At 39.8% G+C, this 144,179-nt stretch overlaps 1 protein-coding gene across 2 annotated transcripts; it reads right to left on the reverse strand.

Moving 5' to 3' along the window:
- Positions 1 to 3,732: 3,732 nt before the first annotated feature.
- On the reverse strand, positions 3,733 to 119,964 carry NPSR1 (neuropeptide S receptor 1). Of its 2 annotated transcripts, XM_067470185.1 has the most exons (10): positions 119,642 to 119,964; positions 93,343 to 93,475; positions 37,366 to 37,469; positions 35,686 to 35,779; positions 32,290 to 32,491; positions 26,991 to 27,067; positions 23,998 to 24,087; positions 16,058 to 16,238; positions 12,266 to 12,329; positions 3,733 to 4,387 (listed from the first exon to the last, which is right to left on the reverse strand). In XM_067470185.1, the coding sequence occupies exons 1-10, from the start codon at positions 119,786 to 119,788 to the stop codon at positions 4,301 to 4,303; spliced, it is 1,179 nt and encodes a 392-aa protein (XP_067326286.1). In that variant the 5' UTR covers positions 119,789 to 119,964; the 3' UTR covers positions 3,733 to 4,300. The 2 variants fall into 2 exon arrangements, with proteins under 2 accessions (XP_067326286.1, XP_060637608.2); XM_060781625.2 differs by lacking the exon at positions 3,733 to 4,387 and having other exon boundaries at positions 11,835 to 12,329; positions 119,642 to 119,960.
- Positions 119,965 to 144,179: the final 24,215 nt, after the last annotated feature.

Below are 144,179 nucleotides of genomic sequence, written 5' to 3' on the forward strand. Positions count from 1 at the left end.
TCCCAGGGACAATGCAGATCATATGGGGTGCAAAATGATTATAATATTCTGGGGGATCAGTTCCTGAAGTCCAAGTCATCATGAGGCAATATTCCAAGGAAATTCATGATTATCATAGGGCAAAATGGAAAACGCAAAGGGGGTGCACTGTATGTCCCAATGGAGCCACGTTTTGTAATTCATAATTTTTGAGTCAAATTTCTCACTAACATAATAAAAGCAATAGTTTTCTTATCTAAACTAGAAGTTTTCAGACTTTTTAATGAGAGGGTCAGTTCATGGTCTCAGACTGTTGTGGGGCTGGACTATAGTTTGAAAAAAATGAACAAATTCCTATGCACACTGGAAAGTTCTTATTTGTTATGCAAAAAATGAAAGAACAATACAATATGTTGTCAGTGTTTTTAAACTGAAGAAAAAATAAAAAAATTCTGTATGATAATTAAACATCACTTAGCATTTTGAAACAATTTTCAATCATATTCAAAATAGGGAAGAGAGATAAACACATTCTTTCAGTTAGATCTTGCCATCTTTATTCTGTGTAAGCAATCAATGGGCAAAACCTTGAAGCTTATCTGGCAAGATATCAATCAGTCATAAGAGTCAACAACAAGGTCTTTTCTTTCCATTCAACGTATTTCTAGAGAGACACAGCTGCCCTAGGGCTAGATTTCAATTATTATTTTTCACCAGTTTACTGCCTAGAATAATTGAGCTTTGAGGCTGTACGCACAGCTACTAAAGGTAAACATTTGGATAGCTGACAAAGGCAAAATGAAATTGTTATGAAGTGTTTGTTATTGGCGTAAAGCCTTCTGGATGCAGACTTCTTTTTTGCTTTGTGTCATGTTTCATTCAATTACTTCAAAAGATGTATCCTAGTTGAAACTGAATTCCCATGGTAATAATTGCTCCCTACTGTGGTTTGGTAACATTCAAAGATAATGTTTATCTGTGAAAAAGAACTATGTGTAGATGTTATCAAGACTTTTTTTTGGAAGAGTGAGGAGTTATCCTGGATCATTTTGAAAAAGTTAACAGAATGGATTTGACATTAAAAAAAACCTTGCCCATCTACACCTCAGTGAAAAAAATGAATTTCTCTGCTTGTATTTAAAAATATGTCTGGAATTTTCCCACATTTTTGCTAGCTGTGCCCCCGTTCAATAGATTTCACCTCATTTTCTTTCACTGTGATAATTAGATTTTGAAAAAATTGGCTCGTTGTGTAAACAAGGATTGGCGATAAAGGTTCAGTGGAGACACCCTTACACCATTATAACTCTTTTAGGAGAGTTTGCTGCCCTCTTGGAATAGGGATGTGAACAGTTCATTGTTCAATAGTTCCAGCTACATCTCTGTAAGGGAAGGACCGTATATTCTGGCGTATAAGACTACTTTTTAACCCAAGAAAATCTTCTCAAAAGTCAGGGATTGTCTTATACCCAGGAGTCGTCCTATATGTGGGAGTAGTCTTATACATGGGAATTGTCTCATACACTGGAGTAGCCTTATGCAGTTGTCTTATATGCGGGAGTAGTCTTACACGCTGGGAGTCGTCTTATAGAGCAGGTGCTGAAACTTCCAATCTGGATTGGAGAATCTGGATGCTGCATATTGTGAGGAAAGCTCAAAAATGGCAGCGACTGTGTCCCTGCTGTATACAGCGACTGTATGAAAGCATTAAGTGCAACGCTGTACAAGTAAGGTAGAAGAAAATCCATTCATCAGGATTTGGGGACTTAATGCAGTCCCGATGGTGAAGTGAAGGGGCGCCTCACCGGGAAGGTGTAAGTGAAGAGTGAACAAAGCTGCAGGTGTCCGAAGCGCCCAGGGTATGGAAAAAAGAGATAGAGTGGCACTGGGCACAGAAAAACACACCTCTTTTACCTGTCTGGCCTGCCCTTGTATCCTATTACCGTACCTACCTCTCAGATCTCGCTCCTGAAGACTGCAGTGAAGTGGTGCAGGTGTGCATGTGCAAGATCTGAGAGGTAGAGAAGGAGGTACAATAATAGGAAAATTACCTTATTGAAATCAAATCTGATGCTTTAAAAAAATATTTGGTGTTCGCTGGAAGAGGGGTAGTCTTATACGGCGAGTATATCCCAAACTCTATTTTTTAACTAGAAAAGTTGGGGTTGTCTTATATGCCCAGCCGTCTTATATGCCGGAATATACTGTAGTAGTACATTTATAAATAATCTGTGGCCCAATCCGTTCCTTTGGACAATATAGTTAGGCTTATCATAATTAGAAATTCTAATTAGGTGTGTTTTTCATTAACAATAAATCTCAATAAATTTGCAGAAATGTCTTGGGAAAGAGAGTGGGGAGAAGGAAGGGCAAACCTGAAAAGCCCACAAACAGGATATGAGGGCAGTAAAACTTTTCAATAGTTGCTTCCCAGCAACTGTATTCAGTGGCATGGTATTTTCTGGAATATGGCCATTTAGCCACTGTGACTAATAGCCTTTGACAGGGCTTTTGTTGTTCATTCGTTCAGTCGTCTCCGACTCTTCGTGACCTCATGGACCAGCCCACGCCAGAGCTCCCTGTCGGCCGTCTCCACCCCCAGCTCCTTCAAGGTCAGTCCAGTCACTTCAAGGATGCCATCCATCCATCTTGCCCTTGGTCGGCCCCTCTTCCTTTTGCCTTCCACTTTCCCCAGCATAATTGTCTTCTCTAGGCTTTCTTGTCTCCTCATGATGTGGCCAAAGTACTTCAACTTTGTCTCTAGTATCCTTCCCTCCAGTGAGCAGCTGGGCTTTATTTCCTGGAGGATGGACTGGTTGGATCTTCTCGCAGTCCAAGACACTCTCAGAACTTTCCTCCAACACCACAGCTCAAAAGCATCTATCTTCCTTTGTTCAGCCTTCCCTAAGGTCCAGCTCTCACATCCGTAGGTTACTACAGGGAATACCATGGCTTTGACAAGGCGGATCTCATTAAAAAAAACTTGGCTATCTGAGAAGTAGTACTCTAGGTTACATGTTCCACATTTTGTACTGTAGCAGATGAAAACAGATTCATTTGAAATACCAGTCACCTGTTCCAGCAGTGGAGCACAATGGATTTACAGCTATTTATTTATGTGCATGGTGGCCTATGTATATCTTATATTATAGTCTTAAAGGTCACAGTCAGAGGTTTTACGCATTCAGATATAATCAGGATAAAAATAAGAAGGACTTATTTAGTGATTCTAAAAATGAAGTTCTACATATGTTCGAAAGAAAACAAAGTGATCTTTCTTGTTAAAAGGAAAGTTGTACTATAAATAAATCACCAATAATGAGCTAAAAAGACTACTTATCTAAGTACTGTGTTATAAACATTCATGTATCTAATTTTGCTTTCAATATATATATTTAATTACTTTTTTAAAAGCAACTATTTCTCATATTTTTCTAAATAACTTTTTTCTTTACTTTTCTTTGATGTATCTTGTCTATTTTTTCTGGTTTAGTGCCAGGGAATCATCAAACAGATTACAGACTGTATAGATTCATGTTGCAAGGGACACCCAGTCTGGCAAAAAAACATTTTTAGATAATAATATTTTGTTTTAAATGAAAAGCTATACAGAACAATTCAGCAAATGCCTCTTTAATAACAAGAAAATGAGAATTCCAGCTACAAATATAAAAAAGCACAATAATACTTGGTGAAACCATATACAAGCATATCACACAATAAGAGAAGGCACAAATGAAATCAAGATAAAATAACTTGACCAGCAGGGATCAAAGATAAAGGCAGTTGCTTTAAAGAAAGAGAACAAATGCCAAGGAAAAAGTTTTCCCTGAGAAATTGTAGCAAAGGAATACTGACAGATAGCATAAACATCACTGGAGCCATAGAGATGCCGCCAAAAATGGTCTCCTCCATGGCAAAACCTTTCCTCCATAAGACAAAATTCCATGGAGAACATGGGCCCAGGACATCCCATTGTGAGCTTCTTTGCCCACTCCTTGTGTTCCTGGTGTTCACTGCATATTCTATCTGTATAACAACATACATTGCATATTACTTTTAGGAATGCTAGATCACAGTTAATGGATATGTAGTACATGATATTTGAGTCCATCATCAGCATAGGCTATCACTTGTGGCTGAGTATGATTGTCTTCCAAGGGATAGTCTTGGTGGTGGGTCCATAAGTGACTGTCGAGACCTATTCTAGATCTGAATGATCTTTCACAATGAGGACATAGATTTCCAAATGGAATGTGGTCTGACAAGGGTTTACTTGATGCCCCTTCCTCTTTGCATGTTTCTCCCTTTTGCATTCTAGTCATGCCTCTTCAAAATCCACAGCACTTTTGATAACAGCTGACCTCCAGTTAGAACTGCTGCCTATGGCACTCCAAATATCGTTGAACTATAATACAAAAAAATAATAATTCCAGACCACTGACAATCCTGGCTGAAAACTGGAATCTAACAGCACCTGGAGGGCCACAGCTTACTTACTTATTCTGTAAGTCTTTCACTTTGGATATGAGTGAAAAGAAACTGGCTCTCAAAATAATTAGACACATGATTTCTTTAAAACAATCTGGTTTCATTAGGATTTTTAAAAACCTAAACCTTCTGTTTCCTAATACAGGGTGTTTCAAAATGGGCGGCAAAAGTTTCAAAGCAGCATATTTCATTATGACAAATGTTACAATGACATAGAAAGTTCATCAATTATCAAAGTTATCAGATATTACTAAGCATTTTAAGACAGAATCAAATCCTTTTAAAAAAAAACCTGTATGTGGAGAATAAACTTCCCACACAGAACCCCCATGCCTTGAAGGGACCCGGTGGTGTGACCTGTTGGGCATTCCTCATTTTCGGAAGAGGAAGGGAGCAGGGAAGTACTCAGGAATTGGAGGGAGAAGAAGAATTAGACAATGAGGGTTTGAAAGTGCCTACATTTCTAGAGAAACGAAAAGAGACAGAGCACAAATGGTGTTCAGACAGAATAGCTGCTAAAAACGCTGAGCTAATTGGGAGACGCCCTACCACCTCCTGTGTGGGGAATTCAGGGCTATAAATCAGAGGCAGGAGTAGTCAGCTTTTGCTGGTAACAACAACCCTGATACTGCTGTTTTCACTCTAATGGAATCTGTTTTGTGTCTGCTGCTAAGGACTTGGTTCATCGTCTGTTGTCTGACGGAAGACTGGTGTTTCGTTTGGGACTTCGTAAGATACTTTAATTTATGCCTGGATTAAGACTTCTTTGCTTTCTTTTGCACTTTTCAATTGCATTTGCTTATCCTTTGTGTTTGATGAAGTAAAGCATTTTTCTTTTACTTTCAACAATTGTCTAAAGGCTGTTTTTGAAGGGCAATTCAGGACATGACCCTCCCTCCAGCCTCATTTGCTCTCCCTCACATGCACACCAGGCTGCCATGCGCTGAGCACACTTGTGCTCTCCTCCCCATTTGGAGTCTCAGAAACAGCCCTCCCTTTAGCTGAGGTCAGCCAATCACAGTTGAGGAGGGTTTTTGGTGGGAGGATTCACCGTCTGTTTCCAACAAGGAAGAGAAGGACAGGTGGAGTGATCTTCACCCTTCTCTGCCAAAGGGGTTCCTAAGACCATCAGAAATATATGTTTTCTGATGGTCTTTGGTGACCCCTCTGAAACCCCCTCCCAACCCCCCCCCCCAGGGTTCCCGACCCCCAGGTTGAGAAATTCTGACTTAAGAGCTTTTCTAGAAATATGTTTACTTGCACAAGTAAGCATACAAACTGCCTAAAATAAAAGCGCTTTAGTTTCAAAGAATGTGCATTCAGCTCAGTTACCAAACCAAAACAGATACTTTGGAAATTTCTCCTACAGATGTGATTTTGTCAGGAACCTGTTCACTCAAAAATGCAATAGAAGCAGGTTATACAGAACTATGCTCTGTATTATGTGTTCAGAGCAAGTAAAGTTGTTCTTTAAAGATAATAGTGAAAAGTTATAGTTTTCATCAGATCTCCCCCAAGTTCCATGTATCAACTTTGGACTTTAAATTGATATCCATGTATTCCAGCACATCTCCCAAGTATGTCCAGTGCTCTACCCTGATTGTCACTGAAGTTCCAACATTTTAAAGACAGAATACATCTCTGTTTCTCAAAAGTATCTAAAATAGTCACCCAAAATCTATTTAAAAACACCTAAAGTGCTACAAACGATTCAAAGCACACATTCTTCCTGTCTTAACTTAGGTAAAGGTGACCTGACATTAAGTCCAGTCATGTCTGACTCTAGGGTGTGGTGCTTATCTCCATTTCTAAGCTGAAGAGCCAGCGTTGTCCGTAGACACCTCCAAGGTCATGTGGCTGGCATGACTGCATGGAGCGCCGTTACCTTCCTGCCGGAGTGGTACCTATTGATCTACTCACATTTGCATATTTTCAAACTGCTAGGTTGGCAGAAGCTAGGGCTGACAGCGGAAGCTCACGCCGCTCCCTGGAATCGAACCTGCGACCTTTCGATCAACAAGCTCAGCAGCTCAGTGCTTTAACCCACTGTGCCACCGGGGGCTCTTAACTTATCTTAACTTGTCTTAACTTATTGCCACCTAAATGCCCAGCAGAGAGCACAGAGTGGCTGGGTGCGCCAGCAGCATTAACCAACTCCCGGAGCCAATCATATTCTCCTTTGCAGTTTGGAAAGACTGAAACTTTGTATTGAACATATTTTTAAAGGTTGCATCTACAGTAGAAAACAAGTTGCAATAGTAATACATTATTCTTAGAAGAAAGGGATAATTCCAAGTAAATAAATATTACTTATTTATGAACAATTACATCCAAGGTCTGCATATGATCTACTTCTCTTAATATCAATGGCTGCCATCTTTCCAGTGACATAGTACTTTTCTTTCTTTCTTTTTTTAGTTGTTGCAGAGGTTGGTATGCAATGACCAAAGCTGCCTCCTGACTCAGGATTTTGCTATGGTAGCATTCCATCACTGGTAGGGAATCCAGAGGACACCAGTGAATGTCAAGTGATGATATAATCTGCTATGTTCTGGTTGTGGTGTATAGACACATGTTTCTCTGATCCCCTTCTGATCTCCATTTGTCATGGATTGGCCATTCAGGGTGGGCGATCACAGCAAAAATGTATGTCTGGAAGAGGTTAGTGGAAGGGCGGGGGGAAAGAGCAGAATTTTGCCTGCAGCTCTCTTATACAGAGTGGGGCAGCATAACTTCCTTTTTAAAAATGCACGCCATTCAGTCGGTTGAAGACGTGGCGGAGCGCTAGTGGTCTCGTTCGAGAGGCGGAAGTATAAAGTTTTGTCCTAACACAGATCAGTCACCATCATGCGTTGGAACAGTGAGGAGCGTGCTTTTGCCGCTGAGGCCTACTTTTCGAGCGGATTTGGAGTGGCCGGCCCACTCTCCAGATTTGGCCCCTTGTGATTTTTTTCCTATGGGGTTTTTTGAAATCCCATATTTATGTGAACCGTCCAAGGACCCTACAAGAATTGAAGACCAACATCCAGGAAGAAATTGCCAACATAACGCATGCTATGCTGGCAAGAGTCTTGACAAATGCCAGAAATCGGTTTACTCAGTGTATGGACCATAATGACGGATTCTTAAGAAACTACTGAGACTCCCACCGGGCACCCCGGCAGCCTTAGTCCAGGCAGAGGTTGGTCTTCCCTCCATTAGATCACGTGTTCATTTTACCCTATTTAATTATTGGAGAAATGTAAAAGACTCCTCAGTCAGGGTTCTTCCCAAGGGATGTTTTGAACAGCTAGCAAAATGCAAAGTCTGGAATACTAGATACCAGAAGCTGCTGGAGTTTCACCCTACTCTGTCTGATAAGCCTTCTATCTTGAACTCAAGGGAGAAGCTCCATGAATATATTTTTAATAATTGTGCCCACCATGATAGGCAGACCATTAACAACTCCAAATTCTCCCACTGGTTTAGACTGTACAAACTTGACCATGATAGGGCTATCCACCTGACTAGGCTCACATTTCCAAAACTTAGACAAGCCTTCACAGCCCTTCGTTTTCAAAGTATGCCCACAGCAGTGATTGCTGTTTTAATGTTTTAATGTTTTATTGTAATATGAAGTATGATGTTTTATTGACTGTATGTGATATTATGGTTGGAAACCGCTCTGAGTCCCTCAAGAGAGGTGAGAAGGTCGGTGTACAAAACTTTTAAATAATAAATAAATAAATAAATAAATAATATACGGGCACCCCTCTGGTTCTTCGTTTATGTGTTTGCGAGGCCCCGGAAATTGAGGATCTGCCTCACTATTTGCTTTTCTGCCCTTTGTATTCTGAACCAAGAACCAAAATCCTGGGGTTTATTCTTCACCTCCTTCAGACCAACACTTTGTCCGAAAAGATTTTCTATCTCTTGGCTGACACTAACCCCGTGACCCCGTGGTTATTCGTAAGGTGTCTCTTTTTGTCCTGGCAGCACAGAAAATCTAGGCAAAACTAATATCTGATATTGCAGTTGACTGTGCTGAGGATGCTCTCAACTAATAGTGGCTGTTTATGTAGTTTTAATAATGCTGTATCTATTTGCTTTTACATGGTTTTTAATTATACAGGTATGAGTTTATACATAGTATTTAAAGGTGCATCTTGCCATCGATATATGTAGCATTTTAACGATTTATAGGATTTTATTGTTTATTTTATATTGTATTTAATAATCTGGTGTTCATGTATTTATTTATCTGCCTTGCCTTGTATGTAAAAGACCTATGGTCTAAGCATCAAATAAACTACTACTACTCAGTGTATGGAGAATGGGGGACGTCACCTACCTAATTTGATCTTCAAAACTACACAAAACAAAACTTTAGGTATGCGGCTACATTATAAAAAAATAATAATTCTGATTCATACAATGGGTTTTATTAAGTTTTGAAAAAAGGAAGTTATGCTGCCTCACTCTACTATGCTGGGTAATGTAGAATCTCAGCCAGAATATTTGCCTAAGTATAATGAATAAAAATAGCAATAAAACTAAATGTTTACATTTTTGTTACATAGAATACCTTATCCCGAATTCATACACAAGGGCTCTGATTATTATTATTATTATTATTATTATTATTATTATTATTATTAGTCGTGTCAGGAGCAACCACTCCTGTTGTGAGAGAATTGACCGTCTGCAAGGACGTTGCCCAGGGGATGCCCGGATGATTTCTGATGTTTTGTCATCCTTGTGGGAGGCTTCTCTCTTGTCCCCGCATGAGAAGCTGGAGCCGATAGAGGGAGCTCTTCCACCTCTCCTGGGATTCGAATCTGCGACCTATCGGTCTTCAGTTCTGCCAGCACAGGGCTTTAACCCACTGCGCCACTGGGGGCTCTGATTATAAGTAGAATATATGTTCATAGTAATAAATAAATAAATAAATAAACTTTATTTTTAGGCCGCCCTATCTCCTCTGGGGGATTTAGGGCAGTTTCACATACAAAGGCAAATATGCAATGCCCGACATATACCAAAACATTAAACAATAAATATAATATGGAATAAGAACAGCATTGTACTAATCAAATGAAATTAAATATCAAAATGAAAACGTAGAACAACTAATTACTAAACAAGTACATTTAAAAGAATGGTCATCAATAAAACATCTAACATAGTCAGCAAAATTAAAATTGGGTAAGCATTTGGCTGTTAGTTGTCCTTAAATGTACCATAATGGCCACACAGTACAGATAGGACAGCCTGCTTTTCAATGGCATTACTAAAGTGCTCTAATCCTCCTCCTCCCCATATACCAAAATTGTAAAGGTGCATTTTTAGTAGCGTTTTGAAAGAGAGGAGGATGGGGGCCATTTTTATTTCTTTCGGAAGGGAGTTCCAGAGGCAGGGAGCGAACATGGAGAAAGCCCCGTCTCTCGTCCCCATAAGGAACAGCTTATGTTCAGAGCCAATATGAAGCAGACAAACTGGCCAGTTGAAACATTCACACCTAGCTCCAACAGACAAGAGTCCTTTGTCCCACCCTGGTCTTTCCACAGATATATAAACCCATTTTCCTAGTTCCAACAGACCTCACTATCTCTGAGGATGCTTGCCATAGATGCAGGCAAAATGTCAGGAGAGAATGCCTCTAGAACATGGCCATATAGCCCGAAAAAACCTACAACAACCCAGTGATTCCGACCATGAAAGCCTTTGACAATACAGACAAACTGTTCCTAGTAGAACTTTGCAAAGCAGTAACCTGAACTGGAATATACTGAAACAACTCGACATGCACTTGTTCCATGCACAGAAGCCATAGCAGAAGCACAATTTGATAGATCTCATCCAAGCTTAATGCAATATCATATTAGAAGCAAAAATATATCCCAGAGTATCTAAACGAAGAGTGGTTATTGGATAATATGATGTAATCATTCATCATTTTAAAAACTGACATTTTAACAAACAAGTTTTTAAAAAAAACATTTGGATAAATGAAGTTTCTGTTTAGCTACATATAAAGTGCTCAAGTTTTAATGCATGGTTGGAGACAAATGGCACAAATCAGTCCCCCGTTGTTTCTTTTTTCACCCACTCCATTTAGTTAATTTACTTTTTAGGAACAGAACCCTCCAGCATATGATTTTGAGGCATACCTAAAGTTTGGAAAAGAGCTTTCATGCTTGCTAGAAAATTTTGAGAGTTGCAGTAACACCAAATAGACCTTTGCTGAAAAGCAATTTGGGGGAAAAATTCTGTTAGTTAGAATTTCATACCCAATTACATACCCAGTCGTCTTGGTATGAACTATGCAGCCTATCATGTGAATGAATTCCCTGATTTTCAACAGACCCACAAATGTCTGTAAGATATTAACACTATCAAAAATACGATATATGGAATAAAATTATCGCAGTCCAACACAAGAGTAAGCAAACAGGTATCTACTGATTCAAAAGGTTTATACAAGCTTACTATTACTATTTACAAGCCACAAGCTGGGACACATAGTAGATACTTTCCTGAAATACTTTGAATGAGATCTGTGACTACTGTAAACATGCAGTTATCCCAAATACATTCCGACATCTTACAAATTAGCACTTTCGTATGCCTTTTTATGTCAACAATGTCACCATTATTTATGATTTAGGTAAAAGTATCTGTAATACAGTGGGTTGTTTTAGGTTTTTCCGGGCTATATGGCCATGTTCTAGAGGCATTTTCTCCTGACGTTTCGCCTGCATCTATGGTAAGCATCCTCAGAGGTAGTGAGGTCTGTTGGAAGTAGGAAAATGGGTTTATATATCTGTGGAATGACCAGGGTGGGACAAAGGACTTTTGTCAACAGAAAGGAAGAAACCATGAAAATGAACAAAATCTGGCTAGGGTAAAGGTAAAGGTAGTCCCCTGACATTAAGTCCAGTCATGTCTGACTCTGGGGTGTGGTGCTCATCTCCATTTCTAAACCAAAGAGCCAGCGTTGTCTGTAGACACCTCCAAGGTCATGTGGCCTCAAAAAACCCTCAAAAATTACAACAGCAAAACAACAGAGAGTAAACAATCAGGCACATCAAATCACCTCTCAACAAAAGATTCCCCCAGGCACTTCCAAGCCATTAAATGCTAATCAGGGTGGTATTGAGACTCAGCATTCTGGCACCATACCTACTACTAGTAGTAGCAGAAGAAGAAGAAGTGATGCATCTCAATTGCTGTTTAAGACAATCTGTGTTCCTTGGGTCGCGACAGTGGTCAGTTGAAACATTCACATCTAGCTCCAGTAGACAAGAGTTCTTTGTCCCACCCTGGTCTTTCCACAGATATATAAACCCATTTTCCTACTTCCAACAGACCTCACTACCTCTGAGGATGCTTGCCATAGATGCAGGCGAAATGTCAGGAGAAAATGCCTCTAGAACATGGCCCGGAAAAACCTACAACAACCCAGTGATTCTGGCCATGAACGCCTTCGACAATATATCTGTAATACAAACAGTATGGTATTATGTTAAAATTTGACATCTTTTATAAAGATAGTGTTCTAGTTACAATCGCATAAACTGGATGCACACACGATGTAATGTGCCTCAAAAGTATAGACAGGCTCCAGATCTGACCAGCAGTGAAGAAGTTCAGCTTCTGTTTGCGTGGAACATGCTTTGGCCACAAGAGTATATAGCGAATTCCTGACTCTCAATATACAAAGAATTCTCATGAGACTTTTACTTTCACCCTGCAGTTTCAATGTGGTCTTTGTAGTAATACACAATCTTTAAATATATTCTGGCTTGGACAGAACCTGCATCTCTAGACCTTCTGTTCTCTCTCTGAAAGTCCCCAGATTTCCTGACCGTCTTCTTGATCTAGAGAACAAAACATATCAAAATGAATTCACAATGTGCAGGCAGTGAAGAATTTAAAAGAGAAAATGTGACATAATTTTGTAAATAATTCTACATCAAAGTTAATCCTAATTAGAAGAGAATGCTAGTTGTCATTACAAACGCTAGTTACTCCACTAAGGACCTCTTCACATGGGCTATTTTCTTTAGTGGTAGTGATGGGTGTTCAGCAGTTCTGCCACAAAGCCCAATGGCTCCCATCATATCCCAGAGAAGTACTACCAAGATGGCTCCATGGCTGGACTGCTGCTAATACCCTTCCACCACCAAAAAATGGCTGGTGGCAGTCGATGGGAAGCTCCCTGTCTTTCCATTGGGAAAGATGAGTTGAGCCAGCTTAAGGAGGCTTCCTCCATTAATGGGATATGGATTATGACCTGTTAGGATTATAACCTATTGGGGATAAGGATGATGACCTTTTAGGATCACAAGTATAGGGAATTGTGGATTATGACCTGTTAGGATCATAACCTATTGGGTAGCAGAGTTTTAGAAGTGTTTCTTTAGTTTATTGAGAAATGGATGACCACTGGGCTTATAAATAATAATAATAATAATAATAATACTTTATTTCTACCCCACTATCATCTCCTTAAGGGGACTCGGGGCGGCTTACATGAGGCCAAGCCCAACAACACATCGGCAAGCAAATAAAACAGTACAATTGATATAACTCACATATAAACAATAACACAGAGAATTTAAAACCTTATGGCCTCATGTAAGCTGCCCCGAGTCCCCTTGGGGAGATGGTGGTGGAGTATAAATAAAGTATTATTATTATTATTATTATTATTATTATTATTATTATTGAGCCCAGTGGTCATCCATTTCTCAATAAACTAAAGAAACACTTCTAAAACTCTGCTCCCAATAGGTTATGATCCTAACAGGTCATAATCCACAATTCCCTATACTTATATCTTGTTTCTATTCAATGCTCTCAGAAGACAAAGATTCAAGTAGACTTCTTTTAAAATAACAAGATTATTTTACTCATAACTTAATGTATTTAAATATACAGGCACATTTTTGTCAGGTTAAACTTTAAAGTGTTTCCGTTTGTATCTTTAATAGGGCTGGGCAATTCGTTTCGTTAATTCGTAATTCGTTAAAAAATTCGTTAATTTTTGAATTACAAAACGATTACAAAACTTATTTTTAAACCTGGAAGTGTTTTTAAATATCGAAACGGCAGGCGCCAAAAATTTTTGTATTTCCGTCCATTTCGGAAATACGTAAGATGGCCGCCTGGCTTGCTGGGAGCTCTCCTCTCTCGGCGTCGGCTGAGCAAGCGAGCGAGAGGGCGAGCGAGAGGGCGAGCGGCGAGCGGCGAGCGGCGAGCGAGAGGGCGAGCGGCGAGCGAGAGGCGAGCGAGAGGGCGAGCGGCGAGCGAGAGGCGAGCGAGAGGGCGAGGGCGAGCGGCGAGCGAGAGGGCGAGCGAGAGGGCGAGCGGCGAGCGAGAGGGCGAGCGAGAGGGCGAGCGAGAGGGAGGTCTCCTTCTCTTTCTTTCCTTTTCTCTTCTTTCTCTCTCTCTCACCTTTCGCAGGGGGGTTCTGAGCTCTCTTCCAAAGAAGGCTCACTTGCTTCCTCTTCTCTCTCTCTCTCTCTCTCTCTCTCTCTCTCAATTCGAGGCAGGAAACCCCTCCATCCTGCAGCCATCTACACTGCAGCCTGGATGAGGTTTGGCACCACATTGGCTCAATGCTGTAGCATCCTGGGAGTTGTAGTTTGGCAGCCTGGGAAAAAGAGCCCCTCCTGGAAGGAACCCATCCTAGCGAGAGGGCGAGAGGGCGAGCGAGAGGGCGAGCGGCGAGCGAGCGGCGAGCGAGAGGGCCCGCCAGAGTGAGTGCCTGCCTTCCCTCAATAATAATTTCTCCTCCCTATTCTACTAAATTAATAATTAAATTTAAAAAATATTTTAAAAATATTGAAAAAAAAAGGGCGCCATCTTTACAAAATGTTTTGTAAATATTTACGAAATTTCGTAAATACCGAACTTTTTTTTGGGAAAATTTTGTAATTATTTTAAATATCGAAACAAAAAAACACCCCAATTACAAATCAATTTTAGAAACAAATTTTTGCGTTGTTACCCAGGCCTAATCTTTAACTTATAGTCTTTAACAATCTCTTCAAAACTATATTGTTCTGTACAATTCTTTCATAACAGTCTACTTTCAAAGCAAACTCAAGCATCAACAGTTTTCTAACTTCCTACACTGGCATCCGACTGAAAGAGAGACTTCTGTACTCAAGCTGACTCAAGTCTTAACTGGTTTCTAACTTCCTATACTGGCATCTGACTTCTTTTTTGTGTCAGGAGCGACTTGAGAAACTGCAGGTCACTTCTGGTGTGAGAGAATTGGCCGTCTGCAAGGATGTTACGCAGGGACACCAGGATGTTTTGATGTTTTACCATCCTTGTGGGAGGCTTCTCTCATGTCCCCACATGGGGAGCGGGAGCTGACAGAAAGAGCTCATCCATGCTTTCCCTAGATTTGAACCTCCAACCTGTTGATCTTCAGTCCTCCTGGCACAAGGGTTAATCCATTGCACCACTGGGACAGACTTCTGTACTCAAGCTGACTCAAGGCTTAACTGGTTTACAACTTTCTACACTGACTTTTGTATTTTAAGCAACTTGAGCCTTAACTGTAATTCCTCAACTGCCATCATTTTAAAACTACATTCTAAACAGTCATGTGATCTGCAGCCCCTCCCACTGCCTCAAGTATATAGAGCTAAGGAAACTGCAAATCAAAGGACACATACACTTCAGGAAATATAGTGACACATTATAAACAGACAGAATCTTAAATAGAGGAGGCTTGAGAAGGTTGCTATCTCCAACACCCATGTGATGCATTGGGAGGAAGCTGGCATGGTGTGGGGTGACAGGTCTCCATGCTCTCTGGGCAGCTGCCACCAAGATCCACAGTGATCAAGGGTGATTCTGGCAGCATGTGTGAGTAGGCTGCCATTCAATTTAATTTACAGAGACATAATTTGTAGATATGGCAGCTTGCAGTCATCCCCTGTGAGCAATCTACTACAGAGAGGGATGATTCACACCATTATCAATGGCCAAAACAAATTTTGATCCATGAAAATGAGCTCACTGGACTACAGGGAATAAAGCATAAACCTTGTTCCTGGTGATCAAGCTACCATGTTTCTGGCAAATAATTTTGGGTGAAGAAGAAAGGTTGCCAGCAGGCCCTGTCACGAAAGAAACATGCCTGAAATTGATGAAGACCACAAAATCAACCTCTAAATAAAGTGGAATTAAACACTTGGACTATGTTTAAGAGAGGCTTTTTGGTCACAATGGTTGGATTAATATTTTGGCAAAGACACTTCTTTGTGTAACTGGATTATATGGCAGTGTAGACTAATAAAATTATGTCCAAAGCATATAATCTGCTTTTTATATGGCTGTGTAGATGGTGCCAAAGAGACTATAAGTGCTCTGATATTTGAACTTTTGTAAAATACTTTTAAAAAATAGCAAAACATAAACAGTGGGGGGGGGGGGGAGATGTTTTTTAATATTCATCCTCAAATCCTATCTTATCTATCTCAATTTACAACACAATTCAGTGATCACAACTGGGTAAATTATCGTGGATGTCTCTTTTAGACAACAAATAGATAAAAGAAATTAATTCAGGAGGAAAGTCTAATACCTGAAAGCCTGGCAAAGGGTGTCACTGAAGATACAATAGATGATGGGATTGATGGCACTGTTTAGAGCTGGCAGATTTTGAATAATTACTGCTGCATAGAAGCGTTCTTTGGTTTCTGGGAGGATGCTGAAGTTGTCCAGGATATCAAAGAGGAAGTAAGGACTCCAGCAGAGCACAAATGCTGCAAGAAACGGAAGGAGATGTTTGAAGTGAGTTCACATTTAATGGGATGAGTAACCCTGGGAGATCTGGCCGACATGGTCTCATCATCTTTTGTTTGATTCTTATCCGATTGAAAGGGAATTGCTGCTAAAACTACAGGACTTTATACGAAATTTTGCAGGCTGATCCTCTAGAAAATACAAATACCCAAACTTTGCTTCAGTGTTTAGCGCTGCATAGGATCCAACTTCAAGTGTGTAACAAAAAAAATCCATCATCACAAGTACAGAAAGCTTTTTTAAAGCATTATTTTCCCTTAACCTGAAACAGCCGCTTTAATGGATTACAGCGATTAAATACTGTAAAGGCTTTGCTTTCTAAGAGGAATGCCTCAAAAGCATTATTATATCTGCTTACGGTCTTCAGTGAATGGAACTAAGCCTCTCTTGCTCCCTAATCCATTTGTTTCAAATTCCCATCTTAGGAGCAAAGGTCCTCAACTGTTAGCTGCATCATTTCAACATCCCATCTGCAAAAAGATTCTTTACAAAGAAAATGCAGTGGCACTTAACTACTTGATATCAATTTATCAATTGCTCTGAACCAATCTAGGCAAGCAGACCCTTTAACAACAGAAAGATAATCACCTTCAAGTGTGAATATGTATCAAATTATATGAGTATCAAATATCAGAGAGCGACATTGAATCAGCCATCTGTTTTAAGCTACAGTATTTATTTATTATTGCATTTATATACCGCTTTTCTCACCCCTGGGGGGACTCAAAAAGGTTCCCAACAAAAACCATGGCAAAATCCAATGCCTTACATGTATAAAACATCACATATCAAATCAACCACATATAGCAATAGATTAAAACCATTAAAACTATAAACAACAATCACAAACACAACATAAAACATTTAGGCCTTGCATCGATCCAGAGGTTATCTTTAACTACTTCCACGTTTTCATATTCCTGTCATTCACCAAATGCCTTCTTGAATAACCAGGTCTTAAGTTGTTTCCTAAATGCTGGGGAGGCTGATCTAATCTTGGTGGGGAGGGAGTTCCACAGCTGAGGGGCCACCATCAAGAAGACACTGTCTCTCATCCCTGCCAATCGCAAATGCAAAGGCGGCGGGGCCAAGAGCAGGAAATCCCCGGAAGATCTTAGTGTTCCAGCTGGCTTATAAAGAGAGATGCTTTCAGACAGGTAAGGTGGACCAGAACCATTTAGAGCTTTATAGGGCAAAGCCAGCACTTTGAATTCTGCTTGGTAGCGGATTGGCAGCCAGTGGAGCTGACACAACAGGAAGGTTGTATGCTCCCTGTATGCCACTCCGGTGAGCAATCTAGCTGCTGCCTGTTGCATTACTTGAAGCTTCCAAGCAGTCTTCAAAGGCAAACACATGTAGAGCACATTGCAGTAGTCTAATTCAGATGTGATGACAGCATGGACCACCATGGCCAAGTCTGGCTTCTCAAGGTATAGGTGCAAAAGCTCCCCTGGCTACCACTGAAACCTGAGGTTCCAGGCTCAGTGATGAATACAGGACAACTCCCAAGCTGCGAACCAGTGTCAACACAGCACAGGCTGTAACCCCATAACCCTATATCCTGTTCAACCTTACGACTGACCAGGAGTACCTCTGTCTTGTCTATTTCTATTTGTTCACTCTCATCCAGACCATCACAGCTTCTAAACACCGGTTCAGGACCCGAACAGCCTCCTTAGTAACAGGTGGAAAGGAGAAGTAGAATGTCATCTGCATACAGATAGCATCAAACTCCAAAACTATGGATGATCTCTCCCAGCGGCTTCATGTAGGGGAGATAGGGCAGTATATAAATAAAGTTTTATTATTTTATTATAAGGAGGAAGAGGAAGGAAACATCAACTCCCAAATTAGAAGTTAGCTTCTTGGTAAATCAGTTCAACAATCTGAGAAAACAACATTGCATTGAAGACAAAAAAGCACTGTGTATCCTGAACTTACAAACAAACAGCAAATTGGAAGGAACAAAAGCTTCTGCATGTCAACTGCCTGGAAAAACAGCATGAGGCAAGCAGCTAGGAGAAAGCGTCACTAAGAAAGATAGCTCTCAGCTCAACCACCATGGTTTTTCCTGATTAGTCATTAATTCCCAGAGAAGGGGAAGCTACAGGAAGAAATAAATGTGGCAGAATCATGACTGATCATAGGGTCAGAGTCTAAACATGAAGAAACATTTCACAAACATGCCAGTTCTGATGTAACATGTATATTACAGATGCTTGGGAGGACTATACATACATCAAAACGTACATGCCTATAGATAGCCAATTAAACCCACACTTGGATTTGAAAATAGATTGTGGGGCATTTCAGATCTAAAGAATAACAACTAAGTGTTTGCCTGTTTTCTGAAAACTAAGTTCCAATTAATGGAAGCTAAAATTCCTCTGGAAGAAGTTAAAGATTACACTATGTAACACAATTTTTGTTTGTGTGTTATAAATGTCATTTTCTAATTGGCTCTATCACAAAAACATGGGAAAACTTTATTAAACAGAAAGCCTGGTTTTTGTGAAACATCCACAGCACATTTTGCAGTATATTTCAAAAAATATTTCACAGTCTCAGTCAGTTCCATCTTGTCTCCTGCATGTCATCAGTTGGGAACCCCTCCCCGCAGCACCAGCTGCCACTTTGGGACAGAGTGAAGAGAGAGGAGCCATTACCGCTCAAGCAGGGAGCTTTGAGATGCATGAACAGAAGCTCTCCGAAGCTCTAGGTGCTCTAACTGCCTATTACAGGGAAAACCAACTGATCCCTAATCCATCTAAAACACAGACACGTGCCTTTCACCTTAAGAACAGACAAGCATCCCGAGCTCTGAGGATTACCTGGGAAGGAGTCCCACTGGAGCATTGCAGCGCACTCAAATACCTGGGAGTCACTCTGGACCGTTCTCTGACCTACAAGAAGCACTGCCTGAACATCAAACAAAAAGTGGGTGCTAGAAACAATATCATATGAAAGCTGACTGGCACAACCTGGGGATCACAACCAGATACAGTGAAGACATCTGCCCTTGCGCTATGCTACTCTGCTGCTGAGTACGCATGCCCGGTGTGGAACACATCTCACCACACTAAAACAGTGGATGTGGCTCTTAATGAGACATGCCACATTATCACAGGGTGTCTGCGCCCTACACCACTGGAGAAATTACACTGCTTAGCAGGTATTGCACCACCTGACATCCGCCTGGAAGTTGCAGCCAATAGTGAAAGGACCAAGGCAGAGACATCTCCAGCTCATCCCTTGTTTGGGTATCAGCCAGCACGTCAACGACTTAAATCAAGAAATAGTTTTCTTAGATCTACAGAGACACTCGCTGGAACACCTCAGCAAGCGAGAGTTCAAAAGTGGCAGGCTCAAACCCAGCACCTCAATCTGTGGGTGATACCAGATGAGAGACTCCTCCCTGGGCACACAGAAGACTGGGCAATTTGGAAGGCACTGAACAGACTGCGCTCTGGTACCACGAGATGCAGGGCCAATCTTAAGAAATGGGGCTACAAAGTTGAATCCATGACATGCGAGTGTGGAGAAGAGCAAACCACTGACCACCTGCTGCAATGCAACCTGAGCTCTGCCACATGCACGATGGAGGACCTCCTTGCGGCAACACTCCAAGTGGCCAGATACTGGTCAAAGGACATTTAATCAGCTACCAAATTTGCAAAATTTGTGTTTTTTTAAATCTGTTTGTTTGTTTTGTTCTGTTAGAAATGTAATACAATGTTCTGGTTGTGGATGACACAATAAATAAATAAAATAATCTTCTGCTACCCACTGGGATAAACACATGTAATTCAGTTACTAAGTAATGAGGAGCCCTTACAAAAATTTCATCTGTGCACCATATTTCTTAGAATTCCTGAAGTACTGCTAATGGGTATGATCGGGACAAAAGAAATATAACCATTATCTGACTGCTTTTGCTTATTTCAAGTTTTGCTATATGAAGTACATATTTTGTTATCCAATATATGTCAAATGCTAACACATTTTTACAGTATGGTGTACTAGCAGGAATTATATCCTGAAAATGTTACTTTGGAGACAACAGTTCCCAGAAGTTCCAAGCCAACATGGCCATTGCTTAATTTCTTCTAGTTGAAGGACTTGCATGTTAATTTCATTTTTAAAAAAATCATTGTTTGTTTGGTAGTTGCTTGTGTGATATTACTGGATGTGTTTTTATAAAGATTCAGTGCCCTAGACTAGAGGAAAGATGATATCGAATAAATAAAATGGTAAATAGCCAGATGTGATTAAAATATGAATGCATGGCTGAAGATGAGGAAACTGCATCCCGCTAGTGCTGCCCCTTTGGCTTCTCTTGTCTTCCAACACAGATCGTTTTAATGGTAGTAAGGATTTCAGAGATTTATAAAAAGTATTTTTAAATTCCCACTAGATAGAGACGTATGAACATGCATTATTTTAGAGAGGGAATAATAGACAGGGTTCAATTGTGCTGAGGATAAGCATGCTATTATGAGCTGCTTTCATTGCTGGAGAAGTAGAAATAAGTTGTGTGAGTGAATTGTTCATTTTCCATTTTCTATGCCAGCTATAAAAAATGGAAGCCATCACACTGCCTTGATCTGTTGTAGCTAATACTCAGTAGTAGAATATTTTCATCTTTTGGGTTTTTGTTTGCTTTGGATTTTGAGTGCAGAAGGTTACTCACAGAGAATGTTCACTGCTTATTCAAACAGTAGAAATGATTGTGAAATTGTTCTTCTATTGAACCTCTTCAGATTGCAGGAAGAGATCACATGCTTTGCAGAAAATGAAAATACCGATCTCCTTGGATGTCCAAGGGCAGACTGCCAGTTAAGTGTCTGCAGAATATGGAAAAGTTATAGTTTTGACCTACAACAATCAGAATCTCACTGGCGATAGCACCATTATACCTGTGTGTGTGCGTGTGTGCGTGTGCGTGTGCGTGTATAGCTATAGTTATGTCACGGAGCCCACTGGCTCTCATCCCATCTCATGACGCAAAACTACTTCTGGCAGGGCTCCCTGGCTAAACTACAGCGAAACTGGCACATACCACCAAGATGGCAACACCGGAGGCTTTCCATATTGCGCCAACAATAATAGGGAAAAGTCAGGTGGTCAACACTTCTCCCCCTTGAGATGAGGTTATGGGTAAGTCGGGCCATGTGGGGCATGGGACAATGGGCACCCCATGCTCCCCATGGGCACCACTGGATGCACCACCGGATGCACCACAATCTGTGGCAATTCTGGGGGACAGTATGATAAGGTCAGTTACATTGAACACACGAAAAGCACTTCAACATATACACTGTTGTAACTAAATATCTAATTATAATATAGGTTTTGAATATGTTTATTAATGTTATTACATGGCAAGTGCAGGCCAGCATTAGCTACAGCTGCTTGGTTGATGCATTGCCATAGTAACGAAGCCTGTAGTAGAAATGTATCAATTTCAACCAAGCTAGGGAGAGAAAAGGGTGGAGCTAACTGCCAACAGAAGAGTGGACATTTTAAAAATGTTTGCCAGTCTTTTATCGGGTGGGCTAAAGGAAGGTTGGTTCTGGCTATGTTAGAGCTGGACCAAAGGAGTTTTGGTCTTCAGCCTTGATATTTAGAGTGCTAAATGAACCAGTTCTGAATTAGAAACCAGCTTGTGAGCTAGGGGAGAGGAATTCCCAGTATTATATTGTGTCTTCAGTGGCAGAGCTGAAGTAAATAAAAGGAGAAACTGTGCCTAAATGTCAGTCAGTGGGACTGAGGAGAAAAGTGTTCTTTTAGAAAATAAATTCACAGTTAACCTATTGCTAAGGTGAAGAAACTACAAGATTAAAATTACCCAGTCAGGAGACTGAGAAAGGATTACATTTTAAAGTGAAGGAAGTTGCTAAACCAGGCTGGCAAAAAGATAAGCCATTCTGGAAGTTATATAGAAATTGTTTCAAGTGTTCATGATAATAAAAGTTAACTGTAACAAAAACTAAGAAGTACTGTGAAAAAAATACTGTGTAACCAATATGCTTTGTGTGCCTGAAAATACTTAAATAAACATTTCTTTGTTCAATTTCTTACAATAAAGCCTTGAGTCAAGTTATTGGAGTGAAATTATTCTTCAAGAAGACGGCTAAAGATCATTTAGAACAAGATTCAGTTTATGCTATTGGGTTACACATATTAAAGTGCCAAATACAAAGCATTTTAAAAGTTAAGTCTCTCTAAAACCTCTCTCATACAAGTCTCTCAAGTCTCACACAAATATGTGTGTGTGTGCGCGTGTGTACAGGGGCGGCTCAACCCATTACGCAAAGTAAGCATTTGCAGTATAGTTGATTTTGCCCAGGGCAGGCATGTAGCCGGGGGGGGGGGGGGGGCTTTGGGGGCTTCACCCCCCCCCCTGAAATTCTCATGGTGGCCCGCGAGAAGGCTTTACTGGTGCATTATTTAAACTGTTATGTTTATTCATATCATGATCTGATCACCATACTCAATATATCCCATATGCATGGGGGTATTGGGGTAACAATACAAAAGGTTTGCTAGGGTAGACCTTCTTTCACTCAGACTCAAACTCGAATCAAACTCAGCCCCCCCCCCCCCCCCCCGGAATCAAAATCCTGGCTACGGGCCTGGCCCAGGGGTGCTCTTGAGGCGCTCTTGGGGAAAGACCTTGACATATGCGAGTTATAGTTACTGGGATGTATAGTTCACCTACAATCAAAGAGCATTCTGAACTCCACCAATGATGGAATTGAACCAAATATGGCACACAGAACTCTCACAACGAACAGAAAATATATATCAGTGATTGGTTGGGGGGGGGGGATACTGTTTTTGTACCGTTGAAAATTACCTAGGACAGCCTGTGTGTGTGTGTGTGTGTACTCAGCCACAGCTACACACATACACACCCACCACTATCCTCTCCTCATTGCCCCTGTTTTAGTTGTTGTGGACGTTCCAACTGTACTTATAAGAATCTTCATATTTAAGGATGTACTAAAGATAATGGGTATGAAGAATAACATTTTCACCTCCAACTAGTATGAAAAATCATGTATAAGTCTAGAAATTTTAGTCTCAAGAAACTTTAATAAACTTATCATTGGGTCAATGTGAGTACTGTACCTTAACTCTTATTTTAAAAGGGAATGATATCCTTCTCTGAGTGGCAAAGGGCAAGAGCTTAGTTTGTCCTGTGAGAACCTAAAAGAAGCATCAGCTCTACTTTCTCCATCAAGGTGCCACTTCTGGCCTTTTTGAATGCCTGGGTGGGAAAATAGCAGTGGCAGAATCTGGGGGCAACTAGTCTCCTGAGCCAGCATTGGTGTTCTCTGTGAAATGGCCCAGGTCATATAAAAATCCACAATTTTGCCCCCCAAAGTTACCCTTAACTTATGCATGGCATTGACGTATACATGAGTATATACAACAATAACAACATGCCTACTACTTTTGAGCTCCCAACTTTAAAGTAGTTGCAGTTCTTGGCTGGGGATATGTCAGGAGGAAGAATAAAATGTGGCAGCAGAGGGAGAAGGCAGTATTCCTGTAGCAACAGAAGTTAAAATCTGCTCAGCCCATGCTAGACTTGTACATATGAATGAGGTTTGCTAACAGCATTGATGTGCATTTCAGCTCATTGGATGCCTCCATGGGCCCAATAAAAAGTGAAACCTGCAGTGTTGGTAACCGACGCTTGTTCTCACCTACCAAGGATTATTACCACACTGTATTTGACAGCTTTGATTTTCGCCTTTGATATGAGTCCTCGATGGGTATAGCTTGTGCAGAATTTGCCATCTGTAAAAAGAAGGAAAGAAAAACATAAATAAATAAAAAGACATCTGTGTGTATTCATTATTTCTTTCTATCATTTGAGGTTTTTGCATTCTGGAGGAAATGGGGTGGAAACAAGATTTCTCCACTCTTCAGGCAACTGCACAACCAAGACATTTCCCCTAGAAATTAAGTAATATTCTTAATTAATTAATACAAGACTAACTATGGAGCCTGGGAGATGCCCTAAAGAGGCACAATGCAATAACCATGTGGAAACTAAGTACGTATCTAAGCCTGGTATTGCTGGTATAGAAGAATTACTGGGAAGTCTAAGGGTGGACCTACACTGCCTTGTATCCCTGAATCTGATCACATATTATCTGTTTGAACTGGATTATATAAGACTACACTGTCAGATAATATGGAATAAACAGATGATCTGGGATCCAATCCTAGGCTATAGGGAAGCCTAAATTCAGCATTTTGTCAGTCACTGAACATTAGCACAATAGGATCGTAGGGTTTTTTCTTTGCAAAATATCATTCCCTATGCCCTCAGAAGCATCGAGAACAATGATAGAAGCGAGGAAGCATCAAGCACTTATATATAGAGCAATTGAAGACAGAGGGAACCCTGTAGTGCTGTCTTCTTTCCCCCTTGTTTCTGAAATCTATGTAGCTCAAGTTCTTTTCTATTCTTTCCTCCTCTGTTTGAGAAGGAAGCACCAAGAGGTCTCTCTCTCTGCCTCAAGATGGCTGACATATATACATGAGAAAAGTTAGGTAACATTCTTTGTTTATCTACTGTTTCATCTGAGGGTGGATCTAGACTTCCACAATAAAAAAGGGCCTGTCCAGACAATGTTCTGGCCAAACTGGAATTAATTCGCCAGAAACCAGGAAAACCCTGGTTTGTGACGAATGAATTTGATGGTGGATTTATTCTGCACCTTCTTGGAAGGTGCGGGATGAACCTACTACATTTGGTGTCTGGACTGCAGAATACTGCAGTCCAGACAGTATTCCCACAGTTTTCTGGGCTAAATTAGCGCGAAAAACTCTGGGAACACCAACCCCCTCCCCAAAAGCCCTTAAAAACCCTTTAAAAAGGAAAAGTACTTACCCTGCCTCCATTGGAGAGCTGCCACAGCTTTCCTGGTGCATCATTTCTACATGCTAGGAAAGCTGCGGCAGCTCTCCAATGGAGGCTGGGTAAGTTCTTTTTAAAAATATTTTTTTGGGCTTTTGAGGAGTGTGGTAGAGTGTCCCGGTATCCTCCAGGGCCAGTCCCGGAAGGAAATCTGGACACCCACCCCAGAAAGTGCAAGCTTTCTGGCGTGTGTGTGGACAGGGCCCCAGAAACATTTTCGTTTTTAAACGCGAATGCTCCTGGGATAAAACCCTGTCTGGAAAGGCCCTGAGATATATTACCTCCAACAATAAAAGTAAGATTTTACTTTTTTTTAACCTTACCAGAACATTGTGTGTTTTCTCTCTCTGCTGTTTTATACCAAAAGCTCATATATAGCATTGGCCACTAGGGCTATACGATAGATGAAAAAATGATTTCAAAATTCATTACAAAATTAGAGGGTGCCAGCATTTTGTTTCTAAAGTGTTTCTAAAGTATAGTTAGTGAAATTTTCATTACTATAACAAGAGTAACGAAATTTTGTTACTTTTTCTTTATAATAATTGTGCAAGTGGGGAAATTTCAGGCGTTCCTTTTTTCTCATTTTTACAGTTATTGGATGAAACTTGCTACAATAGTAGAACACATTCACCATTCATCAAGCTCATCAAGCTTCAGAACGTTTCATTGATTTAGAAAACTTTAAAAAACAGTTGAGACAAGGATTCACTCTATGAATTAACAATATTTTTCTTTCTCCAGTATTTCAGACAATAACTGAGCATTTCATTTTAATAAAAAAATAAAACGCAAATGCTATTATTTTTCTGTTGTCATCTATGTTTAGAGCCAGACCACCACATCTGCAGGTTTGACTTTAGCAGGTTAGATTATTCATGGATTTGATGAAAATGTTTTCGCTAAGTCCTCCAGTGTGGTTCTATTGTCAACTTTTGGCAGACATTGACTATAGTGTTGTGCTGGAGGACCTAGAGATTCCTAGACAGGTGTTCTCACTAGTAAAACAAATAGGTTTTTTATGTATGTTTTTCTCCCTTTCAGTCAACTCTAAACCCAGTGAATGTGAATTGCTGACTGCAATTCATGACAATGGATTGGAGTAAGATTATCTGAGGAGGCCCTGCTCTCGATCCCATCTGCTTCGCAAGCACGCTTGGCAGGGACGAGGGACAGGGCCTTCTCTGTGGTGGCCCCTCAGCTATGGAACTCCCTGCCTAGGGATATTAGATCAGCCCCCTCCCTCCTGACTTTTTGGAAGAAAGTAAAAAACTGGCTCTTCGAGCAAGCCTTCAGAACCCCAGAATAGATAGTCAAACTTGAGATGGAGAATGACCCAGGAACGGCAAAGACAATGAAATGGATGAGGATTGGAATGAAAGGATATAGCTCTTTTTAAATTGTTATTGCACTCTTTTTTGTCTAAATGTACTTAATTGTTTTTGCTGTTGTATTGTATTGATGGCATCGAATTGTGCCAATATGTAGACCGCCCTGAGTCGCCTGCGGGCTGATTTGGGGGGGGATATAAGTGATGTAAATAAATAAATAAATAAATAAATAAATCCATGTGTGTGTTTTGCCCAATTAGTCGACAGCAACATGTTCAACTTCATATAGCATATTCAACTTCTCTATTTGTCCAGATAAGATTTGAAAATTCAGTTAATTAATTAACAGTAACTATTTTTGTAGCCTCTAGCAAATTGACACCACTTACTTTTAATGTCATGCTGAACAGTAACACTTAGAAGAGGTGCTCCAAAATACTTACCAGAACAGTTGGACACAATTATAGCATTGGCTTTACTCTTAGTCCATATTGTCCGAATCACAATGAAGTAAATGACACTAGAAATGGTAAAAGGAAAGCAGGACAAGCAAGTTAATGATGTTGTTGTGTTCCTTTGGATTGTTTCCAACTCATAAAACAACTCCAGCCTAGAGCAAGGCCACTTTTTGTCGTGTCAGGAGTGACCTGAGAAACTGCAAGTCGCTTCTGGTGTGAGAGAATTGGCCGTCTGCAAGGACGTTGCCCAGGGGACGCCCGGATGATTTGATGTTTTTATCATCCTTGTGGGAGGCTTCTCTTATGTCCCCGCATGAGGAGCTGGAGCTGATAGAGGGAGCTCATCCACCTCTCCCTGGATTCGAACCTGCGACCTGTCGGTCTTCAGTCCTGCTGGCACAGGGGTTTAACCCACTGCGCCACCGGGGGCTCCTAGCAAGGCCACTGAAATGAATAGTTAGTTGTGACTAACACATTTGATTTATTTAATTGGGTGTGCTCTGGGTAGGATTAACACAGGATTAAGCTCAGAGAGTTTGGGAGGAGGGGGCTGTTGAATTGTACAAGACCTGAGAATGATATCCTTCCAAATCTAGTAGAGTGCAGTGCCCTCTATGAGTGATGTCCTTGGCTCATTTTTAAATGCTCCTCTCTTCCTTCTGTTATTCACATAATCCCAATCATGACACTGACCTGATCCTTTGAGCAGCATTTTCCTGGGTACTTGACGGGCTGCTCTGAAGAGGAGCAGGCAAAGAAGTCGACTTCTGCCAAAAACCAATGCTTAAATCTCATCCACTGGCCATATGGCTAGGAGGAGGAGGACATCGTCCCAAAATATTGTCTCAAAGCTTTGGTCTGGAGCTTTGTTTGCTGACTAAATTACATTTTTAATTGGGTTTGCAGTGAAGATGACACTGACATTTATACCAAATAAGTACCAATTTAAGCCATAGAGTTCTGCAAACACTTAGCCTGATTGCATTTCCTGATCTTTATGCCCCCACAATACCTGACAGCCTAACTTTGGGGAGGCTAGGCAGGAATCTAATAGGGAAAAAATAATCTCCCAATGTCTTGTAATCACAGTGTAAAGAGTGGGGTGAAAAATCAGCACAACAAGGTTACATATTGTCACAGCAAATTTAAACATACTCTTCAAGGGATGTTTAATGTGTAACAAAAAGGCAACACTAATTATTAGCTTAATTTAAACCTCTTTTTCTCTACTCAGATAGCTTTTACAGATTAAAAATAGTGTTACCATTTTCTAAACTACTTCTTAAGGATTTTTGCAGTGCTTTTACAGGTCACAGATGCAAAAACGTTCAATTTGGAACTCCATCCCTGGCGAGATAAGATCAGACCCCACCCTCCTGTCCTTCAAAAAAGATGCTAACAACTTTGGGACAGTGCAATAAGGTAACAATAGGAATTTTCGGGTTGTTGTAGGTTTTTCAGGCTATATGGCCATGTTCTAGAAGCATTTATTTATTTCTCAGTTCTTGTGGGTTTTTTCGGGCTATATGGCCATGTTCTAGAGGCATTTCTCCTGACGTTTCGCCTACATCTATGGCAAGCATCCTCAGAGGTGAGGTCTGCTGGAGCTGGGAAAAAAGGGGTTTATATATCTGTGGAATGACCAGGGTGAGACAAAGGTTCATTCCACAGATATATAAACCCCTTTTTTCCCAGCTCCAGCAGACCTCACCTCTGAGGATGCTTGCCATAGATGCAGGCGAAACGTCAGGAGAAATGCCTCTAGAACATGGCCATATAGCCCGAAAAAACCCACAAGAACTGAGTGATTCCAGCCATGAAAGCCTTCGACAATACATTTATTTATTTATTTATTTGCTTTATTTGTATACCACCCCTCTCAGCCTTCCGGCGACTCGAGGCGGTTTACAAGGCAAAAATTCAATGCCACAAAAACACAAGTACAATTTTAAAATCTTAACAGCAATAAAATCATAACAACAGCAATAAAAACATAAGTCAATAAATCCTCAATAAAAGCATTGTCCAATTCCATCCTATAGTTGTTCCGTTTCCCTATGTTCATTACTCAATATTTGCAAATGCTTGCTCGAACAGCCATGTCTTGAGTTTTTTTAAAAAATGTTAGGAGTGAAGAAGCTGATCTAATCTCCTTAGGGAGCTGTTCCATAGCCAAGGGGCCACCGCTGAGAAGGCCCTGTCTCTCATCCCTGCCAAACATACTTGTGACGAAGGCGGGACCAAGAGCAAGGCCTCCCCAGATGATCTTAATGTCCTCGGTGGTTCATAAGGAAAGATGCGTTCAGACAGGTAAATTGGGCCAGAACCAGACCTCACAACCTCTGAGGATGCCTACCATAGATGCAGGTGAAATGTCAGGAGAGAATGCTTCTAGAACATGGCCATACAACCCGAAAAACCTACAACAACCCTTCGACAATACAATAGGAATTTTTCTTTGCTGATTTGAGATGACGTAAAGAACTGATTTTAAAAGTGAAGATGACTGGTTTTAATGTTTATAGTTTATTTTATTTTCCAGCATTGAATGTTTGCTGTATATATCTTATGCTCTGCCCTGAGTCCCCTTCGGGGTGAGAAAGGCAGAATATAAATGCTTTAAATAAATAATAAGAAAAAAACAATTTTCCTGATGCAGAAAGACTGCAACCCAGAGAATATCATTTCTTAATATTCAAATATATTAGGAAATGGAGGATCTGCTGACCATTTTTATTGATTCCTGTCCCTGTCCGTTTAGTCCCACTCTTGCTCTGTCACAAGTAGAGCGGAAACAGAACAGACAAATTGAGTCTTTTGGGTAGCTACCTGGTGACCCCATCTGAGTCAGTTCCTTTTACTTTAATAGCATCATCATGGTGCTTTGCTTGCAATCCTTACAATAGTGTAATTGCTCCTGGGCCACAGCTCTCCTTAAATGCCTTCAACGCTCTCAAGGCACTGTTGCGAGGGGAAGGGGGGTGTTGCTGTATCTCCTTTTCCCTGCCACACTGGCTATCAATCAGAGCAACCCTCTTGCACTAAATAATACTGTTAGAGCAGTGTTTCTCAACCTTCCTAATGCCATGACCCCTTAATACAGTTCCTTGTGTTGTGGTGATCCCCAACCATAAAATTATTTTTGTTGCTACTTCAAAACTGTAATTTTCCTACTGTTATGGCTCGTTGTGTAAATATCTAATATGCAGAATGTATTTTCATTTACTGGACCAAATATGGCACAAATACCTGGTGAGGTTGTGGGGGGGGGGGGGATGTATTGGTTTGTCATTTGGGATTTGTAGTTGCTGGGATTTATAGTTCACCTACAATCAAAGAGCATTCTGAACTCCACTAATGATGGAGTTGAACTAAACTTGGCACACAGAACTCCCATGGCCAACAGAAAATACGAGAAGGGTTTGGTGGGCATTGACCTTGAGTTTTGGAGTTGTAGTTCACCTAAATCCAGAGAGCACTGTGGACTCAAATAATGATGGATCTGATGGACCAAACTTGGCACAGATCCTCAATATTTCTAAATGTGAACACTGGTGGAATTTGGGAGAAATAGAGCTTGACATTTGGGAGTTGCAGTTACTGGGGTTTATAGTTCACCTACAAACAAGGAGGATTTTGAACCCCAACAATGATAGAATTGGACCAAACTGTCTACACAGAACCCCCATGACCAACAGAAAATCCTGTGTTTTCTGATGGTCTTTGGCAACCCCTCTGACACCCCTTTGCGACCCCTCCAGGGTTCCCGACCCCCAGGTTAAGAATTGCTGTGTTAGAGAGAAGCAACGTGGGGGAAAACCATTATTTTATTCCTGTCATTCACTTATCAAACTACCTATTCTCAGTAATATGAACACAGGGCCAGCCCATGATATTCTACTCCCTGAGATAAAGAGGAAAGCAAATTTGCATACTAATATGGTAGACATGCTTGTTTGAATTTACATAAATAATTACATCTAGGTTGAATATTTGCTACTGCAGGATTTAGAGCATCCTCAACATTTTTCATGCCATGCTGGCCTGCTTGGTTGACAGCCTAAAGCAGCAGATGAAGCATTTGCTTGCTGAAGTTGCGAACAGATTCATGTAAGTGTCTAAAACAGTCACTAGGTGGCAAGCTACACAAATGTTTCACGACCCCTACATTTAGTTAAGGGATCCCAAATGGGGTCATGCCCGAATAGTTTAAGAAACTATGCTCTGCTACACTGTTAATTAATTAATTAGTTAGTTAATTTCAAATATTTGTACCCCACCCTTCTCAAACAGACGGGGACTCAGGGTGGTTTACATCCAGCACAATTCGATGCCATTACATATAAATAATATACACAGTAATTACGTCTAAGAACACAGTAAATTAATTTTAAAATTAGTTTTGAAATAAAAGTACTTTAATAAAAATTGCAATAATACTGGCTGTCTAGCCTTATGTAGAAACAAATTCAGCGAGCACAACACAATCCTAAGCCTGTTCATAGTCCATTTTCCATAACATTATCATCATTACCATTGTCAATTATCTGCCAGCTACCCAAAGTCCTGGTCCCATAGCCACATTTTAAATTTCCTCCTGAAGGCAAGAAGGGATGTTGTTGACCTGATTTCACTGGGGAGTGAGTTCCACAGATGGGTGGCCACTACCGAGAAGGCCCTGTCCCTCATCCCCACCAAGCGTGTTTGCGCCAAAGGCAGGGCTGAGAGCAGGGCCTCCCCAGAAAAATCTTAAACTTCGAGGTGGGACATAGAGGGAGATACATTCAGACAGGTAAGCTGGGCCGGAGCCATATAATCACTTTGGTTTTTTTGAACAGTCCCTTCTAATGTATTGTCGAAGGCTTTCATGGCCGGAATCACTGGTTGTTGTAGGTTTTTTTGGGCTATATGGCCATGGTCTAGAGGCATTCTCTCCTGATGTTTCACCTGCATCTATGGCAAGCATCCTCACTACCTCTGAGGATGCTTGCCATAGATGCAGGCGAAACGTCAGGGGAGAATGCCTCTAGACCATGGCCATATAGCCCAAAAAAACCTACAACAACCAGTCTCTTCTAAGCTTGCCAAGGAAGATAGGAGTTGTCATCTGGCATACCTGAAGGATATTAAGTTGAAGAATGCTGTCTTAGATGTTGGGGTTATACACATGTACTTTTCCACTACTGAAGAACTGATTTTACCAAATGCCTCACTTCAGAAAATTATACAAGCATGAACAAATTATCAATCCCAATTAAACTCCATGAACTGTCAAGATTCTTACCTGATAATAATCAGAGGAATGAAATACACCAGGAAAGCAACTGTGGTCATATAAGGGATCCAGTAGGAATCATCTGGCCAAACAGCCCAACATTGTACTTCCCCATTGGACAGTTGTCGCTTCCCAAATATGATGAGAGTTGGAATTGAAAACAAGAAAGAGAGGCCCCAAGCAATCACAATGAGAATTTTTGCCTGCCTTTCTGTGTCAAAAATAAGAAAATTAGTCTTAATACATGTATAGCTTATAGAAAGGCCGATCTAGGAGATAAACAATATATAAGACAAGACCAGTGAGTGACCAAGTGAGAAGAATTGAAAAGAGAAATTTAGTTGGTGGTACTCTCTGGAATAAGAATAGCTTATTACCTTTTTATTTTCAGATCAGAAGTAATTAGGGATGAATTACCAAATGTCTTATTATAAAAGATTAAAGGTAATTGGGGGTCTGTGTCAAGCGCTGTAATTCTAAAAGATCTCTTTGTGAATTTCAGTGAGGTGTTTTCCAGATTTCAGATGATATTAGTCACCACAAATTAGATTTATTTTATTGCATTTCTGCTGATGTAGGAAGCATACTTAATAGGCTTGGGCGATCCAGTTCGTTAATTTCGTGATTCATAATTAATTCATATTTAAATTAGCTTACGATCCAATATTGAGCCATGCAGGATTAGTGTGAGGAGTAATTAAGAATCGAAACAATTTTTCCAATTTTCATAATTATTTCGTAATTATTTTCGTATGTCTGGTGCAAGTTTTACAATCTCGCATTTACCCCACTTCTGGTCCCTTTGCTCTGCTGCTTCCCTCCTCTTTCCTCATGCTCCTTCTTGCCTCACTCTGGGCTGCACTGGGCTACCTTCCTTCCTTCCTTCCTTCCTTCCTTCCTTCCTTCCTTCCTTCTTTCCTTCCTTCCAGCTGGCAAATCCCACATTCCCCCCTCCCTCCTCTTTCTCCTTCTTGCCCAAAATTTCTCATTACTTTATTTTTCATACCCTCACTCTATGCCACAGGAATGCGTTGCCAGGTACAGCTAGTATATAATATAATATAATATAATATAATAATATTATAATAATAAAATATAATATATATAATATATAATATAATATAATAATATAATATAATAATAATATAATATAATATACAATAATATAATATACAACAATATAATATAATAATATAATAATAATATAATATAATATAGTTGTTGTTTGTTTTATCACACCAACAGTCAACAACAGAGGAAGAGGGAAGCTTCAGAAGTTCCCCCTGTCCCATTTGGAGGTTTTTTTAGCATATTGCGCAATTGCGTCCACCATTAACGAATCAATTCGTAATTTTACAAAATTTCGTATATTTCGAAATTTTTAAAAGGAAAATTTCGGAATTCTTTAAAACGAAACGCAAGGGCCCCCTAAAAACAAAACGAGTTTAGAACCAAATTTTTCCATGGTTACCCAAGCCTAACACTTGATGGTTTTTTTCCCTTTTGGGAAAGGAGGGAGATTCTGTTTTGTGCCAGAACTTAAATTGTCTTTGTATGCAAGGTTCAACCCACACATATTCAATTAAAATTATTTCTGGTTGCAGGAGAGAGCAAGCCTTCAGTGAAGATCTGGTGCCAGTCTATCGCATCTGATCGTGAATTTTGGGGAACCAGGGGCTACACTGGGGATCACCACTACTATTCCTTGCTTCAGAAATCTGCATATATGCCCCTTTTTTGGAAAAAAAATCTTTAAGTGCCACCTTCTATTTAGGAGTGCTTCAAATGAGCTTTTCTTTTCAATCAGGAGGTGGGAACTGAGGTTTACAGAACATAAGAGAGATAAACTCTTGATGGTTCATAGGGGAGAATCCGTTCGGACAGGTAAACTGGGCTCAATTCTACAAATCACAATAGTCTTGTAAGGTTTTTTTTTTTAAAAAAAATCAAGCAAATTTTTAAAATTCCCTAAAAGTTGTTAGGTGTACAAATCTTTCTGAAACTTTGGGGGGAATGATGCCCCTATCCTAGAAACCTTTAAAAAGAACCTTAAAACCTGGCTCTTTCGCTGCGCCTTTGGTGAGTAGGTATACAATCTCACACTATTGCTTAGCCTCAATGTTCTGTCATTGGAGTATACATCCCCCCCCTTCTTGGGAAAGCTTGATTCCACAACCCCCGCTATAATGAGCCCTCTTCCGCAAATAACCTGCTTCTCTTCTATCTCACCAGAGTTTTTAATTAGTTTTTAATTAGTTTTTCTTTTAATCATTACATATAGCCCACTCATTGTCATTGTGATTGTGCTTATTGTAATTTTATATTGTTATTTATTCACATGTTTTATGTAATTATGTAATTATGATGTTGTTGTTTATTGTTTATGTTTTTGGTTTGCATTTTCGGTTTTACTCTGTTGTAATTTGTTGTTTGGGCTTGGCCTCATGTAAACCACTCCGAGTCCCCATCAGGGAGATGGTGGCGGGGTATAAATAAAGATTATTATTATTATTATTATTATTATTATTATTATTATTATTATTATGTTGTGTCATTGTAGAAAATTCAAGGGGATAAGTCTTGTAGCTTTCTTTTTTAAAAAATGTTATTCATAAAAGGTCAAAATTTCCCTGGATGAGCAAAACATTCTGGAACTTGGGAGTCTTACAGTGGTAAATGTGTGCTACAATTGTAGCAAGTTTCATCCAGATAGCCCTAAACATGAGGGACAACGAGACCCAGAAGTTTCCTCATTGTCATAATTGGGCAGAATAACAAAACAAAATAATAACAGAACTTCATATTAGAAATGAAATTGACCCTTTATGATTGTTTAGAAATACTTATGAAATAAAACTGGGGGTAACCAAATTTCATAATTAGAAACAAAGTGGATTTTTGATGTTTCATACACCTCTACTAATTGGCTCCAGAAGAATAGAATAGCATGGAGGAGGGACTAGAACAGTATTCCATACTGCAATATTGTGTTTCAAGTCCAATGAGAACTGAGAATAATTTCATGATCCTGGGTGGAATCCTGGCCATGCCCAATGTTTCATGAATGCAAACTAACTAATTATAATTGTGAAATTCCACTGGGGATGTCTTTCATTTTATTAACTTTTTGATTCTTAATTGGTTTTTCTCACAGTAGCAGAAAGATCTTCAGTATTCTATCAAAGGATCGTCTGGCATTTATGTAGTAATTATAGTAAAAAGCCAGAGGCCAACACTATTGCCATTTAAAAAACAACGAGGGAGCCTGAATGAATTAAGTGCAATACATTATTCATAGCAAAAAGATTATTTGAACACAATGAAAAGTTATCTATTAAAAGAAGACTGTTCACAAAAAGAAAAAAAAATAGCTGGAGGGCTGGGGGAGTCATTGAAATTCCTTACCTCCTTGAAAGAATTTCATTGGATAAACTATGGCGTGATATCGGTCTATGCTTAGTGAAACCAGAACATAGGTGGAGGCATAAAGCAGTACAACCTAAACCAGAAAGAAAGAAAACATTTTTGTCACAGTGAAAGAGATAATAATAATAATAATAATAATAATAATAATAATAATAATTTATTTGTACCCTGCTACCATCTCCCCAAGGGACTCGGTGCGGCTTACATGAGGCCAAGCCCACAATACATCAATAAACAAAAGCAATAACAATAATCAATACAAAACAGTTAAAATATCTCAAAAACAGAAAATACACACTAAGCAATAGACAATAACAATACCAAACATACAGCCGGGCCAAATGTAATAATTCAAATTTAAAAATCAAAAAATGCCTGGATATCCTTTTCTTCTTTTGTTTATATACATGTAAACACAAATTTATTTATTTATTTATTTATTTATTTATTTAGGTTGCTTCTACCCCGCCCTTCTCACCCCGAAGGAGACTCAGGGCGGCTTACAAAAGCAAGGCACAATTCGATGCCCGCATCACATAACCGCAATAAAAACCATAACATCAATTAACAATTAAACAACAATTCTTGCATTATAACCAGAAAACCAATAAAACCAATACAAACCAATTTCTCCTCATTGACGGTCAGCGTTCGCTATCTCATAGTTCAATTTCCAATTCCACAATTGTCAGTCCTGTCAGTCTTATTCGTCTGGTTGTCCTTATCTAGTTGACAGATTGCCCAAAGGCCTGGTCCCACAACCACTTCTTTACCTTCCTCCTGAAGGAGAGGAGGGATGTTGATGCCTTAATTTCCCCCGGGAGTGAGTTCCACAGGTGAGGGGCCACCACTGAGAAGGCTCTGCTCCTCGTCCCCACCAACCTCACTTGTGATAGCGGTGGGGTCAAGAGCAGCTCCCCCCCCCAGATTATTCCGGGGTGGGACATAGAGGAATCATATATTGTTTAACGTGGGAGCAAAAATAATTCAGTTGCACATGGGCAACTCATGGACCAATTGGAGGGCGGGGTCTACTTCCCCAACCATTTGCCACATCCCACTTTTTCTATGAGTCACCACTGAAGTAGGATATTAAAACTAGGCAGAATCAAATAATCAGAAATTATTGATCAACGGGGATAATTACACCATTTGCCACCTTTCTGATTCTTCTTAGCACCCCAGGTTCCATGTCACATGCAACTGATGGATTTTCTGAACTCTTCTTGAGATAATCACCATAAAGACTATTATAAGGACTATCATCAATTTTATTTATTTATTTGTTTGTTTGTTTGTTTAAAACATTTATATTCCGCCCTTCTCACCCCGAAGGGGACTCAGGGTGGAATACAGCATATACACGGCAAACATTTAATGCCGGGACACAAATTCACATACATAAACATTAAAAAACATTTATCAAAATATTAAAATACACCATTTAAAAATCAATCAATGCATGAAATCAGTCAGGAGAATTGAATCCTTCAGCATTTTGTTTTTTATGGCTTTTATGTTTTACATTCCTTTCCCTATTTTTCGTCCCATCTCCTCCCCACCCCCAAGATAGAATGGTTTCACTTTTTCATAATAGAAAAATCATTAGTTTAAGAAAAAGAACATCACGACATGCTGTGAAAGACATTTATTTACTACCTGCAAATAGCGAACAATTCGGCAGACAAGATCAGGAGCCATGAAATCCCCAGTGAAGCGCCAAATTATATCCGTCATTATATTTATAAGGCCAGTGAAACAATCTATTAGAAATATAAAAAGACATAAAGGGAGACAAATATATAACTGCTCTTAAGTCAATGTATATCCTAATGCTATTCCCTTCCCGCCTGCAGATGTTGAGTGCAGGTTGCCAAGGGGCTGTCATGAAGCTCTTGACATAAGTAGTATTCACATTATAAGAAGTACAAAAGGGGATAAAGGGCTATCTGAAAACTTGTCTCTACACATTACTTACAGAAATGAGCACATCAACCTTATGGTTATTTTCAAAGTTCCATTTGTCATCATAAGACTGTATGAATGTAACTATGTTGCCCTGGCATTGAAAGCCTCATGGACCTCATAAAATAACGTGGTGGGACGTATTCAGCCAGCAGGCCTTGTGTTTGACACATGTTTTGGGCATGATTTCTGGTTGAAATTCAGAAGGCAACAGAATACTTGATATAGAAATTTATTCAAAAACTAGCCGCCCCGCCATGCATTGCTGTGGCCTGGTCTGGTGATCTGGAAAATAAAGTAATGAGAAAGTGTGGGTTTCTAATATACGTAATTTCCTTATGCTTGTGGGTAAACAGTATATCTTGTTGTTTCTTTGTCAGTGTTGATGTGGAGGTTGTCTGGTTTGCCTACTCTGGAACATGCAACATATTGTCCTTCTTTAGGGGTCCCTTTCAAATCTATGATACTATATCTGTGTGTGTGTGAATCATATCTATCTATATCTACAGCTGGATGGCTCTTTGTCAGGAGGGCTTTGATTACGTTTTCTTGCCCTGGAGAAGGGAGTTGGACTGCATGGCCTTGAGTATTTTCTGTTGGTCATGGAGGTTCTGCGTGGGAAGTTTCCCCCAATTGTCGTTGGTGGGGTTCAGAATGCTCTTTGATTGTAAGTGAACTACAAATCCCAGTAACTACAACTCCCAAATGTCAGGGTCTATTTCCCCCAAACTCCATCTGTGTTCATATTTGGGCATATGGAATATTTGTGCCAAGTTTGGTCCAGATCAATCATTGTTTGAGTCCATGGTGCTCTCTGGATATAGGTGAACTACAGCTCCCAAACTCAAGGTCAATGCTCACCAAACCCTTCTGGTGTTTTCTGTTGGTCATGGGAGTCCTGTATGCCCCGTTTGTTTCAATTCTATCATGTTATTTGATTGTAGGTGAACTATAAATCCCAGCAACTACAACTCCCAAAAGACAAAATCAATTTTTTTGAGTGAAGGACATACATTGGGTTGTTAGGTGTATGCTGTCCAAATTTGGTGTCAATTCGTCCAGTGGTTTATGAGTTATGTTAATCCCACAAATGAACATTACATTTTTATTTATGTAGATTCAAATAGATAAACACCAGGCCTCACTGACATTACGATGCAGCTTTAAGATGACTCAAAACCGTGACGGCCACAAAACACACAGCCATAAAATGCACAACTTCAATCCAGTCTAATCACTTGCACAGTGAAATGTCTGAAGTGTCTAGAGAAATCACAGTCAAGTATTTTGAACAGGAATCTAGCATAGGTATAAAAAACCTTTATATAAAGTGTATGCATTACTAATATTATTCCACTAAATTATTTTATGTAGAAACCATGAATGCATAAAATTGTGGTGTTTCTGTAAATGTGCCAGAAGCAGAGCAGAAATAAACATTGCTTTGCCTATTTTGCATCACTGTAAAAAATGTGTAATATAGAGCGTATAAAAAGAATGTTTGCCAAGTTTTATATGACATTATGCAGACAAAACCGCGGTATTTCATTCTCAAAAATGAAGCACCCACAATCTTGTTTTTCTATTGATTGTCAAATTCCTATTATCCTGATAGGCTTTGCCCTGACTTTTAATTGTCAATTATCAACACAGAAAATATGTTAATTTACAATCCCTCAAGTAGATAATGGTGCTCACTTATTCTTAGTTTGTATTAATACTTTAAATAAGGGTTTCTGAAAAGATACTTTGTCTCCTAACAAGATGATCTGACTTCACTCAAATATTAGGAAAAAAATGTCATTACAACACAGCTTTCATGTGATACTTTTTTGGATGACAACTCCTGGAATGACCAGTCACTGCAGTCATGACTTACCATGGTTAAAGCCATGGTTGGGAGATTTGGGGAGTTATAATTCACAAAAGTAATTCATCATGTTCATCTTTACAAACTAGATAGATGGTCTGTCAAATAAAATACTACTCTAGCTGTGACGGCATGTCAGGCCCCACTTGCATGTAAATGTACAGTTGAATTGTTTGGTTACCTATAGCTGTCAATCAATGTTATTTTGCACCAATTGAATTGCTCCCTCTTCTCAATTGTTTGACTCCACCACTTCCTGGGGAAGAGGGCAGGGCTTTCTTTTCATTCTACCATCAAACATCTCAGCAGATGGACGTGAGAACGGCTTGGCTCTAAAAGCCCTCAATTAAGTCATCTCTCATCACCAATTCTTAAGTTTGCACTCTTAAGATTCATTCTTCATATCCAGCTCACCTGGACGACGTTGTGGAATCTTCAAACAAGTCCTCTGGCATTTAGAGGAAGACTTTGTGCCTTCAAACATAGGTCATTGGACTGGGGTTGTGAATGCCATTGAGAAAGAGGGAACTTGGAAAGTTTCTCAGCTGGAAAACCCCTTGGACCCAAGATTTCAGAGACTGTAATGTATGTTTTCTTTACCCCTGTTGAAACATCAAGTTTATTCCTAAGAAAGATAACTCATTGTGAACAATAAAACCTATTTCGAGTTATCTATAGTGTCTTGATCCTTGAGAGTTCCAGTTCTCTAAAGGAGGGCAAGAAGCAATCCCCTGGGGAGAGATGTCACGTCCATGTTTCTTTCACCAGGCGCGACGGCACACCAGCATATGTTTTGCAAGAATGATTCGAGTGGAGGTGTCAAAACATTTCCCATATACTTGCTTCCTAATTAAAATGCCCACTTTCCTTGATAGTTCCACACTGGGAAATAATTGTATGATATGAGGAGAGAAACCCATGACAGAGATAAGAAGGGGCTCGTAAAAATCTGTAATGGAGATTTCCTGACATACTTAAAGGGTCAAGTTCAAATTATAACTACACTATCTCCTTTGCATTATGATACCATGTTGGAAGATGCTAACAAAAATGCTTGGATTTAAACTTAAACCAGTGGACTGCCCAAATTAGATTCCAAATCTAATTTATTTTTTATCTTTGCACAAAAAGATTTTTCAGCAGTACAGCTCTTGGTGATCCTGTAATGTTTTGATAAAGAGAAGGAGAGAGAGAGAGAGAGAGAAACAGTTCCCAAACTGCCTGAAATATTTATCATATCCAATGTATTTTGTAATTACAATACTTCCTCTCAATGGTTCTTTTCTTTGCTTCCTTTAAATCTACTACTACGAACTCTATTTTTTCCTTTCTGATTTTTGCAGTGGAAGACAGTGAAGAAAAAATCTTCTTCCCTTCAAGTTAGGAAGATCTGACCGACAGGTCCCTATAATGTGGAAGGGCATACTAACACTCTTCTATGTCATGCCCTTCAAGTGAGCCCTTCACGGTTACTAACTTGATGCAGATCTGGCAAATAAACCTTGACTACAGTGGGAAAGCCAGTTGTGTATTCTCATTTCAATAAACTGTTGTTAACTGCTATGAAACTGGCTTTAATGTATGGTGGTCTTAGAAATTAGAGACCTCTAAGTCACCCTCTCATCAAGAACTCTCAAGGCTGTGGCTTCCTTGGTTGAGTCTATCCATCTGAAATGCAATCTTCCTTGCTTCCTTCCTACTTTCTACTAGTTTACCAAGTGTTATTGTCTTTTTTTTAGTGAATCATGTATTCTTATATGTCCAAAGTTCAACAGTTTCAGTTTCATCATCTTGGATTCAGAACCCATTTACAGGCAGTCTCCAAGTGATGGTCAAAATAGGTTCTGTAGATATGCCTTCAATGGTTGTTTTGTGTCTACACCCCTGTTCAGAAGATTTCACCCCACATTCTGTCCCTGTGAGTATTTGATTTTGAAAAAATTGGCTTTTTGAGGAAACAGGTTAGTGAGAAAGCTTCAGTGGAGGCACCCTTTCCCCATGATCACTCTTTCAGAAATGGATTTTCCTTCCTAGGGGTAGATTTCTCTCACTTCCTATAGTCTCACCTCCATTTGTAACTATGAGTCAGATATTTGTAATTTGTAACTGTAAGTCAGATATTTGTAATTTGGAGACTGCCTGCATTTGCCTTTTTAGTAACCCATAGGATCCATAGAATGCTTCCCCAACACCACATTGCAAATGGGTTGATGTTATTCTTAGAAACTTTCACAACTATATATCGAAATCAGAAATATGATTGCATGAACAATTCTAACTTTGGTATTCAATGGTATATCTTTACACTTTAGCATCTTGTTTAGTTTTTTCATAGCTGCTTTTCCAAGTTCTTGTCTTTTTCTGGTTTCTTGACAGCAGTCTCCATTATGATTTATGGTTGAGCTAAGGTATGGGAAGTCGTGAACCATTTAATAAATTAATTAAATCGATAATTAATGTATTAACTGGACGAAGTCTTAATTAAGAAGATGTGCAAGTTTCCCTAAGACCAACATTATATTTTAATTTGTGATCCTAAATATTATGTGATTATCTCTGTGGATAGATCTCCTTAAACATATGATAAATAAGATTCTTATGCAAACATAGTCATGAGTCAATTCTTTGTTTAAAATTATTATCATATATTTCTGAACATAAACATATGAGGCATTTGGGAAAAATTAGTGGAGAATCAGTAAAGAAACAGGCAGGTGCATAGAGACAGAGATCTCTGTGAGAAGGTTAAATTACAAAAAGGTTGACTAGCCTCTGATGGCATGGTCTACTGATAATTTTAGACCTAACTTGTAATCTTACTGCATAAGATCCACCTGTAAAATGTATTGTCCCCGACACCTTTGGCTGGGAGAGCTACAGAGCCCTAGATTTTTGACTCAGCTAATTGGATGCAAAGGTATACTCAATATACTTTTCATCCTCCTGCATTCCTCTCAACCATTTTTAAATGAAATCCAATGGAATCCAGAAACTGAGTTAAAAATGTGAAGCAAAGATATGTTTGATGTTCCTGACGCATTGAAGTACAGCAACAAAATGATTCATGAATACAAATTCTTTCAGAGTATGCTTAGTGATGTTTTGTTTCTTGATATCACTTCCCTCCAGTCTGATAGGAACAGAACAGCAAGATCCATCCTCATATTCTCCACGGGATTAAAGACTCCTTTAGTTTAAATTGTCTCTTCTGTCTACTTCCAGCACAAAATAACAGCTTTCTAGGAAATATGCCGTTATATCCTACTGACTATTCTTTTAAATGCAGAAAACTTTTAGTAGCTTTAATATCTTCAGACTCCAGGAGCTACTTTCTGTTATTCTCTTAACTTTGATCAGTTATTTATCCCCAGAGTTTCTAAATCAGCTGTCGGAAATTAAGAGGCAGTTGAAGACCTGGCAGGCTGGCCCAGTCAATTTTTAACTATGAATTTTAATCTCATTTTCCTGTGTTTACTGTATTTTAATCACTAAAGCAAAGTTTATTGATTAGTCCACTGGTTGTATCAACATTAAAAACAAAAACAGAAACGTACACAAATAGACAATAATCACTATCCTAGGACTCCCATAATAGTGAACTAACATACATTCAAACTTGATTAAGTTAGAAGATAATTAAAAATATCATCATTTTCTGTATATTTTAATATACAGTAGAGTATCACTTTTCCAACATAAACGGGCCGGCAGAACGTTAGATAAGCAAAAATGTTGGAAAATAAGGAGCGATTAAGGAAAAGCCTATTAAGCGTCAAATTATGTTATGATTTTACAAATTAAGCACAAAACGTTAACGCTCTGTAGTAATTACTGTATTTACGAATTTAGCACCAAAACATTGCAATGTATTGAAAGAGCTATGGATCCGCGTGGGAGGCAGACTGCATTGGATAATACAGAATGCTGGATGAGTGAAGGTTGGATAAGCGAGACTCTACTGTATGTATTTCACATAAATGTGTTTTAATATATGTATTTTACACGTGTTCCGATGATGTGTTTTTAACTATTTTGTGCTCTGCCTTGAGGCACAAGGAGAGGCCTGTAAGAATTATTATTACAAGGTGCAGCAGCACAACTTCCTTTTTTAAAATGTGCAGTATTCAGTCGGTTGAAGATGTAGCGGAGCGCTAGTGGTCTCATTCGAGAGGCGGGAGTATAAAGTTTTGTCCTGACACAGTTCAGTCGCCATCATGCGTTGGAACAGTGACGAGCGCGCTTTTGCCGTTGAGGCCTACTTTTTGAGCAGATTTGGAGTGGCCGGCCCACTCTCCAGATTTGGCCCCTTGTGATTTTTTTCTATGGGGTTTTTTTGAAATCCCATGTTTATGTGAACCACCCAAGGACCCTACAAGATTTGAAGACCAACATCCAGGAAGAAATTGCCAACATAATACCTGCTATGCTGGCAAGAGTCATGACAAACACCAGAAATCAGTTTACTCAGTGTATGGAGAATGGGGGACGTCACCTACCTAATTTGATCTTCAAAACTATGTGAAACAAAACTTTAGGTGTGCGCCTATATTATAAAAACAAATTTCTGATTCATACAATGGGTTTTATTTAGTTTTGAAAAAAGGAAGTTATGCTGCTGCACCTATTATTATTATTATTATTATTATTATTATTATTATTTGAAACACAACAAGATGAGGCCACAGCAGACACGATCACTCTGCTGGCTGTTGTATTGGATCACACATTGGACACTTCCCAAGTGTCTAGGACTGTGTGATGTATCGGCGAATGATGCGTGCAGATCCCAGTAAGGTGGCCTTCTGCAGCTGGCAGATGGTAATTTTGTCAGCGCCAATTGTGCTCAAGTGCAGGCCAAGGTCTTTAGGCACTGCACCCAGTGTGCCAATCACCACTGGGACCACCTTTACTAGCTTGTGCCAGATTCTTTGCAGTTTGATCTTTAAATCCTCATATTGTGTCAGTTCTTCCATTATTATTATTATTATTATTATTATTCCCTAGATTGCATAGAAGAAGCCCTTTATTGTATGTGTTTAAACAGAGGTTGAGTGACTATTATGGATGAATTCCTGATTTGGCAGTTTACTCTGCCTTCCAGCTCTATAATTCTATGACTTAGTGAAGCATAGGAATATTTTTAATCAGCAGAGATGATGATAATGCTCCTTCTCCCTAGGAACTTAACTACACCTTTCACAACAGGTTGGTGGGGATGAATTATTTTATGGTAAGCTTAGATTTGTTTGAATTCTCTGGTTTTAAACTGTCTGGTTTTTAACCCATGAACCCATCAAAAGCCTTGCTCTTGGAAAGGGGGAATGAACCAGTGCCTGGCCGCTGTGACGGTCTGGATGAGGGCGAACAAACTGAAATTAAATCCAGACAAGACAGAGGTACTCCTGGTCAGTCGCAAGGCCGAGCAGGGTATAGGGTTACAGCCTGTGCTGGATGGGGTCGCACTCCCCTTGAAGGCGCAGGTTCGCAGCTTGGGTGTGACCCTGGACTCATCGCTGAGCCTGGATCCCCAGGTTTCAGAGGTGACCAGGGGAGCATTTGCACAGCTTAGGCTCGTGCGCCAGCTGCGCCCGTATCTTGGGAAGCCTGACTTGGCCACGGTGGTACACGCTTTGGTCACATCCCGCCTCGACTACTGCAACGCTCTCTACGTGGGGCTGCCCTTGAAGACGGCCCGGAAGCTCCAGCTAGTCCAGCGCGCGGCAGCCATGTTGTTAACAGGAGCGGGACGCAGGGAGCATACAACGCCCTTGTTGTCCCAGCTCCACTGGCTGCCGATTTGCTACCGGGCCCAATTTAAGGTGCTGGTGCTATCCTACAAAGCCCTAAACGGTTCCGGCCCAAAATACCTTGCGGACCGCATCTCGGCCTACGAGCCCACGAGGACCTTGAGATCATCTGGGGAGGCCCTTCTCTCGGTCCCGCCTGCCTCACAGGCACGCCTGGCGGGGACAAGAGAGCGGGCCTTCTCGGTGGTGGCCCCCCGGCTATGGAACTCCCTCCCTGCTGAAATTAGACAGGCGCCCTCCCTTATGGCCTTCCGTAAGGGCCTGAAAACATGGCTCTTTGAGAAGGCCTTCAACTGAGTGCTATGTTATCGGAATGACGACCGGAATGGACTACGACTATGAGATTGATTATGACCCCAAAATAAGACGAAGCGGATTTTTAGTTTAATTAGATGTTTGTATTAGTAAGATGTTGTGTTGTGGTCTTGACTCATTGTAAACTGTTGTTTTTTCTATGTTTTGTACACCGCCACGAGTCGCCCTAGGGCTGAGAGCGGCGGTTAATAAGTGCAAGTAATAAATAAATAATAAATAAATAATAAATCTGCTAGAACTGGATCAACACAAGTGCTTGCATTTTTGGATTCTTGTAGAAGGTATGGCTATGCCAGCTGTCACTGTGACTACCTGAACTTTAACATTTACCACTCTAACTTGTTATCTTCAGACAGTTGATGAAAAAATGAAACTCGTCTTTCTTCGGTATGAACACTCATAAAAATGAAGCACTGATAAAGCCTGTCTTTCATTAGAAACTGTATCTGATGTCTGTTTTATAGTGAAACAATGACATTCTCCATGAGCAGTGATGCTTCATCTACCAATGGTACATAACAGGAATATAGTTGTCTTGACTGCTTTGGGCAAGAGAGCATTTGTCTCCAGTGTTGGACTATTTTTAGTATATCAGAAACATGAGTGTTTGGCCAACTCCGTGAATGAGACTCAAGCTTTATGCCACCTTTCCTCATTGATTTAGTCACATGAATGAGCTGTCATTGAATATGACTGTCAATAAGAAAAAGGTAATTAAACCAAAGGCAAAGAACTCAGTTTTGTGGCATTGTCACTGTCAGAGAATAAGCACAGGTTTGACCTCACTTAAAAATATACAAATCCGTTTGTTGCCAAGGTTATAGAAATAAGCGTGGATGGAATGATGGCGTAAATAGCAGAAATGCCTTGCGATTGTTGTTATGAGGAAGTGGCATTTGGAGTACATTTTTCTGTTACTGTGAAAGAAGCACATTTTTACAAAGTTAAAGGAAGTGTAAAATGCAGAAGGTACAATCTATAATATTGCAAAAGTACAAGGTACCTAACAGACAGAAAAGTATACAGAAATATCATTTAATAGGTGCTCTATTGTTATGAGGAAGCTGCACCTGAAGAACATTTGTCTATATCTGTGAAAGAAGCACATTTGAACAAAGCGAGTTGAGAAAGAAATGTAAAATGAGAAAGACATTATGTCTAATATGAAAAAAGTATAAAGTACCTCTCTGGCAGAAAAGCTTACGGAACTATCATTTAATAGATGCCCTGTGTGAGATGACCTTGCTACTTCCGAAAAAGAGGAAGAACATCACCGACAAATGTTAGAGTACCTCAAAGTTTCCATAGGTCAGTACTCTATTTTCAAAACTCACTGGTTTGTTTTTCATCCAGCCATTTTGATCTACAGCCTGTTTTTACAGCCTTTCTACCATCATATCCATATCTTCCTTGATATGATTGAGCTAAAAGAACTATATAGTAGGATGCATCTACACTGTAGAGTGAATGCAGTTTGATTCCACTTTACTTGCTAATTCTACAGTGCAGAAACATTCAAAATTCTTTCAGTGATGGTAATACCTTGAACATTGAACACAACAGAGTGTTTCTACTACTGGATGCAAAGGAAACCACCTTTCTGTGTTCTATATAATCAAAATATTCTTCAATCAGGGCCTTTTCGGTGGTGGCCCCCCGCCTGTGGAATTCACTCCCTGGAGAAATTAGGTCATCGACATCCCTCCTCTCTTTTAGAAGGAAATTAAAAACGTGGATATGGGACCAGGCATTTGGGTAATTTGGCAGATAGACAAAGGACAAGGACGACCAGAATTGATAGGATTTGACAATGTGGAATGAACTTACGGCCTCTGAGTGGGCAAACGTTGAGCATAGGATTGGTTTTATTGATTGTGATGTATAACGGATTGTTTTAACTGTTTATAATTGCTATTATATATGTCTTTATTTTATTGTCTGTGTTGGCATCGAATTGTGCCTTTTTGTAAGCCGTCCGGAGTCCCCCCTTGGGGGTTGAGAAGGGCGGGGTAGAAATGTGTGAAATAAATAAATAAATAATAAAATAACTGTAGACAAAAGGCTTACTCCAATAAGGTCAATATGAATGTCACATGATGCATTTTCCTACTGTATTGGAAGCCGTGTATAACAAACCATGGGGAAAAGTAGGGAACTTTATTCAATAATAAAAATCCCACTGCTACTTCACCAAATTATAACGACCACACAGCAGCCTACCTAATTATAACAATGACACCACTACAGATAAGCTCACCAAAAATATAGAGGGAGAATAGTTGTTGAACCAACTGTGTTTTAAAAGTTAGGAACTGGAAACCACTGGAACTGAGAGACTTAAAAAGAATTCTTTAAAAGGTTTCCGCTGCCACCATCCTATTAATAACTAAGCTGAGGTATTATTTAGAGGTTGTTTAGTATCACACTATGTTTACCTAAAGATTTCTTAGAGGCTGTTTAAAGCAGACTTGAATAATAGGGCTGGGCGGTTTCGTTTCGTTAATTCGTAATTCGTTAATAATTCGTTAATTTTTTCAATTACAAAACGATAACGAACCATTCTGGAGCAATTATTTAAAAAAACGAATTTTCAAAAACGTTTTGTAAATGCTTCGTATTTCGATATTGTATTCGTTTCGTTATTGTTTTGAGTTTGTTTCGTTATTATTTCCGCATGTCTGGGCCAGTTTTATGGTTTAATTAGTGAAAAAAATTATTATATCACACCAACAGTCAACAACAGAGGGGGAGGGAAGCTTCAGAAGGTTTTGGAGGTTTTTTAGCGTATTTTGCGGTCGCGTCCGCCATTAACGAATCGATTCGTTATTGTTTCGGAAATCGATTCGTTAATTTTTTACCATTTACGAAATTTCGTAAATATCGAACTTTTTAAAAGGAAAATTTTGTAATTATTTTAAATATCGAAACAAAAAAAACCCCAAATACAAATCGATTTTAGAAACAAATTTTTCCGTTGTTACCCAGGCCTATTGAATAATGCTTTTACCACAAAGGTATTCACACTGAGGCTGGTATAAGTTGGTAAAAATAACAAGAACATTTATTGAACAGGCTTGAATAATTCAGGTACAAATGCTTATTGGTTTCAGTAAAGTTCTGGCATACAAAAAGCTTGTGGTTATGTTTGAGAAGAGATATTAAAAACTTCTGGGTTACAAGTCTTAAAGTTTCAACACAAAACATTACTTCAAGAAAGGAATCTCTGAAAGTAACTCCCACAACCCCCCCCCCTTAGGAATCTAGCCAAAACCTTAACTAGCCTTCCTTAGGAAAAGAACAGATCACTAATGGGGATCTGCTCCACACAGTATTCGAGCTATACTTCTCTGTAGCTATCCTGAATACTAAACAAAAGACTGACCAAAAGTTCTTCAAAACCCCAAACTGCTCTCACTAACATGCAATGTCTTCGCTGTACCCTTTCCAAGCTCCAACTCTCAACTAGCAAACTGGGAACTCCAGCCTCAGTATAAAAGTCACTTTTTCCTTCAGATCACTTAGGCTCCGCCCCCATCTTTCTAACCATTCCTACTATTCTGATTTTCCCTCCAAGACTAGATCACGCCCCCTTAAGGCAAACCGTAAGCATCTCCCTGTCTCTCTTCTCCAAAATGGATGCAGTGGCTTCACCAGGCCCACCTCCTTAGGCCTGAGCTAGCTTGCCAAGGTAAGGAATTCATTACACCGTGCAAGCCAGTGAGATGTGTTTGGACATTTAAAATGAGTCAATTTATGTTTTCCCAAACTACAAAGGACTGGGATGTGCATTTCCTTCCATGATGCTGGACCACAGTAGCATCCAATGTCTGTTATAGAGTGATGTGTCTCCATATCCAACTCCATAAGATATTATTGGTTGTTTTCAAGTCTACCATCGTTCACATTTTAATATTCCTCATGCCCTGGGATATATAGGAAACAAGGCCTACATAATAAGGGAGATCTACAGGATTCTTCCCCTGAGTTTTCTGTTTACACTTAGATCAGGGGAGTGTGCATATGCTGACCAGTCTGGTGTATGACTGTGGCCAAATCTCAGAGAAGGTACAGCTAAAGCAAAGAAAAGTTGAGAAATAGAGCTATATTTCCTTTAAAAGAAATCAAATTACTAACGACATGTTGTGAGGATTCCAGGAACACACTCATTTTTTAAAGAGCCCTTGGAGACTACATGGCATAACATTCTAGATCAGGTGACATCTTGGCTAATGACTTTTCCTTTTTACAATTGGAGATACTCTTCTGGGAGGATCGGCAGCTCCTGCAGAGTGAAAATCAATCTGATAAATCAATAACCTTGAATTGTTTGCTCATACAGAATACTTTTGTGAGGCTGGGTAAGGTAGAGATGTGCATACAAAAAGAGGGAGCTCCAACAAGCTGTCAGATTCCAAGAATGTTGGGTGGTATGATTTCTTATACCCCATCATACAGCTCTGAAATGCTGCAGAAGATGGCAATATCTGAGCACTTGACAGTTTTAAGATCTAAAAGTATAAGATATTTTAATGTAGATATTTTAATGTACTGTCGCCTACCTGTGAGATCCAGTACAGTTCCATATTCTGTACAGGTAACTTTGTTGGATTACAGTTTCTGGAAACCACTATCCAAACCAAGAGCCCTGATGGCTAGGAATTCTGGGAGCTGAAGTCCCCAAATGTAACTTTCTTATGCAATAACCAACCCCAGAAACACATGGCATATGTATATATTATCTCTAAGGCCTTCAACTCCCAGAAATCCTAACAGCTGGTAAACTGGCTGGGATTTCTGGGAGTTGTATGCCAAAACACCTGGGGACCCATAGGTTGAGAACCACTGTATTATACTATACAGAAATAGAGTATCTTATTCTTGACTCTACATACCATATACGGCATATATGAATATATAAGTCAACCTCATGTATAAGTGAAAGACAGGTTTTGGGGGCAAAATTATGGGTCTTGATATGACCCATGGATAAATTGGTAGTCATTAGAGAGGGCCAATGTTGCTGTAATGAAATAGCTAATTGTAATGTATGTTTTAAAAAATGTTTATTAATATTATGATATAAGTGCAGGCCCGCTTATGTGTTGCCTGAGCTGAGGCATTGCCATAGCGATGGAACCGGCTGTTAGAATGTATCCAAGTTAGAGAAGCCAAAGGGGCGGAGCTAACTGCCACTGGTGCTGGGGGGGGGGTCTCCAACTGATGGCATATACAGGAGACAAGATGGAACTGTCCCCTGGCCTCCTCTGTCTTCACTCTGGCTCAGAGTAGTAGCAGATTTCTTATCAAGAATGCTGGGAGGAGACAACTGGAGGATAGGTGAGAGAGGTGAACCAACCAAGGGAGGTATGGTATGGAAAGAATGTATTGTTTATAATGTGTATCTTTGAATTGTTCTATTATGTATGATTGTTATGTATAGTGTATTTTGAACCGGTAAATATTAGATGATAATCTATATGCTTGTATATATATGTGATATAGGTGTTATATATTGCTTTCAATGATTTTTATTCTCATCTCCAGCAATATTTAGGGGTAGGGGTGTAATGTAACAAAATAGCTAATTATAATGTATGTTTTAAAAATATTTATTAATGTTATGATATAAGTGCAGGCCAGCTTATGTGTCGACTGAGCTGAGGCGTTGCCATAGTGACAGAACCAGCTGTTAGAATGTATCCAAGTTAGAGAAGCCAAAGGGGCGGAGCTAACTGCCACTTGGCAGGGGCAGGCATTTTAAAAGAGTCCGTTTTCTTTTAGTCAGGGGACAAAAGTGGAAGTTGGGTTCTGGTGTGTGGAGAAACTGAACCCAGGGGGTTAAGTCTTCAGCTTTTGTATTTACAGAGTCAATTGGACCTGTTTAAATTAGTAATTAAGCTCATGAGTTAAGAGGAAAAGAATCCATAACTTCAGTGTGGATAGCTGAAGGGAGAAAAAGACAAGTCAGTGCCTTGAATTGTCAGTTAAGTAAAGAAAGATCCTTTGCAGTGAAATAAGTTTAAAACCAGTTTGGTGGAAGTAAAAGCCATACTGAGAGTTATATTGGAAACTGTTTAACTAAAGTCAACTGTTCTTTATAATTAAGACTCTTGTCAATTTATTGAGAAGAAGATTTACCTCAGAAGAACGCAGCTGAAGATACTGGAAGAAAGGATTCTGGTTGGGGTATTGAGTTACTCCTTTAAAAAAAAGGGCCTCAAATAAAAACATTTTAAAAGTCAAGCCTCAGCTACACGCACCACTACTACTTTATATATATATTCACACACACATACACACACACCGTACATTCTGGTATATAAGACTACTTTTTAACCCAAGAAAATCTTCTCAAAAGTCAGGGGTTGTCTTATACACGGGAGTAGTCTTATACACGGGAGTAGTCTTATATGCAGGAGTGGTATTATAGAGCGGGTGCTGAAACTTCCAATCGGATTGGAGAATCTGTGGTTACCGCATATGGTGGGGGGAGCTCAAAAATGGCAATGGCTGCATCCCTGCCGTATGAGTAACTGTATGAAGGCATTAAAGGTGACGCTGTACAAGTACGGTAGAAGAAAATCCATTCATCAGGATTTGTGGACTTAATGCGGTCCCGATGGTGAGGTGAAGGGGCACCTCACTGGGAAGGTGTAAGTGAAGGGCGTTGCAAGCTGCAGGCATCCAGAGTGCCCGGGGTATGGAAAAAAGAGAAAGAGTGGTTCTGGTCCCAGAAAAACACAACTCTTTTACCTGTCTGGCCTGCCCTTGTATCCTATTACCATACTTCCTCTTCTGCCTCTCAGATCTCGCTCCTGAAGACTGCAGTGAAGCGGCGCTGGTGCACATGTGCGAGATCTGAGAGGCAGAGAAGGAGGTACAGTAAAAGGAAAATTACCATATTGAAATCAAATCTGATGCTTTTAAAATTTTTATTTGGTGTGCGTTGGAAGAGGGGTAGTTTTATACGTCAAATATATCCCAAACTCTATATTTTAACTGGAAAAGTTGGGGTTCGTCTTATACGGCCAGCTGTCTTATATGCGGTATATATATATATATAGTTTGTTCGTAGTGTTTTACAGTTGCTTTAGGGGGCAGCCATCATTGCTCACTGCCACCATTCTCCTACTGAGACCTTCAAAAAGATCAGAAGTGGAAACATAGCTGGGAATGTAAAGAGAGTAGACACTTCTTTTAGGTTCTCCCAGGATGAACTAAGCTTTAACCTTTAGTCACTCGAATTAGAGAATAGGCTGGTTCATTATTCAGTTAAGGTAAAGTACTCACTTTGATTCCTGGACAAATTGTCCCAGTTTTTGGCATTGATTTTTTGACTAATATTTCTAGACTTATACATGAGTATATAGGGTGTATAAGTACCAACAAGCTAATTCAGAAGGAACATCATCCATTTATCAGAGCTTGAATATGATGGTTCCTATCTAATAATGTCATTGCAATATGAAAAGAAGGGTAAATGTTTGTCAAGGTAAAAGGTTTTTAATTTTTTTAAAAAAAATCAGCATGTTTTTATATGCAATGTGATTCTTTTGTTACATATCTCTGTTGAGAAAAATAGGATGGGAGGAAAACAGGGCTGACAACAACCTTCCTGTGAAACCAACTCCATTAAGGATGATATTACATTCACCTTCAAAAGCAGAGGCGCACACTTTGCTATTGTGCTGCTGAATCATGCAGAATTCTGGGATATCTGGGCAAAGACATCTATAAATGAATGAAGTTGGACTGAATTTGGTAAATGTTTTGTGGACATACAGATGGTGCACCTTCCATGGCAGGAAAACATGAAGGTTCAATGCATTAAAAAAAAGATTAAAAAAAGACCCAGATGCTCTCATTTGTTTTCATTGTATGCATCAGCAAAATCTCTGTGCTAAAGCTACTATTTAATGTGACACTTCACAACAGGTTATAAGTTATTTTAGTCGCCCTCCTCTGGACATATTCTAGCTTCTCAATATCTCTCTTCTGGGCACCACAACTGAAGAGAGATATTGAGAAGCTGGAATGTGTCCAGAGGAGGGCGACTAAAATGATCAAGGGTCTGGAGAACAAGCCCTATGAAGAGCGGCTTAAAGAGCTGGGCATGTGATGGCATGAGTGGCACCACTTGTGTGTAGAACTTTAAAGTGCAAAGGTTTAAACTGTATAACATGCCCAAACTAGCCTAGTTTGTAAATATATAGTTGGATTGATTGGTTATTTGTAGCTGTCAATCAATGTTGTTTGCACAAAGCTATGTTGCTACCTCAGCTCAATTGCTTGGCTCCACCTCTTCCTGGAGGAGGGCAGAGCTTTTCCTTTTCCATTCTACCATCAAACTTTCTATCAGATAGACGTGAGAAAGAGACTTGGCTCTAAAGCCCTTAATTAAGTTATCTCTCATCATCAATTCTAAGGTTTTTACCCTTGGGACTCATACTTCATGCCCAGATCGCCCTGAACAACGTTGAGAAGACCCAAGCGCCTTCAAACCAGTCCTGTGGCACCAGAGGAAGGCTTCGTGTATTCACATATAGGCCATTTGGATTTGGGGCTGTGAATGTTCAGGCATTTGCAGCCATTGAGAAAGACGGAACATTGAAAAGCTTCTCAGCTGCGAAATCTCCTTGGACCCAAGACAATCAGAGACTGTAATGTATATTTCCTTTACCCCTTTGAAACTTCCAGCTTATTGCCTTAAAGGGATAACTCTTTGTGGACAATAAAACCTATTTTGAGTTATCTACAGTGTTTTGGTCCTTGGGAGTCCCAGTTCTTTAATGGAAGGTAAGAAGCAATCCCCTGGGGGAAAGATGTCACGTCTATGTCTCTTTCACTAAGAGTTATAGCCTCCAGGCGTGACGGCATAGGGCATGTTAGCCTGAAGAAGAGAAGGCTGAGAGGAGATATGATAGCCATGTAATTAATGTGAGAGGAAGTCACAGGGAGGAGGGAGCAAGCTTGTTTTCTGCTTCCCTGGAGACTAGGACACAGAACAATGGCTTCAAACTACAAGAGAGGAGATTACATCTGAACATTAGGAAGAACTTCCTGACTGTGAGAGCCGTTCAGCAGTGGAACTCTCTGCCCTTGAGTGTGGTGGAGGCTCCTTCTTTGGAAGCTTTTAAACAGAGGCTGGATGGCCATCTGTCAGGGGTGCTTTGAATGCAATATTCCTGCTTCTTGGCAGGGGGTTGGACTGGATGGCCCATGAGGTCTCTTCCAACTCTATGATTCTATGATTCTATGATTCTAAGTGTTATTAACTATATTCATGCAAACGCAACATGGTATCGTCAGATTCATAATATACTATATTTGAACATGAGGTATGCAGTGAGGATTTGCTGTATCATTCTAAAGTACATTGGCTATCACAGGAAAAGGCCTTAGCTAACATCTCTTCTTTGCAAGAACAGATATTTACATTTTATGAAGAACTAAATCAGCAATGTGAATTATTAAAAGAATATTTCTATAGGAATTCTGCATTTCTGTGTGATATCATGTCAAGTGAAAACAACTTGAATATTTCTTTACAAGGTAAAACTAAGTCTGTATATTTTAAAAATCCAAATATTATCTTACCTTTTTTCAAAACACTTCTTCTTCAGACAGAAATGTTGGATGAACATTATCCCCAGTTAGCAAAGGTTACTGATGAGTAGGATGATATATGCAAATTATTTGAAGACATTGCAACTGTTATAGACCTATTAATTAGTGGATAAAATGAGAATCATGGTGTCACACCCAAATGAGCATTTCAGCCTCACTTAGTTGGCACCTAAAGAAGGTAAGTAAAAGGCATTTTGACCTCATTGTTTGATGCTAAGAAAGGACCAACTGAAATAAGGAAAAACGCAGGAAAATACTCATATTGCATTTAGGCCAACATGCCTAAAAATGTTTCTCTTGCTTTTCAACCACTTGCGTTGCTTTCAGACAATGGCATTCTCCTACCTATCCCAAATAAAGATTACCTTACATTTCACAAATAACTGATATCCATCTAGAGCAGTGGTTCCCAACCTTTTTATGACCAGGGACCACTTCACCGGGGACCACATGACCAGGGACCATTCTCCAACATTAGTACCAAAAGGGTTATGAATCAGATTTTGGTCAACTTTAGATTTGGTTTGGATATTTGGGGTGCTGATTCAGAAAATTGCATTGGATAGACCACATCAACTCTAGTTTCTGATACAGAACATATGCCAGTAGTCGCCATCTTCTTGGCCACAGAAAACCATATTTAATAATCTAGAGATGATGTGATAGTAGTCATCTTTTGTGGATAGTCAGCCTCTTCCCCTCACGACATCCCTGTCACTTTGTCAGTATAAGAGACCAGTCAATCTCATTGCTGTGTGGTTTCGAGGCAACGGTGTAGTAATGGTGAGACTGCAGACCATATTTTTGTTCTTGCGGACCACTAGCAGTCCACAGACCGCAGGTTGGGAACCACTGATAAGGATCAATTGAAATTGCAGACCTCCATGCTGTAACCAAATATTGAAATGCTTTCCAACAAAAAGCAGACACAACAAAGTCATTAAAGGATTAGTCAAACTCAAAAATTAACAAATAATTTTCATTTTTTGAAATTAATAAGCATATAGTAAGATTTTTTTTTACAAAAAGGTACATTTGAAGTTTCTTGAATGCAGCCTTATTTGTTCACAAATTAATGTGGCTTTCCAACATGAAAAGGTTCCCCACCCCTGCCCTTATCATTTATCCAAAATCTCACTTGATCAAACATTGGCTTAAATCTGATATTACTCTGGCATATATAGCTGATAAATGGTTTGCATATAAGCTCAGACAAATTCTCTTTTATTTCTTCTCTCTCTAATCTTAGTTAGTTAGCTTTTCAGATAAAGCTATGGCCCACAATCTGCTTAACCAATTGTGTACCTATAAATTCTTTGATTTTTCCATGTCTTGACAATCTCCATCCTTTCAGTGCATACTAGAAATAATATAAGGTTTTTATTAAGTAGATTTACTTTATTTACTCTTGATAGGGACTCAAGGCGAGTAACAGCAAAGAAGACACAATATAATTAAAAACAGAGCAAATGCATTAAATATTAATATTAAAAATTTAAAAATAAAATCTTTTATGTCAGGGAACACATAAAAATTAAATTACAATTAAAATTACATGTAAAACTACACAGCCCCCGCCCCTCAAATCTAATTCACACCATCCCCAGCACCCTGCTTCTTATTCCTTTAATGCCTGGTGGCACTTTTCATCCTGTGCAACCTGAGTGGATAATAATATCATTTATGGACAGTTTTCAATGTGATCTCTCTAATTTGAGCTGATACTGTTTTATAAGGCAGGCTTTGCCAAACTGAATTCCATTTATTTTCAACTACTTTTATCCCCAAATGTAGAGCTCTCGTTATATATTATTCAATATGTTTGAGTTGTGTCATTCAATATTATTTTGAAACATATCGATAAAATATGTAACAATAGTCTAAATAACACAAAGGCATTATTTCAAAATTATATTGAATAACACAATCAAAATGTATTGAATAATACGTTTGGTAACTAAAGGAATGAGACTTGCTTGGAAATCAAATTTGCTCAGCCATTTCTGGTTTCTCCTCTCTTTAACCTGTCTCTAGTCTTGATGGTCATTGTGAGATAAGAAGTTCAACAATGGACTCTTCTTCACAGCCAAATAATGTGACTTGGAACCAGCAGGAAAAATTCTTACTCCAAAGGGGACTCAGGGCGGAGCACAGCATATATACGGCAAACATTCAATGCCGAGACACAAATTCATATATACATACATAAACATTAAAAACATTTATCTCAGTATTGAAATACACCAATTAAAACCGTCCTAGTCATCAGCATCAAATATAATTGGCCTGGTAATCTTTCCTATTGCTGCTTTATTGCCCTGTCCTGAAAGCTTGGTCCCACAACTAAGCTGTTACCATCCTTCTAAAGGACAGCAGAGAGGGGGCTGACCTGATCTCACCAGGAAGGAAGTTCCATAGCCGATGAGCAATCTCTAAGAAGGCCCTGTACCTTCTGGGATAAAATATTAACTACAGACACAAAAATTATAAGAAAAATATATAATCAACTGTTAATATGGGCCACAGAGACTGAGCAAATAAAAAACAACATGATAAATTGGTCAAGAGATATAGGCCGTTCCATACAACTAGATGATTGGGAAGAAATTTGGCAAAAAATAATAATTAAATGCACATATGCTTCAGACCTTAAAGAGAGCTGGTATAAGATCTTCTACAGATGGTACCTAACACCAGAGATACTCGCAAAAATCACCAAAGATAAAACAAAAGATTGGAAATGTGGAAAGGAAAAAGGTGAATTCATCCGTATGTGGTGGAAATGTAGAAAGGTAAAAAACTATTGGGCACAAATACACAAGATGATAGAAAAAAATATTAAATATAAAATTTGAACCGAAACCAGAAACTTTACTATTAGGACTACTAGATTTCAAAATGGAAAAAAATGAAGATAGGATATTTTTTTTACCTGATAGCAGCCGCGAGGATGACTCTAGCAAAAATGTGGAAAACCAAAGAGATCCCAACAGTGGAACATTGGACTATCAAAATAATGGATACAATAAACATGGATATATTGACACAGAGAATCTCTCAGAACTACACAAAACCCCAAAGAACAGACTGGAAAGTAGTATTAGAATTCATAAAGGGGGAAAATAAAGAGATGTACACAATGGATTTATAACCGAAATCCAAGGACTAAGCAAATAAGAACTTGGTAAATGATCCAAGCAAGGAGATAAATATGTATAGAATATATGTATAGAAGCAACTAAACATAGGAATGCAATTTGTAAACATATCTAAAAGCGTATATAAATATTAAAATGTATGAATCACCCTGGGTGAACCTGGAAGTACCCGTCCTACCCATCCCCCATCCCCGCACTACCCTCCCACCCTCCTTTCCCTATTTTTTCCGCCCTCTCCTTTCCCCTTGTTCCTCCCTTTACCTACCCCGCTTACCCCTCCCCCACAATAACCTTTTGTACTTAACCTTGTGTTTTTAATGTAAATGTGCAAAATAAAAACTATTTTTTTAAAAAAGAAGAAGGCCCTGTCTCTCTTCCCCACCAATCGCACCTGTGACAATGGTGGGATGGAAACCAGGGCCTCCCCGGAGGATCTTAATCTCCGCGATGGTTCATAAGGGGTGGGGGGGGAGATACGTTAATGGTCCGTTCTTACTATTAGTCAGAGTGAAGCTGCTGCCAAGCTAAACTATCACATTGATCACATGAAACAAACCACCCAGGAAGACTCCAAAGTGGAATATGGGATGGGTAACCTTTGAATGTTGGTTCCTATTAAATGAAATGAAATGAAATGAAATAAATACTGTTGTAGTACTAATCTAGTGCATTGCTGCAGACAGAGATTTATGCTATGCTGAGTGAATTTTGGATTTCATCATAGGTTTCTTGCACATGCATAAGCTTCTCTATGGAAGCAATTGGAGCTTTTTGACTGATGTAGGAAGTATACATTCAGCTTGAGTTTGCAGAAGTGCCACTGAGCCTGCAGTGCCATTGTGCATGCTGTTTTGCACATAGGCAACATTTGCATAACATGTCCATACACATTTGATTGTTGCAGATTCAAGCACACATTCAATTGAATAATGTTGTCATTTAACACAAGAGTTTAGCATAATCAGTGGGTAACTTTACATCAAGAGATTTGATCTATGTAGGATCTCGGTCAATCTGCATATTGGAATGGTGCAGATCTATAAGACATGTAGGGTGACCAATTTTTGGCCAGGAATTGAAAGGAGATAATGGTTGCAGAAAATTTTGCACATTTTTAGCAGTGTAGCATTCACTCCAGTAAATGTTCATGAAATTGACAATATTAAATAAAACTATTAATATACACTGTATATAATATACAGCTCATAATATAGAATAAAAATTTACAATTTTTCATGTTTCTTAGCATTTTTCCGCTGATGCTGCAGAACTAAGCAATTTTAATCTTCTTGTGCAAATTTCAAAAACTCCTTATAACTAATAATTAATTGCTACCATTAGCTCTGACTTAATTAGTTCTAAGCTGCTTTGTTTTCTTTGATGAGTCCATTTATTATGAAACATGCATGCATTTTTGATGTTTAGATTGGATGCCATCTTCATAATAATATCATTATGCAAATTGAGGTGTTCCAAAATCTGTACAACTTTGTAATCCCAAATGTTTCCGATAATAGAAACTTAAGCAGTACCTATTCCCCTCTCAATGGATAGTTTGTGTGTAAAGTACAAAAGGGTACACAAGAAGAGAAAATAAATCTTAATTCACATTGTTACCCCCCCCCCCTTCCTGTTCTGTTGTTTTTAATGAAATGAGTTTCTATGATATTTACTAAATAGGATGGATTACTCTCAAGTATACTTTTGAATCATACAACTGTTTTAAACTTAAATTGGAATTGTACAACCACCACTGAGGTGACAGCAGATTTCACTGTTCCAACTAGGAGTGTATTTACATTGCTCTTGTTCCACCACCTAGGGCTTTGAGGGATACCTTGGCCCTCAGCAAAAAGCTCAGAAGCTTTTGAGAGAAGAAGAACTTTATTTTTGTATCCCGCCTCCATCTTCCCGAAAGGACTTGGGGTAACTTGATGTGATCTATTGTCGAAAGTGACCTGGGCTATTTTTTAACAGCTATTTTTTAAAACAGCTATTAACAGTCGGACGCTCAATCCCGACTCGGACTTTGAACTTGCCACCTTTCGGTCAGCAGTGATTTATCGCAGCTGATTAACCAGTTGTGCATGGCAATGCTTATGGCTCAAGTAATCTATATAAATAAAAATGTAATGTTCGTTCGTGGGATTAACATAACTCAAAAACCACTGGACGAATTGACACCAAATTTGAACACAATACACCTATCAGGCCATCACTCAAAAAATGATTTTGTCATTTGGGAGTTGTAGTTGCTTGGAGTTGGGTGTATAGTTCATCTACAATCAAAGAGCATTCTGAACTCCACCAATGATGGAATTCAACCAAACTTGGCACACAGGACTCCCATGACTAATAGAAAACACTAGAAGGGTTAGATGGACCCTTGAAGGGTTAGGTGGACCTTGAGTTTGGGAGTTGTAGTTCGTCTACATCCAGAGAGCACTGTGGACTCAGACAATGAGGGATCTGGACCAAACTTGGCACAAATATTCCACATGCCCAAATATGAACACAGATGGAATTGGGGGAAAATAGACCTTGACATTTGGGAGTTGTAGTTATTGGGATTTATAGTTCACCTACAATCAAACCCCACCAACAATAGAATTGGGCCAAACTTCCAACACAGAACCCCCATGACCAACAGAAAATACTATGCTTTCTGGTGGTCTGATACCCCCTCCCAGGGGTCTTGACCCTCAGATTGAAAAATGCCGCCTTAAGGCCAACTCGCTTCAGCAGGGCAAGAAAACATAATCAAAGCCCTCCTGACAAAGAGCCATCCAGCCATAGATATAGATAGATATAAATTATTCACACACATACACACACACATGTATAGGACAGATATAGTATCATAGATTTGAAATGCGCCCCTAAAGAAGGACAATTATATGTTGCATGTTCCAGAGTAGGCAAACCAGACAATCTCCACATCAATACTGACAGAGAAACAGCAAGAAATACTGTTTACCCACAATCATAAAGAAATTACATATACTAGAAACCAACACTTTTTCATTACTTTATTTTCCATATCACCAGACTGGGCCACAGCAACGTGTGGCTGGGGATGGCTAGTGTCAAAATATAGGGTCTGCTATTATCCATGGTTAGAGTCTGGGAACGTATCTCCCTCAGATACCTGAGCTTCACTGTGCATCCAAGATTCAGGAAGCATATTGAACACATAGCACATGATAACACTTGCCAAAGAGAAGTTAAAAATAACAGTTCACATTACCAGTAGAAGTAGGCAGTGGTGCCTAAATTATCGAGCCTAGCAATAGCAGGAGGACAAAATAACAAGTAGCACTCTAATTGGGTTTTGCAATTCACCATGAAGACTGACATACTGTGCCTGTGTTGGTTCAGGCACTTAAACAAAGGTTCTGAAATCACAGCAATCATATCAGATCAGCTGAGTGCCAATCTCTAAAAGTGAATGCAGAGAGCTACTGCTTTCTGTGCTGGAGAATGCCAGTGATGGTCTGAATGCAATTATGCAGGCTAATCTGTTGGGAAACTCTGAAATATTGGGGCTAAGTGACTTGAATCAGCTAAGGCAATCTCACTATTGCTCTTTCTAATTGAAGAAGACTGCTGTTTAGCAGTAGGCTGAGAGTGTGCAATGAATAACAGGTGATAATGGCTAACTGAAGTTGCCTCCAACATTCCAGGCATATGGTTCTTATTAGGAATATGTAGCTGTCTAGTCTAATTTTCATAGTAATTGTGTATTTTGTGATAAAAACATAATATTTTGTATGAACATTAATAGCAACAGATCATTTTCAGATATGAGGATAAATTAAAATTTTTCACCATATAGCATGTACACAGTAAAGTTTGAGGTACATTGGTATTGATTTAGAAAATCACAAGTGGCAAATTAACTACAGCGATAACTTGACTGCAGAGTTTAATTTGTTCGGTGACAAAGCTCTTAACTCAAAACACTCTTATGTCAAAGCTCTTAACTCAAAACATTCATATGTCAAAGCAAATGCTCCTATTGAAATGCAATTAATCTTTTCTGGCTCACCACCACCTCCTTTTTGTTATGTGTTTTAGAATAAGAAAATGTACTTTAGAAATAACAAATCATGTATAAATGCACATTCACATGGAACAATACAAAAGCTTTAAAATGGTAGAAGCACAAAGTTGTGGCAAGAAAGCACAAGCAAAAAGCAAAAAGGCAAAAGCATCATTTTATCATACTGTAATTATTCCAGCTTCCCTCCCTCTCTTGCTGACATTCTCCCTCTCTCTTCATGAAGCCAAACATACCAGGAACAAAAACTACACAAAACCAACTAACCCAAAGTTCCTCAAAGCGGACAAGAGCAAAGCGGACAGCAGTCTCCCAAAGTGGACAAGATCACAAGGCACGGCGACTGCTCCCTTGACGCCCTAAAGCCCACTACTCTTGTGCTAGCAATCCCTCTAGCTGTAGCTCTTAACTCAAAATGCTGCTCTTGTGTCAAAGTGAAACCCGAGCCAAGCGACAGTTCTTAAATCAAAATGCTCATAAGTTGGGATGCTCTTAAATAGAGGTTCCAATGTATCAGTAAAATCAATAGTTGTCTTTTTAAAAATGTTTTTAATGGAGAAGAAATGCTGAAGACCTTCTGAAAGTGGCTGAAAAAGAGCAATTGAACTTAAGCCATGGCACAAGCAGGATTGATCATTTATTCATTTCTTTGTAACAGTTACAACTGTGCATTCATATTTATGAAAAATTGATCAAAGCATGATGAAAATTATCATCTATCTATCTATCTATCTAGCTATCTATCCATCTAAATATATAAAATGCTCTGGGCATAATGAGTACCTTAAAAACAAAAGAACCAATGAACGAAATCGCACCAAAATTGGCAACACAACGTCTCACAACAGAAGGAGCGACCATCACTCAAAAAATATGATTTTGTCATTTGGGAATTGTAGTTGTTGGGATTTATAGTTCACCTACAATCAAAGAGCATTCTGAACTCCATCAATGATGGAATTGAACCAAACTTGGCACACAGAACTCCCAACAGAAAATACTGGAAGGGTTTGGAGGGCATTGACCTTGAGTTTGGGAGTTGCAATTCACCTACATCCAGAGAGCACTCAAACAATGATGGATCTGGACCAAACTTGGCACAAGCACTCAATATCCCCAAATATGAACACAGATGGAGTTTGGGGGAAATAGACCTTGACATTTGGGAGTTGTAGTCACTGGGATTCCCAGTTCATGTACAATCAAAAAGTGTTCTGAACCCCACGAATGACAGAATCGGGGCAACCTTCCCACACTGAACCCCCATGACCAACAGAAAATACTTAAGGCCATCCAGTCCAACTCCCTTCATCAGGGCAAGAAAATGTAATCAAAGCCCTCCTGACAAATAGCCATCCAGCCATAGATATAGATAGATAGATAAATAGATAGATAGATAGATAGATAGATAGATAGATAGATAGATATAATTCATACACACACAGATATAGTATCATAGACTTGAAAGGGACCCTTAAAGGACAAAAATATCTTGCATGTTCCAGGGTAAGCAAACCAGTCACTCTCCACATCAACACTGACAAAGAAACAGCAAGAAATACTGTTTACCCACAAGCATCAAGACATTACACATATTAGAAACCAACATTTTCTCATTATTTAATTTTACAGATCAACAGACTGGGCCACAGCAATGCGTGGCAGGGGACAGCTAGTATGTCTCATGATGAAAATTATCATCTATCTATCTATCTATCCATATAATAAAAGTATATATATATATAATATATATATTTCAAGACAGGTCTCACATCCAGAGAACATTTTGAACCAATGATGGATCTGGTACACATATTCAACATGACCAACTTTAAGTACTGGCAGGGTTGGGGGCAGTGACAGAGGTTTATTGGAGTTGTAGGAGTTGTAATTTACCCACATCCAGAGAGCACCGTGGACATTACCGACAATGGATCTGGACGAAACTTGGCACACATATCCCTCATGTCAGACTTCAAGTACTGATGGGGTTTGGGAGGATTGACTTGGAATGATGGGAGTTCTAGTTTACCCGACAACCAGAGAGCACTGTGAACCCAACTATTGATAAATCTGGCCAAACATGGCACCCATATCCATCATGACCAACTTTATATACTGGTGGGGATTTTGAGAGGGGGGGAGAGAGTAGACTCAGGATGATGGGACCTGTAGTTCACACACATCCTTATGCATTTTCTAATAGTACCATTCATAAAACACAAAAGCAAACAATGACTCTTTCTAATAAAGAGCATTTAAAAATCTAAACTGAGTATCTCCGTGTACTTAAGCTAGCATAAAGTAAAAACAAGTTTATAATAATCTAGCCAAAGAAGCAAACATGAATAATAATGAGCTCAAATCAACCAAATAAAATGTGTAGGTCACATGATTTCATCCCAATCTATATGTGCAGAGAGACTCATACAAATCCTCTATGCACATAATTGAACCATAGCTCTCAGAAATTTGGCTGAGATATACAAACATACTTTCAGGTTGCTAGAGTTTTTACACTGTCCAATTCACTTCTTAGGAAACAAATCAAGCATTCCCATCAGTTCATACTAATTAAACACATGAGGAGAACAATGAGTGAATCCAGGATAATGAGGTGCAGGTTACAGAGGGCTTGGAGACTCCAAAGGAGAATGGTTGCCAGAGCGACATCAGAATACAACCATCAAGCAGCTTTTATCACAGGGATACATTCATTCATGGAAGTGACTAAAGAGCTTGGCAATCCTTTGGATGGGCAGAGTGGGAACTTGTTTGGTCATTATAAAATAATCAGAAATGCTTCTGTTGTTGAAACACTGCTGTTGGGACATGGCCAAAGCAAAGTCAGTGGCATTATTATGAGATGCATTTTCACAACTTCTACTTGCCATAAGGTAAAATTTTAAGCATTGTTATGAATGAATAACTGAAATGGATGGAAATATTTTGAATATAATTTCAACTAGAAAAGCTAGTTTGTTTGTTTTTAATGAAATTTAGATAGCAACTCCATAAAAGATGCTCTCTTGGAAGTTCACAAACAGATGCCAAATTCAAATACAATAGAAAATAATTTCAACCAAGGACAAAAATTATACATCTGTTATATTAAATATGTGGAATAAGCACAGGAAGAGACTCTATCCAATTAATCTCCTTAAATTGTGGTAATTTATTATCTGAACCTTAGTAGGTCACATCTCAGAGATTGTGAGATATGGATAATCTAGCATGAATAAATATGAAGATTTAACCATTCCAAAATAGAGTTGGATATGCATGAAATTTTAAAGCTATCTAACATAGATGTGGGATCCTATGGTGATTTATTGAATTTAGGGAACTTGAGTCAAAATAAACTTTCCCGAGACTAGATTTTAAAGCTGTGTTTTACAAAGTCTTTCCAATATAAGGAATATAAGAACAGTTTAGGTGGCCATTGCAGTAGAAAATACATGAAGCATCTTGAACACATGCCATAGCAGCTGCTGAATGGCTCTCTGATCATATCATTGCTAATCTTTTTCTAATTACCTTCTGTTTAATGATTATATTATAATAACTATTGCTACATTTTGGAAACATCTATCTTCCCAATTCATCTTGATTGAGCTATTTATATTAAAGGAGAGAGAACGGTATAGACAGCCAATGGTAAGAGTTGCCATCTGATCATTATTCTTACATGCATACATACATAAGTAGAGCTGGACAGTTTCATAATGTTCATATCCAGTACAGAACTGCTACTACATTGAAGCAGCTCCACTGGCTGCTGATAAGTTTGTGGTCCCAATTCAAAGTGCAGGTTTTCACCTATAAATATTGGCAACTTATAAGTGACATACCTGGGTGCGAGAGACCCCCCCATGATTGCACATAAAAGAACACAGAACATCAGAGACATGCTGGTACATTCTGACATAGACTACCATTCTCGAACCACTAAAGTCAAACCCAACTTAGTCGGAAATTTTGCTTGCTGTCACTGTTCGATATGTCCACAATTCATTCAGACAAAGGCATTTCAGAATCCTGACATACCAGTTACAACATTTTGCCACCTGTACTACCAAAGGCGTGGTCTATATTATTTTTTTGCCCATGTTCTCTTATGTATATTGGATCATTGAGCACAAGAGCAAAATTAGAAATCATTCAGCTGATTCCATTTTTTATGAACATTTTGCTGATTTAAATCATAATGCAGAATCACTCCGGGTGCTGATTTTAGAAGTTGTCACACACCCCTCTAATTCAAATTTGGGTACTAAATTATTATTTAGTACCCAAAATGTGGAGACCGTGACAGACTTTGTATTTCTAGGTGCAAAGATTACTGCAGATGCAGACTGTGGCCAGGAAATCAGAAGACACTTAATTCTTGGGAGGAGAGCAATGTCCAATCTCAATAAAATAGTAAAGAGTAGAGACATCACACTGGCAACAAAGATCCGCATAGTCAAAGCCATGGTATTCCCTGTAGTAACCTACGGATGTGAGAGCTGGACCTTAGGGAAGGCTGAGCGAAGGAAGAGAGATGCCTTTGAACTGTAGTGCTGGAGGAAAGTCCTGAGAGTGCCTTGGACTGCGAGAAGATCCATCCAGTCCATCCTCCAGGAAATAAAGCCCGACTGCTCATTGGAGGGAAGGATACTAGAGACAAAGTTGAAGTACTTTGGCCACATCATGAGGAGGCAGCAAAGCCTAGAGAAGACAATTATGCTGGGGAATGTGGAAGGTAAAAGGAAGAGGGGCCGACCAAGGGCAAGATGGGTGGATGGCATCCTTGAAGTGACTGGACTGACCTTGAAGGAGCTGGGGGTGGTGACGGCCGACAGGGAGCTCTTGCGTGGGCTGGTCCATGAGGTCACGAAGAGGCGGAGACGACTGAACGAATGAACAACAACACTAAATTATTACAGCGTGAAGTCTTTTGGATTTTCACCCTTAAAACTGTACATCCCAATGGTCTAAATGACACCATTTCATACCAGTGTTTCCTGTAAACGATAGTGTATAGCTCTTTAACACTTTCATTGCTTGCTCAACCTGGTTTGGGCCCCTTTAATTGCTTCACTTTATATACTAGTTTCTACCTGTTGGCCATGTGCTTGCTACAGAATCAAACCATTGCAGAGCACGTTTTAGGAGAACCTGATGTAAGTACCTATGTCTCTTTTGTTATTACACCTTACATGTTAGCAACATATGGAAATATTTATCCCTTTTGGGACATGTTCTAGCCACCTGTGTATATTCCCTTTAGATCCACTGTTTCATTGTATTCTTATCCACCCAAGGAAGAATTATTATTTTAGAGAACTTGATGTCCACTTCATTGTACTCTTCACATTTCTCCACCTGAGGAAGCGCTTAGTCAAACCAGTCTGGAAATCCTTTACATGGATATCCTCTTACAAGGGACTGGAACCTTCACTCAAGAGTATCTTTCTCTAAAGTAAGGGATCTTATGCCCTTAATAGAAGTTTGCTTTACAGTAAGAAAGATTCTACTTTTGTTACTGATGTAAAATCACTGTATAAACAACAGTTTTTTGTTCATTGTATATTGCTCAATGCTGCATCATATAAGTTGGTTATATGTTTAATATTGCATTATATAAGCTAAAAAAAATTACCTTTGTGATTTATGTACTACGACTTGTAGTGGATTTGTGTTTGTTCTCCTTCCATAGGCACCTAAAAACCTGGATGTTATACTTATCTATGTAGCAGAGCCAGCAAAGTGACTGTTGCACAATGAAATTAACACACAATGGGAGCAATGAATATTGAGACTTATATGCATCAAGCAACAATGTACATCAGTTCTGCTATGTATTGGACATCAAGGATTCTTCCCATCATCTTAATTTGCACCTTTGCAATTCACCAATAGTTTTTGTTGTTGTTTTTGTTACCTCTGCTATTTAGATAAGTATACGTGAAGTTAAGGGAAGTATGAGATAAGATCCTTTTGGAGATCCTTATTTAAGTATGTTTTGTTAAAGAATAACAGTGATTCATTGTGAAACCTTGAAGAATAAAAAAAGGATATTATGTCAATTTATTGGTTGAAATATCTTTGAAGTCCTGTTTTTAAGATGATATTTCCAGAAAGATGTTGTGGAAGAAAGTCAGTAGATTAATTAGTATGAAAATCTGAAACTAATGAAAACATTAATCCATTTTGTGACCACTAATGGGTTTATTAATGCAGAGACTCATTTGTCATTTATTTATTATTTACATTAATCACATTTTCATTTTTCACTCATTATCTGCACTAATCACAACCCAGTTACTGGATGGTTCTTCCTGCCTTGTGTATTCCTTTTCGTAGACCTACTTTTCACACAATGCTCTGATATTGGAAAGATGTAATCTTCTTCCTCTTTCAAAGTATTTTTTTATGAAAATCTTTCTAGGTCAGTTTATGTGTCTTCTATTTTGTACTGTAAAGACTGAAACATTATTAATAATAGGGATTTTAATATGATCATGTTTATCTTCTCCTGTCTCTTAAGTCTTCGCCCACACTGCGTTTGTGAAGCACTGTGTTTAAGTGATTGAGGAAAGTCATAAAGAAATTCTTCAACCTGGAAAGGTCAAAACTCTTGATGTAAAAATGATGGAAAAGAATATTAAGCATTGTGATTCATACTTCTAAAGTTCACATGCAATTTATAAGCAAAAAATTATCTTAACCAAAAGCTGAAAAATTAAGGCACCAAGAATGAGATTTTCTACATACACATTATATGGGAAGATATACTGAGTGAAAAAAAGGAAATTCAATTAGAAGAATGATATTGGGAAATTTGGAATATAGCTATTAATGAATTTTAATGCAATATTAAAATTAAAAAGGGAATATGGAAACAAACAGATTTTTGGAAAATATGGAGAAGATTTATTGAGTATACATAAAGTAACATTACCACATTTCAAGACTGCTCAAACTGGGTTGTTGTAGGTTTTTTCGGGCTATATGGCCATGGTCTAGAGGCATTCTCTCCTGACGTTTCACACTGCAGACTACTCCAACCAGAGAAGTCAGCCATACTAGAGCACCTGATGAACCAACCTGGATACAGCATTTTATTTGAGAACACAGAAATGCTGGACCACTCTCACAACCACCATGTCAGACTACACAGAGAAGCCATTGAAATACATAAGCATGTGGACAATTTCAACAGAAAGGAGGAAACCATGAAAATGAACTAAATCTGGCTACCAGTATTAAAAAAACTCTAAAATTACAACAGCACAACAACAGAGAGGAAACAAACAAGGACATCTAATCACCTCTCAACAAAAGTTTGCTCCAGGCACTGTCAGGCCATTATATGCTAATCAAGGTGGTCAGTTGAAACATTCACACCTAGCTCCAGCAGACAAGAGTCCTGTGTCCCACCCTGGTCATTCCATAGATATATAAACCCTTTTTCCTAGTTCCAACAGACCTCACTACCTCTGAGGATGCTTGCCATAGATGCAGGCGAAACGTCAGGAGAGAATGCCTCTAGACCATGGCCATATAGCCTGAAAAAACCTACAACAACCCAGTGATTCCAGCCATGAAAGCCTTCGACAATACACTGCTCAAACTGCTCCATATTTAAAAAGAGAAAGAAGCTACAGAGAAGGGAACATTGGAACTCTTCATAAAATGCAGATTGAGTCTCATAAAACATTTCATTAATCTCTTAATTGCAAGATACTCCTCAGGGATCTTTTTACAATAAACCATTCTGGCATAGTTTTATCGTCTGGTTAAATGATAAACAGAACAAATACATCTCAATTTAGAGAACTTTTTTGTCACATCCAGTCTCATGATGAAACTCGAAGGTTAATAGGGTCGGCCAAAGTTTATTTTAAAGAAATATTTCCAGAATATTTAAACATGTATTCTAGAATCATTTCCCAAGGCAATCCATCTTTGAAATAAAATGAAAGTGGAAAATTACTCAGCAACATAAGCTTGAAACTGAAACACATACGAAGAGGTGGAGATCAAAGGCATGAATATTGATAAATGGATGGAGATAGATTTGTTCCATAATAGCTTGTCAAGTTATGAATTTATTAGAATTTGTTCCATAATTACTTGTTAAAAAGAAGTGATACTAGAAACAGAATGATACATACAAATATTAGATCCGGGGCTTAAAAAAACATCTTGTCTTATGTTTTATTTCTTTTAATCGCTTAAAAATATATCTTAATGATGTAATTTTTTTAAAAAAATGTTTTAACATTGAAAGTCATCTTGTGTCTCTGAGCAGGATATAAATCATTAAATGACATAATAATAATAATAATAATAATAATAATAACAACAACAACTTTATTTTTATATCCCACCACCATCTCCTCAAAGGGACTAGGGGTGGCTTACAAGTGGGACCAAGCCCACCACAACAAAGTTTACAAACTTAAAATACATGAGAAGTTATGGAAGGGGCTGCAGACAGCATGATCCGCTCTGAGACAAGCACAGAGCACAGACTTCTTTAGACTTTGAGACAACTCAGATTGAATACTGGAAAACACTTGCCTATTTATTGTGAGAGAGATGCTCTGACTGGATGGCACAGAAACATATCTGTAACTGACTAAGTTGTGTACCTGTGTATGCTTAACACACGAAGGTCATGAGTAAACCAAATACGTTTTTTTTTTTTTACGAAAGTCTATTTTGTTGTTTTATGGGAGAGTAGATATATTTAGGGCACTGAAAAACACTTTTGAAGAACTACTATTTTATGCACTGACATATTCTCTGTTTCCTGGGATGAGAGACAATAGGTTATTCAGTCTAACAAAGGAAGTCAATTGCCTTGTATAATTACATTTGGTTGTATATCACTTGAGAAGATTCTACTCAAATGGGTTTTTGGCTCTTCTCTAAAAGGTTATGATCTCTAAAAGGTCATGCTTTTCTAAAAAGCAAGCACTAGTGAGTATAATAGACAATGTTTCTGAGTCACTGGATGCCGAAAGGGGTAGAATCCTGCCCCATTTCCAGCCTTACTTAACCAGTTTCAGTGCACTTGGGCTGTGGGGCTATTGTCTCATCCTGGAGTCAGTTGATAGTCACTCTGTGTGACCATCATGTTGTCATGAGTACTTTTTAAACCTTAAAAATATTATTTTATTCCGTTTTCAGTGAGAGTATATCAGGCACTTTACAGAGAAAGAAGTTAGACACACAGATTACATAGCTACATTGGTTACACAAACTAAAGGGATACTACATTTTAACTTAGCATTCATTCATTCATACATACATAGACTCTACATACATAAATTATCACCCTTTATTTCTACTCCTGGAGAAGAGACCTGGGTCAGATTGCATTTCCCACAAATCTGCCATTCTGCTAATACACCATCTTTCCCCATCTCTTGAAAAAACAGGTGGTGGGTGACCAGTTAATATACAGTGGGCCCTTGGTATCCATTGAGGTGTAGTTTTAAGATCCCCAAAATGCATGGATGTTCAAGCCCCCTTATATACAATGGCATAGCACAATCGTGTCCTGCATATAAAGTGGCAAAATCAAGTGGTGTCCCTTCTATAAAATGGCAAAAACAAGTAATTATGGAACAAAATCAAGAGTTTCTTTTAATTTTAATTTTATTTTTAAGAAATATTTTCAAGTCATGAATGGTTGAATCTGTGGACAAAGAATTTATGGATACAGGAGACCAACTCTGCACATATCATCACACTGATGAGAAAAATTTGAAGCCACTGCCATTATACTATTTTTTTTTTGGCTTATAGAGAATTATTTGGTAATGAATACTTCCAGAATGTTATTTTGTCAAACCTTACTCCCAGAATGTCCACTGTGCCTTTCTTTTGCTGCATGTACAGACCAGATATAAACTCAAGTGATCCTGCCCAAATTTACTTCCTTGCCCAAGTACATATTTTCTAGAGGTGTTTCTTATTTTATTCAAAAGTTTCTTCTACCAGCTTCATTCTTCAGGTAGCCCTACATTACCTTTTGCAGATGTAACCTGTTTTCAAAGTTTTCTTGTGGCAGAAAGAGTAAACACACCACGGTTCAAAAACCACAGGTTTAAAATCCCTAATGCTGCACCTGCGGTTCTTGAAAAAGATTAGTTTCCTGAGCTGCCTGAATGGGAAAAAAACATTTCAGCATTTCCCAACTGATACATAATTCAGAACAGTGGGTTCAGGCCACAAGAAGCGTTGTATCCCTAGATGTTTTGTTGAAAGGATTATGAACACAGGGCTGATGTATGATGTTTCATCAGCTTCCTTGGGTCAAGTTGGGGAAAAATAGAAAGCTCATTCTGCTTGGAAAAGTTGGTCTCTAAAATTCTTGTTCTATATGTTCAGAATATATATAGAGAGGGAGGGAGGGAGGGAGAGAGATGTTTCCATTACAAAGTGTTGGCAAACTCCCTATACAACAACATTTCCTCCTTTATGTGCTGGAAAGATTGGCTTTATTTACTTGTCTCTCAAGAGAATATAGAGGCATCCTGCTATGAACAACTTATACTTCTTTCCTTCATCTAGGATTTAGTGCCGAGTTTATTGCTAGTTTATTGCTAGCTAGTTTAATGAATGCTGGGCTACATAGGGATTATCTAGGCAATGTTTTCCCCCTTTTAAGTACAAATTGATTGAGTCTTTTGAGTAGTCACAGAAGGATTTTGATAGCAATGGAGGAGGACCACAATTCACTGTTTCCAAACAACATATTGTTTAGCCCAGTAGTTCCAAACCTGTGGTCCATCGACCACCAGTGGTCTGCAAGAACAAAAATATGATCCATGGCCTCACCATTACAGCACCATTGCCTCGAAACCATGTGGCAATGAGAGCAATTCGTCTCACAAAACCCTCTTATAGTGCTGAGGCAATGGGGACGTTGGGAGGGGAGAGGCTGACTACCCACGAAAGATTACTACCATATCAGCTCTAAATTTTCTGTGGGCGAGCAGATGGCATATGTTATGTATCAGAAACTAGAGCTGATGTGGTCTATCCAATGCAATTTTCGGAATCAGCACCCCAAATAACCAAACCAGATCTAAAGTTGACCAAAAACAGATTTGTAGCCCTTTTGATACTAATGTTGGAGAGTGGTCCCTGGTCAAAGCAATCCCTCTTCAAGTGGTCCCTGATCAAGTGGTTCCTGGTTTTAAAAAGTCTGGGAACCACTGGTTTAGACTGATATTTCCACAGGAGAAGACATCCTCTTTCTCTCTTTATGTACAACACAGAGTAGATGAACTGTGTTCCCTGACTAAAGCTGCTTTGTTCCAATATACTTGTTGGTGTTATTTCATTTAAAAGGCTGGATTTTCCAAAACAATTTTTTTGCACAGTTCCAATTTGCACTCTCTAGTTTATTCTGAAGTCCTTAGGACATGTTCTACCAAGATTTTTTTCTATTGGAAATGATCTTCATCCAAATTTGGTCTCATATTTGACTATTATTCTCACCTTCTGGAACTATTTGATATTTATTTACCTTATTTATACCCCACCATTTTCTATCCCAGGGGAAACTCAAGGCGGCTTACAAATGGTACCTACAGAGTGCCTCAAAACATACAAAATTCACTTAAAAATGGTTTGGATTAAAATTACAACATAATAAACTTGATTAAAATACATTCAAGGTTAAAACATGCCATCCAGAGTTCAAGGTCTAGAGCCATTCCGTGATCAATTGCACATAATTCCCTCCCAATAATAAACGTACAACTGTATCACACTTCATTTCTAATACAACAATGGGACATTATACTCCTTTAGCAGTATTATTGACTTTTTCATTACTTTTATAATTGAAATGTCACCTTACTAATGATATTATCACACATGTGTTCTAATACAGTTTTGCCAATGGGAAACCCAGGGTAAATGTATCTTGGCTGCGATGTGAGGATGGCTGCCTAGTTCCATGTGTTACTGCACAAATTCTTTTTACTGTGTAATAAAAAATACAGATAAAACACAGGGGTTGGAAGTGGTACGGATGAATGAGAAGTGAAATTCATTCCAGCCACAAAACAAAAGTGAACCCTTTATCCTCTCCTCAGCTACAGTTTTCATTCAATTTCAAAGGGATTTGCACTTTGGCTCACCTATGCTTTGACTATGAGTCTTCTACGAAGAGAGATGATGACATGTGGTGGGGTCTACTTTTAACTTGGATTAAAAAGCTGTGTGATAATGTCCTAAATGCTAGAAGGGGACTATTACAAGTTTCAAATTCAATTTTGTGCTGCTCCCTCATGCTTCATTGTACAGTATGTTCTGAGGAGAAGACAATGAATATAAAGGACTATGTAGTTATAGCTATCATTACTTGCTCCAAACAATAACTTTCCAAGCTGTGATAAAATTTCTTCTGTCTCCTATCTTTAGTAAATGGAAAGCGAACCAAAAATCGATTGCATTGATTCTTTCATCCTCAGAGAAAAAAAGAACTTAGACAAAGAACTAGAGTTGTAACAATTTCCATTTCTAGTCTAGCCCAACGTTTCCTAAACTATGGATCACAACAAATTTGGAAGGGTGGTGTTCTGATGGGGCAAGGCAAACAGAAAGGAAGCAGGGGAAGGAGGGAGGGAAGAGGTGTCCTCTTCTGAGCCTGAAGATAATACCTCATCCCTTCCTCCTTCCCTTGAACCTTGTCTCCATTTGCATTAGAGAGAATGAAGGGAGGAGGGCAAGGATGACAGAGAGCTTTGTTGCAACCCTGGCCTTGAGGTTTGTCAGAGGGGGAAGCGCCCTTCCAACTTCCCTTCCTACCTATGATTGTGTTGGTTTATCCCTCCCTTCCTGCCTTGTGTGTCTGTGGGTCTTTCCTTTCCTTTTCATGAATGAGTGTAGGCATCTCCTTCACTTCCCATCATGTGAGTGTATTGGTCTCTCTCAAGTAAGTGTAGGTCTCGCCTCCACCCCTCCACCCCCCTCCTGTTGGGTTTTTGTCACAGTGAGAGAGGCTTAGAGTCTAGACCGGTGCCTTCCTTTGCTATGTCATCCATTTTTCCTCCCGATACAGGTGTCCCACTTGTGCTTCATCCTTTCCCCTACCTTGGAAACTTTTAAAAAGAGTCTTAAGACCTGGCTCTGCCATCGCGCTTTCGAAGAGTAGCCACGTAATTTTATGCTAGTGCTCCTCCAGTGTTCTTGTCCCAGAAGTCCCCCCCCCCCCCTTTATACAAAGGTTGGCTTATTTTCCTATCTCTCTATGAGTTCTCCCTTACAATTAGTTCTGCCCCTTATCTTACCCGGAGTTTTTAAAATCATTTTATGTACATGTGGCCCACCCTTTGTCTTTCTGTCATTATGCTTAGTTCCTATGTTTTGTGTATATTGTTCTATATGCTTTGATGTTTTATATTTTAATGTTATGTTGTTTATTTTATTGCAATTTGTATTATTATAGTGTAATTCTTGTTTGGGCTTGGCCCCATGTAAGCTGCTCCGAGTCCCCTTTGGGGAGATGGTGGCGGGGTATAAATAAAGATTATTATTATTATTATTATTATTATTATTATTATTATTCCCCAATGCCTCACCTTGGTGCTGACACAAAGGCGCTGACCATGAGAGTTCATTTCTCTTTGAATTAATTGCACAGAGGAGAGAAATTGCTAAAAATCCCCAAAGGATTGCTTTAAAATAAATATCTTTATGATTTACTATCAGTAAATGTTTGATTTATACACCTATTTTATATAGCTGGGCTAGCAAATGGAGTCATAAGTCAAAAAAGTTTAAGAACCTCTGGTCTAACCAAATAACCTTTTACAGAAAAATAACTGTTTTTAATGTACTACTCCTATTAAGGAGTGGCTCTTACTGGTAGTACATGCTTTTTTAAAAGCAAGGTCGTGAAATCCTCCCTTATCCTGGAAATAATGAGCTCCAGGTTTGTTCACAGAATGCTAGATCTTTGCTCAGCATTACATCCATGGAACTGTTTGGTAAAAAGAAGCCTGAAGAATAACAGGACTGCACTCTTTAAATAACTCAAGGACTGTCATAGAGAGAAAGGGACAGAGGGTAGATGTTTAATGGTTATGTTACAGGAAGGTGGATTTTTATTGAACATTAGAAGCAATTTATTGACATTAGGAGACAAGTTACAACTGTGTGGGGTCCCTCCTGTTTTATCACTCAGATCTCCAATTTGTTTACATGTTACAATTGAATACAGTCAGCCCTACATATTCATTGGGCTTAGAGGCACAGGGACACCTATGAAAGTGAGAAACCATGAAAATAGAAATTGCAGCATTCTGTTTGCTCTAGGGATTTCTAGGTCTTCCAGCATGGCTCTATGGTCAACTTCCACTGTCAGGTGAAAACAGAATGACGTGTAAAAACCTAGATATTCCTAAAGAAATACTTGCCTAGAAATTTTTAGGCCCTACAGCATGGCTGGAGGAAGCTGGCCATAGAGGCACAGTGGAGGATCTAGAGATTCCTAGGGAGCAACCTGCTTGGATTTGAAGCATTTGCCTTTTGTTAATCCAAATTAGAGCCCCCGTTGGTGCAGTGGGTTAAACCGCTGAGCTTGTTGACCGAAAGGTCACAGGTTCAAATTCTGGGAGCTGTGTGAGCTTCCACTGTCAGCCCCAGCTTCTGCCAACCTAGCAGTTCGAAAACATGCAAATGTGAGTAGATTAATAGGTACCACTCTGGCGGGAAGGTAATGGCACTCCATGCAGTCATGCCAGCCACATGACCTTGGAGGTGTCTACGAACAATGATGGCTCTTCGGCTTAGAAATGGAGATGAGCACCACACCCCAGAGTCACACACGACTGGACTTAATGTCAGGGGAAAACCTTTACATTTACCTAATCCAAATTAGGTTATTCCAAGACTGTTTGAGAAAGTCTTGGGACTTTGGGGGGAAGTTCAATTTTGAAAAATGTCTATATTATGTATGACATGCTGATTGATTACTTCAATAATACACAGATAGGAAATGCTGGTGAAACTGTAATATTTTTGAAAAATCATACTGAGGTCTTCAGTATTGGAAGAAAACAACTATTCGTGTTGGAATCGGAATAATCAAATCCTCAAAAGTAAAAACCAAGTGTGGAGAGATAAGTGTACTATACCTTTCACTGTAAGTTGTAAGATGTGTTTTGCAAGTTACATTGTATTCCAGAGTGACTCAGACCTATTGTTCAAATGTTTTCTTGTGCAAACATAAGTTAAAATGATTGTCAACAGAGCTTTTACTTCAAATAGCAGTGAAGGACACTGTGGGGCATCTTGATTTGTACTTTTAAAAGAAATACAAGAAAATGTGGAAGACACAAGATTACAAATGGAGCATAATAAACTGTCAGCGTCCTGTCAGTGAAACCTTGCAAATGACATAAAGAAAGACTTTCCCAATTATTCTAAATTCATGTCATTCTTCCAGATGATTGCTTTAAAAAACTCCAGCAATTTTATTTGATGTAAAGCAATAAATGTATGTTGTCTGGGGCTCTGAACACTGTAATCGCTAGAAAGGAAATAATATACTTACTTGCAAATATGCTTCATTGAAATCAGTGTGATTTGCCTTTGGTAACACTATGTAACAAAATTTGGAAAAAAAAATCTGTGTCTGGTTTGAAAACTGCATTTCGGACATGAAGACATTTTCCTGACTTACCCTCTCCCTCCAGGTAATACCTCATTTCTACTGTTTCTGTGTATATTGTGGGTCCTCCAGGCTTCATCTTGTTGTTCTTATTACTTCTGAAATGGAGGAGGATGCTCTGCCATCCTCCAGTACCATGGACAGCACTCACAGATGCCACAAAATACTAGGGGTGTGCACAACTAAAAAGAAAAGTTTTGTTAAATTCATGTAACCCCCGTTTTGATTCTAAACTGTTTTGAAAAATCCGTAAGGGATCCATGTCATATCTATTACTGTTGGAGTTCAGCCTGTGATTGTGAGGTTCAAGATGGCAATGGTTTGGTCAGTGATATTGATGCAGAGAATGACAGAGAGGCACATGTTCCAAACGTAGTTCCCCATGAGAATATTTCTACAGGGTATAGGAATGATGGTTTACTCCCTGAATTGCTTCCAGAGAGTTCCCAGGATTTGGGGCTTGAAAACTTGGCACCTGTGGACACTAATGAGCATATAGATAAAGGTAAAGGTAGTCCCCTGACATTAAGTCCAGTCATGTCTGACTTTGGGGTGTGGTGCTCATCTCCATTTCTAAGCCGAAGAGCCAGCGTTGTCCATAGACACCTCCAAGGTCATGTGGCCGGCATGACTGCATGGAGCGCCGTTACCTTCCCGCCGGAGCGATACCTATTGATCTACTCACATTTGCATGTTTTCAAACTGCTAGGTTGGCAGAAGCTAGGGCTGACAGCGGAAGCTCACGCCGCTCCCCGGTATCGAACCTGCGACCTTTCAATCAACAAGCTCAGCAGCTCAGTGCTTTAACCCACTGCACCACCGGGGGCTCTGAGCATATAGACAGGCGGGCGGAAATTAGTCAAAACAGACAGGCTGAACAAGGCCTTCGGCGTTCTGCCAGACTTCAACACAAAAAGATAGGGGCTGTTAAAGGAAAGCGAAACCAGTTTCTGAGTGCTTGGAAAGGTTTAAAAGTTCCAAGTATGGAAAATAATACCAGATGAAGCATCGTTTAGAATCCTGCTAAGTTCTTGTCCTCGTCTCATAGAAGCCTTGCTTGGAAGTTTCATGCTTAAAGATTTCTTGTTTCCTGTGTGGTTTTTTGTCCCTTGTGATTACCTGCTCAGGCCTTGGATCAACGTTTCCTGGTTCTCTGGATTTTGTTAGAGACTTGTGGACTTTGCTTTGCTGAACTCTACCTTGGACTAATTTGTTCCTGCTTATCTTCTTACCTAATTGGATTTATCTATCCCCTTAAAGTGCCTTTTTTCACTTTGCTGCTTTTACTTCTCTTCAATAAAAGGATTTCCCTACTTAACGTGTGGTGTTTTAAAGTCAGAGGGCTATTCCTGTTCTGGAGTGCAACAATTACAAAGTTCCAAAAATTTCATTAGTTTTTTGTTATGCTATTCGCCCATTCACATCAATGGGGACACTAATGGGGCTCCTCCCTTCCTCTGTTTTAAGGTTATTGGGATGAAACTTGCTGCAATTGTAGCACACATTTACTACTCTAAGCTCCCCCCACCCAAGTTTCAGAATGTTTCTTTCATCCACTGATTTTTAGAATATTTTTTTAAAATTTTTATGAACAACATTTAAAAAAAATGTCATGAGGTATCATCTTAAATTCCTGTTGCACTAGACTAGAATTGCTCTTGACTTGGTGCCTTGGCAAACACTGGCAACCAGCCTTAAAATAATGTTTGCTTCTGGGTCTGCGCCCTGAATCATTGCAGCAAGGACACAATGAAGTACTTGGTAGTCCTACAAATTTTTGTTGTACTAGACTAGAATTCCCCCTGAATCTTTATAGGAACAAATTTTAAAGTAAAGAAAGGAGTTTGTAGAATTTAAAATTGAAAATAGTCCAAAGCAGAAAAAAGCAACCCCTCAAAATGAATCCTAGACACCACACGCACGCACAAATGCACATCAAAGAAAACGAACCTAAAAGAATCCTAAGCCTGGCTGTTTCAATCCTAAAATGAATCTCTTGCAACAAAAGCCTCCTGAAAGAACTAATTCAGCTGGTTTTATACTATGCTATCCCTAAGCTTAAGCTATTCGTTTACTGCTGCCTGACTACTACCTTCCTTTCTCCCACCACATTCGCAATGGCCCTCGTGGTTGCTTTATTTATTGAAAATACCCTGAGTGCCTCCTCCCGTTTACTCAGCTCTGATAAGCTGAAGAGAGCACTGCCCACTATACTCACTGAGACTTACAAAAGTTATGCACTTCTTATTCACTTATGCACTTTCTAATGAAAACTTATCATAATTATACATAAATATTAAAAATAATCCTGCCTGTTCAGAGCAATTAAAAGGCCAGACCAAGGCTAGCGGAAACTCAAAATATGAGAGGACCGGGAATTAAGTATAATGCTATAACAGGCTAACAACAATAGCAGGTACGGGTCTGTGGCTGCTCATTCCCAGGGCCTATTAGAGGGATGACCAGGGTAATAGGTAGGTAGTATAAGTCCATATTCAACAATGTTTGGGGCTGGGCTAGAATTGGTCATTCTCAAAGGCTTGTTGAAACCACCAGGTCTTCAAGCTGTTACAAAAGGAGGGGAGAGATGGGGCCTGTCTTATTAAAAACACCATTAGAATCATATCCTTGGAGTTGTCAGGTGTGGCTGCAATTTCAGGTGTAATATCTGGTCAATTTTGAACAAAGAAATACAAAATCTAGACACAGTCCTAAAAAAATATTCCAGGCTGATGGTAGTGTATTAAAAGATATGCATTTTCATTGTAGTGAAAGAGTAATTCTGAACCATCTTCAATGAAACTGGAGTCTCCAAGAATAATTTTATTTTTTGCAGAACACTGTTGTATCTGAATTGTATTTATCCAAGCTGAGTCACTGAGAACGTCCCTTAACAGAGACTAAAATTCCCCACTTCGAGCAGCAGTGTCTGGAGACCTTTTGCTGGCTGAGCTGAAAGGCAGCATGACAACTCCCTTCCCAAAATTCTTTCATGTCCGATAACTCTTGTGCCCTCTTTTCATTATATGATCTATGCTTCCAATGCATAGGTTGCTCACAGTAGATAATTGACCTAATTTACATATTTCCATCAAAATAGAGTTATCCCTTCCACATAATGGCCACAGGACAGCAAAGCAATACTTAATCCACCTCAGCATCAACCACTGGAGGAAGCCCTCTCATTCTGACTAATGGTAGACCCAATTCTAGTTTAGAAAATATTCACAAAATTATTGAAAAGAACCCGTGGTACAAATCCTCTCTGTGTGAGATTTTGTGAGAAATATTGCAGAAAACTTAAGCAGACATGGAAACATGTATAGCAGCCAGCCAAATATCAAGCAAAATCCCAGAATCCATATTATGGCAACATTAGTAAGGGAGACAAAAGCTAGGCAAGCTTTGTTATGGTACGTCTTTGCAGGACCAAGTATATGTGTGTTGAAGAAAAACCTTATTGTGTGTAATTATCATGAACAGCTGGCAAAGTAGGTCAACCAGCAATCTTGGACCACATCCAAGGGGATATATCTGTTTGAGTTTTCTTGAATACATTCTGGAGTACCAGCATGGAGTTCCAGCAGGAGATGGTGAAGGAGAGATCCTGAAGGAGTGTTTCTGGAGAGCCTTTTCTCTGAGAAGACCCATGGACAAAGGCTTTGTTCTGGGGAGCAGTTTGGAGAAGCTACCATGAAGGAGGCTATGATGAAATAATTATTTACTTCAAGGTTTATTTTGATCACTCATTTGCTGTAAATTGAAGATGTCTTATTTTGTGTTTCTTACAAAGACTATGCAAAGTTTGTTGCACTGCTTGTTTTTGTATGCAACATTGCCAGTTTATGTTTTCATCTCTGCTGAGTAAAGAGTAAAGATTTTTTCTGTTCACATTCACTCTGGTCTGTGAATCTTTTGTATTTGGGCTTTGGGCACTGGGATGCTGGGCAAAACATATCTCTGCGTAACAAGCTTTCTGATCAAATATAGCTGAGCTGTGCAAATAGAAGGGTGTTCTTTTTTGGACTGTTCTAGTGCTTCTCCTCTATACATATATGTGACTTGTGAATAGTTATGTCCTTGGTTTGGTTTCACTAATCCATTTCTGTTTCTCCACTACAGTTTCCTCAAGGATCCAATAGTCTTCTGGTTTAAACAAAGGCAATAGTAGAAGTTCTACCATTTTGCTTTTTGAGTTGACAGTTAGAATTTCAAAGCTTTTTCTTCCTGTTTAGAAGATCTGATATGATTTTTGAAAAATACTACAATTGCACAAGCATTTCATAGTTGTTTATTATTGAGTCAATCAATCAGCATGGTATATAATTTGGACATTCCCCACCCACTCCAGTCTCAAAGTAGTTTTGAGATTTTCTGATTTGGGCTCGAAAAAAGGCAAATGTTTCACATTCAGCAGGTGGCTGTAACATGCCTAATTACAGAAATCTTTTTACCATTGCTGGAAATGCTGGTAGTTGGAAACTGTCCCCCCAGATGAGTGCTGATGGATATCAGGTCTGATGCCCCTGATACTCTTCAATTTGCTTGTTGCTAAGGTTGCCATCTGTGATCAATATGATCAGTGTGGGTTGTTCGGTATGGATTTTGAGGCAACCTTGCCTAATCTGGATTTCTTAAATAAATATGTTGACCAGAACACAGTTTGGAATATATTTTTTACTGCAGTTCCCAGAAAACCTATGTAATATATGTGTAGTCTGAAAAAGTAACATTTCTAAAGCTGTTAGGGACTTAACAACAACAACAACAACAAGGAACAACAACAACTTAATTTTTGTATCCCACCTCCATCTCCCGAAAGGACTTAGGGCGGTTTACATGGGACAAGCCCGAACAGACATAGATTAAAACACAATGCAATAAAATTATAAAACAACATCATAAACAACGTAACACAACATCATAAAAACAACCAATAGCCCGAACAGTCATAAATACTGGATTGGGGGGGGGGGGGGTAGGAGGTTGTGTAATAGAATTTCAAGAACAGGGCTGGTGGAAAAGGTGCAGGAGCAAAAATAAATTAAGCCTAGAAGGCCAATGCCATTTAAAATGCTAGCTTATAGGGCAGAAGATAAAGTGCAGAAGCGGATAGGAAGTTATAGTCAGGGGACCAATGGTCTGGTGAACTGTTTAATCAAAGGCACAGTGGAACATCCATGTTTTTAGGTCTTTATGAAAAATGGGCAGTGTGGGTTCCAATCTAATTTCCCTGGGGAGAGAGTTCTAGACAGCCCCCCTGAAATTTTCATGGTGGTCCACGAGAAGACCTTACTGGTGCATTATTTAAACTGTTACGTTTATTCATATCATGATCTGATCACCATTCTCAATATAACCCATATGCATGGGGGTATTGGGGTAACGAACGTATCCGAACGTATCTCCTTCTATGTCCCACCATGGAGTTTAAGATCTTCTGGGGAGGCCCTGCTCTCGGCCCCACCTTTATCACAAGTGAGACTGGTGGGGACAAGGGACAGGGCCTTCTCAGTGGTGGCCCCTCACCTGTGGAATTCACTCCCTGGGGAAATCAGGTCATCAACATCCCTCCTCTCCTTTAGAAGGAAGCTGAAGACATGGATATGGGACCAGGCATTTGGGTAATCTGGCAGATCAAAAAGGTAATGATGACAGTGCAACGAATATAATGAATATAGGAAAACGGAATTATGGATGACGAGTTTGGATCACGATTCTAGTTACAAGATGTTAATGTGTTGTCTATTGATGTGTAGTTACTTAGTATATTACGGTGTTAATTGTTTTTAAATAGTGTATGTTGTTAGCATTGAATTTTTGCTCTTGTTGTAAACCGCGTTGAGTCGCCTACAGGCTGAGAAACTGCGGTATACAAATAAAGTAAATAAATAAATAAATAAATGACTAGAGTTGGAAAGGACTATGGTAATGCTAAATGGATTGACGGATTTTAGAACTCGATGAACGTGGGCTATAGAGCAGTTTTAGTTGATTTCGTATTAATTGTATGTTTTTAACTATTGTGTTATTGTTATTGCATTTTATTGTAATGGTTGGCATCGAACTGTGCCGGATGTAAGCCGCCCTGAGTCCCCCCTAGGGGGTGAGAAGGACGGGGTAGAAATGTCCGAAATAAATAAATAAACGATACAAAAGGTTTGCTAAGGTAGACCCTCTTTCACTCAGACTCATGCCCCTCGAATCAAACTCAGCCCCCCCTCCCTCCGGAATCAAAATCCTGGCTTCGGGCCTGTTCAAAAGGGAAGATGTGATCGCAAAGACAGACAGATCGCAAAGACAGGCAGATCCCAAACCATTTAGGGTTTTGTAGGTCATAACCTGCACCTTGAAGTTTAGCTTAGTTTCTTGATCTATTTAACATGGAATCAAATGCCACATTATGATTAATCTTTGCCATCTGCAGGCTGATGTAGGAATAAAAACATGGAAGGTGCAACATAAATAGTAATTGCTATTTCTTGGCACTCAAAAAGTACATTCAGTAAAAAAACTAATCCCAGTTGTTCCCCAAGGCTTCTACCAAACATGAAGCATCTCAGGGATGTATAACTCAGTGGGATTCAGATTTCTGACTAAAGGCACTTACCCCCACATAAAGGGACTGGATCACTTTAAATTGCAGTAGAACATCCATGGGTGCTGAGATGGTGGATGCGAGTTTTAATGAATAGAACATGTCCTTGAAATCTAAATCCCTTTTATTGAACAGCATCTTCCTTTCAACACATTTTGTTCCCTGAAGCCTTCAATGAATCAGTGGGTCAGGAAATGTCCAACCTGTCGGAACTGCTGAATGGATGGGCTCCAGAATGACTGGATTAAAATGAGGCAGATGAATAATTTGTTGATCTGCTATTAAATGATTTTGTTATCTCTAGCATGTACTCAGCCAAACATTCATGAGCCAAAGGCAGTAATACTTCATGCCTCCTAAAGCCTAGGAGCTAAAATGTACTGATCCTGTTTCACGTCCAGCAGAGGAGATCTCTACCAGTCTGAGTATCTTTTATGAAAATGTGGCTCATGTCAGCTGTATGCCAAATTTTGATCCATTTATTTGCATCTGAAAAGCTCAGAAATTGCCTTCTAACCACAACATCAATGTTAGCACCAGCACACAACTCTCTTCACCTGTCTCTCCGTGTGTTTGCTTCAAGGCATAAACCAAGAATAACCTTAGAATTCAGAAACAAGCCCAAAAATAACATTAATTTGAAAACGAAAAGAAAAAGTCAGATTCCTGCTTGGAGACTTTTAAGCCTCTGTGCCTCGTGTGTCAAAAAGCAAGGAGATTAATCATCCCACAATTTTCAAATCAACAAGTAGAAGCAAATGACTATTAAAATGTCTGACTAAAGATTGCTGAAATTGGCTTTGCTGTAACAACTTTTTCTTCAAATCATTCGCTAGACAGAATCTTCCAGTTAAAGTATTTTGGGAGAGGGAATTACAGCATTTTTTAGTTGTGGAAACAAGGAACAAATCATTCTCTCAGTTTGTTTTGTGTGCTGTAGGATGAGCCTCAGTCAGGCTCTGAAATGATTTGTCACCTTTGTTAATGGGAGAATTGAATGAGAGTTATATCAAATACAAATCTGGTTTAATAATGTTGAAGTTTCATTGTGAATTGTACATGACATTCACTGTGCAATAGTTTCCCAGGCAAAATATAATTATATGGTGCAGAGCCAGTGCAATGTAGTGGCTTAAATATTGGACTACGGCAGTGTAGGCCAGGGTTTGAATCCCTGCTCAACCATGAGAACTGGTCACTTTCTCTCTCAGCCTCAAAGGAAAACAAATACAAGCCTCCTCTGAAGAGCAAGCCCTATGCCCTCGACACACGTGAAAAAAATAAGCATGCTAGGATGCTTTTGTCCCAGATTACTTACAGAGCCCTGTGCTGCCCATCGGATGACATAGGCTGACCTCCTGTAGGGCTCCATGAGACAACTGGGGAGGTAGTGTCATAGGACACTGCACTGTCAACATGGTGGCATCCCTGTGTTGCATTAAGAATGATGGGGTTACCATGAATTAAGCTGCATGGCTTCCCCACATGTGATGGGTGCAGATGGCGAATCATAACATGAGGAGATTCCTAGTGCCAGCTGTCCAAAGCAGAAGGGCATTTCTTGTCCTGGTGAAGCTGGGGCAAGGGAGGCTTTTGCCACCTCCACCACCCAAGAGGCCTGCCCAAAATTAGTCCACAGGGACTACTTTTGGGGAAGGGTGGAGCCTGGCAAGTTTTCTGCCCTCTCCAGTTCCTTTAAGAACAACTGTAACCTGGTCCTAGGATAATATTGGGGGGGGGGGGGGAAGAAAAATTAGAGTGGCCCAGGATTTTGAAGATGGACATTAATAATTCCGGGAACAGGGTCATCCTCATCAAGTTCATTGCCAAGTTCATGGTCAGGTCAAGGCCAAGTTCAATGCCAAGTTCATGGATAGAAGTTTATGCTCAGTTATGGTGGTGGTAGGTAGATTTAGTTTCTAATTAGGTAACAATAATAAAAGTTGCCCTTAGTTAACCCAAGCATATGTGTGGCCTCTTCATTTGCGATGATGGTGCAGCAAAGACCTTCTTGTGGCTCAAACTATGGCAAGAGATGCCTGTTGTGGCTCAGCCTAGTGAGCCTGAAACTGAACCCTCTTGTGAGCCTGAAATGTTCCCTGAACCCTCTTATGAGCCTGAAATGTTCTCCGATGAAGAGGATGATGGGATTCAGATTTCTGGGCCTGCTTCTCAGCCTTTCTCTGTGCCTCTTGCAGACAGTGCACTGGAAGAGCTGCCAAGTCAGTTCTCATGGGAAAAGAATGGCGAGCTAGATAACGACCAGGTGCAGAGGCCTCCTCTTTCTCAGCCGTCTCACGCTGATAGAGAAGAGAGCTTTGATAGTGATTTAATGAGCAGGCAGGACGTTTAGATTGGCGGGTCAGGAGGAGTTCACGGATAGCCAGCAAGAAAGAAGCTAAGTCGGTGAAAGGTCACCATAATGCTTTCATGTTGGCAAGAATGTAATGTTTTCATTGGCAAAAAGTATTTAGGCTTCTGGTTAACAGGGGGAAGGTGTCAGTTCAACGTGGCTTTTGGGCATGAAAGATTCTATGGAATTATCTTGGCTTTAAAGCAGCTTGCTTTGGGCTTCCTGCATCGTGGGTCTTTGGATTTCTGTTTCACTGTTTTTACTATGGACTCTGATTTGACCATTGCTTCAAGGATTATGTTTTATGTTCTTACCTAAGAACCTATGGAACTGTGTTTTGCATTTAACCTTTGTCTTGAGAACTCTGCATTGCTTATTCTATGTTTTGACTTGGATTCTCTCTCAATAAACTACAAAATTTACAGCTCTTGTGTGGTGGTATCTGGGAGCAAGGTGAAGCCTACTCTGAGTTGCAACAATGCCAGCCCCTATGGGCCACTCGCCTGTGGTGGCAACCTCACTCAGTTTCTTCAGATTCATATCACATAAATATTGTATTCCATTTTAACTGGCAAAGCAATGTTCTGGCTGAAAGTGCTAAATATCCCTTTCTAATATGCAAGTCCCAGGATTCCATTGAATGTTAAAACAGAAATTGTGCTATAATTTTAGTGTGAATAGGGTTACCTATGTTCTGAAGGTTTGGCTTCAGTAGGTCCTCAAAGCAAAACACAGTAAATTAAGAAAGAAAAGTATCCAGTTGCCACTGAAGCCAGTTGTCTTTGCTTTCAGCCGCATGAAAGGGGGACAGCACCATATTAGTTTTTCCTCCTACTCCTTCCATAGTGGGAAGGATACACATGGGCTGCTGCTGTTGTCTGCCTCCTCTTTACTGTATGTATCTCAGACTGATGGCCTGGTACTTTTTATTGAGTCACAATATTGTCCTACCTGTGCTGTCAGACATGACAGAAATGTATGTGTGTGGGGAGACCACTGGTGCTTTAAATCATAGGATCATAAAGTTGGAAGAGACCACAAGGGCCATATCATGCTAACTCCTGCCATGCAGGAAAAGGCAATCGAAGCTTTCCTGAGAAATGGCGATCCAACCTCTGCTTTAAAACATCCAGAAAAAAATGTTCTGGGGTAGCATCTTTCACTACCAGACAGCTGTTATCAACTGGAAGTTTCCTAATGTTGCTTTCTACCTCAGGCAGCAGGAGGACTTGGACTGCCTGCATGTAAACATTTAAGTACTTATTTCATCACTGTAGGTTTCAGATCCAATCACAATGTGCATTTGTGCATTTCTTAAATGTGTTCCATTTTAACATTACCTTTGTATCATTTGTACATTCCTTGAATTTGTACAAACGTACCCAAGTGTACATGTTTTTGAAATGTTTTTTCCTAAAAGCATATTGGGAATATGAACAGAAAATTGAAATATTTCTTCTTTTCATGTTGCTCTTTTCACTTTCATTTCTACCTTATGTGTCCCTTAGGGTGTCCTATATGTATCCCTTAGGATACGTTAGGCAGAAATTATCCCTTAGTGATACATAAGCAGAAATGGAAATGAGTGTGGTAGCTTTTATCTGTCAGACATTAACTCCTACATCTTTTTGCATCTTAATCCTAGACTACAAAGGCTCAGGAGTGATTGTTGCCTCCCATCCTCTCATTTGCACACTGACGTGGCTTTGATCCTTATCAGGTAAAATAAAATACTCTTGAGAATAAACAAGCACAACATTGCTTCATCTTCTTACAGACATAAGTTTTGTCAAACAAAGAACTGTTGATGCATAGAAATAATGGCATGCTAGACTAATGTAAACACCCCTTTATTATGGTAAGTTTGACTCATGTCAAATTATTGGTACCGATGCAGAACTATTATTAATAGGTTTTTTTTACGAACACTTATTTTATTTTGCTGCTTGGAATAAGTAGACTCTCTGTGGAGAACTGCAGGTTTGCTGTTAACATGTCTATTCAACACCACCACATGATCATACCAGTATGTAGTGGTGATGGATGAAAAAGAAAAAAAATAGGATATTTTTCCGTTTTTAAGTTTTGTTTTCTTTTTTGTCGTGTCAGGAGTGACTTGAGAAACTGCAAGTCGCTTCTGTTGTGAGAGAATTGGCCGCCTGCAAGGACATTGCCCAGGGGATGCCTGGATGATTTGATGTTTTTATCATCCTTGTGGGAGGCTTCCCTCATGTCCCCGCATGAGGAGCTGGAGCTGATAGAGGGAGCTCATCCGCCTCTCCCCGGATTCGAACCTGTGACCTGTCAGTCTTCAGTCTTGCCGGCACAGGGGTTTAACCCACTGCACCACCGGGGGCTCCCCGTTTTTAAGAGAATTGATCCAATTTATAGCCCATCAGTTTGTTAATGAAAGAGGATGTGTATTTTTTGATTTCTACAACTGAGAAGAAACAAATTTAATTAGTTGTTATTCTCTGTCTCTTTGAATTACAGACAGTTGGTCATATATAAAAAGGTGCATATTTGGAAATGTACACAAAGACACATTTGTCAATGAAAAATTGTGTAAACTATGCACATTAAAATAAAAATAATTTAAAGGTTTATACACCAGAGAACTGGGCAAGATGGTAAAGGCTAATCTCTTGGTAAGCTCTTGAAGGAAAATCAACAGTCCTGTGATTCCTTGGCTCTGGTATGGAGTAAGGTGGAGGCTTTCACTAGGCCCAGTTTCTTCCTTTGATGCTTTGTCAAGGCATTTGTTCTGGGTTGTAGGTTTTTTCGGGCTATATGGCCATGTTCTAGAGGCATTCTCTCCTGACATTTTGCCTGCATCTATGGCAAGCATCCTCAGAGGTAGTGAGGTTCTGGTATCTGTCTCATGAGCACGGGCTATTTAGGGGGCAAGAAAAGAGATCTGTCCCAAGCTGGATCTACACTGCCATATAATGCAGTTCAGACTTCATTATATAGCCAATGTAATGCCATATAATGCAGTTCAAACCTCACTGTGCTGCATTATATAGGCTTTCTTTGACCATATAATGCAGTTCAAACTGCATTATATGGCAGTGTAGCTCCAACCTCAGTGTGGTTGCTTGTGAAACTCACAACAAAGCAACACCATCTGCACTCCTGTCCGCTGGATAATTATTAATCTCCCATTTGGACTTTCTTCTACTTGTTGGAGATGTAAGTAAATTAAATTCACAGACTGGATCTAAATGTAATGCAAGTAGCAGAAATGGCTGATGCAGCCATAAAAAAGGAATCCCTCTCTGAGCTGTTCGAACAGGTTTAAGAAAGGACGGATTCCAATGGATTGCTGACAGAATGGGGCAAACGTCATTTGATAGGTCCCTTTTGGAATCATCTTCAAAAAGTCTCAGAAACTGAGTATAACCTAATGTGATATGGTCCTCTAACATGCTTATAGTCATAAGATTAATAACTCTGGCTCATCAAAATTGTATTCTCATTACAAATACATGTATATGTCCTGCCTGCTTACAACCACCTTTTAAAGCTTCACATTCAATGCAAACCAGATCTGTAGAGAAACCAGGCATACAGGACCACTGTATGTAGGTCCTTGCTCTCTCCACAGGTTTTTAACCTCCATATGAGCAGGATGAAAGTATTTTTCAGACTTATGTTGATTAATCTAGTGATACACCTTCTTCAACATACCTGGCTAAAGACCATTTTCTTATTTGATACTTTATTTGCACAAATACCTTAGATTGCATTTATTTATTTATTTATTATTTACGGCATTTATATGCCACCCTTCTCACCCTGAAGGGGACTCAGAGCAGCTCACAAGATATTTATACATTCAATATATTATATTATTAGCATAGTACAATTTGTTGTTCATTCATTCAGTCGTTTCCGACTCTTCGTGACCTCATGGACCAGCCCACACCAGAGCTCCCTGTTGGCCGTCACCTCCCCCAGCTCTTTCAAGGTCAATCCAGTCACTTCAAGTCACTACTTAATATCAGTATTAAATATTACTATATTGTACTATACCATTATATTGTAATATTATTAGTAATATTACATGTAATATAAAAATATAATTATAATATTATATTATTAGTAGTAGTATTATATTGCATTACATTATAATATAAATATTATACATATATACAATATATTACATTACATTATATTATTAGCATAGCACAGGAGACAAGATGAGACTGTCCCCTGGCCCTCCCTCTCTTCACTCTGGCCCAGAGTGGCGGTTGGTACCGGGGGGTGGGTTTCCCCCGCTGATGCAGGAGACAAGATGGGACTGTCCCCTGACCCTCCTTCTCTTCACTCTGACCCAGAGTGGCAATTGGTGATGGGGTGAGGGGTCCCCAACTGATGACATATGCAGGAAACAAGATGGGATTGTCCCCTGACCCTCCTTCACTCTGACCCAGAGTGGCAATTGGTGATGGGGGGAGGGGTCCCTAACTGATGATATATGCAGGAGACAAGATGGGACTGTCCCCTGACCCTCCTTCACTCTGACCCAGAGTGGCAATTGGTGATGGGGGGAGGGGTCCCCAACTGATGACATATGCAGGAGACAAGATGGAACTGTCCCCTGGCCCTCCCTCTCTTCACTCTGGCCCAGAGCGGCAGTTGGTGCTGTAGGAAGGGCCCCCAACTGATGACATATCCAGGAGACAAGATGGAACTGTCTCCTGCCCCCCTTCACTCATTTGCCTGAGATGTGCTATTGCAAACCCAATAGTCTGAACTACACTCAGAATGCAGTGTGTATCTGCAATGATAATGGTAGCAGTAACTTGAAAAGATGGGTAACTCTTCACAACTCAGTGCTGTTTAATGATTTATGTTACAATTGTTTTTAATTGCCCTATACTTGTCTCGTGATGTTTTGTATTGATGTTGTTCACCGCTTTGAGTTGCCTGAGGGCTGAGAAAAGCGGTATATAAATAAAGTAAATAAATAAATAAATTTAAAGATCCCACCAAGTTGCACCTCACATGCCTTCATCTATTCTTTATAAGCAGCTGAGAAAACACCAGAAACAATTTAATAAGATCACAAATATGATTAAGATAACCCTCTTGCTGAGTACTTAGTTTTGCCACTACACTTTCTTGCTCTGGAGCCCACAAAAATTGCTTTTTGTGTGAAGAACATTTTTGTCACAAGTCATATCTCTTTCTGAATAGAGACACCAAATCACAAAATGGTTAGTCCTGCAGTGATGTGGGTGCAATCACATTTGATGTACAATCAAGAGACATGCTATAAGAAACAGGGAATGGACTAAAGGCTGACAAATAGCAAATGATAACAGTGGAAACAGACAATTTAAAAACAGCAGCAACCACAAAGATAAAATCCTCACATAATTCATCATTTCAGAATTTCATGTTAGTAGACCAATAAACATCCGAGCTCTTGTTGCACAATCATACAGAGACTTGTTTTTATATTCATTTGTCCCACAGGGATTAAAAGCACAGTGGAAACAATGCACAGCTATCAGAAACCGGAAAATGCCTAGATTCAGTATGATTCAGTGGCTCCAGGTGAAGTGGGAAGAAGAGAACAGAAAGAGGCTTGAGTAGCAACCAAAAAGGAGGAGAACCTCAGGGCACAGAAAATGCTCTTATATGTGGCAGCAAAGGTGACAAAGGCAACAAATACAGCAAAGCTGTGGCCAGCAATATCACTAACAACCCAAGCGGATGGAGCACCTTATTCTGCCACTGGAGGAGTTTATCACGAGGCAGCAAATTGCAATTACAGTAAGACAACAGAGTTGGGTGTATCACATGACAGCACTCTTTTTCTACCACTTTCCCAGGGGGAGACTTTTTCTATCACAAAAGGAAACCATTAACAGACTACTTGTGTTTGTAAAGGAAATGCTTTTCAGGCTGTTATCCACTAAAAGAGAAGCAGGAAAGGAGCGGTATCATGTGATTAGTCCAAGGCAAAAAGACTATTGTCCTGCTGTAATTGCAATTTGTCTGCCTCATATGATTAACTCCTAAGGCCACCAGCAGCCGGTGTCCGCCAGTCATTTGTTGATAACGGTTGAATGTTTAAGAGGCATACTTCAGCTTCAATTGAGTTGAGTTCTTTTTGTACATTAAATATTTGTTGACGAGTGAAAAGAAGTGAGCTGGCTTTTCTTGCTTCTGACATAACCTTACCTGTTATGGCTAGTTGAGTAACAAAAAAGGTCATCCTGGATTTCCTCTTCCTCTTCCAAGTGGAGAGCAGAACAATGGAGTTCCCCACAATTGTTACAACAAAAAGGATCCAAAGGGTCACAAGTTGTTCTGTCTGCGGGAAAAGAAAGCAGAGTGGTAAATAGAAATGCTCAGTTGTGAAAAACACATGCTGCCATAGAGTCAGAGGGTTGCAGGGGAGAGCAAGGGCTCAACTCCTTGCTCAACTCCTTGCCACGTAGGAATATACATCCAAACTATTCCTGAAAATGTCTATCCAACCTCCAAAGAAACCTACTAGGCTCCATGGCAATCTATTCCACTGTTGAACAGAGCTTACAGTAAAGATGTTCTACCTTATACTTAGGCACAATCTCTTCCTATAACTGGAATCTATTGATTCATGTTCTAGCGTTTAAAGCAGCAAAACCCGAGTTTATTTTATTTTATTTATTCATTTACTATATTTATATACTGCTTTTCTCAGCCCTCGGGTGACTCAAAGTGGTTTACAGTAGCAAAATTCAATGCTCAAAACATCATAGAACAGTTAAAACAGTTAAAACAATAGCATAATAAACAATCATTACAAAATCAATAAAACATCTCATTAGCGTCTCTTCATTAAAATCAAGATCCAATATTATCATCCAATTGTTCTATATTCCTATGTTAATTACACTGCCTTTTCAAACGCCTGCTCAAACAACCAGGTCTTCACTTTCCTCCAAATGCTAACAGGGAAGGGGCTGATCTAATATCTGTAGGAAGAGCGTTCCATAGCCAAGGGGCCACCACTGAAAAGGCCCTGTCTCTCGTCCCCACCAAACGTTTTTATGATGCAGGCGGGATCGAAAACAGGGCCTCCCCAGGCAATCTTAACGTCCCAGCTGGTTCATAGGAGGAGATGCGTTCAGACAGGTAAGTTGAGCCAGAACTGTCTTCAACTGGTTCTGTCTTCTACATTGTAACCCTTCAGATATTGAAATGTGGCTATCATATCACCTTTTAATCTTCTCTTCCTTGAGCTGTACATATCTATGTCCTTACCTCATGGAGCTTGATTTCTAGAACTCTTACCTTCTTTATCCCCCTACTTTGGACAAGTTCAAGCTTATCAATATCCTTTGTGAACTGTAGTGCCCAGAACTGCCCAGTATTCCAGATGAGGTCTAACAAAAACTTAGAGTAAGACTGTTATATCCTTCAATCTGTATACTACACTTCGGTTGGTGTATTGTCTTTTTCTGCTTCTGCATCATATGGTTGACTCATATTTTGCTTGTGGTCCCTAAAACCTCTAGATCAGTGGTTCTCAACCTGGGGTCCCCAGATGTTTTTGGCCTTCAATCCCAGAAAGCCTAACAACTGGCTGGGATTTCTGGGAGTTGTAGGCCAAAAACATCTGGGGACCCCAGGTTGAGAACCACTGCTCTAGATCCTTCTCACATGTACTACCCATGCTGTTGTTAAGCAAATTACAGAAATACTTCCATTTTTGTTTTAAGTTGATAAGTTTTGTTTAATTTTTAGACAGGATACAGTTGTTTTACCATTTTCATGTTAGCAACAGGAGCAAGATTATTATCAATATCCCCTCTCCATCCAGAGGGTGGGAGAAAGATATGTCCAAGAAATCCTACTGAGATGAAAATTAGATCTAGAACCTAGATCCTTATCTTTTCCAGAGATCCATAATAAACATGATTTTCCCCATGTCCTATTTTCTTCAGTAGCTGCCAAAAATTGATGGCATGGATATTATCCTTGCATGGACACTGCCAACTCCTGTCAGCCATGTATTTTTCAGGAGGGTTTTGGACTGAATTAGAAGAGGAAGTTCTGCTCTACTGGATGTTCATGAGAAAGTCCAAACTCATACAAACTCATGATCAATCTATGTTACTTTCCATCCACATGTTGAATACAGAGTGACCACTTAGTATTAGAAAAAGGACATTTATGACCAAAGAGGGAAGCAGGACATTGTTTGTGTGAACTATACTTATATGCAGATCTAGAAATAATTTAAATAAAAGTACTCTCCATTTCCTGTGCTCTTAGTAAAGGAGACTGTAGGCGGATAACTACCTAGCCTTCTGATTACTCGTCTTTAATTTGAAGTTTATATTTATAATAGAAAAAGAATTTGGTCTACTATTGGAATTTTTGAAATACGTTTGGGTCCTCTTTTTGTCTAGTGATTAGAAAGGGGCACTTCCTATATATCTCTTTTCATCATATATCTTTTATCGTATCAATATATCTTTTTCCTCTTGCATTTGATCTATGCTATGCATTTTTGACATGTGCACTCAGGCAAATACAGAAATCTCCAGGTCTGGATGTGAAAAATAAGAATACCAGGCAGTTTTGCATGATGGTGTCCTTTGCTTGTCTATCTCTACATCTGATTTTTTTTTTACCACTACTCATAAAATAAATTAATCACTTGGGTGTCCTTTGTTATTATTTTATTGATTGCTATAGGCTATGTCTGTCAAATTCAGTATTTTACTTGGACTGTTTGCCAAATGGTATTATCACTGATAATTCAGAATCTATTAATTATTTACATATATATGGGTCTTTGGGATAATATTCTAATTACTATGCTTAACCTGTCTCCATTGTTTACTGATAAATTGATTTTGGCATCACACAAATGAAATATTCACAGCAGCTAGTCAAAAACTTGAGAGTGGATTTTCTCTTGCCTAGCATTGAAACCACCAGAAACGAGCTCAGCATTTAGATATAGTTAATACACTTAAGATTCTATCATTAATTTTTATCTTCAACGTATATACCTCTAACTTATTTCTCAAAAAGCAATACCATATTTAGGATATTTACCAGAGGTCTCACTACTCAATTCTTCAGTTAAAATGATGCAGATACTGTTTTCCAACTTTCCTATCAGAAAATCTTTATTTTTGACTTATATAATCAGCTAGCAAGTGTGGTTTGATTCATATAGTCCACCTTGGATGATTTTGGAATGCGTCTATTTGACATCTTCTCTCTCTCTCTCTCTCTCTCTCTTTAGCAGGGTTACCTTAGATTTTATCCTTCCAGGGAAGAAAGGGATGTATAAAAGATAGGGACTTATTTGGGAATAAAATCCCACCTGCTGACAACAGTTATAATGATTGAGGACCGTTACCTTCCAGCTGGAGTGGTACATATTGATCTACTCATATTTGCATGTTTTTTGAACTGGTTGGCAGAAGCTGGGGCTAACAGCAGGAGCTCACGCCACTCCTCAATCAGCAAATTCAGCAAGTCAGTGGTTTAACCCACTATGGTCATCAGGGGGTCAACTTATACTCGTGTCAATACCTTTTCCCAGTTTTTTGTAGTAAAATTAGGTACCTTGGCTTATATTTGGGTCGGCTTATACTCGAGTACATAGGGTACTAATTTTTCAACAATGTGTTTATTTATTTATTTAGGTCAATGATCAGCATTACAGGGAACAACATGGAATAAGTGACGAATTAAAATGCAATGTTTGACTCAATGTTAAAAACAATGTTAGATATAAAAAACTTTTATTAAATCTAGCATCAACTGGTAATACCTTTAACACAATTAGGACCTTATCAGACACAGTCTTCTCTGCATCTTCACCTCATTTCTCCACATTGCCAAAATGGAGTCTCACAGAGCCCATCACATGACCCAGGCCAATTTCCAGCAGAACTCTATAGGACTCCGTTTTGGCAGCTTAGACAAACAGAGCCCAGAATGGCTTCAAAGAACATGAAGAGGAAGTGGGGTGTCAGATTTTACAATGTATTGTAATTTAATATAGCTGAGTCATGCACTTCTAATGGGCTTCTATTGGAAATGCTGAGTCATGCATTAACTGTATATAGGGAATCATTTGGGGAATGTGTTCTGGCCTAGTCCAGGTGATTGTGAATGATGTAATCCTGGGTCTGAGTTAAGTTAATGAATTGGGAACCAATCAGAGATTGCTATGTGCAATTGTATAGAATTGTATATAAGGAAGTCATGTACAATGTATATTTCTCTCCTTGTGCTGTGATATTGTTTGTCGAAGGCTCTATGTAATTGATTAAAAGAACCTGTCTGCTAAGACAAGATATAACTGTATGCTGTGGTAAGTTTGTAATGTCATCTAGACTGGGTGAAAGACAATGGTAAAACTGACAATGGCCGGGCATGTGCTCAAGTGTATGTAAAAGAGTTCCAGAGTGACTGCAGGCTGTGGGAGCAGTTGACTGAAAATACTGTGCAGGAAGAAGCTACTGGATAGCACTGAAGTTGTGCAACTGATCTGCTGCTGAATTGTGAAGTTAATCTCAACATGGGGAAAGGATGGGAAACCACTTGGGATGGGAGGCCATCCCAGAAGACAGGAAAAGATGGTAGGGAATAACCCTAACCCCCTCTTTCCCCTTCCTTCCCTGTTCGTCTGATGAAGTCCTAAGATGGCATTCTGTACTGCTCTTCCATACAGACAAGTTACCTTGGCTGTAATCTCGGAAAACTGGTCCGACAAAAGGCAATCAGTGAAAATTATTTCAAATCTTCCAGGTATACTTTTAATGAAATAGTCCCGAGGGTCGTGATAGAAAAAGCATTACAATAAAACAGGCCTTCGAGATTTTACTCTCTGCCACACAAGGATATAAGCATTTTCATTATGGTACACTGTAGGGCACACATTTAATTTTGTCTTAAGTAGATTTAGGAAGAATGTCACAAAAGCCGAAGCTGCCCAGTGGCCAAAGTATTCCATACAGAATTGCAAACATGAGTTAGGCTAAAGTCAGTGAGTCTCGGAGCATCAGAAAGATTGTGAGAAGATAGGCAGGCATGGACACACATCATTCTAACGCTCTAAAACACCAACCACTACTTAGACATAAGAGTGATTCACATCAATATAATCAGTTGTGCATTTCAGGATCTGAAGTGTCATGAAAAGGCAGTAATTTGTTCATTTACTATTACGTACACTAAGTACTAGGATAGAGAGGGAGACGCACAAGCGGGACTTTTTTTGTCTCAAGTACCAAACAGCATGATCTATCCTGAGTGCTATGCACCTTGACAGCTGGGGAGAGTGCCACAGAGAGCCACTTGTTTTTGAACATGTCTGCAAATCTGTTTTCATGCAACCAAGATTGCACATTGTCCTATATCTCACAAGTTAAAAATGGGATATATTTGGTCAAGAATTGTGAGATTATAATCAAATTAGAGAACATAGAATCATAGAATCAGAGAGTTGGAAGAGACCTCACGGGCCATCCAGTCCAACCCCCTGCCAAGAAGCAGGAATATTGCATTCAAAGCACCCCCAACAGATGGCCATCCAGCCCCTGTTTAAAAGCTTCCAAAGAAGGAGCCTCCACCACACTCCGGGGCAGAGAGTTCCACTGCTGAACAGCTCTCACAGTCAGGAAGTTCTTCCTCGTGTTCATATGGAATCTCCTCTCTTGTAGTTTGAAACCATTGTTCCACATCCTAGTCTCCAGGGCAGGAAAGCGAGAAAGAGTGAGAGAGCGAGAAAGAATACACAAGTTAGGAGAAGCTGCAGCATTTTGCTTTTGCTTGATCTTGTTGGATAAGACAAGAGTTCACCCCTTCTTCTGGTCACTTCTGGTCACATTATCACGAGGCGTCTGCGCCCTACACCACTGGAGAAATTACACTGCTTAGCCGGTATCGCACCACCTGACATCCGCTGGGAAGTAGCAGCCAATAGTGAAAGGACCAAGGCAGTGACATCTCCAGCCTATCCCTTGTTTGGGTATCAGCCAGCACGTCAACGACTTAAATCTAGAAATAGTTTTCTAAGATCTACAGAGATACTCGCTGGAACACCCCAGCAAGTGAGAGTCCAAAAGTGGCAGGCTCAAACCCAGAACCTCAATCAATGGCTGATACCAAATGAGAGACTCCCCCCTGGGCACACAGAAGACTGGGCAACTTGGAAGGCACTGAACAGACTGCACTCTGGCACCACGAGATGCAGAAATGGGGCTACAAAGTGGAGTCCACGACATGCGAGTGTGGAGAAGAGCAAACTACAGACCACCTGCTGCTGCAATGCAGCCTGAGCCCTGCTACATGCACAATGGAGGACCTCCTTGCGGCAACACCAGAGGCACTCCAAGTGGCCAGATACTAGTCAAAGGACATTTAATCAACTACCAAGCTTGCAAATTCTGTGTTTTGTCTGTTTGTTTTTGTTTAAAATGTAATACAAATGTCTGGTTGCTGATGACACAATAAATAAATGAATAAATAAATAAATAAATAAATAAATAAGTCGTTCAGCAGTGGAACTCTCTGCCCCGGAGTGTGGTGGAGGCTGCTTCTTTGGAAGCTTTTAAACAGAGGCTGGATGGCCATCTGTCAGGGGTGATTTGAATGCAATATTCCTGCTTCTTGGCAGGAAGTTGGACTGGATGGCCCATGAGGTCACTTCCAATTCTTTGATTCTATGATTCTATGATTCTTCTCCCTTCTCCTTGCTAGATTAACTGAATGCAAACTTCTCTTGCATTTTGAACTCTGTTTGCAGTAAATGAAGTAATTTATGGATAAAGGAAGAGAGTGAGTCAAGAAGGAAAAGAATGAGACATTTTTAAAACAAATGGGAAAAATACAAAATAGTGGATTATCATAATTATGATGGTTCCTGACAAATCAGGACAGCTGGAGGGCATGGGACTGAGGTTGCTTATTCTCGAATAAGCCATTATTATCTTTGCATGTTCACTTGCTCATCCAAGACTGAACTTCTTTTTTCTCCTCCTAGCATATTAAATTCTCCAGCAGTTATCATGTTAAGACCTTCTAATCTTCATTATACAGATATGCCCCAAGCAGGATATGCATCAGGATTAACATGGAAAAAATATTTCCAGTGCAAATAAATAAAGAGCATGAAATTTAGATTTTCCTAGGGAAAAGTTGTGCAAAAAGAAAGAATACTGACCCATTTACCTGACAACATATACAAATTACCTGATGACAACAATTTTCTTTTGTTTCATTGTAAGGATAGCACTTAATACGATGAATGAACCCAATGAAGTCAGTGAGACCCTTTTGCATATGTGGGGCTCTATACTCTTTTAGGAGATCTTACAACACTGTACATACTTGTCGTGACTGGACTGACCTTGAAGGAACTGGGGGTGGTGACGGCCGACAGGGAGCTCTGGTGTGAGCTGGTCCATGAGGTCACAAAGAGTCTGAGACGACTGAACGAATTAACAATAATAACTTTATTTGTACCCCGCTAGCATCTCCCAAAGGACTCAATGCGGCTTACAATAGGCCAAGGCCTCAAAACACAACACAACAATACAACACCTAAAGCAAATTAACAACAAGCAATAAACAATACATCAAGACACTATAAAACTGGGCCGGGCCAGAGTAATGGGTACAAGATTAAAAGTGCTGATGTGACAGGAGGTATGTAGGATTATAGGGTAAGTGCAGTGTGTGGTGTGCAGCAATCTTAGTTCTACTGAAATGCTTCTGGGACTTGGTATTGGAGATTCCTATTCTGGGAAGGCACATCGGAACAGCCAGGTCTTCAAGTTCTTTCTAAAGACTGCCAATGTAGGGGCCTGTCTAAGATCTTTTGGGAGGGTGTTCCAGAGTCGGGGGGCCACCACAGAAAAGGCCCTATCTTGTGTCCCCACCAAGCGCGCCTGCGACGCAGGTGGGATCACGAGCAGGGCCTCTCCGGATGAACGAAGTGAATTTGTGGGTTCATAGACGGAGATGTGGTCACGCAGGTAGGATGGTTCCAAACCATTTAAGGCTTTAAAAGTAAGCACCTGCACCTTAAATTGGGCTCGGGAAAAATAAACGGCAGCCAGTGGAGTTCCTTGAACAGGAGGATTGACCTCTCTCTGTAAGGAGCCCCGGTTAACATCCTGGCTGCTGCCCGTTGGACCAGTTGGAATTTCCGAGCCGTTTTCAAGGGCAGCCCCACGTAGAGTGCATTACAGTAATCCAATCTAGAGGTGACCAAGGCATGGACCACCCCGGCCAGATCAGCCTTCGCGAGGTACGGTCACAGCTGGCGCACGAGTCTCAATTGTGCAAAAGCCCTTCCGGACACCGCCGACGCCTGAGCCTCAAGCGTGAGCGATGAATCCAAGAGGACTCCCAGACTGCGGACCTGTGACTTCAGGGGTAGTGTAACCCCATCCAACACAGGTTGCCACCCTATACCCCGATCAGGTTTGCGATCGACCAGGAGGACCTCTGTCTTGTCGGGATTGATCTTCAGCTTGTTCGTCCTCATCCAGATAGACACAGTGGTCAGGCACTCGTCTAGCACCCGAGAGGCCTCCTTGGAATTAGGTGGGAAAGAGTAGTAGAGTTGTGTGTCATCTGCGTAGAGATGGCACCCAACTCCAAAACTCCGGATGACCTCTCCCAGCGGTTTCATGCAGATGTTAAAAAGCATGGGAGACAGAATAGAGCCTTGCAGGACCCCACAGGTCAAAGGCCAGGGGTCCGAGCAGGCATCTCCCAGCTTCACCGTCTGGGTTCGTCCCTCCAGGAAGGACCGGAGCCACGGCAGAACCATGCCCCCAAGACCCATCCCAGAGAGTCGGCCCAGAAGAATACCATGATCGATGGTATCGAAAGCCGCTGAGATGTCCAAGAGAACCAACAGAGTCACACTCCCCCTGTCCAGCTCTCTACGGAGGTCATCCACCAAGGCGACCAAGGCTGTCTTGGTGCCATGACCAGGCCTGAAACCAGACTGTGACTGATCTAGGTAGTTAATGTCATCCAAAAAGCCCTGGAGCTGGGAGCCGACCACCCACTCCAGCACCTTACCCAATGAACAACAACACGACACTGTACATACTCCTTTCATGCGAATGAGGAGAACTTCAATGACTATAATTTCTCCCAGGCATGGAAATAGCATGGCAAGAGAACATTATCATCTCCTTGCCTTTTGCTGGCAGATGAAAATCTACCCCTGCCATCAGACATTAATGAAATAATGGGGATGGTGTGATTTTGGAGGACTGTGTAGTTTTAAACTTGTTAAGTGCATTTTAACTATATTTTAATATTTTTATCACATAAAATAACTTTGTTTTTTATTCATATGAATAATTTGGGAAGAAACAAAATTTGAAACAAAAACAGAATGAAAACTGAACAGATTTCTGCCCCTTCGCACATCCCTACTGAGCTGTGGCTCTTCAGACTACTCAATTTTTTGCCGCCTTATTAGAGAACATTTGCCTTTAACGAAAGAAGTCTTGAGTAGGTTGAGTTTTCTAATAATGGTAATGCAATGATTAGTTCAAAAGAATATGTCCCAATTATATTTAAAAAGCATAATCCTTTTGCCTTTCCAGGTTACTTTCCCTTGGCAAGCAAAAAATTCTATTAACACAAATGAGTGTAATAACTGGAAGATGTTGGAAGCCATAATGAACCCTTTCTTTGCATATAATCATTCTAAAAACAGATCATTTAACATAGCACTTCCTTCTCTGTATAAATCGGAAAATACACCTGAGGCAAGATTTAGAAAGGTTATCAAAGTGGTTTATAAAACATCTTTTACTATGGCCATTGAAACGTGGTGATGTGTTTTATAATATCAGTGTTGAGCAAACAGCTTGATTTTTATTTTATGTTTTTGAGCTATACATCAGGCAAAAATATCTAATTACTATTATCTGAAGCAAATATACAAAAGGGTCACATTTCAAGATGCTACGGAAATTGTTTGATCATGAAAATGCCTGAAGTGTTTCAACCTATTAAAAAGTCATTCAAACACATTCTTACCTCAATGTGTGCCTAGCTGTTTTCAGTTTGTTGCTTTCTACATCTCTCCTACATGGAAATAATATATGTGATGTGTTGATAAAAGTCTTAATATAATGTGATATAATATAATATGCAGGAAACACCAGTAGTTGTACAGAAATATTTTTTCTAACCCTGTTAACTACTAGGGCTGGGCGGTTTCGTTTCGTTAATTCGTAATTCGTTAATAATTCGTTAATTTTTTCAATTACAAAACGATAACGAACCATTCTGGAGCAATTATTTAAAAAAAACGAATTTTCAAAAACGTTTTGTAAATGCTTCGTATTTCGATATTGTATTCGTTTCGTTATTGTTTTGAGGTCGTTTCGTTATTATTTCCGCATGTCTGGGCCAGTTTTATGGTTTAATTAGTGAAAAAAAATTATAATATCACACCAACAGTCAAGAACAGAGGGAGAGGGAAGCTTCAGAAGGTTTTGGAGGTTTTTTAGCGTATTTCGCGGTCGCGTCCGCCATTAACGAATCGATTCGTTATTGTTTTGGAAATCGATTCGTTAATTTTTTACCATTTACGAAATTTCGTAAATATCGAACTTTTTAAAAGGAAAATTTTGTAATTATTTTAAATATCGAAACAAAAAAAAACCCCAAATACAAATCGATTTTAGAAACAAATTTTTCCGTTGTTACCCAGGCCTATTAACTACATGTTATTTAGGAAGCAAGATGTCTTGCTTCTCCCATTTGGCTTTTCTGCTTTATTTGCTTTACCCTTTTTGCAATAAATCTTTCTAATTTGGAACCTGGAGTTTGTATATTTTTGACGACCTAAGTATCTTCCCCTTGTGTGCCGGATCAGAGCTTGTAATGTTACTTTTTCAAAATAGTTTATGCATATTTACCTTCACATTCCTTCATGATAGCTGGATATCTCCAAAGCAAGTAATTGCATTTCGTGCTGGACTCCTTTATGAAGGAAAGCAATTATAATTTCCATAAGGCTTTTGTGCTGCTATAGGAAAAGGTTACGAAAACTGACTAATTTGTACTGCCATGGGGAAAAGTCACGAAAACTGGCTAATTAGTCACATATGTGAACCATATCATCTACAGCAGTAGATAAACAACCCTACTACTGGAAATAATGCCCAAAGCATTAATATTGTTTTTTTACTTCAGTTTCAAATGCTGCCTTTTAATCATTGAGAGAGAGGGTCTTCTCGGTGGTGGCCCCTCTGGAACTCTCCCCCATGGAGATTAGATTAGCCCCCACCCTGTCCACCTTCCAGAAAGGCTTGAAGACTTGGATGTTCTAATATGCCTTTGAATAATGGTTTGCCAACTGGTTAGGTCTGCCTAGCCCTAATCTTCTGGTTGGATCTCTAGTATTCCCAGCTCCAGCCCTACAGTTTGTGTTTGCACAAGCCCTTGTCCTGCCCCTATTAGTCTCAAATCTGCACATGCCCACTTCTCTCGGCTACTGGTTGTCTATGATTGGCTTATGCTGGGCACATCTCCATGCTTTGACAACATGGAAATGCCCATGTTATTTATTTATTTAATATTTACTTACTTACTTACTTACAGTATTTATATACCAGCTTTCTCACCTGTGGGGGGTTGTGCTGTTTACAAGGTGGGTTTTATGATGTTTTACATTCTATTGGGTTTTTTGATTTAATATATTTTACTGTTATATGTTTTAATTGTGTTACTTTGTAATCTTTTGTGATGAAATGTGAATTTTAACCTACAGTTATGTATAATTATAGACAGGTGTTTAAAAGGGTAAGTATTTAAAATAGCATAACTGGAGGGGATGGTAGCCAGCTCAGCTCACTCTGAGCTGGGTTGCCATGGAAAAGGGGCAGAGCCAACTGCCACTTGGCAGGGCAGGCATTTTAAAATGGTCAGTCTGTAATCTGAGAACTGCAGGAAAGGCTGGTTCTACAGTGTTGAGAATCAGGGAAGCAGTCTGTAGTTAGAGAACTACAGGGAAAGGCTGGTTCTACTGTGTTGAGTACTAGGAAGGTTTAGGCTTTTAGCCTGTGTGGTTTAGATAGGTCAAGTTGGCCTATTTAGATTAGTAGTTAGTGTATGAACAAAAAGGGGGAGAGAACCCCAGTAAGCATCTTTACCGCAAGAGAAATAACCTAAGGAAAAAAACCTCAGTTTAAAGAAAAATAAGTTTAAAACCTGTTTAGTGGAAGGAACAGTCCTCTCAAGAGTTGTTTTATGAAATGTTATAAATGTAACCTCTAAAGAAATGTGCCTCTAGGAGTTAAGAAACACTGAAACCATTAAGCTTCCTATATACTTCAATAAACCTGTTACAGTTTCTCTTAAAGCCAAGTCTCTGTTACGAATACTTTCAAGTCAAGCCGCACTACACATTAAAGAAAGCCCAACAAAATATTGCAATCTATTAGCTGCGTTATCAATTTTATAAATCCATTACAAATAGTAGGAGACCCTGACAAATCAGTGACGTCCCTTCTGCTTCTGGTGACATCTTTACAAAGTGGTGACTTCTTTGCACCTTTGTTTATATTGGATTTGGTCCCCATGTAAGCCACCCTGAGTTCCTTCGGGAAAATGGAGGAATAAAGTGGAGAAATACGAATAAAGCTTTTGTTGTTGTTTTTGTTGTTGTTGTTGTTGTTGTTGACAGACTGGGCCACTGATTATATTGACTTCATTCAGTGCTAATACTAAAAATGTTTGAAAGTATTCCAAATATATGGACTTCAGTGTATCTAAAGAGGAATAGGGTTGATTTTTATATATGGCCACTGTCTCATATTAGTCAATGGCAATAGAGATGAATAAAATAATAATTTGAACAAGAAAATGTGAACATGTTAGCATATGAAAAGTCAATACAAAAATAGTGCAATCAGTTCTCAAAAGATCTACAAAATACAAAAACTTTAGAGATCGTCAAAAGATGAGGTGCGGAAGAGCATATAGGATTTTGTTTACCCTTGGATACATCAAATCACTAATTGACCAATCTCTCATTCAATCTCTCTCAAAAGCACCCATTAAAACTGCAGTTATAAACATGGTTATTCTGAAGGAAGTACAACAGGCCTTATTACTGATTTGTATAGTATTGCATTCTAACAAGATCTATCATGCAGTCAGTTTATCAGTAGAGTAACATTGACATAAAAGGAAAACAAAAATCCAAATCGTTTATGTGGGACTAGTAATGAGCCCAATTTCATGGGGTAAATATAGGTCAAACATATTTTAACATTGAAAGAAAAAGACAGTACAAAGGAGATGTAATCCTTGCGACACATGAATATATTTTGAAAATATATATGGTGGATAATGATAGGATGAATACTAACGATGTAATTGCTAGATAATTCATAACAATTTAGCCTTTCATTCTGCTTTGGATTTCAATAATGTTGTTAATGAGCAATATTCATTTTTGCCTTTAGAAGTACTCAGATTCAAAAGAGCAATCTAGCATGGTTTATTTATGTTTCAGATGAATTGTGACAATCTTGTACAACACAATAGCTTGGGGTGCAGCCAGTAATTGAAGAGGGCAGTCACCGAGAACAAAAAATGTTTTATTCACTAAAAAGATTTTTAGTCTATTTTGGGGACGTACATCATCTTGCCTATGGTATGCAACAAGCTATCCAATAGCCTGTGGGTATCCATGCCCTGCTTCTGTTTCTGGATTCCACCTTCCTCCACCTCAAACCCATGCTACATCTACTGCAATCTGTGGGACACAATGTTCAACAAAGAAAGTTCACTCAGCAAACTTTCTTCCCTGGCCCAGTCATACTTCTAACAAATATCAAAGAATGAGGAAAATCATCTCTGTTCATACTTCTAACAAATATCAAAGAATGAGGAAAATCATCATGCCTTACTGTTTGGAAGAAGCAAAGACAACCAGCACAGAAGCAATGATTCGACTGGCCACATTGTCCTAATACTCAGTCACTGTCTCCAAAACCAGCTGCTTTATTCTCAGCTCAAAAATGTCAGTGAGTTCTTATAGATTTTTCAGGCTATATGGCCATGTTCTAGAAGCATTCTCTCCTGATGTTTCACCTGCATTTATGGCAGGCATCCTCAGAGGTTGTGGGGTCTATTGGAAAATAGGAAAATTGGATTTATATATCTGTGGAATGTCCAGTGTGGGAGAAAGCACTCTTGTTTGTTGGAGCTAGGTGTGAATGTTTCAGTTGGCTATCTTGATTAGCATTTGATGGCCTGACAGTTTTTATGTGTGACTTGTTACTGCCTGGGAGAATCCTTTGTTGAGAGGTGATTAGGTGTCCCTGATTGTTCCCCTGTGCTTGAATGTGGTTCTTTATTTGCTGTTATTATTTAATAAAACTCTAAAATTATAGCAGCAAATAAAATAAATATAATAAAAACTCTAAAATTACAACAGCAAATAAAGAACAACACTCGAACACAGGGGGACTCCAGACAAGAAACAATCAGGGACAGCTAATCACCTCTCAACAAAGGATTCAAATTCAAAGGATTGGAAATCCTTTTGCTCTTAAGACTGTTCTCCCTCAGGAGGTCTTAAGAGTTGAAACCTTTGTACAGGAGAAGTCTGTACACGTCCTGTACATTGACTTTCTTGCTGAGACTGACTGAAAATGGCTCCCTTCCCTTCTCAATTGTTCTGAACAGGGGGCGGAACCAAACTTAATGATGATGGACAGGGGGCCTGCCCTATAACTGCAAACTTTAACAGGAAGCCACCCTTCTGCAGAATCCCAAGCCTTGGGCTTCAAGCAAACACTTAATACAAGGCAAATAAAGTGGGAGCTTCTGGTACAGTTATACCAGCACAGATTGCCCTCCTCCTTCCTTCAGTTGCCCATCCCTATATAGTTCCTTTTCACCTATTCTTCTTTGAGAAGTGTTTTATTAAGTTCTCCATAGAGGTCAACACATTTTCGGTACATTCCATAAATCTTTGGTGAGAGCCCTGAGAATAATATGTCGGGCAAAACAGTGGAAAAATTCTGGCACCAGTTTAATGCTGTTTATACAATATAATATTTTTACCTTACCTTTTGTATATTTATCTTCAAAACTGGAAAAGGGTAAATAATACTGGTAAAACTGGAACCTTTTCAATATATCTTCACTGAAGTGACTTAAATTGCTTTAGGAGATTCTCCTGAACTATTCAGTGGGATTGGATTGCATCTAGGGTTGGGCCAAATAATCTTTCATCATTTTATCAGGACCACTTGCTCCCTAAAGCAACATGGAGGGCAAATTCTAAAAAGTTAAGGAATTAATGCCAAGACAACTGGGGGGGGGGGGGGGAATACTTTACTTGGCACTTCAAGCAATAACAAAACAACATTCTACAATTTTGCAATTTGAATTAGGTATCAACTTTTACTGGGTCAATGAGAACTGTGCTGCTCTCATAAGCATTCTTAGAAAATAAATTGGCTGCCTTAATGGTACTTTGGAGTAGTAACTTGCCACTGTGGAAGTTCTACAAAATTGCATATTCTTCCCAATCTGATTTGCCTTCGGTATTAAACTCCTAGAAGAAGTCTTCAGGGAAGTTGGTGATTAAATCAATCCTCAATCTCCTCCTTTTATGTTTGATCCAGGTGTTACATGAAGCATAGATACCCTGAACCTGAGAGATCCAAATTTGATTGCTATTACAATCCCTTATGGCAAATGGCTTCAAAATATGGGCAACAATTAATTCAGCTTAGAGCCAAGAAAAAAAAAGCTTGGAGGATAAATGATTTTAATTTTCTTAGAACCTCATCAGCCACATCTTCTCTCCATTTCTTTGTACTGCAGAAATGGAGTTTATTTATTTATTTATTTGGGGTGCTTCTACCCCGCCCTTCTCAACCCCCTTCAGGGCGGCTTACAAAAGGCACAATTTGATGCCCAACAATTCACAAAATACAATGTACAAATTACAATATAGCGTCAACAATTATGACTAATTAAAATAATAAAAAACAATACAATAGCAGCGGTAAAATCATCTTGTGCTCAAAGTTCATCAATTCATAAATCTGTAATCCATCTCGCATTGTCGTTGTCCTTTCCTACTCTGGTCATCATTGTCTTTTGTCCATCTGCCAGCTTACCCAAAGGCCTGGTCCCACATCCAGGTTTTTAACTTTAGTGGAGTCCTACAGGAAATGGCCTTGCATCATGTGATGGCCTCCGTGGGACTCTATTTCGGCAGCACAGAAGGAAGTAGAGAAGACACAGAACCTAGAATGCCTTTTGAGTGTTACCCAACTTCAAATAGGAGAAAGCAGGTAAAAGATGGACCTGGGATGGCTGGCCATCCCAGAAGATGAACCTTGATGGGAGGGAACTAAATAAGACGGTTCCTCTGCTTACCCCTGCTTTCCCCCCACTCATGAGGTGAGGCCCTAAGTCAGTGTTTCTCAACCTGGGGGTCGGGATCCTGTAGGGGGCCGCAAGAGGATGTCAGAGGGGTCGCCAAAGATAATCAGAAAACACAGTATTTTCTGTTGGTCATGGGGGTTTTGTGTGGGAAGTTTGGCCCAATTCTATGGTTGATGGGGTTCAGAATGCTCTTTGATTGTAGGTGAACTATAAATCTCAGCAACTACAACTCCCAAGTGTCAAGTCTATTTTCCCCAAACTCCACCAGTGCTCACATTTGGGCATATTGAGTGTTTGTGCCAAGTTTAGTCCAGACCCATCATTGATTGAGTCCACAATGTTCTCTGGAGATAGGTGAACAATAACTCCCAAGCTCAAGATCCATGCCCACCAGACCCTCCGAGTTGGTCATGGGAGTTCTGTGTGCCAAGTTTGGTTCAATTCCATTGCTGGTGGAGTTCAGAATTCTCTTTGATTGTAGGTTAACTATAAATCCCAGCAACTACAACTCCCAAATGACAAAATGAATCCTCCCCAACCCCATATGGGGTATTTGGGCATATGGAGTATTTTTGCCAAATTTGATCCAGTGAATAAAAATACATCTTGCATATCAGATATTTACATTACAAGCCATAACTGTAGCAAAATTACAGTTATGAAGTAACAATGAAAATAATGTTATGGTTGGGGGTCACCACAACACAAGGAACTGTATTAAGGGGTCACGGCATTAGGAAGGTTGAGAAACACTGCCCTAAGTAGTGATGAAATCAGTAAAATGTAGTACTGCTTGCGAAGTGTAGAAGCAAACAAAAGCCATTAATGCATTATTTTTAAAGCAACACTCATGCACCAGAGCTATATTTCAAAAGTCATGTTAAAGAATGCAAATTTCCACTTACTTATTAATTTTTGATGTTATTTTGACATTTAGTTTTAAAGCTTCAAGATAAAACAATGGTATGACATAGCAGAAGACATTTTTTCTCATTATTGTCTCTTCCTTAATAAAAACTGGACTACTAGAGTGGCCTAGGGGTTTATTCCAACCAGCAGCAGCCAGTAATGAGAATCAGAGTATCTGTCTTCCATGTATTAAGATGGTTGTTTCATAACAGCTACACCGTGTCCGTCTGATAAAAGACCCAGACAATGCTGGCGAGACTCATAAACATATATTTTTCATACTGTTTATTGTGGATTCTGGTAGATATAACAGTGCCCACAGAAGATTATTATCTCCATTGGGCAGCTCTGAGTTTATCCACAGGTGTTATATTTTTTCCTCTACGTATTCAGTATAGAGATGCTTGCTAAGGAAATGCAGATGATATAAATGTTCTGTTCTTTATGGGTGTCTGATGCCGTACGTGTAATGCAATATAAGTAATGTGCTTAGACATTGGAAATTCTGTTTCTCCCTGAAAGTAATATATATTTGTGTATCTATGGCTGTGTAGAGTAGATAACTTGAAAGACTGGCAGAGACTCTGTTCTCTCGTCTCAATGTCTTGGAAGTCTTGGAATGTTTAAATACAGAGTTGAAAAACTTAGATGATGATGATGATGATAATAATAATAATAATAACTTTATTTGTACCCCGCTACCATCTCCCCAAGGGACTCGGTGCAGCTTACATGAGGCCGAGCCCACAACACAGCAATAACAAAAGCAAAAACAACAGTAATGCAAGCAGTAAATAAAACTCATAACAGAAAATAAGCAATAAACATTAACAATAGCATGACGACATTTAAAAACGTATGGCTGGGCCAAATGTAATAATTAAAATTTTAAAATATACTGGACATGGCAGGTAAAATATGATTAGGGTAGGGTTTTTGGAAAGTGATGGGCATGCAAACAATCCTAGGTCATTCATAAAGTGCATTTAAGGACAGATTGCAGGGAGTTTCTTATTCTGGGAAGGCACATTGGAATAACCACATTTTCAGACTCCTCCTAAAGACTCCCAAAGTTGGGACATGCCTAATGTCCTTAGGGAGAGAATTCCAGAGACGAGGTGCCACCACCGAGAAGGCCCTCTCCCTCGTCCCCACCAGTCGCACCTGCAACAGAAGTGGGAGCGTGAGCAAGGCCTCTCCAGATGATTGGAGAAATCGTGTGGGTTCGTAGATAAAAGTGTTCAAAGGAGTAACTCAAGATTTAACTAGAGTAGCTCTGTCTGCTTTGACTTTACTATGGTTAATAAGCCAGGCAACCAGATATTGATAACAGGGACCTCCAAATGGCCACAAGTATTGGCAAATGCTGGAACCTTCAATATCTCAGACTAAAGGAATATGGGAAGGAAACAGTAACTGTTTCAATGTGCCTCAGGCGGATGACATTCAAGAAATTATTTGAGGTAGAGGAACTAGTAGATCCACTTATTTAGAGCAGGGGTCCTCAAACTATGGCCCGGGGGCCAGATACGGCCCTCCAAGGTCATTTACCCAGCCCTCACTCAGGGTCAACCTAAGTTTGAAACAACTTGAAAGCACACAACTACAACAATCCTATCTCATCAGCCAAAAGCAGGACCACACTTCCCATTGAAATACAAATAAGTTTATATTTGTAAAAATTGTTCTTCATTTTAATTGTTGTATTGTTTTTAATTATGCTCTTTATTTCCTGGACTGTTGTCGGGGGCCAGTCTGGCAGCTTTTCGGGACTGTCTGTACTAGGGGTGACATGATTCTTTGGAGGTGTCGAAGGGGCAAACAGTTGTAGATAATAGTTCTCCCAATTAGCTGCTGTATCTGTGGATCCCCTGAAGCTGAAAATATGAACCACATTTTACATAACTGCAATCTATATGAAAAAGAAAGGAAAAAATATTTATGGCCTTTCATTTGCAATAAAATAAGGTGGGATACAGCGACTAAAACCTCATTTTTGTTGGCTGGTTTTAACCTCATTCTGACAACACAATTTGCCCTTTATTTGTTTAAAGCTGCTAAAAGGAGATCAGAGTTCATAGATCAGATAGGGGTGCAGTGTAGGGGAGATATGTGCAATGTGCAAAGGAATTCATTCATGCTTTTTTCAAATTATAATCCGGCTCTCCAACAGCTTGAGGGACTGTGACCTGGCCCTCTGTTTAAAAAGTTTAAGGACCCCTGATTTAGAGCATGGAGGTAGATGCAGTTCTTCTTTTCCTTTTCCTCCTCCTTCTCCTCCTCGTGGCAGCTGAGTTTAAAGTGGGCTGATCACCTCTGAATCTTTGTTTCCATCCACTGCCATCATTGTTCTTAGATTTTACCTGTTTTTCCCAACCTTTCCGCTGCCCACCGCTCATCCGCAAACCCATGTATTGATGCTACTATGTCCCTTTGCTCACCAGAAACTTCCTTTCTTTCACTTGGTTCTGCCCTTTCTTGCAGCAGGGCCAGGCTGACTAAGAATCCTCAGTATTTTGTTTTTTCTTTGAAATTCACTGATTTCACAATGTCAAAGGCAAGAAAATAATGATATTCCCAAAAGGGACAAAAATATTGTTGATTCTAGGCCTTCCTGGAAAACTGGGTTTGGTAATTTGCATCATTGTCACACTCTCTCCCCATTGCCCTCAGTATTTGATTTCACAACTTGGTCCACAATCCAGACAAAGATAGGTTGCCACCCTGATGAGCAGTTATGTGATCCTAAAATAGACTTGAGAGCCTGTGTGGTATACGGCTTTGAGCACTGGACTATGTGGTGAAGTGTGAGTTTTAATCTACAGTTATGTATAATAATAGATAGGTGTTTAAAAGGGTAAGTATTTAAACTAGCATAACTGGGGCGATGGTAGCCAGCTCAACTCACTTTGAGCTGGGTTGCCATGGCAAAAGGGGTGGAGCCAACTGCCACTTGGCAGGGCAGCCATTTTAAAACGGTTAGTCTGTAGTCAGCAAACTACAGGGAAGGCTGGTTCAGTTGTGTGTTGAGAACCAGTAAGGTAGTCAGTAGTCTAAGAACTACAGGGAAAGGCTGATTCTACTGTGTTGAGAATCAGGAAGGTTTTGGCTTTTAGCCTGTGTAGTTTAGATAGGTCGAGTTGACTTATTTATATTATTAGTCTGTGTATGAGCAAAAGGGGGAGAGAACCCTAATAAGAATCTTTACTGCAACAGAAATAACATAAGGAAAGAATAAGCTTGTACCTGAAGTAATCTGTCAAAGAAAGAAACACATTTTGAAGAAAAATAAGTTCAAAACCTATTTAGTGAAAGGAATGGTCTTCTTAAGAGTTGTTCTATGAAATGTTATAAATGTAACCACCAAAGAGATGTGCTTCTAAGAGTTGAGAAACATTGAAACCATTAAGCATCTTCTATACTTCAATAAACTTGTTACAGTTTCTCTTAAAGCCAAGTCTCTGTTACGAATACTTTCAAGTCAAGCCGCGCCACACATTGAAGAAAGACCATCAAAGTATTACAAGCTATTAGTTGTATTATCAATTTAGTAAGTCCTTACAAAGTGGTGGCTCCTTTACAAACCGTTACAAACTGGTGGCATCTTTACAAATTGGTGGCCTCTTTACAGACTACAACTTGGAGAACAAGGTTCCAATTCCTGCTTGGCCATGGACACCCACTAGGAGACCTTGGGCAAGTCACACTTGCTCACCATCAGAAGAAGGCAAAGGTAAAGAACTCTCTGAACAAACCTTGTCAGAAAACCCCTTCTACACTGCCATATAATCCAGATTACCAAAGAAGATAATCCACAGGCCCTTCCAGACAGACCCCATATCCTAGTATTGGATCCCAGGTTTTCTGTTTATCGCAGATCATCCAATTTACAGTAGAAAACCTGGGATCATATCCTGGGATATAGGGCCTGTCTGGAAAGGCCCCACATTATCTGCTTTGAACTGGATTATATGAGTCCACACTGTCATATAATCCAATTCAAAGCATATAATATGGATTTTATATGGCAGTGTAGAAGGGGCCTTAGTGTCATCATACATTGGAAATTACTTAAAGGCACACAACACACACACATGATGGACTTACTTTGTCATAATTACTGTGGATTTGTGTTTATGTTAATTGATAACTGGACATGATTCCCCAAACCTACCTTCACAGATTGTCGGTGCTCCAACTGAAGCACTTCTGGGGTGTTTGAGAGTTGGATGTTGGGAAATTATGTCATCACAGAGCATGTTGAGGCAACTGATGGAGCTTGGTGTGACTTGGAAAGCACTAATTTCTCTAGGATCCAATCTCCAGAGTGTTGGAAAAGCACCACCAAGATGCAAAGGGGGTGGGATGTGACATTTTTGGGAGTGGGGTGTGAAATTATCAAACATAACTATAATAGCAGAGCCCTATAATCATAGTAATGCTGATGATGTGGGATCCCAGCCATAATTATCTGGATGATGGTAATGAAGTCAATACAATGGCAAAGTTCATGATGGGAAAAGCCTTGGAGTGAAACTTTGTGTGGTAGGAGTGGAGCTTGTGGAATGGGAATGTCCATTTGTTGGGTGGATTGGAACCTTTGTTGGTCCTGCCTGGATTATGGATGGGCAGATTGGATGTAAATGATGTTTCCTGCCTGTAATGGCAGACAAGAACACAATTAGTCATAAGCGGCAAGTACTTATCAACACTCTGTAAAGAATGGTGGAAATATAGTACAACGCTGGTATTCGTATCTGTGGTTTCATTTATCCATGTCATACAAAATATGTCCTCTCTAACCAATTTATAGGTTCTCCAGCATGACTCTGTAGCATTCTTGGGCTGGAAGTTGTTAATTTCAACAAGGTTTGCTATTATTCATGGTTTTCCTTTTTCTTTTTGGGGTGTCCTAGGTTTTTTGTGATCAAAGGTACCCTTTCCATTGTTAAAGAATACAAACTGCTGGAACATTTATTTTTAATTGACAAGGTTAGCTAGCTGTCACCCCACTTATGCCTTAATATTCCTTCAGGAGGCTCTCTTTTCAGCTTCCAGCAACAAACATTAATTCTAGAAAGGTGGCAAATGGCTATTTTTGATATTCAAGTTCTAATAGTGTCATTGAAATACACAATAAAGGCCAACACAAACACATTCCTCTTCTTCTTTAAATATAACACCTACTCATCTTAAAACCTGTTGCAGGAATAGGGATGCAGTGCTGCTTTCAACACAACCAATTTGAAAATTTCTTTGCATTAGAAAATCCACTTGCGTTCTTTTCTATGGTGATATTTTAGACAGCATTGGAGTCTGAATCTAGTTGTCAAATGAAAGAAAACACCCTGTTCAATCCAGTAAAAGCAACAAGAGTAACATCAACAAAGTACATGCAACTATGAAGTGGTAAAGTGCTTCATGTTCACTCCTTTCCATACCATTAATCCTAACTTATAATTAAGAGAAGAAAATGAATATTCATTTATTAGAATGGAGGACTGCAATAGAAGATCCACTTCCAAAACTAGGCTAAGGTATCCTCCGTCCTATGCACAATTAATGGCAACCCATCCCTCTTAGTAGTAAACATCCACAAGAGAAAGAGGGTTTAATCTTCACTAATATCTGAACTACCTGAAAGCCCATTTTGGAACATGCAGGACTTCTGTTGTAGTAGAGTGTGCTGGTCAAGCTACAACTGGTAGTAGAAGGGGGAAGAGGGCTGCTCAGGTGTTGGAACAAGAGCAGCAAAGGAAGCGAATTAGAGAGATATTCATGCCACCTACAGATACTGACTCATTTGAAGGCTTCTTAGATTCTGAAATGGAGGAGGGAGATGGGAGCAGAGGTTTGAAACGGGCTACTCGGGAGCAAGAGTCAGATGAAGAATGTGAAAGGAAACGTATCCGTGAAATACTTAATGCTCCTACTGAGGAGGAGGACTTCATGGGGTTCACGGGGAGTGATGGGACTGGGAGTGATAACGAAGAGGAGGATGGGCTAGATAGGACCCGTGTACAGGAAATCAGGGACATATGTACACAGCCAACATCCAGCGATGAGTTTGAAGGGTTTTCTGGAGATTGGCAACCTGGTAATACATGGGGTGATCTAAGTCTTGATAGAAGCTGGAAAAGCTGGAGGGATGGGCGGTGGTGAGCAGCTATGGAAGCTAAAGCAGCTGAGAGTGATGAGGACAGGGTGGAGAGCAACTCATCATCCGATAATGAGTTATAGGATAAAAGAAGGTATCAAACTTTGGGGACTTTGCAGTAGGCAAAGTGTTGTATTCGGGCTTGGGACTTTGTTGCTGCCATTACTCTCGTCTTGGGTCCTGTGACTGCAGATTGCTGCGTTACTGTGTTTCTATGGACCGGAATCTCGTGAGTGCTGACCTCTACTTCCCTTTTGACTCCGGATTGTTTTTGGACGACATGGTGTTTTGGACCTGAAGTTCTGCTTTTGGGACTGTTTTCTGACTTCGTTTTTGCTTGTTTCCACCTTGTTTCTTTGTGTTTCAAGAACTCTGTGACTTTGGAGCAGTTTGATGGAACTTTTTGTCATCCCGGATTAAATCCCAGTATAATCCAGATTATTTACTGTTTACGTTTTTTGCATAGCAGTTTGCTACACACTTTGTTTTCTTGCTAGATACACTGAGTTAAGTGTTTCTAAACTATTTTTGTTATATTAATAAACCTTGTTTGGACCTTTCTACTTGTGTCTGGCTCCTTTAAGACTTCTGGTTCATGACAACTTCAGTTGGCATGTGCTGAAGATTCAGACTGGGCCAAATGTCTGTTGCAAAATCCTCATGAGCACAGCTATCAAGGAAAAGCAGTTTGAGGAGAGGATGTACAGAAGTAAAGAATCTGTGGGAACATCTTTTCCCCAAATATGGGGTTTCATGGCAACTTTCTCAGATTACTTTCTCAGATTTTCACACACACCACTACCACTCCTTCTCACTAAATTACCAGTGTACATTAACAAAGATGAATATGCTATAATTAATAACCTTGCTATATACTTCTAAGCTCACCAGGGCAATATAAAATAGACAAACTGCACAGGCATCCTGTATATTCAAAGACAATGTGCCACTGAAGATATTTGTAGGGAAGTGCATATCAGTGTATCGGGGGACAATGTATTGCCCTCTGCATGTGTGCCAAAGAAACAACAGTGAGTATGGGTAGATAATTTTATTTATCATGTCAAAATCAAATTGAGAATACTGTTATAATGTGTGTGTGTATCACTCAAAGTAAGTTTTAAAACTTGGCATTATGCTATGTTTCCTTTGACCAGAAACTGGCCACTTCCACTGCCTCTGGTGTCACTGTATGAAGGTCCTCCATGCAGCAGGGCTCAGACTTCATTGTAGGAAGTCCTCTGTGGTTTGCTCTTCTCCACACTCGCATGTCGTGGACTCCACTTTATAGCCCCATTTCTTAAGATTGGCTCTGCATCTTGTGGTGTCAGAGCGCAATCTGTTCAGCGCCTTCCAAGTCGCCCAGTCTTCTGTGTGCCCAGGAGGGAGTTTGGGGTAGATGATATTTTAGTACGGGTAAGTGATTTTTGTTTATTCATTTGTTCTGTATATAACCTTTTTTTCTTCCAAATTTTCCCCTTCTGCCTTTATTACAACCAAACTGAAAGGTAGGCTAAGGTGAGGGACAATGACCAGTTCAAGGTCTCAAATGTGAGCCTTCTCAGATCTAGTTCAACTCTCTAACTACTACACTGCATTGGCTATTGATACATTTACTTCCACTTATGTGATATGTACATGCCATACTCATTTAGCAGAGGCAAGGAATTTTAAAAAATCTACTTGTCTGCCTGACTGCCTACCTGCCTGCCTTCCTGCTGTTAGTACCTAGATGTACAAAAGCTCAAAGGTACACCTGATGAAATTAAATCCCTTCCACTGTAGGCAGCGGCCTATTCCATTGTATAGTAAATGAAAGACATTCCATGCTGTTACCTTCGATCTTTTCACCTCCACATGAACCTTGCAAATCACAAAATACTTCTTGCTGGGAGGTTGGAATTGAATTGTCTCCACTTACAAATCTTTCCTCCCATTGACATCTAACACATTAAAGTTCCTCAAACTTTTTTTTTGTTAAAACTGGAGCATGCACAAAGCCAACTCAAGAAGAAAGAGTACTTTTGTGTCATTCACTTCAACTCAACTATGTAGGACTAGAATCTCATACATATTAGTTTGGAATTGAGTCCCTTTTTACCCTGTGGGACTGACTCCCAAGTAAGTGAGTATAGGTTATTAGTCCAAACAGGTTTGAGGTGTGACAATGTTGTATGAGCTAGTGATTTCTACATCAATCTACATGTCACTTTATTGGATCCTTGTATAATCTAGAGCTATAAATTGTATTTGAAAACATTCCCATCATTCACAGACAGCACAGTCAATAATTGTCATCACTGGGGATAGTTTACCCCATTGGGAGAGCTCCAAGTTGGGATAGTTTACCACGTTGGGATAACTCCACGTTTTACCTATGTTACATTTTACCTATGTTACAGAGCAATGACAAAGCAATTTGTGACACTTTGAAACGTGACATGTTTGATATTAAAATAAAAACAGGGGTAGAAAAGAATTATTAACCATAATTTTAAAAATCATAAAGGAATTATGCTTTCATGAACCTCATAAGCATGAAGTGCAATCCTAAACTGCAGCTGCATGTATCTGTGATGGTGGAAAGATGCAATACTAGAGGGAAGTCTAGCAAGATGGACATACAATCATAATTATCTAGAAAATAAAACAAACTAAATTTCAAATCAGGGAATGTATTTTTTTAAAATACAGTAGAAAAATCACCTGAAAAATTACATTCAAAGGAGGGTAAGAACTTATAAACAACCACAACAAAACAACGCTGACATTACAACAAAGATAACTCTCTCACTTTCTGCTGAAATCTGTATTTTTCTCCCCAGGATTGACATTGAAAAGCAACTGAAAAGTATTCTCTCTTTTGTCCCTGTGAAACAAAAGACTGCTGGCAATAAATCAGACCATGGCTTCAAACAATCCAGACAAGTGACCGTTGCTTGCATGCCAGATATTTGACAAAAGGCGTGGAAAACAAGAAAGCTCAATGTTACGCACCTTAAAGGAATAATAAAAGGATCCCCATTCCTCTTCCACCAGCACTTCAGTGAAACTCACTGTTTCTGTGCAAGTAATTAGAGTTGCATCCAGGTGACTGGCACTTCCATTCAAGCTGTTGCTGTTGGGGGTGACGCTATCGGGCATGGCTTTTCGATTCCTTTCCGAACTGCTCCGGTGCTTCTGGTGACAGAGAGTGAAAGCAGCTGAGCCTTGCTCAGAGGGGTACTACAGCTTTCCTGCACTACCAGTGGCAACAGAGAGGCATCAGGCTTCAAAGCAAAAGGAGCAAAACACATCCACGCTGGAAATCCTCTCCCTCTCCATTCTTAACCCCCAAATCCACACCCCTTCCTGCAGACAGACTTGTATTCCAGATGTTATTTAACTTATGGATCCAATAACGCACCTGGAGTCAGAATTGTCTCTGTACTAGCTCTACACTGTCGCACATCTGAGCTGGCAGAGCCAATATTATTTTTGAAAGCATCCCCAGTAGCAGCAGAAGGAACAAAACAGCAGCATTAGCATCAACAACTGCAATATAAGTCACTGGTGCGTTAACATGTAGCAGAGCCACACATCTACAAAGCACATTCCAAAATCCACTGTGTGATAATATTAACAAAAGAGTAGAAACATCAAGTAAGACATTTGATCAAATCTAGTGGATCGGTGCAGATATGAGAGTGTCTTTTCTTGGAATGATCCTGTGCTTCTCAATTCAAGCTCGCCTTCAAAACTATATGTCAGGATCAGAGGATCAGATCAGTATTACAAACATCATACTGAGAAATCTATTCAGCCAAGCCTCATTTTCTCATTGGTCCTGTTTCTCTTGTTCACCCCTGTGTCTTTCCTATTTCTTCTGAAAGATCCAATAGCCTTCGGCGAAACAAATGATCAAAGGTAATTGCACAAGGTCATCTGTTTTAACTGTCTGCTCAACTGCAATGATTTAAAAAGAAATAATTGTATTGCCTGAGTTGAAGGCTTGGTGGGTTTTATTAAAAATGCTGTTGCAAAACTTGTAACGGCATTTCCTAGCTACATGGGAGTACTGTGATCAATCAATGTGTTACAGTGTAGAGATTTCTCAAAGCAAACTTTGCCTTTGCACTTACGTGATCTCAGAATTTGCTGCAGTTACAGACTAGTTTGGATGAACAACAGATAAAAGCTTAATGTTTACAAAATGGTCTGAAGATGTTGTGATTTTCACACTTGCAACAACCCATTTCCACCTTTTCTGGAAATGCTGACACACATCAGATGTGCGTTGCTGGCCATGAGCTGTGATGGCCCTGCATAGTCCGGAAGATAAGCTAGCCTAAATGGCAGTTTCTTAAACATACAGATCGACATAGAGTTTGAGAAAGTTAGTTTTTGGACTATAACTTCCAGAGTGTTCTATAGAGAATGGCTAGTGGTCATGCTGCCTGGAGGATTCTGGGAATTTTAATCTTCCAGAATAATTGTCACCATGAGGTTGGACTATTGCAATGCCTTATATGCCGGCCTTCCGAAGTCAACAACCCAGAAGATTCGAATGGTCCAAAATGCGGCGGCCAGGCTGCTAGCGGGATCATCTATAAGATCCCATATTACACTAATTCTGCAACAACTGCATTGGCTACCAATAGAACATCGGATCTCTTACAAGATACTGATCCTGACATTTAGAGCTCAAAATGGCCAAGGATCTTTATATCTTAGGGACCGCCTCATTCCTTTTCTCCATCAGTGGTCATCTCGATCCACCCAGGAAAATCTATACATCCCAGGCCCTAGGGAGGTACACCTGGAAGCTACAAGGCATAGAGCTTTTTTGACCTATGCTCCAATTCTGTGGAACTCATTGCCTCCATACATTAGAGCAATGTCAGAGTTGCGACCTTTTGTAAAGGCACTCAAGACTTGGCTGTTTGGTTGTGCATTTAAGTAATCAGATCTAATTTGCCAAATAGTCACTGTTGAATGTTTTTATGTTGAATGTTTTTATATTGTGTAAATGCTATTTTAGATTGTAAGTCGCTCGGAGCACCTTGGTGGAGAGCGACTAATTAAGAAATAAAGTGAAGTGAAGTTCCAAACTTTGCAACATAACACAGAGAGTTCAGACTAAACACCTTCACCATGCTGAACACATTCATTCCTCTTAATATGAGAATTGAGTGCAAGTGAGAAGAGGTCTTTTTATCTATGAAACACCTTCCCTAGAAAATCTTGACAAGCGTCTACAACTCAGACATTATGGTGCCAAGTGAAGACAAGTTTTGAAACAGCATTTTAAAAAACCAAAAACCACCAAGCCCTCAACACAGGCAATACAATTCTGCTGCCCAGGAGACTAGGACATGGAACAATGGCTTCAAACTACAGGAAAGGAGATTCCACCTGAACATTAGGAAGAACTTCCTAACTGTGAGAGCTGTTCAGTAGTGGAACTCTCTGCCCCAGAGTGTGGTGGAGGCTCCTTCTTTGGAGGCTTTTAAACAGAGGCTGGATGGCCATCTGTTGGGGGTGCTTTGAATGCAATTTTTCTGCTTCTTGGCAGGGGGTTGGACTGGATGGCCCATGAGGTCTCTTCCAACTCTATGATTCCATGATTCTAACATTTTCATTCTCTTGGGCATTTTGAGAATGTATTAACACTTCTGCACATTTCTCCTGTGATTCTGCTACTAAGATTAGAAAAGATCCTGTTTAGTGTTGGGGAGGTCCACTAGCATATTGATACAAAGGAATAATAAGGTTGTGTGTGTGCAGAGGCGGCCCTAGGTAATTTTCAACGGTAAGCAAACACTATCTTGGCACCCCCCCCCCCCCCCGCCCAACCAATCATTGATATATATTTTCTGTTCCTCATGGGAATTCTGTGTGCCATATTTGGTTCAATTCCATCATTGGTGAAGTTCAGAATGCTTTTTGATTTTAGGTGAACTAGGCGCAGTGGGTTAAAGCACTGAGCTGCTGAGCTTGTTGATCGAAAGGTCGCAGGTTCGATTCCGGGGAGTGGCGTGAGCTTCCGCTGCCAGCCCTAGCTTCTGCCAACCTAGCAGTTCGAAAACATGCAAATGTGAGTAGATCAATAGGTACCGCTCCGGCGGGAAGGTAACGGCGCTCCATGCAGTCATGCCAGCCACATGATCTTGGAGGTGTCTACGGACAACGCTGGCTCTTCGTCTTAGAAATGGAGATGAGCACCACACCCCAGAGACAGACATGACTGGACTTAATGTCAGGAGACTACCTTTACCTTTACCTATACATCCCAGTAACTTCAACTTGCATATGTCAAGGTTTATTTCCCCCCAAGAGTGCCTCAAGAGCACTCCTGGGCAAAATCAACTATATTGCAAATGCTTACTTTGCGTAATGGGTTGAGCCGCCCCTGTGTGTGTGTGTGTGTGTGCATGCACATGTGCTGCACTGCAAATTAATGGGGATGCACTTTATAATTCATTATTACAGACACCAACAATCAAAATGTTCTTAAAGGACTTACACATTTAAATCATATGCAATATATTCCAAAATTGAATGTAGCACATATATAAATATCCTGAAATCCCATAATTCCAATAAGACACAAGTGCAGAACTTGCTTGTAGAAATTATCAAGATATGTAGAATAATGGTGGTTGAAGGCAACATCTTAAAACCACAAATGCAAACAAACAAGATAGTCATAAGTATAAACAAACAAGTTAGTCACAAAGATGACACATACGATCTCACACCGATTCCTTATTATACTCATAAATTAAAATTCTGTTACCTAATTCAAGACGACAAGGGCCTAATGCTGATGCCATGGCAATCATACCTTATTTCCTTCACAGCTCTCTCTCTCTCTCTCTCTCTGTCTCATTGTGAATGTCTCTTTACACAATTTTGTAAAATGTGCAGCTGGTATAATGCTGATTTGCACCTATTTAATACTCCAGCATTACATGGGTACAAATCAGTCTTTGGTTTTCTAATTTGTTTCCCTAGTCCCAGTATCATTGGTTTATTTTCATATTTTAGATTTTCTATATACTGTGCATAGCTCAGTGCATCTTAATCATTGCGTAATAAGCAAGGAAGCAATAATATTAATGCTGTGTGAAATCATACTGTTAGTGAGCTATATTTCCAAGAACCACATCACCTGTAAAAGGCTGCAAATTATACCATTCTCTTTAAGAAGGGCTATTGGCTGAAATGCCTTGACCCAGAAATAACATTATTTCCTTCTTAGCACTTGGAGTTCTTTCCCTTGCTCTTTCCCCCTGTGGGTTAGTTGTGCCTAATACGGTATATTGATTATGGCTGTCATCCAGTAAGTGGTATATGCTGGTGGTGACCTTGTGCTATTTTTAACCATTTTGAATTCTCATCTCCCTCAGACAATGATCCACATCTCCTGAAAATGTACCTGTTGCTTGTAAAAATCAGCTTCATGCAGTTACCGATATTTAGCAGCTGGTGGACAGCAGGGATGGGAGAAAAGCATCTAACTATGGCCGTACATTGTGAGTCACAACAAAAACACCATTTCCCTGGACATCCACCTGATGTGTTTGCTATTGTCTCTCCAGAGGACTCAAATGATATCTTTGTCATTTTTTGGCTACAGTGACTTAGACAGGTATTTCTCTGCTAAGCTGCTTGTCTGGATGATCTACAGATGGAAGAAATAAAGAACTTTGGCCCAAAAGGTGATGACTGTGCCATCACCGCTCAAGCAGGGAGCTTTGAGATGGTTGAACAGATGCTCTCCAAAGCTTTAGGTATTCTTACTGCCTATTACAAGAAAAACCGGCTGATTCATAATCCATCTAAAACACAGACATGTGCTTTTCATCTTAAGAACATACAAGTATCTCGAGCTCTGAGGATTAACTGAGACAGAATGCCATTGGAGCATTGCAGCACACCAAAATACCTGGGAGTTACCCTGGACCATTCTCTGACATACAAGAAGCACTTCCTGAATATCAAGCAAAAAGCGGGTGCTAGAAACAATATCATACAAAAGCTGACTGGCACAACCTGAGGATCACAACCAGAAACAGTGAAGACATCTGCCCTTGCGCTTTGCTACTCTGCTACTGAGTACACATGTCCAGTGTGGAACACATCTCACCACGCTAAAACAGGAGATGTTGCTCTTAATGAGGCATGCCGCATTATCACAGGGTGTCTGCATCCTACACCACTGGAGAAATTACACCTTAGCCGGTATTGCACCACCTGACATCCTCCAGGAAGCAGCAGCCAATAATGAAAGGATGAATGCAGTGTCATCTCTGGCCCACCCCGTGTTCGGATATCAGCCGGCATGCCAAAGCTTTAAATAAAGAAATAGTTTTCTAACATCTACAAAGACATTCGCAGGAACACCTCAGCAAGCAAGAGTCCAAAAGTGGCAGCCTAAAATCTGGAACCTCAATCCATAGCTAATACCAAATGAGAGTCTCCTCCTGGGCACACAGAAGAGTGGGCAACTTGGAAGGCAGCGAACAGACTGTGCTCTAGAACCTGAGATGCAGAGGCAAACTTAAGAAATGGGGCTCCATAGTGGAGTCTGCAACATGCAAGCATGGAGAAGAGCAAACCACAGATCACTTACTGCAATGCAGTGAACCCTGCCACACGCACAATGGCCTACTTATAACAACACCAGAGGCACTCCAAGTGGCCAGCTACTGGTCAAAGGACATTTAATATAATGCCAAGTTTTCAAACTTAATGTTTTTTTTGTTTGTTTTTTAAACACATTGCAACTGTACCCTTGGTTCACTCCTGACATGTTAAATACCTGGAATACTACAGCAGAATTCAAGAGGGAGACTTAAAAGCTGAACGTGTCCTCAGAAGGACAATCACAATGGTAAAATATTTGGAAGCCAAGCTCTATAGGGAGTGGCATAGTGAACTGAGTATTGATATTGAGAAATTGGACCCCCAAATTATGAAATGTATAAAAATATGAAATAGAAGCTGCTGCTCCACCATTACTCAGTGAATGTACGTCAGAGTTTCCGTTTCCTTCTCCCATTGATAAGATCAAGGCTATCTGTGGGAAAGATCCAGTGCCCATGCCTCAAGCCAGTTTTTCTTATTGAGATGGTCATTATTCCCAAGTATCCATTGTGTACATTGGGCTAACCCTACTCTGTTCACCGAGGCCAGTGCATTAAGCTCATCATGGACTCAATACCCAATATGACTACGCATTTCTTTCTGATTGCACCCCTCTCAGAGGTGGACCATTAAACAGACTGATACTTCAAAAGCTCCAATGAAAGTTTATTGAATTTCCTGCCACCACACAAAGCCAACCACTGATTATGTCTGACGGAGTCCTGAGTCACTCAGGATGCGGATCCTTACTAGGTCATTCTTCAACCAATCAGAATATGGCATGGGTTTCTTAAGTAGCTGTCAAATGTAATAAAAATGTTCTGCATTCACAATTGCATAATGTCAGTACTTTGGGGTGCTTTCTCCACTGACATCCTCTCTGGCCATTGACAATAAACCTCTGTGATTGCCTTCTACTGTGTTTGATTTGGCTTTCTGGGAAGCTAGACATGCCGAGCCACCCAAACCCACAGTTTTAGTGGCACTGAAATCACTCAACAGTATGTTTAGATTGGTGAAGAGAAGGTTCAGAGGGGACATGATAGTCATATTTAAATATTTAAATATATTTAAATATTTGAAAGGATGTCACACTGAGGAGGGAGCTGGTGTATTTTCGGCTACTGCAAAGGCTAAGGCACAGAACAAGAAACTACAGGAAAAGATATTCCACCCAAACATTAGAAAAATCTTTCTGATTGTAAGACCTATTTGACAGTGGAATATGCTGCCTTTGAGTGCAGTGGACATTTCCTTATTGGGGGTTTTAAATCAGACACTGGATAGCAATCTGTCAAGAGTGCTTAGAAAGTGTATGTCTGCCTAGTATAATGAGGTTGGACTGGATGGCCCTTCAGATCTCTTCCAACTCTATAATTCTATGATTTAATGAATAAATATATTCCTTTTTTGCAGTAAAGAAACATAGTTGCAAAGAGAGCTGCCATGTTCCAGCCTCTCAAAATCTGGTCATTTAATGATCATATTATGTAAATTGTTATAATTGATCAGATTATTAATTTGCATATAATTTTGCAGTTTCTGGACATTTTGTTCTAATTATTCAAAATATAATCTCTCTTTCTATGACTACATTTCAGACTTGATAGCAGTTTACAGTAATTACTCTTCTGACAGAATTAGTATACAGTAATGTTTAAAGTGCTGGACAAAGAGACCCAAGTTCAAATCCTTTGATTATGCAATTTACCATGTGACTTTGGGCCATTATTGTCTCCCAGGAAATGTTTTCATTGGATTAACATCAAGACACGAATCATATAAAGTGAAAGGACTCATTCTTTGGTTTCTTTCACACTACACAACTATAGCATTTTGACAATACTATAAGCAGGGCCAAAATTAACAAAGTGAATTTAAGCAGGGATAAATGAAGTACTTTAAGTACTTTGGTCACATCGTGAGAAGAAAGGAAGAAAGGAAAGCTTGGAGAAGACAATGATGCTGGGGAAAATGGAAAGAAAAAGGAAGAGGGGCTGACCAAGGGCAAGGGCATGATGGATGGATGGTATCCTTGAAGTGACTGGATTGACTGGATTGACCTTGAAGGAGCTGGGGGAGGTGACGGCCGACAGGGAGCTCTGGCGTGGGCTGGTCCATGAGGTCATGAAGAGTCGGAAATTACCGAACGAATGAACAACACAAATGTAGGGCACTACAGGATGGCAGAAAAAAGTGGAAAGCACTGATGGGTGAAGCCCACCTTTACAACAATACAAGTGAAAGGCACCTGGTAGTCTTCAAAGACCATAAGTGGAACATGAGTCAACAGTGTGATGTGGCAACTGAAACCCTAATGCAATTCTAGACCGAACCAGTAGAAGTGTAACATGTATTTTGAAGGAAATAATTCTGCTTTGGTCAGACCTCACCTGGAATACTGTGTCCAATTCAAGAAGGAGAATGACAATTTTGTTAAAAGTGAACCAAATGGTAAAAGGTCTGGAAGCCAAACCCTATAAGAAGAAGCTTAGGGTGCTTGGTACGTTTAGCTTGGAGAAGAGAATGTTTAGTTTGGAGAAGAGAAAGTTGAGAGGGGCCATGATATGCCCATCATATTTAAATATTTGAAATGATGTCATATTGAGGAGAGGGAAAGCTTATTCTTTTTTCTGCTTTAGAGGCAGGGTCCCATCTACACTGATCATGCTCTTCCTTCCCTGATCCACCTTAATGGAATGGCAGTCTATGGGAAACCCATTTTCAACCTTTTTCAAATATTTTCTAATGTTATTTCTATCTATACCATTTAGTTTATTGGTATTGCTGTTGATTGCCATTAAGTAATCTGCAACTTATGGTAACCCTATTACTCAAAGATGTCCAAGTCACCCTATGTCCATTAATCTTGCTCAAGTCTTGCAAACATAGGGCTTTGGCTTACTTGATTCAGTCTATCCATCTGTAATGTTGTCTTCTTTTTTCCTACAGCCTTTTACCTTATCCAGCATTATTGTCTTTCCCAAAGAGTGGCATAGTAAAACTGTGTTCAGCAGTAATCAGGTATTTGGCACATAAATATGCAAAAGTTTAAATGTATCACCATTATCATAGTCCTTCATTAGTATTGATTTATGGAAACACTTCTGGGTAGGGATCAGGACAAACAAAGCAGAAACTGCAGTGAAATCTCACATGAAAAGAAATTCAGACAGAGTAAGGATATATGTAAACTAACTCATAAAATTGAACATCTCACTGATTTTAATGAAGTGTACTCAAGATTGCAGGTAATTAGAGTTAACCTTGCAGTGTGTAGGCACACACCCATACAGAATATTTAATTTGTTGATTTGATTTCTTTCAAACTTTCCTAAACTCAGTAAATAAATCCCAAGGTTCCCCTGTTTAAAATAGCAATGTTGTTCCTTCTTCTTGGTTAATAACATTTGCCCTCTGGTTGGTTGGCCACACCATTGTAATCTGACTCTTATGTTGCCTGGTACACGAGTCCGAGTTTTCATCTATGAAACGTGGGATTTAGTGTTATAGTTGTGCCACGTGAAATAGTCCCAATATCTTAAATTTAGCTGCAAAGCAAATGGCCAGCTAATGAAGACAGGAGAATACTGGAGATATGTGACTCATATGTCAACCTTAAGCCAATATGGTGGCATGACAGTGAACCATTTTGTACCATGTTTACATGCCAGGCATCAGTAATTCAAGAATACAGAATGTGGGCAGGATAACATTGGACGGGTTATAAATATAGGAAATAAATAATAATAAACTGTATGGTAATCCATACAACATGTTCAATGACATGGAATTTAAACTGAAAGGGTTTGTGTTTGTGTGGTCCCACTAACTGAATAAGGACTGTGCTGGTACGGCTGTACCAGGAGCTCCAAATTTATTTGCTTTGTATTGAGTGTTTGCTTGCAGTCCAGGGTTTCAGGGGTTCTGCAGAAAGGTAGCTTCCTTTGGTTGCAGTCGTAGGGCAAGTCACCTGTCCATCATCGTTAAGTTTTGGTTCCGCCCCTTGCTCAGGGCAATTGGGAAGGGAAGGGAGCCATTTTTAGTTAGTCTCAGCAAGGAAAGCTAATGTACAGGATGTGTGCAAGCTTCCCCTGTACAAAAGCTTCAACCCTTAAGACTTTCCGGGGGAGAACAGTCTTAAGAGCCTCCAAAGATTGGGCTCAAGTCACACGTCCTATTTAAAGACAATTAGTTACAGGCCCAGCGCGCGACAGAACAGGTGATATCATGAAATTGCGGTATTCCTAATATTTAATTTATTTAGAAGATATTACCATGCCAGGTTCATGAAGCAGGATTTTGGGAGAGGAATGCCAATGCTTGGTAGGACACCTCCTATAGGAATGCCCATTACTCCATATCACTGAAGCAATTCAACACGAGCAAGTTTGACAGATCCCATCCAATGTGTTTCCCCCCGCTCTGTTCTGTTTTCACATGAAGCATGACTTCAGATTTCTCCCCGTCTCCTCCCCCCTTTCTAAACACTTCTAAAATAGTTCCCTGACAAAGCGTCTTAGACAACAGGCAGAGTTCTGTCTGTCTCTGTGATGCTTAGTTAGGGAATGATTTTAGAAGCATTTAGAAAAGGGGAAAGGGGGGAAGGGGAGGATTGCATGTGATAAGGTCCTTGTTCTGTTGCGCGCTGGGCCTGTAAAGAATTTCCTTTAGAACAGGACATGCAACCTTTGCCCAGCGGGAAGCCCAAAGAGAAGTTCTCAGAGGTTTTCCACCACAAATGATCTTTAGATGGCTTGTGAAGTATAACAAAGTCCTTTATTAATGAACAATCAAACAGAAACTTCTCTTGTCTTCAGAAGGTTAAACAAATGATTCCAGGCTTTTATGCAACTGGTGGCTTCCTAATCTTGTCCACGAAGGACAGGCAATTGTCTTCAATAACTAATTCTTTGCTTTAGAGGAAAATCCCCTTTTAAACTTCTCCCAGGCTGACTGTAATCTAACCCTTACTGATGTGGGCTCCGCTACCGGGTTGAAATACGTCTCGAAGCACCGAGTAGACCTACTGGTAAAGGCTTAGATATTCTCCAGCTGGAGTTCTTTGGTCTTTAGGGCTGTTTCCCTGGAAATCTTTGGAGGCTCTTAAGACTGTTCTCCCCTGGAAAGTCTTAAGGGTTGAAGCGTTTGTACAGGGGAAGCTTGCACACGTCCTGTACATTAGCTTTCCTTGCTGAGACTAACTAAAAACTGGCTCCCTTCCCTTCCCAATTGCCCTGAGCAAGGGGCGGAACCAAAACTTAACGATGATGGGCAGGTGACTTGCCCTATGACTGCAACCAAAGGAAGCCACCTATCTGCAGAATCCCAGGAACCTTGGACTGCAAGCAAACATTTAATAAAAAGCAATAAAATTGGAGCTCCTGGTACAGCCATACCAGCACATCACCCCTTTGTTTTTCCTGTCATTTCTCCTTCATAGTAATCTTGGGTTTTGAAATCGTGCTACTGCTAGCTTTTTAACTTTGTTTCAGACTTCCACAATTAAGAGTCATAAGATAGGGAGGAAAGGAGAAGAGCACACAGAAGGAGTGTCTCCTCTATGGATGGTTAAGCTAGAGGCAGAAGGAGGCAATCCTATGTGTGGGGGTAAGTAAACTCTCAGTCTTCTTCAAAGACAAAATCCCAAGCAAAGAAGACAATTTCCCCCACTTTCCTCCACTTTCCCCAGATCCGTCTGATCAAGTCCCTAAGAAAACATTGGGGGATTAGGCCCACAGCATTTTTTTTCTGCATAGACTCCTTCATCAAACCAAACATTGGTGGAAGCCTGAATTTGCACAGTATTTGCATATTTCTGGCTATATAAATACAACTTAGATATAATTACTATAATTGATATAGAAATACAAAGCATCTCACACATGACCTAGGTTCATGCTGAATTTGCTATCCAGGTGCTAATGGTGGATAATCATCTTCCCTTCCACTTTTCATGAACATGTCTCTTAATACATGACTCACATTTCAAATTTCAGTCATTTAACCACACTTCAGACAGATCTCAACCTTCCTAAGAATTATTGAGAATTCATTAAAATCCTTTTGAAACCCATGCAAAAAAACCCCCAAAAAACCAACAAGTAGAATAGGAAGATAATATCTAAAATTCTACCACCTCCTTGTGATATATTTTCAGTGAAAATACATGGAGCAAAACATTTGCAGTCCAAATAAGATGATTTTATATTGGATAAAATAACCCCAGGAGGAAGATTTGAGACACAGAACACAAAATTATCAGTCTGGCTCCGCCATTAAGTAGAGAGATATGTCTCATGCGGTTGATTTTGAGTATTACGGAAAGGCAGAAAATCATACTTCAGTGCATTATTATTATTGTATTACTTTTGCTACAGAAGGAAATAATGTTAGCAAGACTTTCTATCTCACATGCCAAAGTAACTTTAAATAAATTATTGAATGGTGAGTCAACACTTAAATAAATCCCATCAGTTCAGTTGATCTAGTGTAGCTGCTTGGTTTACTCATGTTAAGACTATCAGTTGGATTCAGCCCAAGGCAAATTCATTTCGGGGTAGTAATAATAATAACAACAACAACAACAACAACAACAACAACAACAACAACAACAACAAATTTATATCCCACCCTAACTCCCCAAGGGGAGTCAGGGCGGTTTAAATCAAATGTCAGCAAACATTCAATGCGGTAAAGAAACTGGACAAAGAAAACCAACCCAGATCCCAATAACAAATCCACATTTACATCAAAAATAATAACGCATTATTAAAATTAAATAATAACATAGCAGATATACGATATCACAACAGGCAATGGGAAACAAACAAGAATCTAAACAAAACCACATAAAATTCTCAGACAGTGAAATATTTTTGGTTTTACATTAGTATAAAACTTCAGTAAGAAGTAAGAATCATTTGGCTGGCATGTTCTTTGTGACATTTGCAGGCATACGTCAACTATATATAGTATATGTTTGTGTGTGTGTTTGTGTATTTATTGATTTGTTTCAATTACTTGAGGTCATGCACCTAAATATAAGCAGTCTTTCATTGCTTTCTCCTGGCCAAATGTTTTGGACAAATATAAACCTTATATGTCACTCTATAGCACACGACACACCAGTTGTATATTCCATGTTGACATTTATGTCATGACTTCAAAGGAGTCATGACACCGGTGAAGAATGAGGCTGAAGAAGCATCGGTGTCCTATTAGATCTCAGCTTTTGCATGTTCAATTGATAGGACATCCAATTGGTCCTTGCTTCTCAAACACTCAGTCCTCACTAGCAGAAGCAACTTATTTATTTATTTATTTATTTACAGTATTTATATTCCACCCTTCTCACCCCGCAGGGGACTCAAGACGGATTACAATGTACGCATATATGGCAAACATTTAATGCCAATTTGACATACAACTTAAACAGACATACACAGAGGCTATTTAACTTTTTCTGGCCGCCAGGGGAGCTGTCGCTTTCATTGTCCATCTGCGACACTGATGAAGTACTTCCGCATTCCCCGCATGCTGGAGTCTTTTTATGACCTCATCAATTAGTTAATTTAGCCTCCCCACAAAAGGTAGTACCTAATTTTCCTACTTGACAGATGCAACTGTCTTTCGGGTTGCAAAGGTCGACAACAGGCTACACAACTGGTTGGAAGCTGGCTTCGAACTCATGACCTTTTGGTCAGAGTGACCTTATAATGCAGCTGTCAGTCAGCCAGCTGCGCCACAATCCCAGTGCACTTGATCAGTCTGTGTGAAACACATATGAAAATGCTGCCTAAAGCATGCAGCCATGAAGTCATATCCACAGTTTTGCTTCCCACATTACCCCTGAAAAGTCATTTAGCCATCCCAGGCAATGAAGGTCTATTCTGGTGGTGAGCCAGATGAATTGGGGTTCGTTCCTTCATCCTGCAGTGCTCTGGTTGCAAACAAAGTAGACATCCATTGCTCAGGATGGCTGACTGGGTTTGAAGATTGATTTCAGGATCATTTGCAGTTGCGGCAATAGAGCCATGATCTCAGATGACAATACAAAACAGTTATATAACAGGATGTCAACCTCGATCTCTAATAATGTTATCTTCTTCTCTCTCAGAGCAATTCCACCCAAACAAATCACATATACTGCTCTTTACAGAGCATGAAATAGATGATGGCAGGTGGGTGGGGATGGATGGGATGGTGGTGGTGATGGAATTAGCCATTGTGGCTGGAGAAATTTTGGGAGTTGAAACTCCAAAAGAAATTTCTTTTAACTGGTAGTCCCACTCCCTCTCTGTTATCTTTCTGCTAGTAAGCAAATACTTTAAACATAACTCTAGTAGGGCCTGAAAACTAGCTGAATATTTGAAGGAAAAGGCTCTTAATAGATTTGTATTTCTACTTTTTTTATGGATGTGTTTCATTTATTTTTAATTCATTGGCATTTTATTATAGCTAGTTTAATTGCATTTTAACAATGGTACCCTCTTGTGTTTTAGCAACCCTTCCTTTTATCAGCAGCTATTTTAATCTCGTAAACTGCCTCAAGTCACATTTTGCGGGATGAGGGTGAGTAGGTAGGCCATAAAACAAATAAGATGCTTTCACTCAGATGCTGTTGGACATATCTTTGACCATACTTACAGCTTACAGGCCACAATTAGAAATGAACAAACAAAATATGCTGTAACAGATTTTGGCTCACCTCTACTATCATTTGACTGACCCATGGCTTATGCTATGGATTCCTTTTCACTGGGATAAAAGTAACTTTTTGGGACTATGAGTCTTTAAAATGTCCAGTGATCGTGCTGAATAAGGTGCCTTTGTTTAAAAAAAACACACACATTTCAGGGCTCTGGAATTTAGGATGCATCTACACTGCAGAATTAATACAGCTTGACACTACTTTAACTGTCATTGTCCAATGCTATACAGTCATGGAGCTGTTATTTTATAAGTGTTGGTGCTTCACCGAGCTAGAAATCCCATAGAATTGAGTCATGGTGGTTAAAGTGATGTCAAACTGCATTGATGTATTAATTAGTGTTGGTGCACCCTTCGATTCCTAAGTGGAGCAATATTATGAATCATGGATATATTGAATGGCAGCAGATACTGCATATGAGAACAGAGAAAGGAAGTTGATAAGAAATGGGAAACACACATGGAATGGACTTGAACTACATGACCTTCCAGAATTCCCTGGTCAATTTAGGGAGACAGGGAAAGAGCAGGGAGGACCTTATCTACCAGGGAGGACCTTTTATCTGTCCCACCTCCACCTCAAGTATAGTTGATGGGGATGAGAGAGAGGGCCTTCTCAGTGGTGGGACCCTGGCTTTGGAATGTCATCCCAAGGGAGATTAGGCTAGCCCTCACTCCCCGACCCTTATGTATACAATTGAAGGCATGGCTTTTTAAACAAGCCTTTGACTATGTTTAGAAATTTGAGGACCTAGAGATTATGTCACCATGCACTTTATGACACAGATATTGATTGCAGTTTGTTTTGGTCTGCAGTTATTGCTGCATTTTACTGATCTTAACCAGGGAAGTTTTATGATGGTTAAGTTAGTTGTTATGGTTTTGTGTTTTTGTCTTTCCACTTTTTGTATTTTGTGTGTTTGCACTTTGAGTGCTTGTGAGCCGCCCCAAGTCCCTCTGGGAGATAGTGGTGGGGTATAAATAACATTATTATTATTATTATTATTATTATTATTATTATTATTATTATTGGCATGTCCAAAGTCCGGCCCGAGGGCCAATTACAGCCCCTGTTCAAATTTCCACCGGCCCTTTCTCTTCAGGCCTCCCTCCCTCAACTTTCCTTACTTACTTACTTCCTTCCTTCTTGGGGATCAGGACCTTGGAAAATGTGGGCTCAGGAGGAAAGAGAGATGATAGCCTCTTGCATCCCTTCACCCCGATTAAGCATTGCCTTCTCCTCAGGTGTCTCCAGCCTTGGGCACCCTGTTCCAGTGTCTGTCTCTTCATCCACCTTCGTCCCATGTCATTGTCCTGCATTTTCCAAAAATGCTGCTCTTTGCTGCTGCTCTTCCCATGGGAAGAAAACTATAACCCCCCCCCCCCCGTCACAATCAAAGCCCTCACAAAAGATGGCTGTGCCACCTCTGCTGAAAAACCTCCAGAAAAGGAAATTTCTCCACACTTTGAGGCAGTATATGCCACTGTCTGAATCAACTTGAAGGCACACAACAACAATCTGAATTAACTTGATTCTCTCAGCCAAAAGCAGGCTCACGTTTCTCATGGAAATACTGGTTAAAATTCTTCGTTTTATATATTGCATTGTTGTTTCATGGGTTTTTTGCACTACAAATAAGACATATGCAGTGTGCATAAATGTTTTTGTCAAACTATAGCCTGACACCCCCCAACTCCCCGCCCCCCAGGCCCAAAACAGGCTGAGGAACTGTGAACTAGTCATCAGCTTAAAAAGTTTGGACACTCTGCATTATACTATATAACAAAATTTGAAACTTTTTCTGTTCCTAGTTTGAGTGTAATCCGCCCTGAGCCCCTCCAGGGAGAGAGACTGGAATATTTATATTTATATTGTTTTTATGTATGGATTGTATTTTACTATGTGTTGGTAGCTGCCCTGAGTCTCTCTTCAGAGGTTGAGAAAGGACAGGATACAAATGATCCAAAAAATGAATAATAAATAGTTTTATTATTATGAAGTTTTATTTCCTGTTTAATTGTGTGGGACTATCTTTGAAATTACTTGTTATTCTCCAGAAACTTCACTTTTATGGCTTCAACCCAGGAACAAACATTGTGTTACATAGTGTTATAGCCCTTATTAGAATTGGATGGCAGGTCTCATTAGCCTTGCTATGTCTCAAGGAACTGGTTGAAGTCTCAAAGAATTGTGACACTTTATTGGTTCTAGGAGGTGTAAGACACATCTCAAAGCAAGTTATGCTGGAGAAAGTGAACGTTTGTTTCTTTAGGATGTGAAGTTGATTTACTGCTCAGCGAGAAGATGTTTTAACATGAGCACCGAAAATAATCAATGAAGAGGAGACTGGGGGCCCTTCTACACAATATTATACTAGCTGTACCCGCCACATGTTGCTGTGGCCAGCCTTCCCTCCCTCTTTCTCTCCTTTTTTCCTATCTTCCCTTCCCTCCCTCTTTCATTCCTTCCCTCTTTTTCTTTCTTTTTCTTTCCCTTCTTCTTTCTTCCTTCTCTACATGTTTCTTTTCTCACTTCTTTTGCTCTTTGGTTCCACCCTTCCTTGTCTCTTTCCTTCCTTCCCTCCCTCCCTCCCCCTTTCTCTCTTTCGTTCCTTCTCTCCTTCCTCCCCTCTTTCACTTTTTTATTTCATTCTCTCCCTCCTCTCCTTCCTTCCTTCTCTACTCTTCTTTCTTTCCTTCTTTATCTCCTTCCCTCCTGCTTTCCCTCCTTCCTTCCTTCTCTACCCTTTTCTTTCCTTCCTTCTCTCCTTCCCTCTTTCTCTCCCTCCTTCTCTTCTTCTCTCCTTCCTTCCTTCTTTACCTTTCTTTCTTTCCTTCTTTCCTTCCCTCCTTCTTTCCTTTCTTCTCTCCCTCCTTCTCTCCTTCCTTCTGTGGGGGGTGCGGGCGGGGGAAGAAGAAGGAGGGGGAGGAGGTGAGGTTGGGGTATGGGCGTTTAGGGGCGGGGCGGGGGAGGGTGGGGGCGTGGTGTGAACATGGGGGGCGTGGCTGGGGGAAGAAGAAGGAGGGGGAGGAGGTAAGGTTGGGGTATGGGCATTTAGGGGCGGGGCGGGGGAGGGTGGGGGCATGGCGTGAACGTGGGGGGCGTGGGTGGGGGAAGAAGAAGGAGGGTGCGTTGGAAAGAGGGCGTATGGGAGGGTAGGGGCTGGGTGATGGAGGATGGGGCGTGGCTTGCGCGGAGGGTGCGTTGGCCGGCCAGCCATGTGCGCGCGCCGGGGACTGGCAGCGGGGCGCCTTTGCGCATGCTCAGTTGTTTTTTGTAATTGTGAGTGTGTTGAAATGTTGTTTAGAATTTTGAATCGATTTGTGCATACCTTGTGGGTTGAGGTATGTGCATGGTAAGTTTGGTAAGTTTTCATTGGGGTTTTTTCGCGTTTTGCTATCCCGTTGAACGCCCTTTCTCTTTTATATATATATAGATTATCATATTATATATATTATATATATTAAATCATTGTTTGAGTCCATGGTGCTCTCTGGATGTAGGTGAACTATAACTCCAAAACTCAAGGTCAATGTCCATCAAATCCTGCCAGTTTTTTCTGTTGGTCATGGGAGTTCTGTGTGTCAAGATTGGTTCAATTCCATCATTGGTGAAGTTCTGAATGTTCTTTGATTGTAGGTGATGCAGGTGATAAATCCCAGCAACTACAACTCCCAAATGAAAAAAATCAACCCCCCTCCACCCCAAATTTGGGTGTATTGGATATTTGTGCCAAATTTGGTCCAGTTAATGAAAATGCATCCTGCATACCAGATATTTCCATTATGATTCATAACAGTAGCAAAATTACTGTTATGAAGTAGCAACGAAAATAATTTTCTGGTTTTGGGTCCCCACAACATGAGGAACTGTTTTAAGGGGTCGCAGCATTAGGAACGTTGAGAACCACTGGTCTAGGGGCTCTAGAGGAATGAGCCCATGGAAAGTGGTGTTTCCAAAAGGAAATGATGCCCATCTCCTTTAGTGTAGGGGCTTCAGGGGAACGAGCCATGGAAAATGGTGTTTCAATAAGGGTGTATGTTTCAAAGTGTGTGCTGGTATCTTTGAAATGTTTGAGCTAGAAAGAGAACGAGGTGATTCTGTGTGATTGGGTTCACTGCGAGTATTTATCATTAGTGAGCAATATATTGCCCTTCAGATATACCGGTACATGAATAACAACTTTCATGTCTCCTCAATACTGATGTTGTGTTTAGAGGACTAGACATTTCTGAAGCTACAATGTTGACTCATCTGCAAGATATAATACATGTTGCCAAACTTGCCATCCGCTCTTTTGGATGGAAGACATAAAAACGTGGAACTTTCCAAAAGGGTTTATTCTTATGACTTGGTCTCTGTTGAAACACCACCATTGTCTGTTTGTTTGCCTCAAATATGACAATATATGAATGAAATACAGGAATTCCTTTTTTTTTCACAGTGGCAAGGGTGTTATCAAATTCTATATCTTCTGAACAAGCCTGATGTATTCTTTTGTGAGACTGTTGCAAACTTTACTCTTGAGATTTGTAACTTTTAAAGTATGTTTTCCTTTTTATCTATGACTTTCTCTTGTGTACGTCTGTGCTGTGATTTTACTGTTGTGTGGCGAAAAAAGGCCATGTGTGTGTGTGACTCATCAGGTAGGATGAAGGTTTTATTGTTCTTCATCTCCTACTTAGTGATACAGGCTTTATTGTTCTGCATTGTTCCCTGTACAAGGCCACATACTAACTGTTCAAGCTTTCTCAGAAACCTAATAGAAAACCTTGGTGGACTATCTTCTTGTACTTCAGGTTATCCTAACAATTGTGGCCTGGATCACAGACTGAAACTGCCACAGACATTGCAACTGGGTAGAGGAGCCATACAGTGATTTGAGTATTGGACTAGAACTCTGGAGACTAGAGTTCCAATCCCCACTTAATCATGAAATCCACTGGGTGACTTTGGGCAAGTCACACTCTCCCAGCCTCAGAGGAAGGCAAAGGCAAATCCCCTCTGAACAAATCTTTTCACAAAAATCCCACAATAGATTCATAGAATCATAGTTAGAAGAGACCACATGGGCCATCTACTCCTTGCTGTGTATGAAAGCACAATCAAAGTATCCCTGGCAGATGGCCATCCAGACTCTGTTTAAAAGTTTCCAAGGAAGGAGCTTCCACCACAATCCGAGACAAAGAGTTCCACTACTGAACAGCTTTTACAGTCAGGAAGTTCTTCCGAATGTTCAGGTGAAATCTCCTTTTCTGTAATTTGAACCCTTTGCTCCTAGTCTTCATTTCAGGGGCAGCAGAAAACAAGTCTGCTCCCTCTTCCTCATGACATCCTTTCACATATTTATATATGGCAATCATGTCTCCTCTCAACCTTCTCTTCTGCAGGCTAAGCATACCCAGTTCTTTAAGACGCTCTTCATAGGGCATTGACTCCAGACCTCTGATCATTTTAGTTGCCCTTTTCTGGACACCTTCCAGTTTGTCAATATCTCCTTTGAACTGTGGTTCCAAGAACTGGACACAGTATTCCATGTGAGGTCTAACCAAAGCAGAATAGAGAGGCAGCATGACTTCCCTCGATCTAGACACTATACTCCATTTGATGCAGCCAAAAATTCCATTGGCTTTTTAGGCTGCTGGCTCATGATCAACTTGTTGTTCACGAAGACTTTAAGATCTTTCTCACATGGACTGTTGTCGAGCCAGGCATCAACCATCCCGTATCTTTGCATTTCATTTTTTTTCTGCCTAAGTTATTGCAGACTGCCTCCTTAATGATCTGCTCCAGAATCTTTCCTTAATGATCTGCTCCAGAATCTTTCAGGCTGACTGGATGGTAATTATTTGTATCATCTTTGTTCCTTTCTTGAAGATAGAGGCAATATTTGCCCTCCTCCAGTCTGCCTTTACTTCTCCTGTTCTCCAAGAATTCTCAAACATGATTGCTAGTGATTCTGAAATTACTTCTGCTAGTTCCTTCAATACTCTTGGATATAGTTCATTTCACCCTGAAGATGAATTCATTTAGAGTAGCCAGGTATTCCTGGACTACTTCTTTATTTATTTTGGGTTGCATTTCTCCTATTACCTCGTCCACTCCGTATTTCTCAGGTTGAACATCCATCTGCTTTTGGAAGAAGACTGAGGCAGAGAAGGTGTTGAGCAGCGCTGCCTTTTCCCTATCCCCTGTTAGCATTTCACCATCTTCTCCACACAGAGGTCCTACTGTTTCCTTTTTCTTCCTTTTTGTACTGACATAACCAAATAACCCCTTTTTATTGGTTTTAATCTCACTGGCAGGACTGAATTCATTTTGTGCTTTATCCTTATGAATACTTTCCCTACATATGTTGGTTATTAGTTTGATTTCCTCTATGGTGATTTCCCCCCTTTTCCATTTCTTGTGCATGTCTTTTTTAAAACTTAGCTCAGTTAAAAGTTCTTTGGACATTCATTCTGGTTTTACACTTCTCCTGTTTTTTCTCCTTGCTGGTACTGTTTGCAATTGTGCCTTCAATTTAACAAACTCACTTTTAACAAATTCCCATTCATCATTAACTCCCTTCTCTTTTAGTATTCATGTTCATGGAATCACAATCAATATTTCCTTAAATTTCGTGGAGTCAACTCTCCTAAAGTTTAGAATGTGTGTTTGACTTCTCTTAGTTTCACTCTTCCTTTGTATCACAAATTCTAGGAGCACATGGTCTCTTCCACATAAGGATCCCACCACTTCCATGCAATTGACCAAGTTCTCAGTTTTGGTTGGGATCAGATCCAGAATAGCTGATTCCCTTGTTGCCTCTTCTACCTTCTGGACAATAAAATTGTCTGCAAGGCAAGTGGAGAATTTGTTTGTATTCTTGGCAAAATGTGTTTTCCAACAAGTTCCCCATTACTATTATATCTCTTCTTTCTGCATGTTTGGTAATCTTGTCAAGAAAGGCTTCATCCAGTTCTTCCATCTGGCTTGGAGGTCTGTAGTAGATCCACACATCTTTTCAGTCCTTGTTCCCTTGCTTTCAAATACTTGGTTTCCAGGATTGAAGTCTTGCATGTCTTCACAGATGTAAATATTTTTGACATACAATACTACTCTGCCCCTTCTCCTGTTTGGTCTATTTCTCTGTAATAGATTATACCCCTTCATTGCTTCATTCCAATCATAGGACTCATCCCACCAGGTTTCAATTATGCCTGTTATATCATAACTGCTTTATTGTGCTAGGAGTTCGAGCTCATCTTTTTTATTTCTCATGCTCTGGGCATTAGTATAAAGACATCTAAACCCATGGGACATTCCTCTTACCTGTTTATTTGAGGTTATTGTCCACTCACTGCTTGGTACTTCTTGTCTGTCCAACCCTCTCTTTAGCCCTTTGTCTGTTCAGTCTGGGCCTTGACAAGGTACTGTTCCCAAGGATAATGTCACCCTCTCGCACACAACCTAGTTCCACAATACACTGAAAATTACTTGAAAGCATACACCAACAAAAATGAGAATAACAATAGGCTGGTGATTATGTTCTAATGACTATCCATGTATATGCTAAACGTGAGCTTCCTGTAGTAAAAATAAAGAGATGCAACTCTAATCCAATTGATCAGTTCAGCTTTCTAAAAAATCTCAAGGTTTTGCTGTCAAATTTATTTTTTTAATTATTCATTTCAGAAAGTTTGTACCAAAAAAGCCAGAATAAATCAACATCTTGGCCACCAACCTCCAGAAGCAGTTTCTTTAACTGTCAACAGATGGAGCTATTGATTTAGCAAATCTCTAATTATAAGGGCCTCTGGGTAGTTAATGCAGTCATGAATGCTACATGAATTATGATATGATGCTCTCACACACATTTGCTCACTCATATGAATGGAGGAACCTAGGCAAATGACCTGTTGGCAATGTTATTTGTAGCCCTCCTCTCCAATAACCACATTTCATGAGGCATCTTTGATCTGTCTGAATCAGAGTTTGAAAATATTACTTCTTCCTTTCCCAGAAGGTCTTGCTTACATGGCCATTGTTGTGCTGTGCTGACTGCAAAATTCTGAGTGTTTGAAAAAAGTTAACTTTTCCAAGCTCTGATTTGAAGAGAGCCTAGACAGAGTTCGTTCAATCCAAATGCATTTTCGTCTGAGACGATGGGCTCTGAATGTTAAGAGTGGTTGTATGATTATTCTGCTTTCTTACTGCAACTCCAAAGTGTGTGAAGGAAATCAAGTCTGGTTCTTTCCCTTTGAAAGGTCTTGAGTTGAAAAATAAAAGTCATAAACCCATATTTTTTTAAAAAATCTTCAGTTGTAGTACAAATTACAAAAAAAAAAATAGATAACATTATTGGATACAAATGTTTAATGGGGTTAGAAAAACTGGAGATTTGAGCCAAACATTTTTCAGTGTTTGTGTTGCTGTTGTCGGTTAAGAAGAAGGACTCAGGATTTTTGTTCCCTTTCACAGCCACAGTTCCAAACATACTGTTTGCTCTATCTAGACATCAATATATTCTGATTTTACCAACAAGAACATAGTGCAGTCTTCTCCAACTTGTTGCACTCCGGTAGATTTTTTTTAGTACAATTCTCAACATAATTGACCATTGACCACTCCAAATAGGACTGATGGGAGCTGAAGTAAAAACTATCTGGAGGTCACTGCACTGAGGGACCCCATGTTGCATAAGGGCAAGAAGCAATGGCTTCTGACTGATTTAGCTTCTGATATTGCATTGACTAATATTATTGGCTATGTTTATCATAAAGACAAATCAAACTACAAACCATGGCCAATATACTGTATGGCTCATCTCAATGGATTGTCACCTTGGGTTGTTGTAGGTTTTTCCGGGCTATATGGCTATGTTCTGGAGGCATTTTCTCCTGACGTTTCGCCTGCATCTATGGCAAGCATCCTCAGAGGTAGTGAGGTCTGTTGGATGCCTCCAGAACATGGCCATATAGCCCAGAAAAACCTACAACAACCCAGTGATTCCTGCCATGAAAGCCTTCGACAATAGATTGTCACCTTGTTATGGTGAGGAGGTTTGTGTATTCCAATGAAGCTGTGGGTGTAACTACTAGAGTCATGCACTTCTTGGGGGGGGGGGGCAGGGAAGGTTCCAGACTGAGCAGAATCTGAAGACCTCAGCATTGGATCAGGCAGAAGAAGATTGCAACAGATTGCGAAGCCACCGTTGTGTTAACCACGCCACTGGTTGGAACCCTCACTCTGTGAAGATTGTGTGATGATCGGCTATGCACCGACCTCCACCCATTAAAAACTCATGCCCAGGGCTCTTCTAAGAACTTGGAAGATCATCATACTCGGACAACGAGGGATCACCTAAGTAAGTATAGCTCATCTACACTGTCATATAATTCAGCTCAAAGCAGATAAATGGATTCAGAAACTGGATTACATGACAGTGTAGATGAGCCATACTTACTTAGGTGATCCCTCGTTGTCCAAGTATGATGACCTTCCAAGTATGATGACCATCCATAATCTTACTAGAATGGAAATCGGCTATAGTATTTTCTCAGTTCCTGATTCCAAGAGTCCTTAGAGCCATGACACCATGAGACAGTGGGTTTAGGCTATCACCAGCCAAAACAATTGGCTTGAGCTCTTTTCGTGATTTGATAGAACAGCTTTGACAAAGTTCTAATATTGAAGCTGAATCTTGGCTATAGTCATTCAAAGCTAGATGTATCAAAGCATTGCTGGCTGCAATTTACACAGCAAGCTCCTTTTTTATTTTGGGTTCTCTCATTTGAACTGTCTGAACTGTTATAATGAGAAATTCCACAACACTAGGGAATTGGATCACTTTCTGAAGGCAACTACAATCACCTTTGGGCAACCCTTGTTGAATGTGCTTCACTCTTGCTGATGAGAATTGCTAGTTGCTGATGTGTTATATCTTGCCAACCATGCACATTGTCCATTTCTGTACATAAATTGTGCAATGCTTCGATGCATTGTGTAGTTTCCATATCACTAAAGTTGTGTAATTCTGTTGGTGGATGCTCCACTACAATGCTTAGGGGAGGGAGGATCAAGCTTCAGTGAGTGACAATCTGGAAGATATCACTCCTTTATTAGCACACCCACACAGATCTTTCTTCATTTAGAACCTAACTAGCTGTGCCCTGCCACGCGTTGCTGTGGCCTATAGTAAAACTTATC

The sequence above is a fragment of the Anolis sagrei genome, chromosome 6 (genome assembly GCF_037176765.1).
Source record: "Anolis sagrei isolate rAnoSag1 chromosome 6, rAnoSag1.mat, whole genome shotgun sequence".
NCBI classification, from domain to species: Eukaryota; Metazoa; Chordata; class Lepidosauria; order Squamata; family Dactyloidae; genus Anolis; species Anolis sagrei.

What these genes read in the sequence shown, in the direction of transcription:
- NPSR1 (XM_067470185.1), bottom strand. Translation starts at nt 119,788, where the DNA reads ATGCCCGATAGCGTCACCCCCAACAGCAACAGCTTGAATGGAAGTGCC. An exon ending in CCTTTTATTATTCCTTTAAG is followed by an intron (nt 93,476 to 119,641) that starts GTGCGTAACATT and finishes CTTTTCCCGCAG; the next exon opens with ACAGAACAACTTGTGACCCT. An exon ending in TACTCAACTAGCCATAACAG is followed by an intron (nt 37,470 to 93,342) that starts GTAAGGTTATGT and finishes TATTTCTAATAG; the next exon opens with ATTGTTTCACTGGCCTTATA.